The 144,179-nt window shown below is 37.4% G+C and overlaps 1 protein-coding gene across 1 annotated transcript; it reads left to right on the top strand.

Moving 5' to 3' along the window:
* The first annotated feature begins 60,122 nt into the window (after window positions 1–60,122).
* Window positions 60,123–141,432, top strand: spon1a (spondin 1a). Its single transcript, XM_026914401.3, has 16 exons — window positions 60,123–60,883; window positions 62,598–62,704; window positions 67,724–67,857; window positions 79,750–79,823; window positions 80,087–80,209; window positions 83,569–83,717; window positions 125,798–125,862; window positions 133,103–133,304; window positions 134,196–134,336; window positions 134,686–134,761; window positions 135,138–135,320; window positions 136,020–136,190; window positions 136,645–136,812; window positions 137,628–137,792; window positions 138,619–138,885; window positions 139,538–141,432. The coding sequence occupies exons 1-16, from the start codon at window positions 60,655–60,657 to the stop codon at window positions 139,699–139,701; spliced, it is 2,418 nt and encodes an 805-aa protein (XP_026770202.2). The 5' UTR covers window positions 60,123–60,654; the 3' UTR covers window positions 139,702–141,432.
* The last annotated feature ends 2,747 nt before the right edge of the window (window positions 141,433–144,179 follow it).

Raw genomic sequence — 144,179 nt, 5'->3', positions numbered from 1 at the left:
CACAAATTTATCAATGTGCACATTTATTGCACTGATTTATTTACTTTCATTGTTTACAGTGTGCCCTAAAAAGCACTGCTGCTGGAAATGTGTGTGGCTGGTAACTGAAGTGCGGTTTGAGGCATTCTTTGCTGAATGATATCCTGAAACAGTTTTTGCTTTAACTATGGAAAAGATGACAATCGACTACTTTTCTGAATTACTAGTCAGCTAATGCAACCCCTTGTGGGCATCAGATCGCATATTGATTGAGTGCTAGTGCCAGAAAAGCAGGATTTAAAGAATGAGGCGAGCTTCCATGTTGCTTTTCTTTTAACACAAGTCATGAATCAGTGAAGTAAGATTGTGGTTCGTCTGCACTCTACTCTACCTCCCTTCCTTCTTGCTGGCTAGCTTGAAAGAAAACTACACTAATCAATATAGCATGCAATTGCAATGTGCAGAAGCATTTTTTTAAATGGAGTAAAATTGCTTCATTTTTCTCTCATTTAACTGGCAAGATCAGATCAACTTTGTCATAATGTGGCGTTTATAACATTGTGAGAGGTTATCATACAAACACAAAAACATATCTTCAGAAACTATAGTCCTGGCCAAGTGTAAATAATAAATATCATAAACATAATGATTTATAATCCCACTATCCAGTGACACTCAGTTGTTTTTTTTATTAGTCTGGCTCTTTGCATGGCTACTTAGGGATTGAAATCTACATCCAGATTTCTGTAAAGCTGCTGTGTGAAAATGTATTTTGTTAAAAATGCTCTACAAAAAAAAAATGAATCAAATTGAATATGCGTTCTCTTTTGCTCTGGCTGGGGCAGGATAAAAAGAAAACATGGGGATACTATGATTAAAAGATATTGTAGATATTCTAGCATTTAGATTAAAAATATTTTTCCATAAAATGTATTGTTTTCGTATTATAACCTGCTTATATTTGACACATCACTCTCCTGTCTCCCACTCAGTACTGAATAAAGAGAGATGATGAGGACATTGACTTCCTGACTGTATGTAGGTTAGAAATGTGGCTTTTCACTGTGAAGCTGTTGCTAAGATTAGGTCGCAGCACACACACACACACACACACACACACACACACACACAGAGAGACAGCTGCTGTCGGGTTCCGTGCTCTTTAAGGGGCGTGTAGAGCTGACATGTGAAGAAGTGACCTAATTGCAGGAGAAGCGTTCATTGTGAAGACAGTAAGCAGTAATGTGAGTTGATGGAAATTAGGAGCAGATTATGAAGATTGAGAAAGTCGTTTAATGGACTTTTGAGACTTTTGAGTGTAATTGATTAATCTGTATCTTTTAAAAATGATCAGTCTAAAAGAAGATTCTATTAATTGTATTATTTCAGTGTTTACTGCAAAAAGCAAAAAGGAGAGAACATGATTAATTGATCAGTATCAGGTGGTAATTATTAGAGACAGCAATCATTTTATGCTCCTGTTTGTTACAAGCATATAAGTTTTTTTTAGACGAATAAAAATATAAATAAATTTAAAATTAATGAAACGTACAGTGTACAATCCTGTTTGTTTCTTTCAACTTTTCACATTACAGTTATAGGTAATACTATTTTGATAGTTAAAAAACTGAAATGTATTAAAATTAATTGAGTAATACATTGAGTAACTACATAAAAGCTACTGAATATCTGTACTACTGAAAAAACTGTTAAATGTCTGAAGTTGGATTAATACTAAAGAGTTTTACAGCCAGAATAAATCACTTGGGACATGTTGTTATACGAAAACTAATCAACAACAGGGCAGTGTGATGAAGCGGAGTTAGTGTTACCACCATGAAGCTGATCCTGAAATGTTTTATTCCTCTTAAACCTCAGCAATTTGCCAAAGAGTAAATTTTTTTTATTAGTTTAAGAACAATACATTGTGCTTTTTTTTAATCCATTTATAGTACATTTATTATTATGGAACGTCCATGAAACAAGTTCTCGCTTATGTTATAGCAGCTATAAACAGTCGTTCCCCTTTAACAGCCTCTCTTTTTACTGCTCTTGTGAAATGAATAAGACAAAAAAACTCCTCTGTCCTGAAGATGTCAGAAAGCTTAAGGTTAAAGCGCTGACACTGGAGACTCCTTCCAAAAATGTTAATGATAAATGTTATGTTTCCTTGCATAAAATATCAATGATTATACACGTTTTTAATTCATATATGTGGAGCGTCTGCTGTGAATAAGCTGTTAGTATAGAAATAGAGAAATGATATTACATATTACAATGAGCAAATTAATATAAACCTGTGGTGGAAGCAATGATATCACCTTTTGAATATTATTGTGTAAAACTGATTGGCAATGAGAATGACTTTAATCAAGTAAGTGTGCAGTAGGCCGTATTAGTCACAAGTTAATAATCTCATTATTCACAACAACTGCTCCATATGGATACAACTTGCGCTCCAGTGAAAAAGATTTAACTAAATATTAATTGAGTGAATAAATAATCAGGTATTTGCATGGTAATTAGTGGTGATGAACTTTGTGGTATTGTAATTCATTTCGGGGCGTTCTCCATGCTCCAGAGGGTGGGTGGGAGGGAAGGGGTGGGGGGCGGGTGGTTCGTCAGCTCCAGCTGTCACACAATCAGCACTTTTTTATATTTCACCCTTTATGTGTGATTACAGAACACACACCAGTGCATTGGGATCTTCAGCTTAGCATTATTAGCAGTTGGCTAGCTGCCCACAGGCTTCTTCACATGCCTCAGTGCTTATTAAGGCCCTAAACCTGCTGCAATGTTTCCCCTGCTATTAGTGTGCAAACTTTACGCTGTGCCACTGAAACCAAGCTGTCCATAAAATCCCGTGTGAATACAATTTCTGCTCATTTCTCCAGACATCTTCTCGTCTCGTTGCGAGTGGGATGTAGTGAGGACGATGGTGATTGTTTACTAACATCATACACTGACAGGAGAAAGCACTGGACACATTATGAAGTTACCCCAAGGCTGCGTTGGAATAATTGGCCACGCTAAAGAATTTGTTAAATTCTTCAAACTTGTGCGTTAAGACTTTTTTAATGAGTGGAAGATGCTATGAATGAATGAATAGATTTCTAAATTAAATTCCATTCATCAGTATTTATTTCAAAGGTGACATGATGAGTTAGTCAGTGGATTTGGCTGTTTTTTTCTCTTTTTAAGGGCATTACATCTCCATTTTTTTTGAAGAAAAAAGCATTCCTCAGGGGTTGTTTTAATAAACTCTTAGAAAACATTTAGCAGAGTTAAAGAATTGTCCATCTTTGTAGAACTGTATATCAGAGTGTTTCCTAATCACAAAGGGTTCCAAGGCAAACCATTTTCAATACAGTTTTATTTGTATAGCGCGTTTAACAACAGATGTTGTCACAAAGAAGCTTTAGAGAAATTCTGGTGGAATTTTAGATCCCTAATGAGCAAGCTAGAGGAGACAGTGACAAGGATGGTGCCACTTGGGGACCGTGGAGATTTGGACTTGCTTTGGACTTGCGCTCATATGGGGAGTTGTGCTGTGATGGCTTGGGACTGTGATTGTTGTGGTGGCTTTGGGGCTGCAGTTGCCGAGAGCAGTTTTGCACTCAGGTCTCCATCAGTGGATAGCAGATAGGTTTAACAAAACAGACTTCATGAGAAAACTGTAATCAATTTCCTGGTTACACAATTACACTGTTTGTTCATGTAGTACACAGTTATAGAAGGGAATGATTTATAATCGCATTATAATCCGGTGTCACCCAGATGAGGATGGGTTCCCTTCTGAGTCTGGTTCTTCTCAAGGTTTCTTCCTCATATCGTTTCAGGAGGTTTTTCCTCACCACCGTCACCCCCGGCTTGCTCATTAGAAATAAATTTATGCATTTACAATTTATATCCTGAATGTATTTATTTCTGTCAATCTGCTTTGTGACAATGTTCATTGTTAAAAGTGCTATACAATATATAAAATTAAATTGTTGGAAAAAAACTCCCTAACAGGACATGAGGAAGAAACCTTGAGAGAAACCGGACTCAAAAGGGAGCTGCTGCTCTTCTGGGTGACACCGAATAGTGTGATTAAAAATTGCTACTCCTTCCACAATTGAGCATTATGGTCTTTATGATTACGGCAGCAGTTCAGTTCTGTTGAAGAAAGAGTGAATCTTTTGCGAAGTGCACATCATTATGGTGTCTGTATGGAACCTCCATCCAATTTTTAGTAAGCTAAGAAGCCCAGTGAACTCAAGAATCCTTTAAAAATCCTTTTTTACTATGAGTGAATGGTTAATGGTTATGTAGTAACTTTCCTGTGTGTTATGAGCGTACAGTTTCGTGTTTGATTCAGTTGAGGACACTGACTTCAGCCAATACTGAGTTCAGCAAAAGCACATAAGAATTTGGCATATTAGCACTACACAAAAATCAAATCAAATAAGAATCAATTCACTCACAATGCTCCTTTTAGCTATGAATAAATTCCCAAATGAGATCTGAGGCATCATTTAAGCTTCACCTAACCTACTGACAGTTATTCATTGTGTCAGTGTGTGCTCGTTAGTCCACTCAGGCTGCCCATGCTGTGACAGTTATTAGAGGATGAAGTAATTGAAACAGTGTCAGAGACGGCTTTGTAAATGAAGCGTCGGTTTGAGTGTGTATTGAGTGTAAAACCAGAGAGTGTCAAATCTGTCGTCTTGCTCATCGTCCCACTCCATCAGATCTGCAGTTACAAAACCAAGGCTGGGTGTTTTGGGCATAACAACTTCTCAACTCTCCCTTCAGTCATATCACATTAGTAATTACTGTACAATTCATTCAGTAATCATCAGTCAGCGTTATCATCGTTATCCTGGTCAGTGCTGCGGTGGATCTGGAGCCTATCTGGAGCTGGGTGTGAGGCGTGAATACACCTCGCATGGGACGCCACTCCATCACAAACCTATCACACACTCCTTCACATCTAGGGGCAATTTAGAGTTATCACAAGAAACAAATGGTCAAATATTAAAAAAAAAAATCCAAATACAAATTTTTGATATAAATATATACCACAGGTGTCACCACATGCCAAATAATAATCTGCTGCCTCATTTAATCAGAAGGTGCAACAAGAAGCAACAGTAATTAGCACTGTTAGGAGTGTAGTATACACATGTTATCATTTGAATTAAATATAAAGTATAACATGAAAACAAGTGAGACAAATGGAATTACAGGTCCATTTTAATTTCATAAGGATTTTTCAAACTGCTTAAAATTTAATCTGTGTTTATTTAGATAGGAGATAAGCTGCTTGATTAGGTAGAAGATTGCAGTTCATTACTTGAAGGGAGATTTTTGTTGATTTAATGAGATTAGGATAATGAATATGCATCACACATCCGTCTCTGTACTTCAGCGAAACGCTGATGGATGTTCAGCTTTAATTTTGATCACTTTTTCTTTAGTTGTTTCGGTGTTCATGTGGACAGTATGAGTGCTGAGAAAGCTGAGCAGCTCACCTGTTTTATTTGAGAAGTTTTGGTGTAATAGGAGGAAAAAAAAGCTTAAAATAAACAACTGATATCTGCTCTGGATTCTATGAATAATTAGATAAAGCCACGAATTAGGAAAAGCTGTTCAGCTTGGCTGGATTTATCTTCTTTGGAAAGTGAAAACAAGAAGATCAAAAGATTTGCTAGGGGATAAAGGCTGATTGTTAATTGGGCTTTTGTCCAAACACACCATTTAGAAGTGAGAAGAAAAGGTAGCATATGGTTTAATTAAGATATGCGAAGAGTTACGCATGGTAAATATGCAAACGGGTGTGTTTTGCATATATTTTTCATATTTTTTCATTTCAAATGGAGATTAAGTTTGCTTCTATTATTCATACAGAATGTATTAAAGAATGTTAATACAGTTAATGGGTGAATGATTTTATGAATCTTCTACAAACACAATGAAATCAAATGTTATTTTAGCAATAAGGTGTCTGAAGCTATAAAGGTTGTTATAGGAATAATCAATGACACACCATACTTTTTATATAAACCATCCTATAACTCATCTATTTATATACTAACTTATACTGATTTTCATAAGGAAACCCAACACTACTCATCACCCTGAGATCACCGTCTCCATTTTGAAGCATGGTGGTGGTAGCAGCATGTTGACATTTACCCTTGGCCTCTTGCTTACTTCTCTGACTAATCCCCTCTATCATGCAGTCACTGACTTCTGTCATGGTCATGCCATATTCTTTCCATTTTTTAATAACAGGTCTGACGTCACTGTGTGATGTTCTGTGTGAAGTTTGGAATTTTTTTTTATAACCAAACTCTGATTGATACTTTTCCAGAGCTGATAGATCCTTGGTCTTCATGATGCTGTTTGTTTAGATATGTTCTCTGGCAAACTTGACTTGTTCCAGGAACAGGAGTATTTATACTGAGATCATGTGACCCTTTAATTGCGCACAGATCGACTCCACTCAACTAATTATTTCACTTCTGTCTGCACCAGAACTAATTTAGGGCTTTCACAGCAACAAGGGGTGAATACTTATGTAATTACAACTTTTACATTGTGTTTTTGCAAGTAATTTTTTCAAACTATATTGATTTCCCCCCACACATTTCAGTGAATTATTTTGTGTAGATTCATAACATATAATCCTAATGAAGTCCATTTCAGTTTCAGATACTGTTTGAAAAAGTTCAAGGGGGTTAATACTTATTCAAGGCAGTGTATGTCCATATTTCTATTCTATATGTAGAATTATATATTATAGCTATTACCCCGAGAATTCTGTCAGATGTGTCACCATGAAACATGACAGCAAAGGGTCTTTTACATAATTGAGTTTGTTCAGAGCTTTTAATGAGAAAGATCTATAGCAGCAGCAGGTCAAAGCAATTAAAGTGCTCCGGGTCGGGATAATGGGATAATGGGATAATGGGAACGTTACAGGTATCTCATTCATTCAAGAGCGACTTCAGGATGCATTAGTGAGAGCCAAATAAATCTTATTAGGGTATTGGAGCACCAGTTTATCCACACATTGTACATTATCCTATGCATTTTCTACCTGCTTTCATGAATGCATAGGAATTCGAATAACTTTATATTTATATTTCCACCATTTGGCAGATCCCTTTATGGGATCTTTATAATCCCTGCAATGTGCAGAAGTGCTTTGTAGACTCCATACAATTTTGGTGGACTTTTTATCAATCATAACATCATAATAAAACCTCAAAACTCCACCCCTTTGCTGTGTTCCTAATTTTTCAGATGAATCAGCTCATATAAATTGCACTCGTGAGAACATGTTACAGTTAAGAAGTGTGTGAATTCTCTCCTGTTGCATGCGGTTCTTCTTCTGGTTTGCTTCAGTGTGATCATGTGAGCGTTATTCTGCTCTCCATCATCACTGAGCCTGTGATGCTCCACTGCACCATCGCTCGCTGCTCCATCGTGTTTGGTGATGAGGAGGTTGTTTGCCTTCTCTGTATCTTTGGAGGCCAAAAAGAGAATTTGAGTTGCTTTTGTGACTGTATGTGCAGTCACAGTTAAAGTGGAATGTCACATCGTGTACCGGTGAACATCCCAAAAATACACATGCTGTTACTTTTACTTACATGGCAATGTAGGAATATTGACAATGAAATATTTTTTATTCAACATTTCATAAATCCTCTTGTATTCACTCACCAGCAAGGCTAATTTTTTCACCGCACTTTGTCCTGCATGTTGTTTTCTCTCAGTTGCTGTCATTTTGCTACCTGATTGGTTGAGAGGTAAAAAGCTCTTGATGTCCCTCCATGATCATCATTTTTAAAAAGCAGGCACACTCTACCAACCTCGTGGCCATTTCCCTTAGGATTACATGTAAAAAAGAAAACAACAACAACAACAAAAAAAAAAACGGCAAATGTAAAGGCACGCTAACGTGACACAAAGCTGACATTAAAAGATTGGAAGAGAGCACACACAAACACACACACACACACACACAAAGATTCACTGACTCCAACACTGACCCACTGAACCAAAAAAAAACACATTCTCTTTTGTGAACAAAAGCTCCAAGGACTGAAAACTTACCGACTGAAAGGAGAGGAAGAATTTGTGGTAGTTGTGTGGCTCCGAGTGTGTATGAATACGACAAAACCTTTGTGACAGTGTAAAGTAATCAGAACTACTTTTTACTGCATTGTTCCACTGTTGAAAATTTTGATAAAATGCTATAAAAACAGCTTTGGTGTGAGGGTGTAACAATTTGATGATTTGGAAAATCAGCGACTGAAAATCAGCGACTGAAATGAATCAATGCAATAATCATAAAATTGATTATAAAATGATTTTTATAAAATAATTAGTTTTATAAAAAAAGTTCCTGGTTACACAATGCACGTTTTGACTCTTTAGTACACAGTTATAGAAGGGAATGATTTATAATCGCACTATCCAGTGTCACCCAGATGAGGATGGGTTCCCTTCTGAGCCTGGTTCCTCTCAAGGCTTCTTCCTTATATTGTCTCAGGGAGTTTTCCTTCACCACTGTCACCTCTGGCTTGCTCATTAGAGATAAATTTATCAATTAAAAATTTATATCCAGAATTTATACATTTCTTTAAAGCTGCTTTGTGATCATGTCCATTGTTGAAAGCTCTATATTTTAAAACGGATGTATAAATAATTTAACAGGTTAGCAAAGTGATTTGCCCATAACTCTGATACTTATAGAGATTAGTCCATTTTCCAGATTAACAGCAGGTCTACTCCAGATTCTGAACAAAGTTGATCACATATTGATCAGATACTAAACCATATCATATCGTACTGAAGCAGATTCAGTGAAATATCAAACCATATCATAAATCATGTGAAAGCCTTACACATATTTATTCACTGACTATTGAATTTGTGTTATATGGTCTCATAACGTCTTTTTATTGACAGAACTCCTCAGATGCACTTAGACTTCCATAAGTGTTTGGAAGTTTTCTATTCTTTGGGAAACAAGTCTGGATTCTTGCTAATGGAAATCATAATGTACAGACACTACAGATATGTTGAATTTATTGAGGCTCCACTGAGTAGGGGTGAGAACTGGGGTTTGTGGCATCTAATATCTTCGGTAGGTAAAATGAAAATTAAAGTATAATGCATAAGCTTCTCTTTAATTGCTAATGTAATGCCAGCTTTAATATTTCTAAGCTTTAATATTTCTAAGCATTCTTGTGAGTTCTGCTGTTGAATTCATTCTCTGGAGGATAAATGACCTTCATCAAAGTAAAGTATACACAGTATATACTGTATATGCTTAATAGCTCTCATACACACATACGGCAAAAGAACGAGAGGCGTTTATCTAAATTTACCAAAGTGGAGTGCTAGCAGATGTTCTGTATGTGATTATGAAGGTAACATTGAGAGAGAGCAGTGAAGCATGTCGCTCTGAAGAGGAGATCGTGATCATGATGATGTTAAAGAATCTAATAGCAAAACAGTGTGAATGATTTCAACTGCAACGTTTCAATTTTTCCAAAGTTTTAGGACATTTTATAAGAGTTACAGTCAGAGCAATATACACTCAAGTGACAAATTAAAGGAAAAAACAACATAAAGTGTATTCATGAGATGTCAGTCCACCTTGTGGAATTATTTGATTTTCTCTTATGCTTTAAATCAGTTTTAGAAAACTCTTACTGCTGATTCTTATTATTGGGAAGTGTACTTTGTACCAAGGTGTTCTGACCTGACGTGTCACACCATATGTCATGCTAAAACATTGGCTGGTATCGTATGCAAGGAGACAGATAAGTGCTACACAATCTCCTGTGAAGACCCTTTATCATATAAGTCTTCCTGTACATTATCGTGTAATGACCTAGGTTTTACGTAAACACCTGTGTGAATTTGTTACTGTGTTTATTGATGCATTTAGTTAGACAGGAAGGGATACGAGTTGCATGACAAGGCTGAAACAGAACTCCTAATCACACTCTTGTACCTCTCCATCTGAAGAACCTCTGCAAATAAAGTTCATCTGCTGTGAAGATCCTGTATCCAGATTTATCCTTTTACACTCTGCAACTGGCTGAAACGCTATTGTGCTGTGAAAGTCAACACATGAGCATCCAGAACATCTTCAGCGTGCCTTGGTGTTGATTCTACACACATCTGGAACTGTACTGCAGCAACTGTCCAAAAAAAAAGTGTGTTTTGATGATGGTGGTGGAGAACACTGTCTAACCACAGCAGCAGTGTTCAACTGGGTTGAGATGTGCTGAGTGTAATTCACAATTAATAATCATACTTCATGTTTTTAAAGCTGCTCTGATGATCATAGTGCAGAATTTAAATGAGGGCCTTTAAGTAAATATTTTAACCAACGTTTGTGATGTTACCTTTCTTCTTCTGAGGCTCTGTAAAGAAAAAACTCCACCCTGAAACACATTCAATACGTTTATAATTAAATATTTGTGATGTGTTTAGTGATTCAGGTGCTAATTTGTTGGTTGGTGTTGTATCATTTCTTATTCCCGTGAGAAGTTAGCGGTTGTGCCATGCTGACATCACAGGGTGACACTGTTATTACTAGCACAGTTACAATTGTGTTTAATTGTAACTGCAGTCACGTTAGCTCCAAAAAATAAAAGAGCAAGAGCTTCTTTTCTCACTCTCCATTTTTCTATGACATTTAACATTATGTTAATGAGAAATCCAATGTAAAAGTAGTGAAGATGCTGGTGTAAATGCTGGGCTCAAAGCCCCAGAAAGCAATGCAATCCCAGAAAGTTTCAGCTACGAGATGACGAGCACAATGGCGTTGACGGTGATATTAGCATGAAAGTTGAACCTTGGAAGCTGATCTGTTTGAGCAGAGTGTACAGACGAGGAAGTGAGAGAACTGGACAGACTAAAGCACTAAAGCGCTGCTGCATTGCTCTTTACGGTAGAGATGAAGTCCCACAGCACCTCCATAAGCACAGCATTGTGGGTAATGTAGGAAACAATAGACCAGCATGTGAAGGATAATGTTAAAGATTAATATGCGTGTTGATCAGGGTGGATATTTCCTTTACACAACTGTAAGAGAGGAATAAAGGAAATGTTTTGTTTCTGTAGTCAACGATTTCTCATTTTCGTCAAGTAGTAAATACAGCATAATTGTATAAAATAGATTTTTTCCTTGTATATGCAGATCGATGGACTGGCACCCTGTCCAGGATGTCCCCTGCCTTGTGCGCCGAGTCTCCTGGGATAGGGTTAGCAGTACAGAAAATGGATGGATGGATGGATGGATGTACAGTATATGCAGAGCTACACAGAGGATCTTGTTTCCAAATTGTATTTTTTTTTAAAGCATGAATATTTTTCCTTCCTTACAGAAACACATCATAATGTCTTCCACTTTCAGTCATTTGTATCCAGTGACATTGATGAATGAGGAACACGATGCCAAAAATTTTTTCTCTGTCGCTTGTCAACAGCCTAATTAAAAAAAAAAAAAAAGAAGTGAGAATTTAGTGTAATATGAATGCGCTTTTAACTGGATGTGAGCCAGTTTTTAATGATGGATACCCAGCAGGTGGTTCGAAGACTTTCAAATCCAGAAAGGAACAAAATTCTTAAAAGAAAAAAAAGCACATTTCAGGAAATGGTAAAGCAACATTACTAAGTGTGTTAATTGAATTTACTTTCTTTCTCTGGGTGGTTCAGAGAGGATGAGCGAGAGCAGACCTGGGTGTTCAAGGCTTCACCTTTAATTAGTCATTTTGAAAGGATATGTGAGGGATTATAGAGTTCCTCTTGTTTCTTATTGAATTGTTGCTAATGCTATTTGGACTGTGGACTCTCACTGCTTGAATGCCGGCTCTGTTATCTGGTCTGCACACACAGAATTAAATATATGCTTTCACATGGTCATTGGGTACAACTGTCAATTTTACAGCATAATTATGAATAAGTGGGCTGAGAAAAGTCGAATGTGGAAGTGTTTCTTTGCTCTATCTTTATGGCCTGATAAATTCTGATCAAATTAAATGAAAAAGTTCCAACATGCTATGGATTAGATCTTTCCTTCTTTAATTCAGCAGAACTATACTATATTACAGCATGGGTGTAATTTAGATATTATTAAATATATTAATTACTAATTATTACTAAAATATTAACAAAAAATGGCTAAGTAAAACATACTGTGTCATGCTGTTATAGGAAAATAATGAGTGACAGGATGGTGTGATGAAGCGGTGTTACCGTTACCACACCACAGTTGATTATTTTCCCATAACAGCACATGCTCCAGTGTTTTATTCCGCTTATATCACAGAGATTTGCCAATGATCAGATTTTGTTTTTGTTTATTAAACAACAATGTCATACTTTTATAGTAATGTCATCTATTTATAGTTACATTTAATGTTGAGGAACATCTGTGAAACAAGTTCCTGTTCTCACTTACATTATAAACAGTTGTTTCTTCACCATCCTCTCTTTTTTCTTGAAGTTAATTAAAAAAAAACAAAAAAAAGAAACATCTTGTCATGTTACTGAGAAACCTCTCTGTCCTCTCTGAAAACTCCTGACAGATCACGAAGATGTCAGAAAACTTTACCTATAGCTTTACCTCTGACTGTTACAAAGCTCTGAAACTGGAGACTCCTTCCATAAATAAATATATATCAGATCAGTGATTGGATGAACTGTTACTATAGAAACGATAGCATATTAAATCGAGTGCCTTACTACCTTACTATAAACCTGTGCTTTGTAGCTGCACTAGTGCCAGAGCTGCTGTTATAGAAAATTAATCAACACCTTCTGACCAATCAGAATCCAGAATACAACAGTGCTGAGCTATAACAATCTGTAATTAATAAAGTATTGGAAATAATTTATTACTAAACTGTAAATAAATAAAAAAAAAAGTTTCTACATGTTTTTATTTCTGATTCTGATTTCGGAGAATCTTTTGTTTTTATTTTATATATGAACCTTATTTATGTCCTAAAGCAGCTGTGGGATTTCATCCTGTTAAATGCAAATATTATTGAATTAATGATTATTGCTGAACAAATCTTCCTATCATAATGACCTTTTGGTCATGAACTTTGGAAAGCAATACTACTTCACTCTGACATTTTCAATATTTCTGTATGTTCATTAAATTGCAAAAGCAAACAAATGGATGTCACTGTGTCTCGATGGCGTAATTGCGTAATGTGGTCTGTGGCATGATAAGCTAATGATGCATAGTGCAAAGTGCCATTAAAGCAATAAATCCTGCTGATGCTGGTCATTAGGCGTAATAGCGGAGCTTTGGAGAATGACACTTAAAGCTCATAAGTTTATTTACGTCTATTTGGTGTTTGTGATTTATCTTGATGAGAAGATGTACCAGTGTGTATCCTCCATCTTCAGGCAGGCTGTTTGACTGAGAATCAACATTAAAAAAAAGCTTGAGTGGAAATTTTAATGTGTAATGACCTACTCTGACATTATGACTTTGTGCATCAATAAGGTAGACAGGATTTTGTAATAATAACTTAGGGCTGTTTTCAGAGTGGATCTAAGTGTGTGTAGTGAAGATTTAATATCAATCACCATTCAGATCTCAGACGTAACTAGACGTCTCCGCTCGTCAGAAGTTACGCAAGAGTTACACACTATGGGTGGAGTTTGAGTAAAGAGGCGTGTCTCAGTAATGTGACATTAGCATGTTTGTAAAGTTATCGTACATGATTGATTTATCATGCCACACTAGTTCGATTTTTTTTTTTTTTTTTGCTGCAGTGCGTCATTTTACTTCACAGCCGCTCTCTCTTTCAGCTTATTACAGCAACATGATAAATACTGACAGTGTACGAGATTTTATGGGAAAGTCATTCTTAAAAAATATCTTTCTAAGAAAGAAAGACAGTTAGGGGATTTTATTTCTTTTTGGTTTTTGCTATATATACAAGGATGTAAAAAGAGATTTTGTGTAAATATTTTATAATAAATAATTCTATTTATTTCCTCATGTTTAGTTTTATTTTTTATTTTCTCCACTGGCTTGTGTGTTTTTAAACTGTTGATTAACACCATGATACTGTGAAATTATGATACTGTTAGATTAGATGAATTTACCATGAACATTTTAAACTCAACAACCCTCGACACAAGTAATGGATTGAAAGTCTGTGAATCAAATGCAATTTAAAAGCTTTTCTCACGACTTCCTTCATATGAAATACAATAAAGTCATTTCTCCGATAAGAGGAACGCTTAAAGGTTTTATGTAGACCCCAGCAACTTCAGGTCTCTCCTTGTGGAGAGAGTTTCAAGAATAAAATGAAGAATTTCTAACAATCCAAAGAACCATTTAAGGAACCGCACAAGATTTCAGCACTGAGCTAATGTTAATGCATTTGTGCTTTATATCTGAAGCAAGAACAGCTTTATTTCTTTTTCACTTCGACATTTATTCTAACAGGCAGTGTTCAGGAAGCACAGACAAGATAATTTCGCCCTCATGACTGTGTAGAGCTGTCAGAATCTCTTTGCTTTCTCAATAACAACAGCGTGATGATGTCCTGATATGAGCAGAATTAGCATATTCAGACTGTTGTGTTTGCAGATCGGCCGACTCGTCCACTTCTGCTCTGACGTCCTTATTAAAACTGAAGTATCTTTGAATTGCTGTGTGCTTGAAGCAGCGTTAAAGCTCGCTGGTGTAAACGTCTCTGCCAGGAGTTATTTCTGATGCTCTCAATTACACGCTTTCTTTCTGTTACGTTCGATGAAGTCGTGATATATTATCACGACTTCAGGATGGATATGGATTTGGATTTGGATGGAGGCCTCCTGAGAGCAATCGTTACTGTAAAAGAGAAGAACTTCATCTCTGTAGCGATGCCTTCTTTCTAATTTCTGATCATTTCGTGCGTGAAATGGAAATAAGTCTTCAGTCAGAAGCTCAGTGACCCGTAGTCATGCTGGGAAATCATGTTTCACAGAGCTAGCACATAAAATCCAGATTTTCGACTTTCTTAAATGTCAGACACTTTTAAGAGGTAACTCCTTACCTTTATTATTGTTGTTATTTTAATAACCACTTGTTTTGCATTATCACCACCATTTTTTTTTTAGCTTTCTCATGAATTTGGCGTTATTCTATTGGTGGAGTTTTTATTTAAAAAAAAAACCTCTGAAACCACAGCTTTGTTGTCTGGTGTCTTGGTAAACTGTTCACCAATAATGTGAGCATGTCACGTTATGCATTCTAAGACAACATCACGACCAAAGAATTCTTTAAGGATGTGCCTTTTTAGTCTGTGACATCAGAATTGGGCTGAAAACTGTACAATGTTAACAGATTTTATAGTTCCAGGAGAAGAATTTACCTCTGAGAAAAAGCAGATGCCTAGGTGTTTACAGACTATAAGAAATACTTTTTTTATTTGCCTCCTCATTGTGCTGCCTGACATTGCGAAGGTACTCTGAATACATTTACTCTCCAACAAGATAAAAGCAACAGTGGGACTCTTTTTTCTTTTAGCGTCTCTCTCTTGGGAAAGAATGAATCATGTGCTTCATCTATTAAATGAAATGGATTGTAAAGTGGCAGGGGCCATGAGCTGCGGATGCTTAGAAATGCACTTATTGGTCTGGAGTGCATTGCAGTGAGAGCTGGGAAACTGAGCTGTAGGAGCAGCTCTCCACGTGAACAACCTCATGCTCCATTTGTGTAAAATATTGAATAATGGAGCATCCTGTGCTGCTATTGCAACGGTGCCATGTGATCCTGCAGAGATTTTTGTCTTTAAAGCTTATTCTGATTCATCACAGCAGCCACATATAGTGCATTTTAATGGCTTTAAGTGCCTTATGGTGTCTAAAAGTCTGAGTCCACTACTGAGAGTTCTGATTTTCAAATGAGATATAGTAATGCACTATAGTTCATTACAGTATTAATAAAAGTCACACTGAATGCTACACATAAGCACTGCATCACGACCTCAGTCAATCCACAGCAGTTGCGTCTTAGCTGTGTTTCTGTAAGCACTACTGGCAGGAGAAAACACTGGTGATGTTTTGACTTCTAGTTTAGTGTGTGAAAACTGTCTGGTGTATGTGGGCAAAAGTGTATGTGGACACCTGACCATCACTCCCATATGTGCTTGCTGAACATCCCACTCCAGATTTATTCCCCCTGTGTTTGCTGTTATATTAAGCTCCACTCTTCTGGGAAGGCTTTCCACTAGATTTTGGAGCGTGGCTGTGGAGATTTGTGTTCAGGTCAGGCACTGATTTTGGGTGAGGAGGCTTTATCCTGGTCAGGGTCACTGTGGATCTTGATCCTATCCCGGAAACACTGGGTATGAGACGGGAATACAACTCGGATGGAATGCCAGTCCATCACAGAGCAGCACACACACTTTCACACACTCATTCACAGCTCAGAGCCATTTAGCATAGCCAATCCACCTACAGGTATATTTCTGGGAGGTGGGAGAGATGTTTATATTTATAATTCCCCTCAACCTCCTGATTTTTAATCCATCTTTCTTTTCAACAGAATGACATGAATTTGGTATAGATGCTACAACCTTGATGTCGCCTAAAATTGTATCTTTCCCCCTGCTATAAAAAGGCATTCAAAAGCATTCTGTTATATAGGTATCTACCTGCACTCAATAGCAGTTTTTAATTCATAATTTCAATAATATTAATGTTGAGAACATCATATAATACAAATTCAGCTGTACTATTCACACATTGAGGACACTAATGAAATAACTATCTTTCTCCACCTCTTAAATCTCAAATTAACCCGCCTGATCATGTCCAGTCGAATATGAAGCAGGATAAATGGTTAAATAATGCTCACCATCACGTCACATGGAGATGTTTCCTTCATGAGAGCTCAAAATCCAAGACAAAGGCTGTCCGCACTCTGAATGAAAACAAGACCACAAAGGACTATCAAAATATATATTTATTATTTTAAACTTGCATAGTGAAAAAAGCGCAAAGATCAATGAGATAAAACCAGTGAGCAAACGTTTCTGCGCTTTTCTTTAGTGCTCGCCTAACAAACAACAGCTCATTGCATTTACAGACACATAACTGAAGATTGAGACCAGCTGAGCTTGATCAAGAGGAAGTTCTAGTTACAGAGCTCAGTTCCAGAAAATATAATATAGAAATACACCACAAAAACACAAAAACTCCACCACATAGTTACAAACAAACTATACCACAAGAATTAAAAAAAAAAAAACATGAAAAATCCAACTCTTCATTCAAGCCATTAGGGGTTAAAGAGTTTAGCTCAAAAATCCAAAAAGCTTCTCTTTACAATAATTTCTTGTCTCGATCCGATGACAGCACTCATGTTCAATAATTCTCGTACGTAACGCACATTTTGTTTTGCCAATGTACAACAAAGAGCATGGGCACATTATTATATATATATCACATACATACAAATACACAAAGGGGGATCAGTGAATATAGTCATCATTTCACTGTCGCTTTGAAAAATATGCAAGTGATTACAAATTATTATTTTAATCTCTGAACTCAAAGGACTAAATGTAGATTAAACACACTTTACCTTGGATTTCGAACACTTCCTCGCTTTGCGCACCTGAGGATATATTTCTCTCATTTGCGTGCAGCTATTCCTCTTCCTTCATGAGAGCTCTCAATGTGTTTATCTGTGCATCAGGATGAACCAGCTAAGTGCTGTCAAGTGAAGTTGTCATGGAACCAAGTTTTCAGTCTGCTGGAGGACAAACTAAAGCCGATAACTGGCCTTTAAGCCGTAGGAGAACGATGTGGAAAACCTGTGACTAGGCAGAGCGAGGGATGGTGTTCCAGCACTGGGAGAAATTTATCCACATTAACCAACAATGATTCAATCATTGCTATAGCTACTGGGCAGATTCAGTGTGAAGAAAAGCCTCAAAGGCATTTAAAACTCTCTCTCATGAATAATGTACCCCATGGCCTGGCTCGGTTTGATGGCTTCTTATTGTGTGATGGAGCGGTCAGCAGGAGCAAGCTGAAAAATCTGAAGGGCTTCTCATTCTTATCTCCACTGAGCTTTATTTAATTCCACGGTGGTCATTAAGACTCAGAATGGGTGATAATTTTTAGAGAAGAATACCTTTGGGAATGATAAGACTCAGCTACTGGGCACTGTGTTTATTAAAGGCTAGGGGCTATGAAAGAAATATACGAATTATAAAGTCTAATAATAAGCTGTAGACTTCTTTTTCATAGTAGTTTGATATTATTTAGCAGATTTTCTCCATAGCCTTCTCTACGCATCATATGCCATGTTTTCACTACAGCGTTTACACTGATTAAACTCCAGAATCACACTCAAGCTTCATCTGTGCTAATCATCCCCAGCCTGGAAAGACTTGAATTTCCTTCCTCCTGATCAAATATTAAAAGTTCCACCATTTTAGAGATAATCACATTTAAAGATTTCTTTCCATTTCCACTGAAAGATGCCAACATACTAATTTGGTTTTAAAAGCAGCTGCTTTATAAGAATTTAATTTGCATTGAACCTAACATTCACTCATCTTCAGTAAACACTTTTGTTGTTGATTTCTAGATTGTGATTGGTCAGAAGGTGTTGACTAATTTTCAATACCAGCAGTTCTGACAACAGTGCAGCTGCAAATCACAGGTTTATATTAATGTGGTCGTTCTAATACGTTACCGTTTCGTATCAGCTCATTCACTAATAATAATATTTATAATATAAGCAATATTTATGGAAGGAGTCTCCAGTGTCAGCACTTTGTAACTGTCAGAGGTAAATCTGTAACTTTTCCGGCCTCTTCAGGACAGAGGTGTTTAAGCTTTTTGTGATTTCTCAGTAATATGACAAGCTGCGTAACATGACAAGAGAGAAAAAAAGACGATGCTCCATCTACTTGCCTCGCCGCGGTCGTCGCTCCCCCCTCTGGCCTTGCCGCGGTCGTCGTTCTCCTCTCTGGCCTTGCCGCGGTCATCGTTCTACCCAGGGGTCCGGGCCCCCCTTAGTTTGGGCGCGTCAGGAGCCATGCCTTAAGGTGGGGGTCCTGTCAGGATGTTAGACTAGTTATGTTGTGTTTTGGCCACTAGAGGCCCCCACTGTTCCCCATGTTTTCCCGCTGTCTGTTAACTGTCTCATTACTGTCACCTGTGTCTCATTTCCCATGAGTATTTATGTTGCTCTGGTCCTTAGTTTTCTCGCTTGGTGTTTAATGTTGCCAGCCCTTCATGTCTTAAGTAAGTTTCCATGTCTTTCTTGTCTGTAATAGTAGCAGCAAAACCTTTTTGTGAATTTTTTTTTTCCTGAGAATCTTTTGTTGGATCGTTTCTTTGAGGAGTGTTTTTGCGCTGTGAATGTAGGATTATTTCTTTGGACTCATCAGCTGAACAACTTCATTGTGGTAACAGTAACTCTGCTTCATTACACCACCCTGTTGTTAATTTTATTTTTCCTATAACAGCACAACACAAAGAGATATATTTATTTTTTTCTTTCTATTTTTTAGCCTTCCTATGCCTTCCATTGTGTACTATTATAAAGAGAATAATCCAAATACTCTATACATTGTATATTCTCCAAAAACTTTCAAAGTCCTTGCCCTTAAAAATGACAATTTTGGCTTTTCTGCCAGAGGAAAGCAACAGAAAAGCTCTGTTATATTTGCAGAAATATTTATTCCGTAAAACAACACACACATTATGTGCAATTCATCATGGTTTACGTTTATGCCAACAGCCAGCAGCTTTTATGGTGCTTTGTGAGATTTATTATTGGGGAAATGCATGTCATAAATTGCGCGGTTAAGTAACAAATGAGCTTCTTAGGGAAACAAATTGGCTCCTTCACCCCGCAGACACCTACTTTCTGTTGTTTTTCATTTTATGATTAAATCTGTCAGTGCTGCTTCCACAAGTCAAATATGCTGCTCAGACACAGCTTTCCCTTTGATCTTGGTGTTTTTTATATTAATGAGTACAAAAATGGTACCTTCATCGATGTTTTGCAATAACTTCAGTTCAAGACCTCGTGGATGATTCCACAATTTATCCATCATGGTACACTGGTTTATCTTGGTTGCAATTTAATTTAATTTGGAGCTCAAACTTAATATTCCAAAAGTTTTGCACTTATGCATGAATACATTTTTTTTACTAAAACATTAAAATTAGTTGTTGGCAAATGACCGTGGTATATGAGGTATACAACACTTCAGGATATGCTGTGATAGTAAAGCAATAAACTACAGGATGGTGTGATGAAGCAGTTACCACCCTGACGCTGATTATTTTGTACGGCTCAAATGTTTTTTTTCTTTATACCCCTGCAATTTGCCAATGATTACAATTTTTATTTATTAAAGAGTGTTTTTTTTATAAATTTATATTTACATTTAATGTTGATGAATTTAATCTGTGAAACAAGTTAGTTTCTGTTCTTCCTTATGTTATATGTTGTAGGCGCTACAAACACTCATTCCTTCACCATCCTCTTTTTTACTCTCTTAAATTTAAGACAAAAAAACAACTTGTCATGTTCCTGAGGAGACGCAAAGTGTAAACTCCTGTCCTGAAGACTTACTGACTGTTACAAAGTGCTGACACTGGAGACTCCTTCCATAAATGTGTCGGTACAGAAAACTTCATATCAATGATTGCACGCGTTTATATGGAGCATCTGTCATACAAGTGAATGAGCTGTTACTATAGAAATAATAACGTATTAGAACCTAATAAACCTGCGATCTGTGGTTAGAGGAAATTAATCAAAGGCAATTAAATCCGAGATTCAAGAATTCAACAATGCTATGAGCTAGTGAGCTGTTCCTCTTCTCCTTGTGGTATTTTGAGGCTGTTAAAAGATTACGTATGTCCTGCTCTTTAAATGTGAAGTACTGTAGAACAACTGAAGGCTGTTCATTTTTTTGTTGTGAAAACAAATTTACGGCTCAGCAGCAGTTCTGTCCCTCTAAATAACCGTTCCTCTGGGCATTGGTTTGTCATAAAAACGGAGCTAATTGTGCCATTTGCAGCAGTGCAGGAGTGAGGACGCACCGCTGTCACCTAGAGCATCGTCTTCCTGGATGAGACGGGCGGCTCTAATGACGTTCCCCTCTGAGCTGTAGAAACCTACGCACCAGATTGTATGTTTAAATCCTTTTCCCCATCTCCCTGCTGCTCCTCAATGCCTGTTCAGTGGATGAAACTGTGTGTTTACTTCCTTTTCTAACTTTAGGGATGAGGAGGAGTTGATGGGACTCAGTGAGGGGCAGGACAGGATGCTGTCAAATGCAATGAAGCAAACCGTTTTTTTTTTTTCCCTGTCAATTGGAACCCACGGCTTTCAGTAACAGCAGCAAAATACTGAGCTTACAAGCTCAATGTACTTCCACTGAAACTTAATGAAGTTTTCTGTTTGCCTTTTTATCGATAATGATCTATAAATACTGTATATTCAGAACATACCATTATACGCTCCTAAGATATTCTACACATTGTTTAAATGACTAAAGAACAATGAACAAGGATCGTGCACACGGAATTAACAAATAAAAAATACTTTGGCATCATTTTGTTAATTTGATAAATCAAAATAGTGAATTAAAAACATGATAAAATCACCAACATCTCACACACACATTACGATTTCATGACCTCCATTCAGTATCTCGTAGCTTGATTAAGTGTGTACAAGTAACTGTCAGAGTGTGATATAAACAAACAAACAAACAAACAAACAAACAAATAAATAAATAAAATGCAAAATAATAAGATGTGCTGGATCAAGTGCTATTCGCTGCATTTCTGAGTAATGAGTGTGGAAGCCATTTTGTTAAAATAAAGCAGTGATTAATGTGATAATTACTGTTCAAAAAACTTCGAGAGAGAACAAAAAAGATGCCAGTGAGTGAACAGCTGTTCATAGCTGCTAGAATGCAAGTGAAAACAGGAACTTACTTGTTTGCATACATTTCAAATCATTAAATGTAACTATAACCGGCTAAACATCACAACATCAATCATTTATAAATAAAAAAAAAAATTGTAATCACTGTTAAGTTGCTGTAAAACAGGAATAAAATGCAAACACGTTTAACAAGTCTGCTAGCTGACCTTCGTCCCTGGTAACACTGGAAAGTCGTTAACACTGGAAAGTTTATTAATCGCATATCATTTAGCTAGCTAATGTCAGTAATATTTAATGCTAAACATTCTGTGATTTTAACTACACTGTTAGCTTTCTATACTTTCTAATGTGCCAGAATAAAAAAACAAAACAGCTGTCTTACTGTCTCATAGTTTGTTTTCATTGAGCTGTGGTGTAATTTATGTATAAGAAGTTTTTAAGTGAATTCAGCATTATCATGCTTATACACACTGTTACAGAAACTTTTGGAGAGACTAGTAACAGAATGTCGAGAGAAAGAAGGGCAGGAACGGAGGAAAAGAGAAAAAATGAAGGAAAATAACAAGAAAGAAGAAAGAGTTCTTCACCCAGAGCTGACCCACTCCGTAGAATTTTGATTAGTTCTCTCTAACCTTGTTCTCTCCTCTTCACGCCGTCCCACTGTGGAGTATTTACTCAGCCTGATGAGGAACCCGAGTGTGAGTGGACCAAACCTCAGAGCTGCTCAGAGATGAGCAATTACCTCCTGGGTTAAAGAGGAAATGCACCCAGCCATGAGAGATACGAGAAACACAGACACGCTCAGAGCTTCAGAGGACTTTACAAGGATAAACTTCATTTGCAGTAAAGTTGAAAAAAAAACAACAGCAACAACTAGATTAGTGTGTTTATCTGTAATCAAATTAGTGTGTAATTCCAGACTGATCACATCCTACAGCACTGTTGAAATCTGGATTGTGATTGGTCAGAAGGTGTTGATTCATTTTCTATAACAGCAGCTCTGACAGTAGTGCAGCTGCAAATCACAGGTTTATATTAATGCGCTTGTACTAATACGTTATCGTTTCTATGGTAACAGCTCATTCACAGAGACTTGTGCGGAGGACAATCTACATAAACAGTTTAAAAATGATGTGGATTATTCCAGTGCTAAATTTTAGCTTATTATTTCCAGTGCTACTGGTCCGTGTATGTTTTGGTCTTTCTTTCTATTTTTTTGTCAGTAAAAAAACAATAGCAATAAAACAGAATAGCTATTTGAGTATGGTGAAAATCCAAGCATGAGAAACTAAAAACTTTTGTTTTTATTGAAGAAATAGCAGATACTAAAAGCATTTCTTCTTTGTAAATGAAAAATTGAACTCGTAAACATTTTTCTGAAATCTGATGTCACCCCTGATAAGGCTGTAAATCATTAGGTCAAGGCCAAACAATACGCCTATGACTCTTAGCTAGCTTTAGGTATTGCTATGGAACGGTATTGTGAAATAATTAAAGACATGACAAGAAGACGATTGTCCACCGCAAAAATATAAGTCATTATAAACTGTGGTGAAGCAAAAGGCTTTTCCTCAAGGACTGTTAGGGGATTTTCTGCTGAATTTGAACTTGGATTAAAATGACTCTCCAGCACACATCTGGAATTAGAGATCGCTAAAGACATAAACTATTTTTTTTTATTTCTATTGATGATACGGCAACAGAATAACCAAAAAGTACATTGACTGTTACTTGGCTTACTAAATACACAAGAAAACATAATAACATAATAACATAATTACAAAACTATGATTTTTTTTCTCTAAGAATGTTAATTACATGTAAAATTAAAATAATAATGATACAATCATCAAGCGTTCTTGTGTAATTTATTCAAAATTATTTATTTGCTTATTCCAGGCCATGAAAACCCACTCACATTATTTGTGATGCAGAATGAATGTGTTTCAGTGTGAATATAGAATCTAACACTTTTATTGGCTATAAACCTCAAAGGTTTATTTTTTTATATATTTATGATTGTTAGCAGAATTAATTTAAGGTGAATTACAACAGCCACGTCTTTCTAGGCGCAACTCCTCCCATTCATTTAACAGATTTATTGCATGCAATGATCGATGATCTACATTTCAGGCTGTTAATTAGTGAAGGTACAATACTTTGACAAGAAGAACAGGCCATAAACAAATCAGCGAGGAGTAGCGGAGATGGAATATAACCCAGGCTGGGATGTGAGACAAGAGAAGAGACCTTCCCTGATTGCTGCCTTCATTCATTTGGAGCACGGGAGAGGTGAGATTTATACCTGTAATAAGTGTGTGGGGTTGTGGGAAGGATGCATGGAAATACAGAAATGCCAATAAAAACAAATTATGATACCTGCTATTGTTGAAAACACTTTTCCAACAAAAAAATTCCCGTCCACACAAACGATGGTTTCAAAAATGCAAGAGTGAGTCACGTTTTTTAATCTTCCATTGTTTTTTGCAAATAGGTGTCTTAAAAGTGTCTTAGTAGAGATCATTAGAGAAGCATTACTAATTCAGTGGAAACTTATGAATCATGATATTTAAAGGTGAAATCAGCAAGCGCCCAGCAAAGCAAGATAATTTGCCTGTGAGGAAAAAATGTTGAGAAACACAGTAATACCAGGATAGACACTGGCAGCACTTTTCCACGATGGACTAATTTATTATTAGTGATGGGGATGAAGCTGGACACAGAATTAGCGACGTTGCTCCTGGGCAGGTCTGTAAACGCAATCTATATAAAGCTCTAAATTATTTTAATGGCTTTACATAAAATGTCAAGTAGATACTTTTACTGTCTCATGGCAAAGGAAACAGGACAGCAAAAACACTCAGGACCATTCTCATAAATCAGTATGAACTGAATTTTGCATGGATATGGTGTTACAGCTTAGCTTTCCAGCAGTTGAATGTCCACGTGTGCTTGTAAGTGATGTCATGACAGCCTTGCAAATGCTAACTCTAGTAAGCATGCTGAATCTAGTTGAACCACTCTAGGTTCTGCAGGCCGAGCTTTGTATTCACGGGCAAGAAGGAGGGGGCTCAAGGAGTGAAAAAAAAATCATTTAAAGCTCCACTTATTTTAATGTAAGAGACCTAATCTTGCAAATCTTTGACAAATCTTGCCTAATGCACCTTTAAATGAAGAGATAAACAGAAAGAATTTTTCTTTGTGTTATGGAACAATGCATTTATTGTACAGAAGTCAGACATGAAATACAGCTGTATAAAACAATGACGGTTTTAATTTCACCTGTTATGCATAAACAGTCCAGTTAACATGAGAGAGAGAGAGGGAAAGAACGAGAAACTCCACTCATTAAAAGCAGAAATAGGATTAGAAGATTAATCTCGGTGTCTGTGTGTACCTCCTCGCAGTGTTATTCCCACTGTTCCTCTTCATTCATTAATTACTGAGGGGAGTGATTACACACCTCTCATCACACTCCAGTGCGCAGCAGCGCTCACACTCCCAACACGTTCATTCACTCACACTGACTCATGGACGTGTTACACACATGATTAGACGAGTGTAGCCAAGGTCCATTAAAAACTGTAAAACTCACATCCAGAGGCACAGAGAAACGGTTCCTCAGCAGCATGAGTCCTAAAATTATTATTCAGAAACAAGAGTATCATCTTCTGGGCCAAATAGAGCTTGAGTAAAATTAAATAAAACAACTAAATAAAAATGCAAATACTATGTGTATTTAGGTTTTTCCATCAGTTATCAAATTCAATTTTAGCTTCAAAACCTCCATTTTTGTTTTCCACATTTTTATTAATTCATTAATGCCATTTCTCCATCTTGAGTTTTTTTAACTTCAGCTAATAAGACAATAGGTATCGATGGATTTATTTTTTAAATTTAAATTATTAGCTGTTAACATGGAAATGTTTTTGGTAATTACAGTAGTCAACTCCAAAAATATTGGCACCCTGCAAACATTACACACAATGTGTATTATTGTTTAGCAATCATTTAGTCAGATTTACAAAAGTTTCACTGATTTTTTTATACGCACATGCTGATGAATGCCAATCAGCCTTAAATCACTAAGCATGGTCACAGCACAGCTGATTTACATTTAGACCACAAAGCTCCATGCAAGTTCCACTAAATCTTCCAGTAATCCAGCTCAGCCATCGCAGTGCATCAGGGGACACACACCAACTCCTCCTCCTTTTAAAAAATGCCATTACTTTTGTCATAATTGAACAGTTAGTCTTATCTGAGTTCATTTTTTTGCATTTGTTTTGGAATCACTTTCTTTCTAGTCATTAATATGAAGCAACTGAGAGTTTCAAAATGTTCATTAAATTGGTGTGATTAAAATAAATAAGTGATTTAAACCTGACAGCATAATCTGTACAGAAAATCACAATAACTCATCGACAACTACATGCAGACGTTAGTAAGTCTCTTTACACAAACTCAGGAGAGAAATGTAGCATATGAACATTTCATGAACACATTTCGTGTGTAAATGTCCCTGTGAAGTTGATTTAAATTCACATGTTACAAGAAAACTACTTACCTTTTTTTATAGCAAAAATGGTTCAGTATGTCAGCAATAATACACATTAATACACATTTTGGATAAAAGTCCTTCATCAAGGAAGCTCTTTGCACCCTCCAGCTCTCTTTCCTTGGCTTACAACTTCATTTGAGAATTATCCACAAGCTCTGTGATTTAGTGATGTGCCCCTGGAGAGCATCTTCCAGAGCTCATCTATTCTACTTCAATTTGGAGAGATGGGTGTGCTTATCAGCGTAATTGAAGCCTGTGATTGCAATCTCATTACTACAAAGACGAAGAAGACGAAGAAGAAGAAGAAGAAGGCAGGTTGGTGTCTACATTTAGACTGCATGTGTCTGCGAAAATTAAACTGACCATCAGTCCCTCTGTCCATCCTACAGATCAAATGCACTACACACACTATCATGCAGGTCACAATCACAAAAACGTACACACTGAATGGCAATAAGGTCAAAGCGCCGAATCCAGCAGCGATGTACTGTAAGTCCAAAAGTTACATCGACATTTATGTGAGGAAAGTTCCTCGTTGTCAGAGTTGGGTTACGCATTTGCAGATTATTAAAAATGACCTACATGTAGCTCACACCAAATCGGCTGCTTGAGTAGAAGCCTCAGAGAATGGGTTTTTCAATAACATCTAGACCACAGACGTTAAATACAACACCCCCCGAAAAAAAAGAAAAAAAAAAGAAAATCAGGGGTATAACAAGGAAAAAATTAACAAGGAATTTTTTTTCTTTGATGACAATGAATGCAAGAGATAATTTTAAAATAAAAAAAAAAACTAATACAGTGATACATTGCTGCATGAATAGTTCTGATCATAATTATCACATTAATCACTGCAAATTTGGTTTAATTTAACAAAAATGCTTCCACACTTGTTATTCAGCTGGGCATTAAAATAGCACTTGATCCAGCACCCCCATTTAGTTTGCATTAAATTTTTTTTTTATTGTCCTCTCACAGTTACTCGTGCACTCAGGTTAATGCAGCGACAAGGCTTTAGTTACATCTGAGGTCTGAATACTGATGTTCTTTGATTGCAGCCCAAAGCAAACACACTCCAGATGCAGTGAAGCGGATCACAGGTGAGGTCACAGGTGGATGACGTGTGTGTGTGTGTGTGTGTGCGTGTGTGTGCCGGACCACTGAAATCAGATTAGCAGCTAATTGAAAAGTTGATAAAGTGTATGGGGGAAAGTGCTAAAAAGCACGAGGAGAGATTTCACAGTACGATTTGTGGCTCAGAGCCTCTGAGGCAAGTGTTCACTGAATTACATTAATAAATGATTCAATGAATGATTCAATTCTATACTTAGAGAATCAAAATCATATGAAATTTTCTTTGAAATTCCTTACTATTAAAAAATAAAAATTCAAATTTCCATACTTTTCTTCTGTCAAAACAGTTAAGTATAAGGAGACTTTTTCTTGGTGCAATTTCCAACATCCGGATGCCTTCCACTTTTCCCAAAATGTCACCTTACCATTGTTTCTAACATCAGCACTCAGGGGGAAATGAGTGGATAAAAGTCCGGCAGGAAAATTATACCTGTCAGAAGGGAGATGCTGAATGTTTGCTCATATGATAATAGTCCTGTCCAGCTCTTTCCCCTGAACAGCAACCTACAGAATTCAGTATAGCAGTGGTGGAAAAAACACTGATATTCAACAACAAAAAATACTGATTCAATTTTCATTTATACATATATCAAATAAAAACCAAAACAAAGCACTGAATCCCCATGATACACATGCTCACAAGGGCTATAACACAATGACACCATCTTTATCTGTTTCTGTTTAGTTTTTCAAATATCCGTATCTGTATTCAGATTTAAACCTGAAGTGGGTGGGGCCTAAACCAGAAGGAAACAGTTCCTCAACCTCCGCTACATCACTTCGGTTCATAATCGCTTTCAGCTATAGAAGTATGCAGGACTGTATTTTTTTTTTCAATCCTCATGTAATTTTCACACAGTTATTATTTTTGTGTATTTTAGTGCCTGCAATATTTTTTTTAACAAATTCAGTGGAGTTTATTTTCTTTTTTTCTATTGTTTATTTTGAACAAACTAGTACCCTAATTTAAACCACTGTGACCCTCAGGCAGTTACTAAGGAAGAGCTAGTCTCTAGTCCAATGAGCTACATAATTTAAATAAATGCATGCGATTGAATAAGCTTGGCTCCTGGAGGACTAGTGGTTAGGCCTCAGTGCACTCACCGCTGCAGCTCGGGTTTGATTCCCGGCCAGGGAACCGACCCCAGCCACTGGGGTTGCAGAAGACAGTGCACTTCCAGTTCCCAAGCCTGGATAAAATCGGGGAGGGCTGCGTCAGGGAGGGCATCCAGCATAAAAACTGTGCCAAATCAAATATGCAGACCAATGATCCCCTATGGCGACCCCTAATGGGAGCAGCTAAAAGAAGAAGAACAGCATATGAGCGAATAAGCTTAAACAGAGGATCTGCTACAGAAGCCAAGGTGGTTAATATCGGAAAAATACCTAGAGTAGCTGAACTACGGCCAGTTTATTCATACATTGATTGGTAGTGCTACAGCATTTTTTGAGAGCTCGGTTCAGTAATACTGTTAGGTCTGCATAGTTGATGACCCCTGCTTTAGTCTACAGGGTTAGAACTGTGATATTTTTGCGAATAAAAAAGAGGCAAATTGTCTTGGCCTCTAGAGTCCTAATGGTACTGAAATGAACTATGCCTGTTTTGGTGAGAAGGGCTAGCTTTAATCTTTGGGGTAAAGAAGCTCCATGAGTAACTTGTATGTCTGCAAATTTAAACTGGTCACAGTTCAAAGCACTTCTATCTATTTTCCAGAAAGCAGCACAGTGCTGGCAGATATTCCCCTTGGTTTTATAGTGATATTGAACATCTCTGCTTGGCTGATCATGGGAATGTTGCTGTATTGTCCTGTTTATTCCAAAGGAACAGACCGAAAGACAAAATGGCAGCAGACAGGCTTTAACTCATGATGTGGTTGCAATCTTCCCTACAGGCTACAGATATTGCTGCAAAGACAAGAAAGGACAGAGTCCTGTGCAATGTCCTGGATGACTCACTCCATGAGTGCTTTGGATTTGTGGATACTGGGAAGATGCACAGATTTTCTGGATATGGTTCCTGGAAAGCTGCAAGGGCATTTATTAGGTTGTCATACCCACTGTTCTGTGTGTAAAGTGGACTTTTTGGATGAAGTCCACATGCGAGGCATCCTGAGATGTGCCAGATGAAATTAGTGGTCAGATGTCAGGTAAAATGAGCAGCGTATAGCAGAGAGAAACTCTTCCAGCACATCTGTGCTACACTTCTGGAAATGACTCGGTAATTTACTGGTGTATGCAACCGAGTGCACATTGATTCTGCTGAAAAAAAGATGAGTGATGATTCCTGGTGCTTGCTGATAGCCACTCATTTGAAGTGAAGTGAGGTAAAACCCATGGTACTAACCACAACCAACACATCCATAGACTACTGAAGGAGGTGGTTTTCAGTTTAAGGTCTTCCAAAAGAGATCCCAGGAATTCTGAATCTAAACACATCCAGTCCTTCTTACCAGACTGAAATGTAACTCAGCTGTGCTGTGAATGTGCTTGGTAGTTTACAGCTGATTGGCATTTATCAACATACACAAGTGAGTATGAAGAAAATCTGTGTTCATACAAGTTTTATAAATCTGGCAGGAATTTTTCTTTTTAGTTTAAACACATCTGCTGTATGAGCCAATTGTTGGCAATTTTCCGCCAACTACTACTGCAAGGACATTTATTACTGTGGAGCTGCATGGAGTCATCAAAAAAATGTGGTCAAGTATGAACAAGATTGCTAAGTTCGAAAACTTTGTTCTGCAGTCTGCTGCTAAATCACATCACACACTGCTTTACTGGCCTCAAAGCTTAGATTGAACACACAGGATTCATTTCTGAGGTCTCACACATCCAGAACATCCAGAATATCAGTGGGCCGCAGAATGCACATGGAAGACATCTTGTATACATATTTTCATAAACATATACATAGACTGGAGTCCCGTCCAGAGTGTATTCTCACACTGCAACCAGTGTTCCTGGGATAGACTCTGGATCCACCATGACTCTGACCGGGAATGGGAGAGCTAAAATGTTGTCTTACCTTATCAAGGTAACCTCATCAGTTACTCTGTGTTATTATTATGAAACCGTTATGGTTGAGACTTATAGCATCAGTGAGCTCACTGAAAGATGAATAGGGAACACCATTCATGATTGTCAAGTCAAGTGTTTCAGCAGTGTCTTTTCCGAACAGCGATCACAGTAAAGAGCAAGCTAATTAATTCACGTAGTAATCCACTTCGTTCATGAGCACCCATGCTGTATTTCACGTGTTCTCAATCACTGCTGATGATGGGTCATGGATGTGTTTGTAAGGCTAAATAAACTGGCCCTAATGGACACCAAATTTAGGGGGCGTGTCACTCTGTATAGTCACCTGACATGACTGTCACTTATAGTTTGAATGAATCTACAGTCTGGGTTGGAAAGAAATCAGCTCCAGCTTCACCTCTTGTTTCTTCAGTCCATTCTGTGTGTTTTTTCTTATGCACATTGGTGGTGAAATTCGACAAAAGAGAAAAATAATCCACATTAATCCATAAGACAACATGGATGCCAAAAATTGAACCCTATTTCTTGAAATAGAGGGAGTTCTTAGCCATGCTTGCAGTTGAAAAGTGGACAAGAAGCAAACTTCGCTCTTACTTTCTTTCTCGCAAACTCATTGCTGAAGGTGAATTCAATGACCTTCAGTTCTTTCCTCAAGGAATGATGAGAGCCTCATGAAATTTATATAAACATTATAAATATTTAAATGTTTGCTTAACACACACAGGTCAGAAATGGAAAAGGCAAGATGGAGAAAGACAAGCGAAAGGCAAGGCTACAATTTGTGGTGATATTTTACAGGACTAACATGGCCTCCTGACTACAAATTTATTAGAATTCACACAAGACCTTGTTTAAAATTCCTTAAAGAAAGTCACGCGACCTTCACATATCATGTTTCACACATTTGCTGCATGTAGGGCATGTGGTTTTATTTTTCCACATCTGATTTTTTCTCCACATCGTTCATTATTTTTTCACATGTAGCGCACCTGTTTTTACTAGTATTTTTAGCACATGGTCAAACATCATTCACAAGATATCACACGTTTACTTGAATTTGCATTTTAAAGAGACGTTCTTTTTTCACATTTTTCATATATTCTAAGAATAGATTAAATAAATTTCTATACAAGCGCACACTTCAGATTTTGACTTTGTATTTTCATTTATTTGGATGTCATGCTCAACCCCCAACTGAATACTAATTTAATCCAAATTTATTTAATAATATGGATATAAGTAAAGTATAATAACCATATGAGTAACTCTCCACATAAAATGGATTTAAACAAGTGTATGCAATGTTTATTTAACATTTATGGAAGGAGTCTCCAGTGTCGGCACTTCGTAATACTCAGAGGTAAAGCTGGAACTTATTCGAGAGTCTTCAGGTCAGAAAAGTTTGTGCATTTCTCAGTAACACGATGACTAGTTTTGCTGTAGTTTTGAAAGATTCATAATAGTCACTATATAACATGCTTTAAAACGAATAATTATACAATAAGCTCCAAGTTTAAGTGCTTAATTAAGCTTAGACAATGTCTAATCAGAGAGAATGAAATCTGAAGTGCGGAAGTACACATGCTTTAGTCACTGAGCCATTAGATAGCTGGTGTGTGTGTGTGTGTGTGTGTGTGTGTGTGTGATTTTCTGTCTAACCAGTGAAACAGCAGTGTTAAGCCTGTGGGATTAAGAGTAAATACTTCTGTAGTTCAGCTCAGTTGTGTCCAAAAGCGAGGGAAATAAAGAGGCGATGTTCCTGCCTCGCTCAGCTCCCACTGGCTCTCAGTGAAAGCCTCAGCTGTGTCGTCCTCTTAATGGATTTTTTTAGTTTACTCGCTTGAAGGGAGGAACGAGAAAGCGTGTGGAGAGGGCTAGCAGTTAAGCTATTGCAGAGTTTTGAATTTTATTTCCTGGAAACGTGTCAGAGATATTAATAGTCAAATTTATCCATCTGTTTCTTTCCTTTTTTCCCTCTCGATATTTTTTTCAGGGTGAGGTTGGATTTATCGTAGCGCTGTTAAATGGGTGCTGTGAGTTTTGCCTGGACCAGCTGTTTGGAAGTGAAACAGTCAGCAGGATTCACTGCCTTGGCTCCCACCTGCTGCAAAAGCGCTGATTGTTACACCTTCTCACACACACACACACACACACACACACGTTCTTATCCTGCCCATTTCTCTTTAAACTCCATATATCTCTTTCTTTCTCTCCCAGCAGGTTGATGAAGCCACTTCTCAGTCACGGGGACTGAAACGTCTATGCTGGAATGCAGTGGGTTTTCTGTCCTCTCACTCATCTCCATTTTCCAATTTCACAAAGACCTCATATGCAAAAAAAACCCTTTATTCTGCACGTAACCTCATGCAGCATGTTGGCTTACACTGATCATAGATTACATTCACTCATAGATTACATTCTCTCACTTCCTGGGAAAAAGGTTTTGTGTTCACACAATAGTGCTTGATTGCTTTTGCTGCTTATTTTTAAGATAATTACTATTCTCATAAAGACATTCTGTAATACACAACTACACCAACTCATCAGTGCACTGATGGATTGAGGGGTCTGGTTGCATGTTCCATAGCTGCTTTGTCTTTGTTTCGTGGCCTGTAAGTGAATTTAAAATGAAGTATTTTTTCACATTGTTGCTCAAGTACAGTAACTGATCATATAGAGCTGTATTCAGAGTTGAGCTGTGTAGAGAGGATTTGACATGTTGACGTGTAGTGTGGATTTAATACTGAAATTTTGCACCTCAGAAGAAACTTCTGCTTTGGTTGTGCATTGGTTATGACCTTGAGCACATTTTTTGCATGATATCGGGTCGAGGAGCAGATTCAAGTCCAATACATAAATATGACACTATGAATTAATTAATAGTATCATCCCTTTAAAGTCCATGAAAAGTTTTTCCCTTTCCTTTGATATAGAAACAGATGCAACTATGAATTAAGAACTGAATTTTTTATAGATAAAATTATAAACAGCACATACTGAAAGTGCACTGGATCAAGTGCTATTCTATGTGCTGATGAATAATAAGTGTGGAAGCCATACTGTTAAATTAAACCAGTGATTAATGCGATAAATACAACTAGAACTATTCAAGCAGCGCTATACTGTGTATTTTCTAGACTCCTGTTAGATTTATTTCAATGCTCACCATCTTCTCATTTATACTGTATATCATCATAATAGTATTTTTGTAATTTTCATTTTTAAATTGTCTTCTTTTATGTTATGTGGTATTACATCTGACAGAAAAAAAAAACAAAAACTTGATTTTCTTCTTCAAGCTGCATTTTCTGTCCTTGATTTTTCTCTGGCTTAATTTTTCTCTTCCTGTGTTTAAAGCCGGTGGTGTAGATGCTGTTGAAAAAGCCTGTCTCAAACACTTCTACTAAAGAAATATCTGGCAAACTCAGAGTGACTCAGGTGATTTTAATAATCTGAATGGCGCACCCAGAAAATCAGTTTAAGCACCTGCATAAGCTGATTCTGAAAACTTTCCCCTCATAAATATTGATGTAACTTTTGGACTTAAGACTCTACCTTCTTCTTTTTTCAACCCTTATATTAAACGTCACATATCAGCCTCACACATATCCATCATCACTGCAATGATTTTAGACCTATTACAAAATCTGTTGTCGAAACACATTTGCTATGAGGACAATCTATGAAATATTGACTTCTTTAGTCCTGAATCCATCATTTTATCTACAAGCACTGAAAGCAATCCTATAATATAAAATAGAGGAGTTTGGAAAGGACTTTACATTGTGAGGTTCTTGTTCTTCTGCATTTTTTGTATTATTTACTGGGATTTTATTTCATAAATCTACACAAAAGACAATAATCCTGAAATGGGGCAAAGTCAATATAATTTGCAAAATTATTCAGAAAGAAAAAAATGCTAAATAAAAATTGTGATTGCACAGGTATTCACTCCCCTAAATGAGTCCTGGTGCAACCAGTTGTCACTCAGAAGTGAGATAATTAGTTGAATGGAGTCATTCCCTGAGCAATTAAAGTGCCACATGATCTCAAATTTTAATACGTCTGTTCCTGGAAGAACCCAGAGCTTATTAGAGAACGTACCTAAAATGAATAGCATTATGAGACCAAGGACCAATCAAAACAATCCTGGACAAAGTACTGGAGAAGTATCAATCAGAGTTTTATATCCCAGACTCAGAACATCAGAGTGTCATTAAATCCACATGGTTCTACATGGATACACTGAAGACGGCTGTGGATGGTCTCAGTTGGACAGCCTAATGATTGCACTTGTTAAAAACAGTTTGCACTCAAGTGACATTTATTCTACAGGGGATAACTTCACTTGGATATTATAGACTTAAAGCTAAAACTGTAATGAAACCAAATATGACCCTGATGCTTGTACCGAAGATCCTTTCAACACACTTGACTCTATAGGATACAGTTATAGAAGAGAAATGATTCATAATTGCATCAGTGAACGTTGAGGATCTTCTTTCTTTCTCATGAGGAATAAATCTAAATCTATATCCGGATATCTGCACAGCTGATTCATGACCATGGCCATTGTTAAAAGCAATATAAATAAAATTGAGGTGAATTGAATTAAATCCATTATTTAAAAAAAAATGCTACTCTGTCTAGAGGAGGACATCCACCAAAAGTCAGTGACAGGGTAAAAGAGGGGTTAGTCAGAGAAACAATCAAGAGGCCAAGGATCATTCTGAACACGATGCTACCACCACCATGCTTCACTGTATTCACCTATATTGACACCATTCCCACCCCCTCAAATATTAAGGGCAATTTTGTGTAGATTCATGACACACAATTCCACTGAATCCCATTTCAGTCCCAGGTTGTTCAGTACAAGATGTGGGAAAATTCACAGGGTATGGATACTTATGCAATGCAGTGTACTTCACAAAAGTTTACCACAAAACACAACTTTCAGTTTAGACTACTCAGGGTTAATGCAAGCAGAAACGGAGCACATCAGCTCAGCTGTGACTCTGCCCTCCTCACGGGGTGGACTGAATACTGAAAAACTGCAACACAAGCTCGTTTTACACTAAAAGGTCAGAGAGACACTTTTCATGTCATGATTACTGCTCCTTAGACAGAATCAGCATCTGGCTATAAACCGTGTATTAACTGAAATAAATATTTTATGCACTGGGAACCCTAGGGTTAGGGTTAGGGTTAGGGTTAGGGGTAGGATTAGGGTTAGGGTTAGGGTTAACCCCAACCCTAACCTAAATAAAAAATGAAAGGGTCAATAGATAAACTCAAATTTTTCCTTTGTTTGTTTTTACAGTATATAGTTTATGGAAAGTTCTTTTTATGCACACTGTACGCATTTTTTTTTTTTTAACATTTTTTTATAAACTTGAATGTTATCTTATGAATTGATTAACTGACTATTTATTTATTTATTTATGGACAGAATTTGAAGGGTGTGTTGCTGTTTTCACCTAGGACTCTAGAAATCAATAAAAATCATAAAAATTTATTTAGCAAAAATTTTGATTTTCTTCAACTCCGTAGTAATTAAGTCACAAGGAATCCTACCAGAATATCCTTAACCCCATTAGGTTAACCTACAGGTTGTCTTATAAATTCACACCTCTGAAACCATCTTGACCATTAAACAAGAAAGCAGTGTCGTGTCCCATGATGTATATTTAGCAATGTGATATTCTTGCTCCATTCTATAGGGTCCAAACTCCTGGACAAGCCATCAGAGAGCAGAATAAAACTCCAAAGATGGACAGTTGTTGTGTGAGATGTTCCTGGTCGGTGTCAGTGATCCCACTTCTCCCCAGAATGCAGGTTATAGTATCTCTGCAGAGAGAGTTTTGTCTCGACGGAAGTCAAGAAGTCAAGAGGGAGATCAGACAGATGAAAGCAGTCTCCTGAGTTCTGATGAAAGGCAGGTTAAGAGAAGACAGTCTGCTGTCGAGTACCATGAGGGAGATGAGTGACACTCGGTAGACCACTCGAAAGTGAAGTTTACTGATGGGGTGATCACAAGACCTTTAGACTTTCTTTTAACTCTTGAAATAAAAGTTTCTGAATTACAATTGGATGAGACTCTTACTGTTTGTGAACAGTAAGACTGCTCATTTTTAACCCTATAATTAAATGTTGGTAGATAAACATAAATTTTAGCAAATTCTAAATAATTAAAATGTAAAAGAGACAGAAGACAAGAAAATTAATATTTAAGCTACTTTACTTTTGCTGAGACTCTTTTTTTTTAAATAAAAGAAGACATATTATGAATAACAATGTCTAGATACAGTGAACAGATTAAACATTATTACTGCGCTTTAAAACATGGTCAGTTTCAGTTCCTGAGTATAATCAAATTGGCATCCTGAGTGTTAGATAACAATGACTTTAGCTTGTACATATAAAATATAATTAATTATGTAAGGAATAAAGCACTCTGTGCTTTATTCATGCAATTAACGACAGGGTAGTGGGATGAAGCGCAGATACTGTTACCACCCTAACAGAAAATCTGCCAACCCTAACAATTTTCTTTTTTTCATTTATTAAACAATGACATGTCGTACATTACATCCATTTATAGATGCACTTAATATTGTGGAACAGGTTAGTTCCTGTTGTCACTTACTTTATAGCAGCTATAAACAGTTGTTCCCTCATCAGCCTCTCTTTTTTTCTCTCTCTCTCAAAGACAAAGAAACCACGAACTGTAAACTCCTCTCTCCTGAAGATGTCAGAAAATGTACAGTTACAGCTTTACCCCTGACGGTTACAAAGCGCTGACACTGGAGACTCCTTCCATAAATGTTAAATAAACATCTCCTTACAGAAAACTTCACCATATCAACAATTACACATCGTTTTTAATCAGTTTACATGGAGCATCTACCTACAAGTCTCTGAGAACGAACTGTTGCTATAGAAATAATAACATGTAGAGAGAATAGAGAATTCATTTTTAAAAATTTAAAATGTAGACATACAAAATGCAGCTTCACCTCATATCCGAACAACTGACTTTGTCTCTGCCCGGTCTGTTATTTTCAGATATATGGAGTATGTACCAAATATAGTGAACGCAACAGAAAAGTCATGTGACTGAAAAGCTAGGATAATATTTAAGCTAATTATATGTCGAGTTTTAAAAATGAATCCAGAGTGATGCCATATTGTTTAACTGTTGCCTTTTTTTTTTTTTTTATTTTACATATAGTAGAAAAATACCATCTGATAACCATCACTGGAAAATTGTCAGAGGTCAGAATCTCAGTTTGTGAGGATAATTTCGATCTTCCTGCACCAGATAACGTTTGGAACTGAGCTTCTTCCTAATAAATTTTATCAGTAAAGGAGATGAATGTGACATTATTACTGCAACACCGAGTCTCCGAGGCCGACGCCTCACTCTGTCTGCTCCCACATGCATTCAGTTCAACATCTGATTGCTTTCCCTCTCCACTGGAGCAACATACACTCAGATCTCTGTGCAGTTAAATCGAGCCATTACTCTTAAAATGAAGCTTTGATGAGAAGGTATTCACTCCTAAACATGCTTTGAAATGAGCTAACTACCACTTGACCTTCAAGAACAGAAAGACTGTTAGTCATACAGTATTTATGAGGAGTTGTTCAATGGCTCTTCCTCCAGTAGATATTACTTCCTGCAAACATCTAGACAGCAAATTCATGTATATAAGTTGAAGGACAACCTATACAACATATACAACATATACAACATATATGGCCTGGGAAAACCCTCTGGATGTTGCTGCAGCTGAATTCTGCAAAACAGCCAAAACTGATATATTTTTTAAAACACTCTGCTACTTTGACATCTCATGTTTATGAAAACATAAAAAATAGATTTTAATGATAATATGTGAAACAGTTTTCCAAGCTTTCTCATCTTGCCTTAGTGAAATGGAGAAGATAGCAGATGACTCTGAGGATTAAAATGTTTAAATAGGGTTAGATAGAAAGACATTTATAGCAAAAGATCAATGGGTTAGTGATTATTTCTCCTCCGGTGATGATGTGACTTTTAGTGATGAGAATGATGATGATGATAATCAAAGAAAGAACCCATTTTCCATCTTTATAATGTGTCAGTAATGTCATTTTTCTATCAGTAGATAAGTTTATGAATGTAGAGGTAGACACAACGTCTTTCAGTGGAATTGGAATGAAATCTTTATATGTGATTTTTCTTCTTTTTCACTTTTGGGCAACTTTAACATATTAGAACTACACTAAATATAGTAAAAAGTGTCAAAACTTGATCATGTTAAGTTTTTTTTAATAAATAAAACATTGTTAGTGTTGTTTTAGTGAATAAAGATTGATAATTAAAAAGAAGCTGCTTCTTGATTAATGATATTCTTCACTATGTTAAATATGTTGATGATTAAAGTACACATGATTAGATGAGTCCCATAAAACAGATTGTCTCAGCTCTAAATTCTGATTGGCTGAGCCACATTCAAAGCCATTGTAAAATCCTTGACAACCTTAAGCCATTGTTCTGTCCACAGAATGCCCTAATCTTTGTCCGTTTGTCGGCTAACAGACTATATTTTGTGCCGCAAAAAATACTTCATTTTAAATATTATTAGTAATAAATTAAGTAAGGAGTAACACACAACAGTGTGTGTGCTTATATGAAAATAACCCAGGCCGCAGTGGTGTCATGCAGCACAATGCTCTTAAAAAAAATAACAGAAAAGACAAGTCCCTTTATATGAGCTGTTACTATAGAAACGATAGTGTATTAGATTGAGAGCATTAATATAAACCTGTTATTCATGTTACAGCTGGAACTACAGTCCATGCCATGGGGTTATACAAAAACAATGCACACCTTCTAACCAATCAGATTGGAGAATTCAACCACACTGTGGTATTAATTATTTATTACCCACTGGATTTTATCGTAATGTTTTTATCAAGTAGATAGCCACTCGAGGGTGTTTGTGTGTGGGTGTGTGTTACACGGCCTTGAGTGTCCTATTGCTTTATTGAACTCGTGTCTACATTTCACCAGCCAAGCTGACATGACACTTGGCCATTCTGGCAGTTCTGCATTCCCGCCCTGTGTTTTCTCTGTACTCGGTGAGCCGTATCACTCTGTGCGCATGTGTTAATACCCCGGGTGGTATTTCCTTCTGAGCACAGATCTCATTGAGTAGCCAATGCTGTGGAGAAAAAGCCTGGCACCATTCTGCATCTTGGGCTCATTATTGTAGCAACAGGTGGCTGGATTTTATCCAAATCTTCCTATATGCCTCAAAACTCTAGTTTCCTTATATTTCCTTGTTGCTACAGAAATCTACAGATGTCTAGATCACAAGAAAGCAATTGCAATCAAAGACTTTCGATGGATGGGATGAGGTGAAAACATTGAGAAAACCTAGACTCAACAGGGGAATACATGCTCTTCTGATGTCCTCAGTAATGATTGTCAGGTATGAAGGTCTCTGGGACATCCTGGTGTGATTGCTAGAGTGATTTCATCATTGGAATGCTATTTGTGTCCAAAAAAATCTAAAGCACTTAAAAATAGCATTTTTCCCTCTTCAGGACCACTATAACTTCACTGTACCTTCAAATATAATCATTAAAATACTTCAGAAACAATCTTTTCATTATTAATGTGTGAATCTGTGTAACATCTCATGCTTGAAACATCCTTTTTCACAAGTCATCTATTATAGGTACATTTTCATTGCATTCAGTGCTGTTACCTGAAAACATTCACCCCTAAGAAATAGTTAAAATTTTCCACAAGTCATATATTCAACAGGAAGCTGAATCATCGGAATGCCCTGAAGATCTTGGGAAGAGGAAACATATGAGTCACATGCTGTAGACTATATACACTCAAAAGCCTCAACACCAATCAAAAAGTCAGCTGGATGAGATCATCTGGAGCAGCTAGATTGGTACCAGCGCCACCAGCTCGGAGACTGTTCCTACCAGAGTGACCTGTTCCTTCATGTGCCAAAAAATTAGCAATGGCCTTTTGGTCGTGAAGTCTGAAAAGAGCTAATAAAGACTGTTTCATGAGGAGTAAACAAGATAGCAATCTTTATTTTAGCAACTGAAAAAAACTGCTTCGTGATAATTATTTTTGTGGCTTTCTCATCAACTATTGATGTGTGATCGTAGCTGGAAAATTAACAAATTTTATAGGATACGAACAAATTTTATAGGGTAGTGATTTTATTTTTCATAAAAAAGACTGCAAAACATGTTAGTTAAACTTGTAAATACTCTTGACAGTTTAAGTAAGTTTATAGAGACCACTCATGCAATAATAACAACACCATCCTAACATCTGTATTCTTCCTCTGCTTCAGTATCTGTAATATTCTCAAATGTTCTTTAGATTTCAACAAATCCTCATCTATGCCACTTCTACCTTTGAATAAAATACTCTTTATCAAGCTGTTATAGGAAAATAATCTACAGTGGGGTGGTGTGATGAAGCGGAGTTACTGTCGCCACCCCAAAGTTAATTATTTTCCTATAACAACACAACCCAAGGTGTTTTATTCCTCTTCTACCGTAGCAGTTACACAACAATTACATTTATGTTTTAAAGAATTATATTCATACATTGTACTTTTTTAAGGTTGTGGAATGTCCACAAAACAAGTAACTTCCTCATCAGCCTCTCTTTTTTCTCGCTCTTGAAGTTAACAAGATAAAAAAATGCAGCTTCTGAGAAACCACAAAGTGTAAAGTCCTCTGTCCTGAAGATGTCGGAAAACTTTAAAGTTTTCAATCAGCTTTACCTCTGACTGTTACAAATCTCTTAGACTGGAGACTCCTTCCATAAATAAACATCTTCTTATAGAAAACTTTACCATATCAAAGATTACAGATGTTTTTTTTCTCTCAGTTTGTTTATGTGGAGAGTCCACCATACAAGTCCCTGTGAACCAGCTGTTACTATGGAAATGACAACGTATCAGAACAAGTGCATTAATATATAAACACGTGATTTGCAGCTGCATTCATCTTTCTTTCTTTCTTTTCTTCATTGCTATTTTCTTTTTCATGGTGCAATTACTGTGACGTGTTTTGTGCATCATTGGCTACCATTAAACAAATTGCCCCCTTGAGGATAAACAAAGTGCTTTTTAATTCTGCATTTGAAATAAAATATTAACAGCATTCAGGCACCAGTGAAAAGGGTTTAACGTTGATTCATTCATCTTTAGTAAGAGCTCTGTCCCGGTCAGAGTGGCAGCGGAGCCTGTTCCTGGAACACTGGGAAAATTATTTTACACCTAATTTTTTTTTTAGGGAGGAAAACAGAGATCCGAGGGCAGCTTGCTGACCAACGGTGATGTGTCACAGTTAGTGATGAACAAGAGTGTTATGAGTACTTCTCTCCCATTTAAATTTTTTTTTCTACCAAAAACCGGCAGGCCTGTGCTGGTTATATACGGATCATTTCAGCTGTCACTTTCTCAACTCCTCCACTGAGTTATAAGTGAAAAAAAAGTAGTAAAATCAGCCAAGAAACTGAGTCCTGAAAAGCTGTAGAAAAAATAAAAGCCAAGAAAAAGCCTATGAAGCCTATAGGCTGTGAAAAGCCTAGTTTTCAGCGTTTCACTTCCTTTATTCTTTCTTCTAAATGGGAATGTTTGAACATAGGTTTAATCTTTATGTTTTTTTTTAATAACATGCGTCTCATTTCTGAGCAATGAACTGATCTGAGCTGAGTTATGAAACTGAGAAAACGAAGTGCAAAATGTTCTAAGAATATAACGATCCCCTTTGTTTTACTATCATTTGTAACACAGAAATCTGTTTATTTCATGCAGCTGTTAGAACAATAAAACTGCCATATGACACACAAAGCACTGAATCCTGCTGCTGTTCCGGAAAATGCTGTATCTGAGATTCTCTGATCAACCAAAACCACATTCATAAATCCTATTACATTCAAATCTCTAAAGTGATATGTTTTACATTTAGTATATAATAATAATAATAATAATAATAATAATAATAATAATAATGCTGCATGTGAAAGCCAACATTGAATAATTTCATTACTGCATTGATGTATGCTTGCGGATTTAAAAAAAGAAAAAAAAAAAACAGTCTGCATATTGGCTTGATATATTTGTCATTTGTTGGAAACTGGAAAACAACCAGGCGGCATTTTTCCATTTTTCAGCTCTCCAGTTTGTTCTTGGCTGACAATAGTGGAAGTCGATGTGGCCTTCTGCTGTAAATATAACATCAGTGTGGCACAAATGGCACTGCCTAAAAACTGGAGGTCAACTGAACTACTTCAAGCAAACATAAAACACTTCAGAGGTTCTTCCTCAATGGATTTATGAGATGTAATGAGTTTATAAGTGCATTTGCAAGTCTAACAAGCCTTTTCCACCATCTGCATGAACACAAAAACTGTCTTGCTTGTGTTCAATGCTTCACAGTTTGTGACAGTAATAACACGAAGAGAACCAAATGTGTCCTCTACCCAGTGTGCTTTGCTGTTGCAAGGGACACTTTGTTCTTTGTCCTAGTGGGAGAAAAACCAAAATTATTCATGAGACACAGCAGAAGAGGAAGAGGGGTGGACGCTTTTTTGGGTTATTTGAGTCATTGCCGTAGAGATGACAAAACCATGAAAAATAAGAGTGTGTGAACAAGGGCATAGAAAAATACGAATGTCTGATTGTACCTGAAATATACAAGTATTATAGTATAGATTAGATAAAGTATTTCAGAAAATCATGGAAATTTAGCATCCATTTTAATCTGTTTATATGGAGTGTCTACTGTACAAGTACATCATACAATTTAACTGCTTATTGTTTAGCTGAAGACAGAGACTGTTGTGAAAATTTAGGCATCATGCATCCACATTTTGGCAGGTCAAAGTTTTTTTTTAATCCTCCCCAACCCATATTTATAAAAAAAGGAGGAAGCCAAAATGCATGCACTGCTTAAACCTGACGTGAATCAGATTTATTTTACATACTTGGCGTTTGAAGGTAGTACAAAAGCACTGAGATGGGCGAATCTTTGTGATGCTAATGTCACGCTTTTGAACCATGAAAAGAGGACTGAATGTTCTGTAGCCTAATTAATTCTGGAGCTTTGCATATGGCTGAGTGTGAGAAAAAAGCTGGAGTCGGAGTTTACTGTCAAAAACTGTTAAAGCCTTTTAAAAATCTCATAATCTCAAAATGTGTGCTCCTTACATCTCTGTAAATTTATCTTATTTATACATTACAGTTAGCGCTGAGGTATTTAGTTGGTGTAAAAGCTTCATATAGAGAAACTGGTGTATGTGTATGACTTCTGTTTTTGGCAATGGATGGTATTGAAAGGTTGCAATTATTATTATTCATGCAGATTTCACACTGAATCGAGCTTTCGATTGGCATCCGTGTGGCGTGCTGGTGTTAAATGAGTGGGAAATTGTTAAGTCGTTCACTTGGAAAGTCGAGCCAAGTTCAAATGGAGCCTTACAAGTTTCCTGGCAACTGACTATCCAGGCCTACTCTTCTGAGGTTCAAGAAGCCTCTTTTCTTTCTCCACAGCTCGAGCACTCTTATAACCTCATGTTTTCTCAAATATTGTGCTCTAAGAAAGGCAGCAGAGTATTCCCACAGGTTTACTATCCATGGCTTTTCAAAGAGGAAACACTGGATGAGAGCATTCTGTTTATCAGCTAATTTTCGTATACTTTTCTGCATTCGTATATTTCCTACATTAAACAGAGATGTAAAGAGGAGCGAATCTTCACTAAGCAAAAATGCCTACCCTTGTTTGCATAAGATATTTAAACTAATGCTACCTTTAAGGTCTCCACTGGTCTCGGTACGTTTCAGTCTTCATGAAGTTATGTCTTCAGGGAGCTCGCTTTGTGCACAGGGGCATTGTCATGCTGGAAAAGGTTTGAAGTGAAGTGAAGTGACTTGTGGCCAAGTATGGTGACCAATACTCAGAATTTGTGCTCTGCATTTAACCCATCCAAGTGCAAACACACAGTAGTGAACACACACACACACACTGTGAACACACACCTGGAGCAGTGCTGCGGCGCACGGGGAGCAGTTGGGGGTTCGATGCCTTGCTCAAGGGTCTCACCTCAGTCGTGGTATTGAGGGTGGGAGAGAGTGCTGGTCATTCACTCCCCCCACCTACAATCCCTGCCAGACCTGAGACTCGAACCCATGACCTTCTAACATAAATCAGTGGGGCTTTTACACATAAACCTATGTATTCATTTATTTGTTTGTTTGTTTATTAAACCAAGGGGGCACAAACATTTGCACTCAGCTGTATATGTACTATTTCAGAAATGAAGCTAGCACCAGGATTTCTGTCCAGCTCTCCACACTCCACATTGAGTGTAAAATCATTTTCCACTCACCAGCTTCAGAAGTTCTTATCTATCATTTTCTTTCCTTCCCGTTTTACTCATTCTGTCTGGATCTCGGGAGTGAGGGAATTTGGAGTGTATTAAGGAATCAATCTTATCAGTGATAAATCTCACCAAAGCAGCAGCTCTGATGGAGTAAAGTGGGAAGCTCATTCTCACCGTATTTCCTCTGCCCAGCCTTCCGAATAGTTATTTCAAATTAATGATGCTTGGTATTGGAATTTATCTTGGAGTCTCAGAAAACTTTCAGGTTTTAGTGTTCTGAAATCGACATGCTGAGAAATATGACCTCAAGTTCTTATTCAATACAAACTTGCAAACTAACTAACTAACTAACTAAATAAATAAATAAATAAATAAAGATTTGTAACCTTTGTATACAATTCAAATTTGTACAGCAAAATTTTACAATACGTTTACAATTTATAATGAAATATGATGAAATATAAGTATATAGTCAATTAATGACTTTATGCCTCTATTGTTATTAAAAAGCTGTGTATAGGCTAATTAATATTGGTTCATGTGAATTCTTAAATATTTGCAGAGGTGAGAGAACCATTTAAGTTAAGATCATGACTGAGTTTGAAGAATGAAAAAGTTTGAAGATTCAGCCTAGTATAATTTACTCTTTTCAAAAAATTCAAATACCAAACAAAGGAAAAGCACTGAGAAAGTTCCCAAGTGGTGCAACAGAAATGTGCCTTTTATCAAGTTCAAATCTCGATGATGCCACAGCCATCCATCGCCGGGACGCATTGAGCAAAACTGGCTGGCTCTCTCCCCTGTCAATCATAATGACACTCAACAATCTTGGGTATCCGTGAGCCGATGTATGAGGAAGAGGGCAGATAGAGCTTTCCTCTGTGTGTATTGCGCTGCCGTGTGAGCAGCGTGAGCTGATGTGTTTGGCTGGCTTCACTTCACCTGGAGGAAGCATGTGTTAGCCTTCATCTTCCTTGATTGGTAGCTGTTGTGTGTTATGGGGTAGAGATGGCTGGTGGATGGGAATTAGCCAAGACCAGATTAAGGAGAAAATGGGAATTATTTTTGATTTCTTTTATAAACAGAAAGAATAAGGTCATGCACATGCAAAAGAAATTAGTTTTCTCTGAAGGGCTGCTGGCCTTACTCTTAGTGATAGGGCAAGGAGCTCGACACTCTGCGAAAGCCTCAGAGCCTCAATATATCACAGCTGTCTTGAGAATGTCTGGATCCCCCAGGAGGAGCTGGAATATCTGACCAGGCATAGAGAAGTCTGGATTGACCTTCTCCACCTTGCCACCATGATCTTCACCAGGAAACATGGGAGGAAAAATGAAAATAGCAAAAGTGGAAGTACACTGCCTTGTGGTACACCTGTGCCAAGAAATCTGAATAGACCTCTCTGGAAATATTCAGTGAGAAAGTCCTTGACAACTTCTACTGCTTTTAGGTTGTTGGGTGTTTTTGTCTACAAGATCTACTTAAGTCAAGAGCATAACCCTTAACCCTTAACTGCTTGGTTGTATCCTGCCTCTGATGCTTTTATCCAAAGCAACTTACACTTGAGGCAGGATACAACCAAGCAGTTGAGGGTTAAGAGTTATGCTCAAGTACCCCACGGTGGCCATGCTGGGATTTGACTTCACAATGCTCTGATCAGTAGCCCAACACTTTATCTACTGAGCAATCAGTGCCCTTTCTCATCTTGCATCTTTAGTCCAGTTCTGCAGTTTAAAACAACCTGCAGTGGGTTCACCTGATTTCTCGCAGAGGATGATTGCGATTGTTGTTTGATGTGCTCTCTTAGCAATCACTTACGCATGAGTAAATTGATCACAATCAGCCTAAAATCATTAAGTGTTTACTTCAGAAACCTTGGACATGGGTGTTACTGTGGAGATGTTCTAGAAACTTTGAATAATGATGATAAATCACAGCTTTAAGCTAATGATGACATGACATCAAGCCCTCATGTGTTGTTAAGCTTTCCAAAGACAGGGTGATGTGGAGTGTCTTCAAAAAGCAATTACACTGGCTATTTTGGATATGTTGGGCTCCAGGCTAAACCTTTCACATTAGAATAAGAGATTTTCCACTTTCTTCCAGTACATATTTCAATTGTATCCTTTTAACAAGCCCTGTGAGGTTTTGACTGCATGATTTCTGGATATTAGTGAACAGTAAAAATGGGAAACAGTACGCAGTCCTGAGGAGACACCTGTTACTTTGAGACAGTGTTACTTGTCAAAACGTGTATGAAAGAATCATCTATCTTTAATGCTAGGTGATTTATTAGTATATCAGGAATAATGGTATTAAATGCTAAGGGAAAGTCCACATTAACAAGCACAGGTTTTGCAAAACAAAATGGAGACCCATGATTACAGCATCACTAGCTTAAAATATTTCTCCTGTATGCAAACTGAAAGGAATTCTGGTGAGATGCTTTGACTGATTTGAAGTATAAAGGAAAATATTGTAAAGGTTTTCACTAATGATTAAATTATGGAAATTACTATTGATATAAAGTCATTTGAAGATATTTGAACAGGCATCAGTCTAAGGCATCAGTGACCAAATGTACTTTTCAGTAGGTCTCTCTACTGACAAAAATAAAACTGACATGCAATGCAAATCAAATGTCTCCGATGTTTTATAAAAAGAAATACTACATGCCTACTTTTCGGTTTGCTGCTCCTGCCTGTCCTGCCTCACTGCCCAGGAATTGGCTTCATCCAGAGCTCATTATATCAGCTGATGGCCACAAATCAGAAACATATGCTGAGTGAAGTGTGTGTGCCACAGCAGGACATTTACTCTCAATTAGCCCAAGAAGGGTCCTCATCCATCTGATCTTCAGTCCTCTGGCCTCATTTCCTCTCTCCACCTCTTGTTCTCACTGTCTGCCTCCTGATTTCGATGTGTTCATTTGGAAAGAATTAGGAGCTCATGTCAAAGATTTGGGCACTAATATGCTTTTCCAATCTTGTGACACCAGTCCATCGCAGGACACCATGCACTCATTCACACACTCCTTCACATCTAGGGTCAATTTAGCATATCTAATCCACCTACGGGCATGTTTTTGGGAGATAGAAGAAAACCAGAGAACCTGGAGGAAATCCATAAACACATGAGGAGAACATGTTAAACACCACACTGACTGTAATCCAAGCTCAGGATTGAAGTTCTGGAGCTGTGAAGCTTCAATGCTACCCTTCACCACCACACACTGCATCTCCTGCTGCCACAGGTAAACATTTCGTTAAAAGCAAAGCTCCATTCAAGTTTTATTGCCATTTCTGACATGAGAGAAATAGGTGATTGATAGAATCGTTGTAGTAAAGAGAAATGATCGTTTGCTGTTTGTTTTTGTAAATAAAAAATAACTTCACCCAATTTCCTTTTGTAGGCTAAATGACATGAGCGTATTTGGTAGAATCCCATGGCAGCGCAAATGATTTGGAAATCAAAATAAATTACATATCCTTTAAATCCACAACTGCTGTTTAATTTACTCAGTACATCACTAAATCATTTTTCTTCTCATGTTTATCTTGCCTTCTTAGAATACAAGAAGAGCTGGAATTAATAAGCCTAGAACCCGTGCACAGATTGCTAGCAAAACAACCATCATATCATTATTAACAATATAACAATATGCTTGTCTGTATGAGTGGTTGAAAAACATTTATGCTACACATTGATTGCTAATAACATGAGCTCTTGGGCTTGACAGGTGCATGTGGTTGTGACCCAGGTCTGGAAATATTTATCCCCATGTACATGATGCATGAACATGGAACATTCATCACAGAGCTGAAAAGAGGGTAAGTCAGCGCTGTGCTCTCACGTCCCTGAGGGCTTTACAGCAGCATTAAGGTTTGAAGAACTGCACACTGCACAATCACCCCCGAGTACGTGACTCTCTATCTCCTTTATTTTGGCCCTTGCCTTTTAATTCAGCCTACTTTTTTGCTCCTTCTATCTCTCTTCCTCTACCAGGTCAGTAATGTTAACACTATATAAGTGTCTACTTATATAAGTCTACACTGTATAAGTCAGGAATGTGAGAGTTAATGGAATTCGGTGTGGATCTGAAGGGAATTGTGTTCTGTCAGTGACCCTCTCATCTCAGTCCGAAAGGTGCAATTACTGTGCTTTTAGTGAACCCCTTTTTTTGACCTTCTTACGCTCTTTTCTTGCTTAGCACAGTCATTTTTAAAAATAGATCTTGAATATAGGGAGGAAGACTTTTTAATGTGTCTCCACTCTAGTAAGTGTGATTTATACGTTTTATAAAGGAAATTGACATGTAAATTATAATGAGAAACCAGAAAACTTTTCAAGTACATATCACATGAGGTGATCGTGTTGAGTGGGCGGGGCTTAAAGCCTTCTTTGTAAAGTTGCAAAGTTTCAGATAATGCAGTGGTCAGGAGTAGACAAAAACAGTCAAATAAACATTTTTCTGTTGAGTTTTCATATTTTTATTACTACTGTTATAGAGAATAAATGTTCTAGATACAATTAATGTGATAAATCTGTAGTTTCTTCCAGTAGTGTCTTGCGTTAATAACTAAGGCGGTAATTTATATGCAACATTAGTTGAAAAGAACACGCAATGAACTTCGACATTAATCCCCCACAACTAATATTAACAAAGTAATTAGCACATAAACAAACAAGCTAAATAATAAAAGCCCTCATTAACCAAGATTTATATCCTGCATGAATAAAAAAGTCGCTAATGACCAATATGAAGTAATGCTTTTGTGGTTAATTGAATAAAATTTCAAAAGTGAGGCTTAATTTTTTTTTTTTAAACAAGCAAAATTACATCCACAACTACTTTTTACACTCATACTTAAGCCTACAAAATAACAGGTACTGTTACCCACACCAATACTACCACATCTGTAGCAACACAGCACTATAACACAGCTTATTACACTTGCAATGATCTAAAATATCAAACTGATAATAATGGCAGATGGCAGTAGAGGTTCTGAAACACTCAGAATAATAGCCACTAGGAGTCTAGAAGTGGTCTGGATTTTTCAGTACCTTACAGACTGCACAGTTACTAAAGAAAAGTACTCTCAAAGTTTCGACCTAGAGCTAAATGTCTTATATCTTAGCTGGCATGCCAAACTTGTGAAACTGTTCATACACCAACATACACTTTGGCTACTGATCTAAATCCTGAGGCAAGCTAAACTGTAGGAACAGCTCGTGTATACCTTCGCCATTCTTCTTTTTTTATTTATGTTGTGCTTTTAGCAATGGACATTGTCACAAAGCAGCTTTACAGAAATCCGGATATCAAATATAAATTTATCCCTAATGAGCAAGCCAGAGGTGACTGTGGCAAGGAAAAACTCCCTGAGATGGCAAGAGGACAACCAGACTCAAAGAGCCATCCTCATCTGGGTGACACCGGACACCGTTCACTGTGAGAAATCTATAGCAAAATCTGGATAAGCCTCGCAGCTAACATAAAGCGAGTGCTTGTACATAGAATGGCCTCTGAATGACAAGGGAATGAATGTATCCTTTTCTTCACATATTGCTCACCTGACTCAGTCATGCAGGTTTCTTCTGTACAACATCAGGAGGATCTGAACGTTTCTCTCCACTCAGGTGCTTGTTCAGATTGGACTCCCGCAACTCAATCCTGGCAGGTCTTTCTCTGTGTGCCATCCAGAATTCCTCCTCCCCAGGTGCTCCCATATCACCCCGTTGCTGCATTCCCTATGCTGGCTTGCTGTAGCTGCTAACGTCAGATTTAAAACAGTGATTCTTGCCTACAAAGCCAAAAACAGACCCCTCAGTTACCTGAAGACACTTATCAAACTCCAGTCTGTGCCATGTTCCCTTCAAGCTTCTAGCACATCTCTACTCAACCCACCATCCCTCAAGATACAAGGAAGTTATGCATCAAGACTCTTCTCCCAGGTGAAGACTTGCACCCAGGTGGTGGAATGAACTCCTCCTGGCTGTCTACAAACACAGTCTACTGTTTTTTTTATGCTGCTGTACCAAATCAATGCAATACCTCCTCAAGTAACTAATACCTGTAATGACTCAACACTGTACACAGATCCTAATTAAACAATGTGGGATATTATTGTCTAATTTACATTTTACTCACTTCCTGAGAAATTTCATAAACTTATAGTTAGGTATTTTATATTCAGAGTTTAGGACTGGGATCTTGTGGCGCACAACAAAATAAATTGCGAGACACGTTCTCATGGGACAGAAACAAAGGCCACAATCATTTACATGGGAGTGTATTGGGTGCTTAGGGAATGTAATGTGTTTACAACATTCACTCACTCATCCTCAGTAAATGCTGTATCCTGGATAAAAAAACAAAACAAAACATGCAACTGTGTTAGTGAGCAGAATTGGTCCAGAGCAAATCTGTTCTGCAGCCTTCCATTTATTTTTTTCAATGAATTGTTTCTTTGGAAAAAAAAAATAATACAGAAACACCCTATAATACACTGCTGCTAAAATTTTTACACTATGCAGAACTCACAGCAGATCTGTAGCGTAGCGACTGCCACTGTGCTGTGCACACAGGCTAATTCGTTATTTAATCATTTAAGGCACAGTTTAGCATTAAAGAATCTTTTCATATTAATAACATTACTATGAAATACATTTATAAGAGTTCCACTGAAAATGATTCAAATAACATGTTAGTAATAACGGAAAATTACACATTATATTGTAAACCCTGATCTACTTTTCTTTCGCAGTAAACTCCAGCAGGCTGCTTCACTGGCTCTCACCTCCATATCTCTGTGCTACAGTGGAACTATATATGGCTTGTAGCTTTGAAAAAAAAAAAAAAAACAGGAAAAATGCATCATCCCGATGGGCTAATGGATAGCAGCTGCTATCCAATAAAATGTGATTAAACAAAGGAAGGCATTAATAATAATAATAATAATAATAATAATAATAATAATAATAATAATAGTTTCTTTTGGCTCTCTTTCTTGGAAACATCCTATTCTAACAAGAAATGGCTCCAAACAGTACAAAGTGCATGCTGGCTTTCTTAGCTCAGCTAACAACCTATGCATGGCAGTAGCCAATTTGACAAAACCCACAAACATCATATGTCCATTTAACTTCCACAAAAAATAACAGCTCAGAAATCTAGGAGGGCCTCAGAGGAAAGTCTCTTCTCCTGAGAATTGAGAGGAGCCAGTTGAGGTGGTTTGGGCATCTTACAATGATGCCCCCGGGGCAGATGCCTCCTTTATCAGTCACGTCCCACTGGACAGAGATCCTGGGGCAGACCCAGAGATTATATCTCACGATTGGCTTGGGATTATCTAGAAATCCCCCAGGAGCAGCTGGAGTCTGTGGCTGGGGTAAAAGAAGTTTGAGTTGACCTTCTCAGCCAGGAAAAGCAGAATAAAAATGAATCAAAAATGAATCAATCAAAATCGAAGCGATGTTCCTTTCAGCTCATGAAACATTAGTTCTGTCTCATTAAACTGTACCACTGTGGTTTAATGGAAGACTTACAGCTTTAAAAACCCCAAAGCCAAGTTGAATATAGTTTAACATTTTTTTTCTGGATTCTAAATTAGCATTCTAAAGATAATCTATATGTCCTAATATAAGGATGTGAGGTTTCCATGCATGGCAACCTCTTGATAATTAGTTGGAAATCATAGCCTTTAGGTCCACAGTGGGATTACAGGAATGACATACATTACTGTTATTACAGTAAGTGTATCTCCACATACAGAGATAATTATCACTTTATACTTGACCTACTCAGACTTGTTGCCCTAAGCATTTTTTTTATGCCAAATACCCATTATTATCTCTTTTCCAATAGATACTTACATTAAAATGTAAAATGTGCACAATGTACTGGTCACACTCCACAGGTCTTACTTTCAAAGTGATAAAAGTGAAAATCAAGATCATGCACACTTAAAATTTTCCTCTTGGGTATATTAAATTTTCCCTCACTTAGCATAGCATATGACCATGGCATAGCTGGCTAAGCAGATGTGAAAGCATCCATCAAAGTTTAATAAAAAAAGTGTTGAATTAGAAGTTCTGCACCCTTTTCCCCACAACCTGACCTTGTATTAACTTGGAAATATTCTTTTAGAGACAATGATAATTGGGAAAATGAGAATAAATAAATAAATAAATAAAATCTGGCAAAAAATTGGCAAAAATCTTGTCTCTTTTTTGCTTGCATTTTTTAAGATGGAAAAGAACTCATCGCAGATAACCTCAGGCATGACATTTACCACACAACACATGGAGGTACTGAGAGTGTGGACCTTCCTCTACAACGAAAGGTCATCTGTACAGATGAAGGCCAAGTCTTCAGAAAAGGTCAGAGCTTTTGTATGTTGTAAACTGAGTGCTCAGCTATTAAACAGAATACAGCTACAGTACATGGTTAGTTTAGATTTAAATTGAATGCATATTCTTCAGCTGTCTTCTGGAATCAATGCAATCAATGTAAGTACTCGTGGAATACAGACTGGAATTGGAGCAGTATTAAAGTTGGTAACATCCTTCCACATAATTGTGAACCTTGAAGCTAAGCACACATCTCAACCCCTAGAAAGGACATCAGTGACCATATTCTTCAGAACCCATAATGTGGGAGATGGACAGACTCAAACCTGAATAATAAGGATCTGATTAGTATTACACATGTGTTTCAGACAGACTAGAGCACATCTGTGAAGGTCCAGTTACATAACATTTCATGCTTACAAAGTTCTGGATAAGTGACTAACATGAGTGAGTGGCAACAACATTTCCTTTTTAATGCTTGACAAATAGTGATTGGGTTATGGCAATAAATAAGACAGTTTGAAGTGATTATGCTTTGTTTTGTAGTGACACTTCACATTACCACTTCTGAGAATAAACAGGGGAGATTAAACACACACTTCTCTGCCTAATCATCTTTATACATTTTGGTTTCATCATTGATTATTTTTAACAAGCGATGTCATCTGTTTGCTAATCAAATCAGAGAGGGTAAATAAAATGACAAATCAATGAAGTCAAGTCTAATCAGCTTTATTTATATAGCATATTTAAAGACAACATGTCAGCTAAAGTGCTGTACAATAAAAAAATAACTCGAAACAGCAATGAAATAAATAAAACGAAATAAATCAATACATAGATAAAACAATAAAAAGCTTTAAAAGACAAAACCACAGATGAAAACACAGGACAATATAGAAGACTTGATACCACAGATCTTAAAAAGACTCAGATGCTTGGGAGAATAAGTTTTTTTTTTAAATTTGATTCAAAATGTCTACCGTGGGTCATGTCTTTATTAAAAAAAGGGTAGGATTTTTTCCACAATCTTGGAGCTAAAACAGAAAAATGCCCTGTCACCTTTAACTCTTTTCTGACCTGATGTCTCGGCGCTACAGAAAGCAGGCTGGTTCATGTTTAGAGATCTAGAGCAGCTGAACTACAGCCAGCTTTTTAGCATGTTTAGCAGCTCTGCTACAGTATTTTTTCAATGACTCAGTTAATCCACTGAAATGCTTTTCATCCAGCTATGCAGTCAGACACTTGATGACTAGAACTAGGAGAATGAAGTAGAATGGACTAGAATATAAATGTCATTTTAACCCACAGTAAAGTTTGAGCTACTCCCCAGGTAAACCTCAAAGTGTTGAAGAGCTAATATTAAAGCAAGAGCTTCATTTTTCAATGGTACAACATGATAATTGGTTTGAAATTTCTTTGAAAAATAGCAGATGGGATAACGATCATCCTCTTGCAGGAGAACAGCCCCAGCACCTGTTCTACTGGCATCCACATCTAATTTAAACTGCTTATTAATGTCAGGTTAACTTCAGGTCAACTCCAACTTTGCAGAGTAGAAGGCAGACTGGCACACGAGGCCACATGAAAGGAAAGTTTTGGTGCAACAAATTGGTGAGAGATAAATCGTCCATACCTAGAAACTGTCTGAGGTTTGGTTTCAGGTACAAGAAGCAATAACCTATACTTTGGCATCTAGTTGCTTCACTGTGCCACAACCAACAGTCTTTTCAAAGTAAGAATTTGCACCATTTCCAAACTCTCCTTTATACAAATTTAAAACCAGTGAGGCATCAGGCATGTGAAGATGGTGTAGTATCATCATGTCATACATATAAGCAGCACAATTAGGTTTGTCTACCAATAATCAGTTCATTAAGCTAAAAGGACAGAGCATTGCACAAACCGAATGACATCCTTATATATTGTAAGAAGGTGTAGATAGTGGCAAAAGATTTCTAAAGTAATATCTTTTCCAAAGGTCGAGCTTGTTGATGATCTTAACAGAACCTATGCAGTTGACACAATCCTCCATATGGAGAAGGAGATGTGAGTTTGCTTTGGCCAGTAAAATGCACAGGAACCGCTGTGGACTGAAACTAGGGATGGCAAGGCTGTTCTCAACTAAATACTCAGCCCCAGTTCAGTAGGTATACTGTCTGATAGGGGAGGACCACTCACATCAGTACTGTGTTCAATCAGCACTGTTCAGAAGGGAGCTTATAAAATTAACAAATGGAATATTTCAATTATGGTCTTTAGATACTCCATATCGACTGGAGCAAATGAACAAGATTTATTCATTTAAGTGGGCTAAAACCTCTGAATGTAACAAGCACAAGATACATAATTCCTCACAATGTGGAGATCATCAGTTATGGAGGGAATAATTAGAGAGAGAAGAGTTAATTAAACCTGCAGGCAGAGGGGCAGATGGTGAACTCTGAGCCAGACTTGAATAAGCGTGTGTGGGTGTAGTATTTCTTTAACATATTTACATGACAAATGCAGGTTTTTCATTTATGATCTGAAGGTAAGATAGATAATATAAACAGTATCTAGCTTTAAGCGAGAATCTGGACAATGGCAGCAGTGATAGAACATTTCTAGCACAGAATGAGCAATCAACCATCTGTCATTTTGCCTTTTCTTCTGTTCCTGAGCTGAAATTAAGGCTAATTTCACGTAAATGTTAGGTAAAGGATAATAACATGTGGCATATGTTTATGTTTCTGGCTTTTGACAAGTAAAACAAAGAAATTCTTTCATACCTCTCCAATGAGCTGCCAGACTTCAGTGCATGACTTCTGACAAGGTGAGTGATTTCTTTAGAGCTTTACAGATGTTACTCAGGCCTTTGGAATGGAGGATGAGAACCCAATGAGTAACGCATGAGTTCCCTCGTCCACCCTCAGGGTTTGCGCTTCCTGCCACACACTCCGATAACATGAAGGGCACATCAGAACTCATCACTGTCTTGCTGCCACTCTACACCTAAACATCCACATACATACAAATCAACCATGCAATGCACAGAAGCACGTTCTATGACCTACTGAGCTAGAATTGCTATTCAGATAAATAAATGTTTCTTATGACTCCACTGGATGGGAGATGACACAGAAAGCTACTCCTAAATAGAGTAATAACTTTCAACATACAGTGGCTTGCATAAGTATGGTGGAAACCCAACAGTGGTCATCATTCTGAGAACACCATCCTCACTGTGAAACATGGTGCTGGTAGCATTGTTTTGAGTAACTGATGATAACTGTTTGCACTAAAAATAATTTAGGGGTTTCACAGCAATGAGGTGATTACTGACACAATTGCAACTTTTACTTTTTTATAGTTCTGCAATCTATATTGACCCCCCTCCCCCAACTCACTGTTATGGATTGTGTTTATTCATGACTTTAAATCCCAATTAAGACCATTACAGCTCCATGTTGTGACGCAAAAAGGTAAAGGAGATACAGTACTGTGCAAAAGTCTTAGGCACATGTAAAGAAATGCTGTAGAGCAAAGATGCCTTCAAAAAAATGAAATTAAATGTTTCTACATTTTAAGAAACTATAAAGATACTATAAAGAGCAGTAAACAGTAATAAATGAAACAAAGTCAATATTTGGTGTGACAACCATTTGCTTAAAAAAAGAGAGTATTCTCAGGTGCAGTGTGTGCAGTTTTATAAGGAAATGAGCTGGAAGTGTTACTGAGCATCTTGCAGAAGCAGCCACAGTTCTTCTGGAGACTTTGACTGTCGACTCGCTTCTTATTTCTGCAGCGAAACCCAGCAGCCTTCATTATGTTTTTATCTGAAAAGTGTCTCTTACGTAATCTGCTGCTTTCTTTACTGACATACAAACATTTCTCTGTAACGTTTCATTTTGTGCTGGAAAACTAATGTTTGCAATCTAAAATGTTTTTTTACTGACTCGATAATGTAGAATTCATAAAATAAAAATCTTTAAAAAGTCTGTACTAAGACATTTGCACAGTACTGTAAATACTTCTGCAAGTCACTGTGTCAAATGAGTTGAATAAATTCATTAATTTGATTTTTCTTCTTGCCCTTTTATCCCTGTCCATTAACAATTGTCCAAATCATATAGTGGAACACTGCATCAGTGTGTGGGTAGAGAAGAGGGCAAAAGGTGGACACTGGTACTGTGGTAAGATCGTCTCAGCTACTTTTGAAAACGCTTAGCTTTGAGAGCTGCAAGTTCCACAGAAAATTCAAACAAGACCATAATGATCCTAATGCAACTATAAAACACTTCTTAAGTACATCAAAGTTCTTTTTAATGCCTCACAATTAAAGGCAGACTTTTAATTAAAGGTGAGGAATAATAGGTCTTTTGAAGATAATGCTCAATGTAGGATTTCAGCATGTGCCATAAATATCTGCTGCTTTTCAGAGTTCTTTGCTTTTATTTTGGGGTTTACAGTATTTTATGATTGCTTAAGTAAGGAATAAAACACCCTGTTGAAGTTATAGGAAAATATTCAATGACAAATTTGATTATTTTCTTATAACAGGAACAGTATGAAGATCCTGAAGTGTTTTTAATCCCCTTATACCGCAGCAATTTGCAAATGATTACAATTTTTTTTTATTTATGAAGGAATAACACATCATACATTTTATCCATTTATAGTTTATCTAATATTGTGGAATGTCCATGAAACAAGTTACTGTCATCACTTACATTATAGCAGCTACTCATTCTCACCAGCTTCTCTTTTTTCTCTTTCTTGAAGTGTAAACTTCTCTGTCCTGAAGATGTCAGAAAACTTAAAGTTCTAAAGTTTTACCTTTGACTGTTACAAAGTGCCAACACTGGAGACTCCTTCCATGAACATTAAATAAACATCTCCTTCTCATACTTCACAATTTATCTGTTTGTATCTGTTTTTATCTATTTTTTATCTGTTTATGTGCAGCATCCACCATACAAGTAAATTTATAAGTTGGTACTATAAGAACAGTTAGAAAATAATGAATTTAAGGTTTTTTTTCTTTGATCATTTTTCAATCACAAGCAGTTTGCTGTTTGGAGCTTATTTTTACATTCAGGATAAAGTATTCCTATTTGGATTCCTCACTACCAGGTAGCATATTTATTTCACTGAAAAAAATTAAACCTTGGATCAAAGAAAATTGCATCGACCTTTTTGCAGAGAATTCTTTTTAGTTTTTCTCATAAAAAAGGTACAGCATAAACCAAATCTGTTGGAAAAAAAAAAACCCTAAATGCAATTACCTGAAACTAGTTGACTTTGATCCAAGGTTCATTTTTTCAGTGTTCTAATCAATGATTATTAGCATCCATGATGCCTGATGGTCTGCTTTGCCTCTCACCGCTCTGAGGGCACAAAGATAGGATAGAAATAATTTCAAGAATTTATGTGGAAGTCTTACAGGGAGGTATCGACTTTGAGCGGCTGTCATAATGGCAAAGAGAGAACCGAATAACATCCTTATGCAGTCCACTAAATAAAATACAGAGTTTTATTAAAATACAGAGTTTTATTTAGTGGACTACAATGATGACATAATCACTTTCACATCTCAGTGTCCTGTGAGGTTACAGTAAAGCGTACACAATACAACAACGTTGCGGATTGGATTGCTGACCCTGGTTCTCATTCATTAGGGTTCATTATTCAGTTCAGGATATTTTATTACTGAGACATAATCAGGCTGTGTGACTTCCTGACCTGAGTGTTTATATCCTGATAATACTGGATAGATTGTGTTGATTCATTTACCATGAGAATCTGCAGGATTATGAACTAGTGCCTCCTGCGTTAAAGAGTTATTCAGAGCAGAATCAGTTTAGGGTAAAGTCACACTAAGCTAGGGTCTGTGATCCTTTCTTTTTTTGTCTTAACTTCAAGAACGAAAAAAAGAGGCTGGTGAGGGAACGTCTGTTTATAGCTGCTATAACGTAAGCGAGAACAGGAACTAGCTTGTTTCACGGAAGTCCCACAACATTAACAATAAGTATAAATGGATAAACATTATGACATATCATTCTTTAATAAATAAAAACAAATACGTAATGTAGTATAAGAAGAATAAAACACTTAGGGATGTGCTGTTATGGGTAAACAGTCAACAGCGGAGTGGTGTGATGACGTTACTGTTACCAGACAAAAGTTGATTATTTTCCTATAACAGCATGTCCTCGAGCGTTTTATTCCTCTTATATCACCACAATTTGCCAACGATTGTAATATTTTATTTATTAGAATGATATTTTGTACATTTTATCCATGTGAGTTACCTCTGTCCTGAAGTGGCAGGAAACTTAAAGTTACAGCTTTACCTCTGACACTGGAGACTCCTTCCATAAGTATTACACAAACACATTTTTCCTTTATCATATCAATATGCACTGTTACTGTATTACTATAAACCTGTGATTTGCAGCTGCACTACTGCCGGAGCTGCTGTTAGGGAAAATGAATCACCACCTTCTGACCAATCACAATCCAGAATTCAGCAGCGCTGTGATATACATTTGGTAGTTGCCGTTATTGTGAGTAAAATAAAGAGGTTGGAAGCATCAAACTGCACCTGTCTGTGTTGGCACTGTTGGCGTGTGTGTGTGTGTGAGTGTGTGTGTGTGTGTGTGTGTGTGTGCCACGGAGGAGGTCGGGCAGAAAGCTTGTATCATGAACTCGGGTATTCCCTTTCTGATCCTTTGTGAGATTGTTATTATTATTTTTTTCCCCTGAGCTGAGGCTGTTTATAATGTCAGCGCCGCCGCTGGGAATTGCGCGTGAACTTCGGTTAAAAGCGCGTCGGCTCGACCCCCCTCGCGCGCACTCTGCGTCTCCATGACCCGGCAGCACGCGCGCTTCCGCTGCTGCGCGTCCGTCGTTGCGAATCGCGCACACGTCGAGTCTCAGCTCGGGAGTCCCCGTCGCTGTCGTCGTCGCCGCCGTCGTCGTCGCCGCAGGGGGCAGACGCTCGAGCGAATCGGCGCGCGCCTATTTATATTCCGGTGCCGTCCGGTCCGGCATGGGAGCAGCAGCCCGTCCTTAACGGAGGCGGAGATCGGACCAGTCTCTCGCGTGCACAGAAAGACAAATTAATAACAATAACAACAATAACCGTCCGCGTTTCTAACCAACTTCATTTTCGCATCACTTCTCTCTCTCTCTCTCTCTCTCTCTCGTGCTCTTGTGATTGTTCGCGCGATGGCAGGAGCGGCAGCGCGTGCTTTCCTGCTCCTCCTGTGCCTCTCGGTCGGTTCCCGGTGCGGCGCGCTCGCGTTCACCGAGGAGCCCGGGGACAGGGCGCCCAAATCGGACGGATATTGCAGCTGGATCATACGAGCGCACGGCGCGAGGAAGGAGCTTTACACCGAGTTTCGGCTCCGCGTCGAAGGAGAACCGGAGAGCTATCAGCCCGGCAGCACGTACAGAGGTACCGTCACCATAAAGCTCCCCAATCTGTTCCCCAGTGCACATCTCTAAAGATGCAGCAAAAGAAATGCTTAATGCTTGGACTCAGACATGACAAGTGATATAAAGTTATGAATCCTGCAAAGTTGTGATGATTTCAGCATGCAGTTTGCAGGAATGCAGCTGATGCCATGAGAAAGATTTGGGTGATCAAGTCCAGATGAGATTTAAGTGTTGTTAATTACCAGAATTACAGAAGCTTGCTGTACAATATGGACCAAAATGCGTTATTTATGTTGCATACTGGAACATCTGCAATGAAACAGATGCTCGCAGCACATTATAAACACAAAAACCAATGTTGCAATAAAAATGAACAAAAAGCCTATTGTGTAGAGGGTAGCGTTGCCTCCTCACAGCCCCAGGGTCGATCCTGTGTGGATGTTCTGCGCATGTTCTCCCTGTAGTTCTCCTGCATGGGTTTCCTCTGGGTTCTCCTGTTTCCTCCAACCAGGTGGACTGGACATTCTACATGGCTTTCACTCATACAGTGTTTAATCTGTCTGAATCAAACTCTCATCTGTTTTCCTTTTAATGCCAAGAGAGTCCGAGCTAGGCAGTCTCGGTCCGCTTCCAACTAAACTCCAGTGCAATTTAATTATAGTGAGAAAGCGAATCGATCCTGAATCGATCCGCCTGCAACGAGTGAACCGAGCATGCTGTGTGTTTTGGGTTGCGGCCCCCCGTAGGCAACATTTATTTATTTATCATTTATTTTGCTCTTTGGTTCATTTATTTATTTGCAGTGTGAAAATGAACCAAACCTCATAGGTGTGTGTGTGGCGTCCCATTCAGTGTGTATTCCCACTTCACACTCAGTATTCCCGGGATAGTCTCCAGATTCACCACCCCTACAGGATAAAGCGCTTACTGGAGATGAATGATCAGATGCTCACGGCGCTATAAACACTTGATGTTTGTCAGGGATTTATTTGCATGTGTCAGTTTTGTGCAATATTTATCAACTGTCTATGCTGCAGTAAAACTTTATTATGTACCGTATAGCCCCAAATTGTTTATTTACTATTAAATAAACGTGAAGTTACTGTGAACCACAGTCACAAACGCCAATAGGATGCTTGATAAAGAATGAGGAAGACAGATTGTTGTTGCATAAGATTTACAGAACTTTCTTGTCGTGTGCACATGCTTTCCTTGTACAATGAAATTCTTAGGTTCTTTCTGATGCTTCAGTAAAAAAATGAAGGTGAAGTAATAACAAATTCAACAACACCAGTGTTTAAAAATGTACGAGATGTTGTGCAGATTTAGTTAGCAATACGGCAGAAAACTAAGAAAACTATTCAACAAAAATATCAAAAGTGCTTAAAAATCTATGAGGTAAAGGTTATATTTACATGAGATATTGTGCGATGTGAGCAAATCTGTAAATGAAGTATTGATGTGAACTCGGTATGGTCTGGTATGACTTGTAAAGTGCATGCTGCATTTTTATACATAAACATAAATATGTAAATCTGTAAACCTATAACGGGATGTAACTCTGGAGTTCGATTCATGTTACTCTGACTCCGAGTGCCTTTGTGCTACGGGAGCAGCATGCAAATTCAATCTATCACACATCACAGCTCCCAGATCCTTCTGGAATTCTGTGCTAAATAAAATCATGTACTAATTATCATTTCGCCATTATTCTGCTCGTTTTGCCTTTACAGTGACTCTGTACGCCACCAACCCTGCTTACTTCAGAGGCTTCACGCTCATTGCTTTAAAGGAAGGACGGAATGGCGAAAAAGAGGAGGATTACGCCGGGAATTTCCAGGTAGGAGAGTGTTCGGAAAGCCTTGCACAAAAGATTTAAACTGCAATATGGATAGTTCCAAAACTTGGCTCTGTGTTTATCCAAACGGCATGTTCAGTTTTCTGCAGAGGACAGAAACTCTTCAATTCGGCAGATGCTTTTATCCAAACATTTTAAACCTAGAACTGGGAAGTTACACGTTACTTAAAAGGAAAATTTCACCCTGAACGTCTTGAATATTAATCTTTATAATTAATATGTGATAATCAGTGGCACCCATTTTATAATGAAACTTTTTAATTGACATGTTGGCCTATTTTCACTTTGGCTCAAGGTTTCCTACATTACCCACAATGCTGTTTGACGACCTGCTGGTAGCGGTACTGTGGGATTTAACTCTCTCTTCATCTCAACCTAAAGAGAGCGATGCAGCGGCGCTTTAGTCATTTAGTCTGTTCAGCTCCCTCACCTCCTCATCTGTACACTCTGCTCAAACAGATCAGCTTCCAAAGCTTCAACTTTTGTACTAATATCCCCGTCAACAACATCGCGCTCGTCATCATGTAGATCGCTAACTAGCTAAGCCGAGTCTCTGCATTGTACTGCTGCATTGCATTCTGGGACTTTGAGCCCAGCGTTTGCACCAATGTCTCCACTACATTCACTTTTGATTTCTCATTAATGTGATGTTGAATGTTGCTGGAAAATTGTGAGAAAAGTAGCTCTTGCTCTTTTGTTTTCCACCAAAACCTGATTGTTACACTTTATTCTTACAGGAATAACAAACACACAGCGCTAAACATCAAATTAGCATCAGAATTAGTGTGTTTCAGGGTGCTGTTTTTCTTTAAGGGACCTATAGTGGTTTCTGGCAGTGCTCAGATCTTAAATCGCTTGCACATAAGAGCTTTAACTGCCGAGCCACAACTGCCTCAAACTACTTCACACAGCAGGAGTCAAACCCGAGCCGCCTGGCCGCTGGACCATGTGGGATGCTCAGGTCTCTCTGTGCTGCTGTAGTGAAATGCAATGTGTTTCTTCTGATACTAAAGCACCCGGATTTTCTGCTCTGACGGATCTTAGGTAGAAGGAGCTTCACACTCAGCCACACCTGGCAAATCTCTTACAGCACCACCATCTGCTTTTACTGCCTCGACCGTCTCACTGCATGAGCTCACAGGGAGGAAAAGAGAATAAAAATCTTGTAAACTTACTTATAAACGATAAATCAGGATTCAGAGCTCCTCTCCCATTTCCAGCCTCGTGCAGGGGTCACTGAGGAGGTTTCATATTTTTCACCATGTTCACTAGATTTCTTTTTGTTTATGAGCCACTAGAGGATCTGTTTTACAGAGGGATGGACACTGAAACTGGTGTTGTGTATTTCTGCCATCCTGTCAAAAAGCTTTTTCCTGCCTTTTCTTCCTCGACCCATCTGTGGACATCTTTCATCCTCTCCTTCAATATCTTGATGGCATTGTGCAGCATGATTGGTTTTCACGGGCAGATAAAGTGGGCTTTGAAGGGCGGAAGTTCAAAATAAGGGCCTGGCTCTCACCTCACACCAGCTGCACTGGTGAAAGAGGGAAAGGAAATGGTTTGGTTTGTGAAGCTAAGACATGTAGAGAATTAGCCAATGATGACATGTTTCAGAAAAAGAAAAGCATTATTATGCAATCTAACTCATAGATAAATCAGTGGTATAACAGATACATAATTGACTACTGGTGGATGCTTTTGAAAAAGTCATCTGTCAAGAAAAATCTGGCAAACTCCGAGGTATGAACTACATGCAGTCCATTTTATTAATCTAAGTAGAGCATCCAGAATTACTTAAGCATGTGCGTAACCCCCCTCTGAATACGAGGAACTTTCCCCATGTAAAGTTTGAACTTATGCTGGAGCATAGATCGTATACCTGTCATGTTAGCTATTAGTTAAATAGCTACTACAGGAGAGGCAATATTAGATAGTCAGCTGCCTGGCACTAGCTAGTTTAGCCTAGTTATTCAGCAACAGTGTGACATTAATTAGCTGGACTGTTTTGCCAATGCTACATTCAACCAAGTGACACACCTGTGGCACTTTTAAAAGTAATAAAAGCAATAATAAGCTTTTTTCTCCCCAAGAATCCCCAAGTCTTGTGTTCAAGGATTAAGTCAGGAACACTTAAAATTAAGTGTAAATTAATCAGACCTCTTCTACAGATGCTGTTGTATAACTAAGTGAAAATCTCAGCAGTGCTGTTTCAACTGTAATTACTCTGGATCCCTACAGAAGGACCCTGAGGAAAAGGAAAGGTCATGCGTCATGGGGATCCAGCTTCTTTTCTTTTCTTCTCTTTCCTCCATCTCTGTCCTCATACAGTTTTTCCAGCACTCTTTTTCTTCCCCTGTTTTTTTTTTTTTTTTTACCTGTGTGTGGCTTGTGATTATGAGCATGAGAGCTGAGATGCTGACTTATGAAGTTTTAATGCCCTCCTTAAAAAAAAAAAAAAAAAGCCTCTCACCCATTGGCACAGCGTTGTGGATTTAAGGAAGAAAGGTCAGAGCTGTTTAACACTGGGTTTGCTTCAGTTCCAACTTCATTTAAACATTTCAAGCTGCTGTTTTTCAGTGTTTAAATCAGAGGATCAGAGATATACTTCGAAAAAGATTAGAAAACAATGCTTAAATATACTTTCATTCTCAGACAACACCACCAGCTTGCCACATCCTCAGTTACGTCCTTCAGTTTGGACGGAAGATCAACCCATGTTGAGATGAAGACATCACAAATGTCGTCCATTAAAATAAGCATTTTTAATGCAAATTTAATACATTTATTTTTTGTATATTTTTTGCAGTTAAATACTGAGTGACGAGGTGGTGTGATGATGGTGTGATGAGTTACTGTTACAGCACTGAAGCTGATTATTTTCCTGTCACAGCACATCCTGAAGTGTTTTATTCCTCTTATACCACAGCAATTCATCTGTTTATAGTTATATTTAATATCAATGAAACAAGTTCTTACTTACATTATAGAAGCTATAAACAGACGTTCCCTCACCAGTCTGTTTTTATTCTCTCTTGACATTACTAAGACAAAAAAAAAACAAAATGAGAAAAAAAAGAGCATCTCCTAAGCTTAGCGTTTCTAAATTTAATTTGTGTACAATTGTGTACAAGTGTGTTGCTTGTTGCTCTACACATGTACATGGCAAATGAGTCTTTGACACTCGCTGGTGTGAGCCTTAATTTAAGTTTCATTTTATTGTAGAAATCCTCATGCTTGAGTTGAGAAAGGTTTGCTACAGCTGGAACTCCAGCTTGTGTCCTTTGTTTTAAAAAGCCAGTAGTTTCTAGCAACTCGCCTGTGATATTAACAAGCAAGTTATTATTTTATTTTAAAGTGACGTGTGCAGTTACGTTCTTTGTGTTCGACTCAGTGCTTTGCTTTTGAATTGGTGATGTATTGTTGTGCCACCTGGACCAATGGGCTCGCCCTCATTCAGCTAGCCAAACACTGTGGGTCAAAGGTCAGCCTGACACTCTTCACAGCTGGACCTTTTACTGCATTCTCACAAGGTGTCATAGTGATGAACACATGCACAAACACACACACAAACACACACACACACACACACACACACACACAAAACCTTCAAAACACAGTCGATTTTATTTAATTAAGTTTCATTACGGCTCCGATGTGATGGTTTGGTGCTTTCTTAAAAGAAAACAGGAAATCTTTATGTCTATATCGACTTCATGCCTTATAATGAATTCAAATCGATTGCTTCAAGACACTGTTATCTCTCCTTAATGAGTTCCTCATCTAATATGTGTTACAACACAGTGATGTTGAATTCTGGATTCTGGGTGCAGCTGCAAATCACAGGTTGATATTAATGCACTCCTTCTAATACGTTGCTGTTTCTATAGTAACAGCTCATTCACGGACTTGTACGAAAATGTGTGTAATCATTGATGTTGTGACATTTTTTCTTAGGATGTGTTTATTTAACATGTATGGAAGGAGTCTCCAGTGTCAGTGCTTAGTAACAGTCAGAGGTAAAGCTGTAACTTTAGGTTTTCAGACATCTTCAGGACAGAGGAGTTTACGCTTTTGCAGTTTCTCTGTAACATGACAAGCTGCATTTTTTTTGTCTTATTAACTTCAAGAGAAAGAAAAAAGAGAGGCTGGTGAGATGTTATGATGTAAGTGCAAACACATCATTAAATGTTACCATAAATGGATACACAAATCAAATAGAAATTTGGCATATTGCTGGCAAATTGCTGTGGTATAAGAGCAGTAAAACACTTCAGGATGTGCTGTTATTGGAAAATAAATAACATTGTGGTACTACCAGGAGCTTCATCTTCATAACACCACCCAATCATTAACAGCATGACACCTTACTTAATTTATTACTGCCAAAAACTCATAATAATAATAATAATAATAATAATAATAATAATAATAATAATAAAAAGTTTGAGTGTATGATTATAAGGAGTAATAGTAATCAGAATCATTTTATTTGCCATATAGAGTACATTTACATGTATTAGGAGTTTTTCTTGGTGTTTGGTCGCTACACGATACATTCAACACACACACATCTCAGACAACACAACACAATTTCCATCCTCATATACAAATATTGTACATTGAATATTGAATCCGAACTGGATTGCTATTGACAAAAAAATACACAAAAAGACAGACACAGTACGAAACACCGAAACGCCGCGGCTGCCATCATGAACGCCCGCCAGCTATTGTCCTGGTATAAATTATAAAATATAAATGTGATTATACTCATAAAATTTAATCGAAAACACATCTACGTAAATCTGACATTTATTGTGGAACTAACTATATGTGGCTACGTTAGATTAATTCATTGTTGAACAAACTTAAAAAAACATTAGAAGAAGCTTAAATGGCAGTATTTAATCTGTGCAGAAGTATTTATGTATTTATCCATGAAATACTGAGAAATGTAAGCCTATTTATTCGTGTGTTTATTCTTGTGCATCTGTTCTATAGGTCATTGATGAAGAGGACACACAGTTTATGACTAATTGCCCCCCTGCTGTGACCGAGAGCACCCCTCGAAGGAGAACCAAAATACAAGTGTTTTGGACAGCGCCCCCGTCAGGCAGTGGCTGCATACTGCTCAAGTAAGTGACGGATTTCGTCATTTTATAACAGTACAGTTGAGTTCATTTGTATGTCTATTTTTACAATAGATAATGTCACGAAGCAGCTTTACTGAAATCTGGATGTAGATTTCGATCCCTAGTGAACAGTCCAGAGGTGTTAGTGGTGAGGAAAAACTCCCTGAGAGAACATGAGTTTAAAACATTGACTCAAAATGAAACCCGTCCTCTTCTGGGTGACCCCGGCGTATAGTGCGATTATAAATCAGTTACAGGTGTAACCGTGTACAGTAAACTGTACAGTACTGAGTGTACGTATTTACAGGTTGTTCAGTATGAGCAGATTGTGAATAAGAGCCCTGGGGTGAGCTCAGGACCGTCTTTATGATTACAGCAGCAGCTCTTAAGCAGACTTGAATCGATTGCGATCAGATTAGTTTGGTGTTGCAGCAATGTGCACGCTACACAATCGTTCGCAGACGATACACACACAGTACACGACCTTTCACCTGGTGGGATCCCTGCTGAAGTGCGCCTCATCCCCAAATCCCATTTTCTCACAAAAGTAAACACAAGAGCCATCATGTGACTTTGTGACTGTTTTATACAAAAACGAGAGAACAGAGAAATGCAAGAAACGTGAAGGAAATATTTCACTAGTTTTATACTTTGCACTGATAGGAATCATGTTGTGTTTGTTTTTATTCTCACTGCTCCTAATGACCATTTGAGTATGACATACCAAATACTTTCTTATACAAGCAATAGGACTGTGATTCCATATTTCCCTCGCAATCCCACACAAACAGATGGATGATAAACCGGATTCAGGGATCTGCTGCACATGACAGCAGATGAATTTGATTTCCTCATGGCCAAATTGTGTAGTGTGCACTAGGCTTTAGGTAAACAGCTTATTTGCTTATTATTTGCTTTAGTTGAGGAAAACAGTACAGAAATATTACTCAGACAGGACAGTTTTAGTCAATGAAAAACCTTTTTTAGTCAGAACTAATAAAAATAAAATAAAAATAGGTTTAGAAAATAAAGGCATAATATTTTGAGAATAACGAAAAGAAAAAAGTCATAACAATCTGACAAAGTAATAAAGTAGGAATATTATAAACAGTTGCCCTAAAAAGGACATTGTATAATTTACATTTCCAGCGATTTTTTGAAAGATTTCAACTGTTTAATGTTTAATTAATGGAAAATGCTGCATGCTAGTTCTTGCTAGCTAGTAGTGATGTTTGTAGTAGCTTGCACCACCTCAGCTTCGGGATTGTAGCAGTACCTCTGCATCATCCAACCACCCTGTTGTGTTTTATGCCATGTGATTAGAACCCACTGTGTGATGCACGTTGCTGTTTGTGCTTTGGTACAGACATGTATCCGTGTTTGATGAGCGGTAAAGCTGGACCTTCACGAGACAGCGTGGCTCTGATAAACAGACGAGGCAGACAGAGGGAGAGATAGATTTGATATGTGTTGCATGACATTGTGAAATGACGAGAGCACGGTGTGAGCCTGTCACTCGAGGCCAGCGAGACACGCTGCTGTTAAAGGCATCTACGTCTCATATTAATGTACATTATTATGTGACTGTCACAGTGACTGATGAGCTTCCTTTCTACACCGAGGCTCCAACTGTTCTCACTCGGTTTCTTTGCACAACAAGGAGAGAATGATACTGGGGTCTGTGATAGAGTGATCGATACACGGTGAGACTGACAGCAGGGGCAAATCTTTGTAAGATATTATAAAGAAAACAGTAATGCCGAGGTATAATGTAGTACTCTGCACAATGCTAAGAGGTTGACTCATGCTTTAGTTTTCTCCTGTTTGGATCATTATAATGCATTGTTCACGGGCTTACCTAAAAAAATAGAAAATCACAGATGTACAGCATGCAGCTGAATAACAGATGTTGAACAGCTGAACCCTGTTCACTACAGAATATATTTTAAACTTATTTTACTTGTTTTTAAATCTATAAATGAATTCATACCTTCTTATATGTCAGGCTGTCGAAATGAATCTGCACCAAACTGATGTCTAAGATCATCAAATACAGGATTACTTTCACACGTAAAGATGATGTGAGGCTGCTTTTACTGTTTACGCTCCCAAACTGAGGAAATCCCTCTTAAGTATAAAAAAATAAATAAATATTAAAAAAAAAACAGCTTAAAACATTTACTTTAGTCACTGAGTCACTGAGTTTGCATTTGTTATTTATTTTTTTATCATTTAATTTGAATTATACAGGACCTACAGTATATACAAATTATATATGTACTTATTTATTTAAGTATTTATTATTTTATTTATTATTTGACAAGAGAATATTTGTAAAATTTTTATTATGATTATGTTTTATTAATAACTGCATATATTATTTATATATTCTATTTTGTCCACAGTTTTTTCTTTGCAACTTTATATATATAATTTTTTTTTTTTTTTAATGAATTTTAATTCCAGCTCCAAGCTCCAGCTTAAGCAAGGTCATTAATTCTGATCTGCTCTTCTGTGTGCTTATATTACATTCTACCTCACGTCTAATGGCTTTGGACAAAATCACCAGCTGATTAAATAAATCGAAACACACTTATACTTCGGCCTGAACATTTGTTGGAATACTAGGAGATGTTCCAGGTGAATAAAGAGAGGAGGACAGGATGTGTAGCAGAGTTAATTGTTCTGCAAGGAGCTTGCTGTCATTCTGAGGTAAACACTTGTAAGGTTGAAGTTTGCTGGCTAAAGTGACAGGTGCATCTGTAAAACCTCTGGGTAAATTTCAGCACTGACGTTGACACACACACACACACACACACACACACACTCAGTAATGAGGTTTTGGGTTGCTTGTTGTGTTCAGAGAATCTCTAGTACCTGTTAGAATATTTACAGATTTTCAAACATAAAGAAATCTTTATATCTTTGGAAATTGATATAACTATATTGTGTTGTTTTTTTTCATCAACTTGGAATCGATTAGTGTTAAAAGATGAAAATGCAACTGCTGCTGTTGATTAATTAATTTCATGTGTGCGTCCCTCTGTGCGTCGTCCAGTGTTCCTGGGATCCTTTGACACGGATATAGCGCTTACTGAATGTATATTATTAAGTAGATTCTCCACAGGACTTCTGTTTTCTTTCTGTTGCTTGGTGCAAAACCAAAAAAAGATGGATGTGTCATCCACCAGACTATGATTTTCTGGCTAGCAATGTTGGCACCTCAATTTCTCACTGAACGAAGAAATGACTGTGATGCTATATCAGATGAATTCAAGATAGTACAGGATATCATCCCAGTGGTCTAGCATTTAGTTCTGCCCAGATCTTTCCAGGTTTGTCTCCTGACTTCCTGAGCTGCTGCATGCGACTCACTGCGTACAATCTGGAGATGAATTCACTCATGTCCAGCAGGAAGGGCTTCAAGTATCTGGTGGATTGCAAAGGTGATGGTCCTGAAAAAATGGACCACAGGACCTGAAATTGACCTTAGTGTGTGTACGTGTGTGTGTCTGTGTGTGTGTGTGTGTGTGTGTGTGTGTGTGTTGGGGGTACTCTTATTCCCCCTGGCTTGCTGAAAGATGCCCTAAGGACCAAAACAGGTATGAGTGATGTGAAGAAGGCCCTGAGGGTGACATAAACCCCAGCGAACAGTGAATTACTGCCATCCTGGAAATAACAAACTGAATCCTTAGACTTGTGTATCAGCTAAGAATAGAATGAGAACGTATTTCTTGACTTGTCTTTCTTTGGAATGTTTCTTCTCCCCGGTGCTGCATTTGTCATTGCTGTGCCTCACTGGCTGACCTTATTTTCTTCACTTGTAGCATACTTTGGTTTCTAAGAAATTCAATCTTTAACTTTTATCCGCTTAGTTTGTCTCATTTCTGGTTTTGTGCTTTGTTCACTTTATCAATTATTGTCAATGGCAATTATCAATTATTGTCATTCTGGCTAAACTGTTAGATAGTACATAGTACATAGAAACATATTCTCCAGGATATGGATAGATTGGTTATAAATTTGTGGTATGTAAACTAGGGCTAGGTGATATGATGATATAATATCAGTATCATGATAAATTAGGCCAGAGCTCAGATATTGCAGGTTAATTTCAAACATAAAAAAATACCTTTAAATACTAAATAGTATTATTTTATAGAAGGTAAAATCTTTCCAGAAGAAAAAGAATTACTGAGATGACGGATTCAGACGAGAATAAAATCGCAGTTATAATTACTCCAGTAATAATTAAATTACTCCACCTCTGCATGGAAAACTATTCCAAGCTGAACAGCGCTTAAGAATGAAACGTCAAAGTCATATTAAATTACAGTATTTAGCCTGCTCATAGTAATTAATTTGGTTCTAATTTTAAACATCCCCCATTCCTGCCATCATATGCTTTTTATTTTAAGTTGTGAGGCCTATTTTCAATAAGCATGTCTGCATTTATTTATATCCAGCATCTCTTCTATTACAGAGAGCTTTCAGACTGTGTGGTCATACTGCTCAGTGTTAGCTGCAATTTGTTTCAGTCATGGGCAGCTATAATTGTGGAGGAATGGCAGAGCGTAAAGGTTTTGAAGCCTGGAGAGAGTGAGTCTCAGTAAGTAGTACTTCTCATATAAACAGGGACTCCACTAAGGACAGATTTGGACATTGGGTTACACATACACATCATTAAAGTTTCCTGGGATGTACTGAAATAGGTGAACACTGGAGACAGTGTTGCATGACAAATTGTGAAGAATGTTAAGTTTAGGACAGGAAATGAGTTCTCACTTTGATTATCAGGTTCATTCACATCAGTCTCTGTCTCATCACCCGAGGTAAAAGTCACCTGCGGCGTTTAAACACGAGCCTCATCGTCGTCTCTTCGCTCCACTGATCTCTGTTCACGCTAACATCAGTGGAGAAATAATCACTGAGTCACTCACTCACTTCTGTTAACAACGTTTTTTTTTTTATTTTAATGTCTTTTCATTCGGTCATTTAGCCATTTGTCACAGTGGAGAGATTTTGTCAACCGATATCTGATTACAAACTGATGTGATACTGTTTTTCTACCACGTGTAACTCTCTGATAAACCGGCAGACAGAATGTTTTTATCTTCATCTTTGCAGGAAGATGCCAAGGCTAGCTTAAGAAGTAGAGGAAATAAAAATGTTTCTATCAATTTTGGAAACAATTTTTCTTCATTATTTTTGGCTGTATTTTTCAGCAGAAGCAGCACAGTGAAGTCTGAAGCCTTTTCTCAGATTTACGCAGTTACAGTGTATTATGATTTCATTATTAGTAGTTGTCATTCTCTTGTTTTTATAATTCTAAAATTGGACCCTAGTGTAAAAATCTGGTTGCACTGCATCCAAATGTGCAGCACTTTCACTAATACTACTTTTATAGCCTCATATGTTCTCAAATTTACTCTCAAATTTGTACTTTAAGGCCATGAGCACTGGCCTGAAAAGAATTCTCTCTCCTTCAGACCCACACACACACACACACACACACACACACAAATGCGATTAGCATCAGCCGTGTACATGCAGGAAAGTGAATCTGGCCTTAATAACGTCTCATTGATAGAATTTAAATTGGATGTTAAATAACCATTACTGCTTCTGATTGCCTGGTGGGTCGTAGAAATGGAGGGAGCTCTTTTCTGGTGCCGCTTTCTCCTAGATGTATGAAATTGGGGTGAGATTGAATTAAAGCATGGACAATTACGGGCGTTCAGGAAAGGAAGATGGTTCGTTAGTGCGGTATGTGCGTAGGAGAAAGTCAAGACACTATGGAGACATTTCATCTGTCTTATGTTCAGCCTCTTACTGTGGTGTAATATTGTATCCAGTGATGGCTAGTGGTGATATTAGATGGAGACTAAAATCTAATATCTGTCAATAACTCGACATTTGAATCAAAGTGTTTCAAGTCTGTAATCTGTTCCTGGTTTCATGCTGTTTGCCCTCTGAATACCAAACACAATAAACAGAAAAGTTGTAACCCATTAGCCAAAAAAACACTAAACTTACACTTCTGTCCTCTCTTCTTTTGAAATGTGTGTTTAGTATATCCACTTTTAGGTTCTCATCTTTTCCAGTGACATTTTAAGGGGGAGAAGGACTATAAAGTAATTTATCCATCTCATTCATGTTCATTACGACCAGGACTGTGTTTCATGTGCACCTTCTCAATCAGGGCTGATGGAAAGATGTGTTACAGATGTGTGTGAAAAATTTCAGCCTGAATGGAGATCAAATCTATAGGGAGTGTATCATTCTACAAATATACAGTCTGGGCTCAAAAGAAATCAGCCCCAGCCTCGCTTTTTGCATCTCCATAATATTGTGTGAGTTATTTCTGAACATTGGTGGAGCTTGTTTCCATGAAAGTACAGAATGATTCACTTTACAAGATTAAAAATGAGTAATGTGATTGCATAGCTGGTGCCCAAAATGAAATCTTACATGTGATGTGTTGTATTTGGAAGATAGGAGGGGCTTAGCCCTGCTAGCACATTCATATCAGCCATCAGCTTTGCTTCTTAAGGCCTCCCCTGTTTATTTTTTCTCCATCCATTTATTCAGCTATGGAGGAAATGAGGGATTTATTGCTGCATTATGGCCATTTAAAGGTCAGACCATAAAACAAAGGATGTGGATGAAACTGTACGGCTGCCACCCATCTGAAAAGAAATGAACTCCTGTGAGACATAAAGGATGAAAAATCAACAAATAAAAAGAATAAATGAAAGAGCCATTGCTTTACTCAGACTTCATATCACGAAACATAATGTGGCTTAGAGCATGGACACAACAGTACGGTCTGTCTCTACACCTTCCAAAAACTATTTAACAGAAATGCGGATGTTTGAATCCATACTTGCAAATAAGATCAGTTTTAAGCAGTTGCTATTGGGGATGGGAATGTGGGCGTGTCTTTGACTCCATATATGGAAATCTATGTGCAGGAAGAAGGAAATCATTGGCGATTTTTTTTTAGCCAATTCAAATGGGCCTAATCATCACTGCTTCTCTTAGAGAAGAAAAGAACATAACCTGGGATCATTTCTGAGTAGTTTTTAAAGCTACATTTTCTTATAATCTAAAATATGGGCTATCTGGATGAGTTGCTTAGAAAATTCACACAAAGACACGCTCATACATGTTTCATTTAAATTTTAAGAAACTGGACTGTATTTTAAGAAGATATTAGGTATAGAATAAAACACTCTGTGTCATGCTGTTATAAGACAATAATCGATGGCAGGGTGGTGTGATGAAGTGCAGTTACTGTTCCCACCCTGAAGTTGATTATTTTCCTGTATCCGTAGATCCTCGAGTGTTTTATTCCTCTTACACTGCAGCAATTTGTCAGTGATTACAAACTTTAATTTATTAAAGAATGACATCATACTATTATCTGATTATAATTATATTTAATGTTATGAAACATCTACAAGTTAGTTCCTGTTTTCACTCACATTAAAGCAGCTGTAAGCACTCGTTCCCTCACCTTTCTTGAAATTAATAAGATTTAAAAAAAAAAAACACTTTGTCTTGTTGCTGCACAACTGCAAATGTAAACTCTTCATATTAACTGTTACAAAGCACTGACACTGGAGACTCCTTCCATAAATGTTAAATTAATGTATCCTTACAGAAAACTTCACTGTATGAACAATTGCATGCATTATATTTAATCAGTTTATTTGGAGCGAAGTCCTTGTGAATGAGCTGTTACTATAGAAACGATAACATATTAAAACGAGAGCATTGATATAAACCTGTGATTTGCAGCTGCGCTACTCTCAGAGCTGCTGTTATAGAAAATTAATCAACACCTTCTGACCAATCACAGTCCAGAATTGAACAGCATTATGGTTTACAGTATGTATATAAATGACAGGATTTTCAATGTTCTTCACAAACTGGCTTCTCAGATGATCTTTACTATTAAAACCAAAGCAGTGTTGGAGAGTTGGTGCTCTGAAAGTCCTCTGGACCTGTTATATTCCACTTCCTTTTCTTTCTTTTTCTCTTTTCTGAGGAGATGCGTGAAATGGAGAGAGCTTTGTAAGATCTGATTTTAGTGAGCTGAAAGGGAGATGAGATACAAAGTGGAGGATGCATCTCTCTAAGAGAACCTGAAGTGTTTTCATGGAAGAAGTCATATAATAAAAATCATCATGTTGCAATCCATTTTGTAATTTTAGTGCTATGATATGAAGTAGGCAGCATCTCTTTGTTCTGCGTTCTAAACTGGAACTTATTTTCTGTCTATCCCAGGGTGATGGGGTTCGGTCTCAGAGATTCAGGCCTCTTCACCGATATTTTATTCAGTTATTGCGTTGGCGGTATCCCCTGGATAAATACACATTGGCAGATGTTCTAGCTGATCGTGCAGAGCTAGCTGTTGGGAACTGTGTATTGTGAAATATCCACAGAGCTAAACAGAAACATTTCAAACAGATTTGAAGCCCTAGGTGACTCCTGTATAAAACTTTATGCTGCTTATGAAATGTGGGTTTAGCTGTGTATCCACTGGTGATGCAGCTGATTCGTATGAAGTCTTTTATTTACCTTTTTTTTTTTTTTTTAACAATACGAACTAACTTAAAAGCTGGTGTGTTTTTAAAATGTTTGCTGGGTATCATGGGCGGCTTCACGTAGACTTCATTAACATTGTTTCTGGTTACTGCAGATAGATGTCCAGGTATTTTTAGTCATATTAGCACTTTTATCATGTTCTAGTAATCATTTTAAAAGATGATTAAGGGTAAAAAAAATGAGGTAAGAATGGTAAGAAAATAATAAGAAACTATAAAAGCTGTTCCTCTATATGAACACCTACTGAAAATGACGATAGCAAATAAAATACCTGCCCTTCAGTTGTACAAATTTGCAACTGCTGTTTCTGGCCACAAGTGCAAAATTAATCCATTGCACAGACACCATCCTGTATTTTATTCTTCGAGTCATATTTGTTACAGCAAATGTGTAAAACAGATGTGTTATATGGAGTAAGTGAAAGATACAGTCCTCTATAGCTCGATAAATAGATCCAAACAAATGTATTCACAAATCGTTAACAGGAGCATTTACACAAGACATATGGTATGCATTAAAATCCAGTTATATTTATTTATTCATATAAAGAGACACAAATATATGACCGATTGGCTTTAAATCATATGATTGTCAATGAGGTACTGCGATTTCATAGACGCATTACGCTGTCAAGTATAAATCATTTATTTATTTCAATTACGCAACAATTAAGAAAACATTTTTTGAAACTCAGTCACTTCATATTACTGACTTGAAAAATAAAATCTATAACATAAGACTAGAACAAAATTAGGACAAAACTAATTGCACTCTATAAAAGGAGGAGGAGTTAGTGTGTGTCTATGGTAGCCGATGAGCTGCAGTGGCTGAGCTGCGTTACTGGAATATTTGGCGCACACCGCTCTTAGGAGGTGCTCTTCATTGTTTCATTGCCATTTTGTTGTTTTCAGTTCTCTGTGCTTGCTTTGCATTTTATGGATTTTTGGGGCATGGCTAAATGCCTTGGTAATCTATGGCTGATTGGCATTTATTAACAAACACACGAGTATGAAGAAATTCAGCGAAACATTTGTTTGCAAAAACATGGCAGGAATTTTTAGTTTGGTTTGGCCAAAAACATTTACACACAACTTGCCTAAAATGATAAATGACGCTCAGTGTTATTTATTTATTTATTTTTTTACATGTGCAATCCTTCAGTAAGTCAAGGTGTATTTACATATTTGTGATTTTGCTCCACAGACTTGAACATTTGGTTGAAGCTTAGAGCTGACAGCTTGGATTAGATGCTTGTGTTTGCTAGATTGTGATTGTGGGGAGAGTTTGGGTGTGGTGACGAGCAACACGGTGTAACCAAATGAGGTTAATAAAAAGGAAGTTCAAGTGCAGATGAAAATCCAGCTCTTAGTTCAAATTGCAGCTTGTTTGGCTAGATGATGAAATGTGTTTCGAGGCTGATGAAACTGTGTTCAAGACTTCAGAGGAAAACAGGAAACAAAAGTAAAAAAAAAAAGGATGAAAGAAGTGAAAAATGTAACCTGCATGGTGAAAGGTGATTGACGCAGGGGTGGACTCAGAGCTCAGCGCTGTTGACTCAGCACGGGAAATTCAACAAATTTGAAAATGAGAAAAATTTAGTACAGATAAAAAAAATATATATTTCCAAGATCTAGATCTACTTATTGAATCCATACAATATGTTATGTAATAAAATGTATTATAATCCAGGCCCTGAATGGATTTTGGCTTGATATGTTGATTGTATTTTATGTTATGTTATTTTATTTTCTCATAAATTCTCATGTATGTTTCTGTTTTAATTCCTGAAGGAGACATTTTAAGCATACCAAACGTGCACAACGTATGTACATTAAATCTTTGGGAAAACTGCTGCAAAAGTAAAATAGGAAAATGGAGGAATGAAGGGCACTGCATGCAGGCGGTGTGGTTTGAGGTGGAAAACAGGTGGAATGAATCATTTATGGATATAAATAGGTCTGAAGACTTTAAAAAAAAAGATGATTGGTAAGTGCATGGACTTCGTCTCTCTCCTTCAGTCCTTTACTGATTTTTTTCCTTACTTTTTTCATAATCATAGATAAAGATCTAAATAAATAAAATATTAAATATTACATACAATATCTTCTGCTGTTTTTAATACAATAAATGACCTATTCATATCATAAAATATCTCACGGGAAAAAAAATCCTACACCGAGGTATAATATTGATTAAACGTTCACCACGTGTGTAAAAACAGTGTTTAATGTGATATGAGGTGTAAGAAGTCAGTCAGATAGACACACTCTTAATTATCCTGCACTACATGTCTGAGAGGCTGCTGGTGGAATGTGTTTAGAGTGAATGTAAATACACGGCTCTCACCTGCTGCTAGTGAAATGGAGCAGTGCTGCTGGACTGATGCTGTGATTCTGTGGAGCTTTTCATTCTGACACGTGCCACTGTTTCAGCCACTACAATCAGTCTGTAGGGGGTCCTGATTGCACCATTGTTCACCATGCAGCTAGCTTCCATCTTCCTCTTCTCCTCTCTTCTCTTCTCTTCTCTTCTCTTCTCTTCTCTTCTCTTCTTGTTTCTTCTCTTCTCTTCTCTTCTGTCCTTGTGTCTTCTCTTCTCTTCTCTTCTGTCCTTGTTTCTTCTCTTCTCTTCTCTTCTCTTCTCTTCTGTCCTTGTGTCTTCTCTTCTCTTCTCTTCTCTTCTCTTCTCTTCTCTTCTCTTCTCTTCTCTTCTGTCCTTGTTTCTTCTCTTCTCTTCTCTTCTCTTCTCTTCTCTTCTGTCCTTGTTTCTTCTCTTCTCTTCTCTTCTCTTCTCTTCTCTTCTGTCCTTGTGTCTTCTCTTCTCTTCTCTTCTCTTCTCTTCTCTTCTGTCCTTGTTTCTTCTCTTCTCTTCTCTTCTCTTCTCTCAGATAATCTCTTCTCTTCTCTTCTGTCCTTGTTTCTTCTCTTCTCTTCTCTTCTCTTCTGTCCTTGTTTCTTCTCTTCTCTTCTCTTCTCTTCTCTTCTCTCAGATAATCTCTTCTCTTCTCTTCTGTCCTTGTTTCTTCTCTTCTCTTCTCTTCTCTTCTCTTCTCTTCTCTTCTCTTCTCTTCTCTTTGTTCTTATCTTATTGTTCCTTCTCTCTTCTCTTCTATTCCCTCCTTCTTGTCTTCTCTCTGTCTACTTCTCTTCTCTTCTCATCCTCTCATCTAAGATTATTTGTCCTTGTCTCTTCTCTTCTTTTCACATCTCTTTTCTTTTATTCTCTTTTTATCTCTACTGTTCTCATCTCATCTCATCGTGTCTCTCCTCGTCTTTTTTGTAGGGCGAGCATCATTCAGAGGAAGATTATCTCTTTCCAGGATGAAGGCTCTCTCACAAAGCGACTGTGTGAGAAAGGTGAGGCTTTGATTCTCTACATGGAGATGCTCTTTTCTTTTGTACTTTATATTCCATCTGGGGGTCTTGGCCCTGATTGGGTTAAGTCATGCACCGTTCTCCTCTTATTCTTGTCTTTCATCTCATTGCTCTTAAAGTGCATGTTGATGTTGTTCAGTGAGTGCAGACCCCCCTGCTGTGCAGGACGGTGGGCTGCCAAGAGACGTGTGTGTGTGCTTTTTTGTGTAAATAAGCTGGGTGTTTCTTAATTTTCTCCTCTCCAGAGCCATTATACGGCGAGGTCACTGAAAAACCTCTGCTGGATTGCTGTGCCTGTGGAACGGCCAAGTACAGAGTCACCTTCTACGGGAACTGGTCCGAAAAGCTGCACCCCAAAGACTACCCCAGTGAGTTATAAATATAGCACATACACGCTGAATGAAAGCAGTGTGTACAGAATTGTATTAATCGAACATGGGGATGCTGTATAGTGTGTACTTTACAAACCACTGGTTTCAAACCACTGGTTTCATAACTATCAGCATATACAGTAATATAGTGATAGTAATAGTGATAGTACAGTAATACCTATATAGTGGATAACAGCAGCGAGCCTCTTTCTGTAATGTCTAACAGGGTTTTGAGACACTTTTCGAAGGATCTTGGAGCCTTCTCTTTCTCCTTGCATTGCATTTCAATCTTCTTTATATTCTCAGTTTTGCATACTTGGGCATGGGTTTTTCATAGCCATTGCAAAATAACAGTATGTTCCAAAATAGTAGTATGTATTTTTGAGTTATTCTTTTGTTAATGGATCCATCCATGGCCAAATCATAACCTCTAGACAGGGGAAAAAACTGATATTGGGCTTAGCGTTTAGTAATTAGAAGAATTCTGCATCAGTCATCCACCACCATGTTTTACAGCAGATTTGGAGGCTTTTCTTTGTCCTTGCAGTCCCATTTTTTGTAATGTTCATGGTCAAAAAGTTTGATTTTGGTCTCCTCTGAATGCAACACATGGTTCCAGTTGTATCTCCATCTGGTCTGGGAAAGATCAGGAGCTCCATTTTCCTGGTATGTCTAAGAAACTGCTTCTTTTTTTCAATTTTTTGAGCGAGCCATGGTGTTCATACAGCTGCTTAAAAACCACCAGTCTTGATTTATCTAACTTATTTATCCCATTAATGGATTTAGCCTCAGACCTACCCAACACTCCACTAAACTCTACTCTGTTAAATGGTTTTAAACCTCTACCTTTAGAGTCAATATCCCCAATCTTGTTCTCTGGGGGCTTTTCGACCTTCAGAGACTGCCTTCTTGGGAGTAAATTAAGACAAGGGATTACTGACACACTCATTTCGAGCTCGAGCTCTAGCAACTCGGATCGATATGCTGATTAAAACAGAGTCTGAAAACAAGATAAAGCCAGTAGTGAAATTTATGAGCTTAAGAAACTGAAAATGTCTGTGTGTGTGTGTGTGTGTGTGTGTGTGTAGGCTTTGGCAGGTGGAAAAGGTAATTGATTTTACTTGCGTGCATATACACCCAGGTTAAGAAAAAGTTGCTATGGGGAACAGGTGTGAAGGAATTGTTAGAAGCAGCACAAGGGAGGAGGTGCAGCATGAAGCCACCTGTCGTCTGGCTAATTTTACTCCTCTATATCATACATCCTTCAGTCACAAAGCAAATAAATATGAGCATCACCATACTTTCAGAACATGAAGGTTATTCTCTGGCATGTTTTATGCTTCAGATTTATTTTCATGACATTTCAGCTCTGTTCTTCCTGGAATGCTCTGCTAGATGGGAAGAGGTCGAGACAAAAAAGAAAGGGTCAGAGAATTAAAATCTGAACGAGATTTGGGAGAAAAAAGCTCCTTAATGAGACGAAAACTTCTGCAATTGAGAAGAAGCTCTTTGCAATTCTGAAGTGACTTATCTGTTCTTCACAGGTATTATCGGATGAAATGAAAGGGCTGCGTTGTTTGACAGGAAATATGAAAATCAGGGTTTGGACATCAGATCTGATCGCTGAGAGATTTATGGACTGATGAATTGGGTTGAGGGATTAAGTGTACACAGAGTGTGAGAAGATTATTCTGTCCAGGATGTTTGTACGCACTCTGTCATTCCTGAGAAATAATTTATACTGCAGAATGAAATTACATCAGAGGCTTTAAAATCCCACCGCAGTCTGGACAGTCCTTACTAGATCTGATCAAGAGCTATTTTTTTTGTGATTTCACTGGCAGGATCTTATAAAAATATTTTATCCTTTCTAATGTTTGTCCAAGTTAGTTTCTCTTTGCAAGACTATTTTTGGTGCGCTTATTTTTAATACTTTATTCAGCTCAATGTTCAACTGGCATCCTTGATTTAGTTCATTTTACTACATTTTACATTTTATTATTATTATTATTATTATTATTATTATTATTATTATTATTATTATTTAGTAATAGTAAAAGGAAGTAGTAGTAATAATAGTAATAGTAACACTGGTAGTATTAGTAGCTGTAGTAGTGGTTACAGCAATAGTAACAGCAATAGTAGGGGTAGTAATAGTAACACTGTTAGCAGTAGTAGTAGTAGTAGTTGTAGTAGTAGTAATAATAGTAACAATATTTGAAGTAATAGTAGTAGTAATATTGGTAGTAGTAGTAATAGTAATAGTAACACTGGTGGTAGTAGTAGTAGGAATAGTAGTAGTAACAGTAACAGTAGTAATAGTAGTAATAGTAACAGTAGTAGCAATAGTAACACTGGTGGTAGAATTAGTAGTAATAGTAGTAATAGTAACACTGGTGGTAGTAGTAGTAATAGTAGTAGTAAAAGTAACAGTAATAGTAGTAATAGTAACACTGGTGGTAGTAGTAATAGTAGTAATAGTAACACTGTTGGTAGTAGTAATAGTAGTAATAGTAACACTGGTGGTAGTAGTAGTAGTAGTAGTAATAGTAGTAGTAGTAACAGTAACATTAGTAATAGTAGTAATAGTAACACTGTTGGTAGTAGTAATAGTAGTAATAGTAACACTGGTGGTAGTAGTAATAGTAGTAATAGTGACACTGGTAGTAGTAGTAATAGTAGTAATAGTAACACTGGTGGTAGTAGTAATAGTAGTAATAGTAACACTGTTGGTAGTAGTAATAGTAGTAATAGTAACACTGGTGGTAGTAGTAGTAGTAGTAGTAATAGTAGTAGTAGTAACAGTAACATTAGTAATAGTAGTAATAGTAACACTGTTGGTAGTAGTAATAGTAGTAATAGTAACACTGGTGGTAGTAGTAATAGTAGTAATAGTGACACTGGTAGTAGTAGTAATAGTAGTAATAGTAACACTGGTGGTAGTAGTAATAGTAGTAATAGTAACACTGGTGGTAGTAGTAATAGTAGTAATAGCAACACTGGTGGTAGTAGTAATAGTAGTAACACTGGTAGTAGTAGTAATAGTAGTAATAGTAACACTGGTGGTAGTAGTAATAGTAGTAATAGTAACACTGGTGGTAGTAGTAATAGTAGTAATAGTAACACTGGTAGTAGTAGTAATAGTAGTAATAGTAACACTGGTGGTAGTAGTAATAGTAGTAATAGTAACACTGGTAGTAGTAGTAATAGTAACACTGGTAGTAGTAGTAATAGTAGTAATAGTAACCGTAATAATAGCAGTAGTCATCAAACCAAATATTTCTTCCAAAACCTTTGTTAGTTTCCCCTATAATGTGACTAATTTGATGCAAATCAAGCCTTTTTTATTCCGACAGGACGAGCCAATCACTGGTCAGCCATCATTGGCGCGTCACACTCCAAGAACTATGTGCTGTGGGAATATGGAGGTTACGCAAGTGAAGGAGTCAAACAGGTAGCAGAGCTCGGCTCGCCCATCAAGATGGAGGAAGAGATTCGACAGAAGGTAGGGAGGCACGTAATGCTGAAAGGGCATGGATTATGTACAGTATACATTATTAATAGTGGTATAAAATAATACAGGTCCTCTCGGGCTGGACGGAGTCGTTGGGTCTTACTTTGGGTCAGTGCTTATTCTGTAAAATATGAAGATGAAGTCAGCGAAATTTTACCATAATGGATATTTTACTGGAAGGATTTTCATGCTGGATAAAACTGCAGTTTAATATTCAGTCAATGAAGCTTTTTCCCTGATGAATAAAGCACATCTTACCCTGGTGAAGAAAAACTGCTGTTCTTCACATTTCCTAGTCTAATGCTCATTTACCTGACTGCAAGGTCATTGTCCATTAACATACAAGAACATCGCTACACATATACTTATTAGAAAATAACTCGTATTGATGAATATATACGAAGATGCAATGTGGAAATGTTTTAAACTGCATCCATTACTAACATTATATTACCTAGCTAGTTGGCTAGGTAATTGGTACACTAAACTAGCTCATATCTTTTACAGGTTTGATGTTCTTCCTCACATTCTCAGTCATTTATAGTACAGCAGTCAAATGCATCAGAATATAATGTTACAATAACAACCACTATTTTATTCGGCACTATCGTCACAAGCCAATTTTGCTAACTAGCTCAGAACATGGATACAGCGACTGAAAGGTTTCCAGTTATCACATCATCATTCCTCTAATGAAAGTGACATAACTGACTGAGCACAGCACAGCTCAGTCAGTTTGATACTGAAAGTTTGCATTTTATGTGTAAATTTAGCTCTAGGTTAACTGTCATCATCCAGAAGTAGCATCCAAAAAAGGAACCACAAAAAAAAACAAAAAACTCGAAGATGCATCTAAAGGTCAGTTAATACTGATTAGGTTACTCATTTCAGCATCAGCATTGAAATTGTAACGGATTGTTACATGTTTTTGTACTTGTCAGTACCGATACGGATACCAAAATGAGCAACCTACTTAGCATTAATCATCCGGAATGTCATGGAACATTTTATTTAGCTTTGTTTATTTTTTCTCCGGTTTAAACAGTGACCACGAAAAGCGCACGTATATGTATTCAGGCACTCAGGCTACTAGGCTCGTTCTTTAAATGTTAGAGAGTTGATTTTAATAAAAATGAAATGTATTAGCTAGCTACATTTTTTAGCCTGGATGGAGTAGAGCAGCAGTGGAGAAGGTCAGGTTTTGTTTCACTTCAGAAAAGTGCCTTCGTACAGCCATAAATAAAGTACGTTTCATTGTCTTTCGGAATCCCTCCTAAACATCAAGAAAAACATACTGGATAAGAGTTGTTCTTTTCAATCACGTAGCATTGTCTCTAGATGTTTTTTGCCTAGCCAGCATTTCCTGAATTCGTTGTGCTGATTTTTATGTTTAATATGTTTTAATGGGTTACTTGTATTATAGGAAGATACTGTAGTTCCTCCTCTTGATATTTTCACAGAGTCTGCTTTGCTTTATTTGCTATCATTATTCATAAAATATGTCCAGATTGCTGTCATTTCGTGTCATCTGTTCATTAAAGCGACAATGTACACTACGCCTACATCACGCAGTATCATGTGGCATTGGATGTTGCTATCAGAGCTTTTTTTTTTTTTTTTACCAGTATGAGTAAGAGTACAAGTAAATGAGCATGGTGTCTCCCTGAGAAGACATGAGGAAGCAGTGGGATCATAAATACATTGTTATAATGGAGTTAAACTGCCAGAGGACTTTAAACAGCCTAAACACCACTCCATTCGAGAACACATCCAGATATATTTTAGATCTCCACATTGATACAGATTGGTGTGTAGGCTGAATTGGAATGAGGCCATTGCAAGCTTTTGGGTTTCAGTTTCTTTGATTGAACGATAAAGGACTATGGATGAGGTTGAAGGGAACTAAATTGAATTTAGCTCCAGAGAGAGCTCTGCTTGAAGCACTCTATATCGTCACCTCTATCTGAGGACCTGTTTTTAATGCCTTTCACACTTTTTTCCCCATCTGCCATTTTGCCACTTTTTGGAACATAGAGAATGAGGAAAGTGGTGTAGTGGACCTGGAGTCTCGGAGGAAGATATTACTGGATATTACTCCCTGTCGATAGTGTGGGTTAGAGCATCGCATCAGACATGATTCACTCTAATCTTCCCCTCGTTTTTTTGTTCTGCTGGCACAAGGAAAGCAGCGAGGGCTGCAGGAGTTGTATTTATGATCACTAATAACACATCACCTCAAAATATAGTGTGTACCCTAAAGATTTATTCATCTTCCACAAGGACCAGTTGAAAACACACCTCTTGTCATTGAGTTTAGGGATAATACCTAGCCAGACACCAAGCAGCAACACATGGCAATGCATGAAAATTAGGATTTCTAGTAGTAGCATCAGTAATAACAATAGTAGTAGTAAATTTAGTAGAATTAGTAGTACTAGTAGCAGAGCAGCAGTAGTAGCAATAATGGTAATAGTAGTAGTAGGAGGGGGAAGAGGAGGAGGAGGAGAAATAGCAGTAGTATTGTTAGTAGGAATATCAGTAATATGAGTAATAAGAGTAGTAATAGTAGTGATTGTAGCAGCAGTAGTAGCTGTAATAGTAGTAGTAGTAATAGCAGTTGTAGTAGGAATACTAACAGCAGTAGTATTATAAGCAGTAATAGTAACGATACCATTAGTATTAGTAGCAGTAGTAACAGTAATAGCAGCATTATTAGTAGTAGAAGCAGCAGTAGATAGTAATGGTAGGCAGTAAAGAGTAATTAAGGAGCATTTTTTTCTAGGGTGTGTAATGTATAACATATCACTGTGTTCCAGATATTTCTGTAAAGCTGCTATGTGACAATGTCCATTGTTAAACTGTCCAAATAAAATTAAATTGAATTTCTATAAAAACTTGACACATGCTAATAATGAACCAAATATTTCTGCTAAATCTCTGTCATTTGCCCATAAAAGTGACTAACTTGATGCAAATCCTGAAATCAACTTTTTCCTCATTCTGCCAGGACGAGCAGCGTGATCAGGAATAATCAGTGCATTTATAACAGATGCCAAAAATGTCCTTGTGAAAACAGCCTAAAAGTGAACCTTGTCTTTGTCTTTGCTCCGTGTTTTCCTGCTAGAACTTTAGCAAGGTTTTTCACATGAGCTCAGTATCAGTGTAGTGATATTGCCACATATGGATACTGATAAAAATTGGTTCGATATAGTGTGCACTGTTTCATTTAGCACAGGTAATGTATGCGCATCGCTACATCATCTTAAAAGCCTGTAGTGGATCGCACGCTGAGCCACAGTGATAGCTCGTCCATCGGGGGTCTGATATCGAACAGCTGCGTGAGGAACCGGAGTGGAGGGAACGCAGGCAGATGTGCGAGGATCTATATCTGTGATGAAACACATCTCCTCGACTGGGAGCTGAACTCCTCTGTTCTCTGATCATCACACTGAGACAAGGACAAATCACAGGGGGGACAAAAGAACCTTTGTCTCTGTCAGTAGGAAGATGGTGTTTCAGTGATAAAGGCATCGCTGTCACTCACGCAGTGGATCTTTTATGACATAGTCGTGTGGTATATAAGTATAATATAATTTTCTAAAGAATCTGGTCTAAAGTATCTGGTTCCAACAAAGTAAGAGTCCATATACATATTTGTCACCTTACTCAAAGGAAAACATGTGATCTGTCTCTTGTACAGGAATATAGGTGATACAATTCTTTCACAAATCACACGTCTAAGATAGAAAATGGAGAAAATATACAAGGTTTTATGCTAAATTTAAATCGCACTGCACATGGATTGGGCTTTTATTTCATGAATGTTGCCTAACTGCACTCAAAAACAGTCGCAAAAAGCTTAATCCAATAAAGAATGAATGATAGATATCTCATATATTAACCTTATTACTTTTCATTTGGCTCCAAAGTAGCTCGTATTGATTTGCTCTCTGAGTGCGCCGCAGGGACACATGCTAATTGTTATGATGAAATAATTTTCTTTATTTTATTCTTCGGTATATTCTGAGATCATTTCTTAATCTCATGGGAAGAGTAATATGAAAATGAAAATGGCATACTTCAGTGGATACATTGGATTCAAACAAGAAAAAAAAAACTCTTAACAAACCTGAAAGTTCAAAAGTAAAAGCATTAATTTAAAGTGTCTCCAGGAGTATTGTTTTAAAGAATGAGAATATAATTGTTTATTCTAGTACAAATGAAAAAAAAGTCTTCTGTGTCTCACATACTTTAATATATTCTCTTATAAAAAAGAAAGAATACTCTAAAGAGGAGTGAATAAAGGAGAACAACCTGATTTTTTGCCTTACATGGTTCACTTATAGAGGTGAGGAACCAAAGGAAGTAGACAAACAAAATCTGGTCATAAATAAACTAGTAAAATAGTCAAGTAATAATAATAATAGGCAGGAACATGCTAAAGTGAAAAAAAAAATGTTCTTAGTTTTTTTTTTTTTTTTTTTTTTTTTTTTTTTTAGAGCGTGATCAGTATTTATTTTTGTTATTTATTATTCTTTGGTGTGTAAAATTCACCACTATTCTTTAAAGTTTTTATTCATGAATTATACAGAAGGCTAGCACTAGATGAGCTCAAAATTGGATTTGGATATGATCCAGCATGCAGAGATCTTGTGCAATATATCCAGCATTATGACTGTGTAACACTTCCCAGGTTCGAGTAGGAAATGAAGAAGCTGGAGGCAGGCTTGGAACAACTCAAAAGGTGCTTTATTCTTTATCTTTTACTTTCGCATTTCAGCGGTTTTATTTTCTAAGCACACACGTGCACACACACACACACACACACGTTTCTGGGCTGGTTGGTTCTTGCTCTCTTTCTGGCTCATGACGGAGATTCTGAAGGCACAAAAAAGACACACATAAGTAATCTCAGGCTAATAACACACAGGTGAGAATCATTACGCCTAACCTGCTGGTTCGACTTGCCTTCTCTCCATTCACAGCTGACGCTCGACCACGCCCCCACCCCCGCCACAGACTGCAAATCATAAAAATTTCTAATCTTCTGATCTGGAGTTCATTTCTGAGATATAAACGGTTCCTGGGATACAAAACTGAAAAAAAGAATGCAAAATTCCTGCAAAATTGTGTTTGTCTGGTTATGGCAAAAGTGATAGCGACAAACTCATTCAGTTCATACACTTTGTTTTCCAGCCACAGATCCATTAAAGGAGCGTCGTCGTTTCCCTCGCCAGCGTTTCTCTCTCTCTCCTGTCGGAGCAGCAGTCAGTAATTTGCGAATGCAGTTAGCTATTAGCTCGGCTCAGTGTGGTGCTAATGAGAAGGCTGCTGTTGTGGCAGGTTTAATAGCCGCCTGCACTGTGTCTCAGGCTGAACCGACGCAGGACGCTCGTCTTCCTCTGATGGCTTGTGAAACTCTCCGTGTCCTCTAACAGTAGGAGAGGAAAGTTTGACTTTGCTGCAACATGGATGACAATGAAACCCCACAGGCTCTGCTTCTTTCTCTGCATCATCCTGATATCTGGTATGTTTGTTGGTCGGAGTTCTGTCTCTTTTGTTTTGCTGTCTAAGTACAAAGTCAAAGTGACAGTTAAGGATGCATCAATGGCAGTTTTTTTAGCTCGAGTACACGTATGTTGTTTGGTACTCTTCAGTACTGATACTGATACACAAATGAGTAACCTACTTAGTATTAATCAATAAAGGAAACAATGCCATGGAACATTTTATTATTACTTTACATTACATGTTTATTAACATGGTCATTAAAATGTTTTATTAGGTTACTTGTATTGTAGGAAGATGCTGTAGTTCCTCCTCTTGTTATTTTCACAGAGCACCGTTTGCAGTCTGCTTTGCTTTAATTGCCATGAATGGTCATCAAACATGTCCAAATTGTTTTTGTAGGTTTTAGTTGTTAAAAGGTGAACTGCAAAAAATTGATTAGTTTTCTCCTTGATCCACTTTCCATCCATGCGCATGTACATGAACCTCTGCCCCCCAGAATCTATACTGAGAGGTGAATTCATCCAGGTTAGTTTGGTAGCCAGCTCTATAACCCTGGCAAGATATGACAAAGTTATAAAAGCTGTAAACACAAAATACTGACACATGAAATAACTTTGGTTGGCACGGAATGCCAAGGAAAAGATGGAGTTTGGACAAGATGGCACCATCACAGGAGCTCTCTCATCACAGGTTTTCTGTAGCTAGCTGGATGAGTAGTCACAGGAAATCAGTGACTGGGGAAAGAGGGAATTAACCAGAGAATCAACCAACAAGCCAAGGGTAACGCTCAGCAAAATGCTACCACCACCATGCTTCACTGTGTGGAGGGTGTTCTCATGGTGATAAGCAGGGTCAGTTTTCTGCCAAACATAGCACTTTGCACCAAAATGTTGGTCTCATCAGACCAGAGAACCTTGTTTCACATGTTTGTAAAGTCTCCAACATGTGTTTTGTCAAACTCCAAATGTTATTTCATATGGCTTGGATGGTTTTGTGGAGTGTCCAGGCTCTTCTGTGAACAGCTTCTCCCGTCTGAGCTGTAGATCACTCTGGCTGCTTCAGAATTACCCTTGAGTAAGTGGAAAACTTGTTATTGCTTTGTCATACATTGTGTTGCAGAATGACACATATATCATGAGTTAATGGTCACGCGTGACTCTGGACTCACACCTTCATTCACACCTGCCCCATTTGTTTTCCTCCATTTCTTCTCTGTGACTTAAAAATACTTTGTATTTTACAGCCAATGTTTGCTGTAGTCCACATTTCTGGCTTTAGCATGTTCACACTTCCTTTCTCGCAGTACGCTGCCATTGCATTCTGCCGGCGGAATGGAAATCGACTTATCGGGCATTTTCAATCAGTATAAACAAATGAATTATTTTATCGCCGCAAGTCTGTTATATGATTAGTCAGGACACTGTTGGGTTTCTGTGTGTAGAGTAGCACGACTCATACTCAAACAGTTCACACTTCTCCACAATAACATTGGTATGGAGATAAAACAGACAGCACAATTAAAGCTTTTTTGATAGTAAAACAACGTATACCACTGCCACAACAAGATTATAACATTTTCTTAAAGCTCTGAGTGTTTCGAGTTCAGTGCTGAGCATGGGCTTCTCCAAAACAGGAGGAAATTCCATTTTTTTGGCCTCTAGTAAAAGAAGTTAATTGATGAACTGTGTGAGGTTTCCTCACTGACATTGTGTTTGACTTTTGATGCAAAAATCCTAAAAATGAACAGATTTGCTGCCCAGTCCAGTGATGAGATGGATTCTTGGGAAAGTTATGAGGATTTCCACAGCGTAAACCGGATGCTGGCTTTGCTGCTTTACTCCGTGTGTACCGTTGGCAGCCGCTTCCTGAATCCATACGAGCCATTAAGCAGCCTTCATGCCTGCGCAGATAGAATTGATCTCATTTATTCCATTTTATATCTTTTTATCCCTCGTCTTCCTCTCTGGAGCCCCCTCGATCCCCCCGATCTGGAGTCTCTTCAATCCTCTCCAGGTTGGGTCCTTTAAATTGAGGAGCGCTTAATAAATTCCTTCTCTTTGTGTAGCTCCATGTGCTTCTTTTTCTTTATCCTCAGGCTTAGGACAGAATTTTTCATACTGACTCTTATTGAGCGACTGGAAAGAAAAAAAAACCCTGAGAGAAGTGTGTGAACTACTTTCTTTATAAGAGGAGAAAATGGGAGATATTACTATAATTTTATTATTATTATTATTATTATTATTATTATTATAACTACACACTGAGTTGAAGTTTGGTGGGTTAAGTAAGGAATAATTGCTGTGCTGTTATAGGGAAATAATCAACAACAGGGTGGTGTGATGGAACTGAGTTACTGAGTTATACAGGTTGATTATTTTCCTATAACAGCACATCGTAAAGTATTCTATTCCTGCCTAATAACTTTCCAATGATTACAACGTTTTATTTATTAAAGGATGATACATCATACATACATAAACATCCGTTTAATGTTGTGGAATGTCAGCAAACACAATTTAGTTCCTGTTATCGCAGCATTAACGTAAATGCTAACAGGAACTAGCTTGGTTCACTGACACACATTAAATGTAAGGCGTTATCTCACTTACAGAATTAATCAGAATCATAACGCACAGAGGAATGTACTATTTGCTTCAATATCAGGACACTTTCATATGTTAATATCATATATTAGTGTCATTAATAGATGACACTTATCACTGTGTTAAGACTGTATGTGTTGCCATTTGAATGAACCAAATGTTAGTGCCAGCTTTTGGATCTCTGAGCTCTTTTTGTAGCCTCAGGCTCCTGCGTTTTTTTTTTTTTTTTGCACAATGTTTTTCTGCACACTGCTGGATATTAATGTTTTATTTTGGTCAACTTTGCAGTATTTCTCAGGAGTGTGTCTGTGAGATTTGGCAGAGAGAAATAAAAATACAAAAAAAGATTTTATTGAGAGAAATAAAAATACAAAAAAAAAAAAAAATAGATGGAGCAGAAAGCCAAAATGCTTCCACAGGCAAGAATTTCCCTATTGCTGTAAATAGTTAAGCAGATTTAAAAGTATGCAAAAGTGTGTGACAGTGAAAACTGCTGAGCCTTTGTTAGCTTTGATAGCAGTTCTTTCAGCACTTTCTGCTCCGCAGATATTTTCTGGCTCCAGACTAATTCAAAGGGATTTTTTTTTTAAAAATCAGATGTACTATTGTTAATTCAATTCAATTAGGATTTATGCGTATAGTGCATGTAACAGTAGATGTTGTCACAAAGCAGCTTTGCAGAAGCCATAGGCAACAGTCGATGGGGACAATTACCCGAGACTCACACCTTGAGAGACTCAAAATGGAGTCTGTCCTCTTCTGGATGACACCAGATAGTGCGATTATAGATCATTACAATACACAGTACATGTGTAGAAGTGTAAAGAAAAGCAGTAAAGTGTGTGTTTGTAGGATGTTCAGCATGAGCAGATTGTGTATAAGAGCCCTATGATGAATACAGCACGAGCTCTTTGGTAGAAATCTCCACTATCCTAATGAGATTATCCACTTAAGCTTAAGGATGAGACTTGGGCATAAACTTTAAAAGTCATGCTTAGCTTGGAAATCATTGAGACCTGCTTGCTGAACAGACTGATCCATTTCTCTCAACAATACAGCTCCCTGTTGGCTCACTAAGTAGTGTTCTGGTCTACATTATCTACATTAAAAAAACGCATCCAATACACATGACCATGTTCAGGGCCTGATCAGCAGGTCTCGTTAGCATGTTAATGTGACTTCAACTTGACTTTATTAAATGTGTCTCATGGCAAAACATTATTATTCAGGCTCTGCTATCATCAAAAGGCTGAATCATATAAGCTCAAATGACTCTTTGGACTTTTGTTCAACAAAGTCAGAGGAGACTACAAAACCTTGATGATATGTTATAGATTTAATAGTTTTCATTTTATTTTACTGAACAGAACTTTGTTGCTGTGAGTGTGTCAGTGTTGTGAAGTCACCATGGGTCTCATTTGTCAAACACACATACACATACACACATTTCTATGCATAGAATCGTATTCATCAATTACTTTTAGTGAATACTTCAGCTTAAAGTAATTACTGACTTTGGTGCTCACAAGGTGCAGACAGATGACGCAGATGGAGTGTAAAGTAAAATCGTATAACAGACTTGTCTAAAGATTGATTGAGGTGATGCTTTGCGTGAAGATTTGGAGCACACATACTTGCGGAGGGAGGAATTTGTTTTTAAGGAGCGCAGCAAACTGATCGTGATGAGTGGCTCATCAGTTGATTTCATTTTCCCAGTGCAGTTTTAGTTGATCTGTATACCTGATCTAGAGTTTTGAGCCACAGGTACATTTCATTAAGAAATTGCAGACAGGTCTGGCATTTCCAAACCAACTATGAACCGAATAATGACATGTCTTACATGCCTTTGTGATACATTTTTAAATACAGCAGTGGAAAAGGCAGCAATAATGAGTTTTTTTTTTTTTTTTTAACATCCAAACATTGTAAAAGTGCTATTATTTTACTCAGCAGTATCTCTACTTCATTGTTGGTTATGTTCATCTTCTTAGACTTTTTGACATGTGACATGTTTGATGTTGTGGCAGTGCCATAAGGAGGCGACTGGACTTTTCAAAGGGAAGTCATTTTCCATATATGGTTATTTTTGCAGCGTTTTCTTATGTAAATGAGGCTGGCCATGCACGAGCGGAGAAATATAATTGTATCAGATTTATCAATGTCCATTGTGTACAGCTGTGCGAATGCAGTCGCAATTTCCGTGTGCGTCCTGGCGCTTCTTACAAACTAATTTAAAACTTGTTGTGCGCACACTTTGATGAATGAGACACCTGGTGACCTGGTGATAGGACGGTGAGGGACCACTGGCCAAGCAAAGTTCGAAAACATCCCACATTAATTCACACAAGTAGCTCAAGTTCTCTGGATTTTTTACCTTCAAAACTACATTAAAGACAAACAACCTCCTCATCACCAGAGTTCCACCAATCTTTATTTCATCTTCATTACTGATTATAATAAATCTAATTTACAGATCTAACAATCTAGTTAGCCAGTACTAGTTAGGACTGGTAAGAGCGTTGTCATGCTTAAAGTGTGCGCATCCCATGTTTAAAAAAGTGTAAACACAACCTTATTCCAATAATCAAAAAAAAAAAACATGTATCAGTTCAAGAGAAGTTTTCTGAGTGTAATATACATATTCCCTGAAACTTTAAAGTCATGCATAACTGCATTTTGTATTTTCTGAGCAGCTTTGGGACTTTTTCAGTTGTATTATTGACCCCATTGTTCTCCCTGACATCGCTGCTCTAACTCCATCTGAAGTAACACACTGCTTCTTCAGATCAGGACCAGAGACCGAGACCTTCATGACAAAACTTTATGCCTTTTTCTTTTGCTTCTTTTCCAGCTATTTTCTGTTGATTTTACTTTGCGTTTTGGATCGTTGGCCTGTTGCAGACTTCACCCACATTTCATAAATGCAAAAACATTTTCTTTTTTGTTCCACCCAGAAACCATTGGGGATGCAGACTTTTGCACTCAACTGTAGCTAAAGGTCCCAAACGGCTTTGATAATCCTCCTGTCTGTGTCAGTGTCATTAGACGGGAGGCACTTTGCAGCGTCGTAAAACGAGTTTCTTTTCATCTGTGAGGCGTACCCTAAGTCTGCACAAACAAACCTGTGCTGTTCATTCAAGCAAATCTCTTAACCAGGGCAAAACACTTTGATCCTCTGTTTATCAGGCTGCTGTATGATAGGCGACTCTTAATGGAAGACTACTTTAGTCGACTCCTGAAGCGTAAAGAGCTCACACACACACACACACACACACACACACACACACATACACACACACTCAGTTCTGAACAACCTGAGCTCTGATTACAGCATATGAACGACAGCAGCACTGCAACGTTGTTAATTAAAGTGTGCTGAGTTTATTGAGAGAGAGGACTGAGAAAGCAGGATAGTACAAGAAGTACAGAATTTATGGTACGAGGCCATGTGTTTGTGTAAATGATGACACATCTCGGTTGAATTCTGGATTCTGATTGGTCGTTTCTATAGTAACAGCTCATTCACAGGAACTTACACGGAGGATGCTCCACATAAACATAAAATGGAAGGAGTCTCCAGTGTCAGAGGTAAAGCTGTTACTTTAAGGTTTCCGAGATCTTCAGGACAGACGAGTTTACGCTTTTTGCGGTTTCTCTGTAACATCACAGTTTTTTTTTTTTTTTTTTTGTCTTCTTAACTGCAAGACAGAGAAAAGAATGAGGCTGGTGAGGGAACAACTCTTTATAGCTGCTATAACGTAAGTAAGAACAGGACCTAACTTATTTTGTAGACGTTCCACAACACTAAACGTTACTTAAAATGGATAAAATGTAAGCCGTCATTCTTTAATAAATAAAATAATAATAATAATTGTCAAATCGCTGTGATACAAGAGGAATAAAACACTTTCTGACATGCTGTTATTTGAAAATAATCAACTTCAGGGTGGTAACAGTAACGCCACTTTCCGTTGTTGATTACTTTCCTACAACAGCATGATGCAGAGTGTTTTATTCTTTACTTAACAGCATATATATGTATATATGTATAAAAGCGAAGTAAACCGAATCGTTCTGTCTTGCTCTGTTTCCTCTCCTCGCATCTTCACATCCCCTCTGTCCTTGTAAACACTATAAAGCCGAATCATTTATGCTGCTTCATGTTTAATTCATGAGCTCCTCTTCATAAATCTGTTTACTGTAATAGTCCGTACCTGTTCTGTTTTCACTATGCAAATGAGCCCTCGACTATGAAGGGCTTCATCCAATATAATCTGCGTCTGATTTATGCAGAGTCGCAGGTTCGCTCACCTTTGCAGCACATTATGGACCTGTGATAAACCTGGAAGCAGTAGACAAGCGAGTGTGGCAGAAAGTAAACACACCCAGTGACTGACAGCCTCCACAGCAGAGAAATAACTGACAGTTTGGAGCCTTGTTTTGCTTTTGGAGCTACAGATCCATATAAATATTCTCACAAGCACAGAGACACACGACTGATTTCCATACGAGTGTGAAGAAGCAATTTCTCTTCCTCTGACTACATCATGTCCTGCTATAATACAACATACATGGATATGATCTAAAGCTGCATCAGCAGCCTGCTTGCTCATTCATTTCTCTGAGGCTCACACATCTCTTTTTCTGTTTTTTTTTTAAATTATTTTTTATGTTGTTTTTTAAAGGATTCACCCAGTTTTTAATTACGCATGTGATTACTGCGTAAGCCTTTTGTCCTTTCAATAACATCTAAGAGAAATTTCACCCTATAGAAAAGACAGAAATGCAGGAGGGATTTATTTCCTATTAGAGACACAAATCCACCATGTCGCTCTGTTATAGACCATGAAAATTACATTTGCCTCTATGTGTCCAGTGGGTAATTAATATTCTTTGTACTGATGCAGTGTGACCTTATGGAAAGGAAATGAAACATTTTCATCATTGCACTTATTTCTTTCTAATTTTTTATGTATTAATTCATAAATTTATTTTATTTATTTGTAATAGATATTATAATATAAGTATTTATTTTTTTTTCAGTAGGTGTCAGATGATTAACTAATTAAGGTTAACATTTTTGCATTTAAGTTCTCCATCTGTCAGATTGTTTATGTTAATTCCAATGTCATTTTTAGAAATTTGACACAAAATGCAAAGAAACAAAACAAACAAACAAACAAAAAAGCCTACAAGCTGATGAATGATTGATTCAGTATTGTTCTGGATATAAAACATCTGCACCACTGACCCTAGAAAGATTTAGATAGAGGTAAAATTCATGCCGTACAATGAATTATAACAAGAAATTTCCCAGTGATATTTTGACATATTATATATTAAGTCTCTAATCAGCAGTAGTGTGGTGAAAGTCTAATGAGAAACGCCTACAGAAATGTTAAAAACAATAAGAGTTAATTAATTCCTGACAGTATTGTCTACGTGGGTCTAACCATAAAGCCATCAAAGCCCAATTAGACATCTGCAACAACACACTGTGTCTCTTTAACGTTTCATTGATTTGCTACTTTCACAATAAAACACAGGTTTACTCTAATGCTCAGGCTGGTGCATGGTGATTATGGGAACCATGTCAGTCTCTTTATGTGGACATTTTTACTCAACTTGCAATTATTTTCAATCTTCCATCCAAATTCTTATCCAAAACATGCCAAATAAGAAGATCGCTGAAAGATGATCCTTTATAGCAAATGAGTCATGGCATTACAGCATTATGTAGCATTTAACATATTTATCATATTTATATTTAACATATTTAACATATAACATATAACATATTTATTTGTCAGCCCTTGCTGATCACCATTGTTCCCAACGACCAATCACTGATCACCATTATTCCCAAGACCAATCACTGATCGCCGTTGTGCTCAAAAACCAATCACTGATCACCGTTGTTCTTGGATCACTATTGTTCTCAACAACCAATCAGTGATCACTGTTGTTTCTCAATAACAAACCACTGATCAACATTGTTCACCATGACCAATCACTGATCAGCATTACACATGCAGAAGACTGTTTATACACTGCCTAATGAGTCTAAATGAGACTAATCACAAAAAAAACCAATAATCAGAAGGCAAGTAAACAGGAAATCTCTGTGACAAACAAATGCTTCCATGGTTCTAGTTTGCTCCAATTTCTGTGCCACTGCTTTTGCTGTTCAGAACTGAAGTGTGTCGAATGTGAAGGGAATAAGAGTAGACAATGTGTCCTTCGAGCCACCCCACTGTTCAGCTTCTCTGTCCATGTGTCTCACTCAGAGCTGAATAAAGAGAGATGATGAGGACGTTCATTTCCTGACTGCATGTAGGTTAGAAGTGTAGCTTTGCTCTGTGAAGCTGTTGCTAAGTTTAGGTAGCAGCACACACACACACACACACACACACACACGGAGAGAGCTGCTGTCGGGTTTGGTGCTCTTTAAGGGGATGAGTAATACACGTGAAGAAGTGACCTAATTGGAAGAGAAGTAGTGATGGTGAGGACAGAGGACAGTCACAATGAGGCGGCTGAAGGAAAGCCCTGGGAGAGAAAGCTCTTTAATTGACAGTTTATAACAAATCAAGATCCAAGTTCACTTTCTGTTTTTGCAAATTAGCCAGTTGTAAGCGAATGACGGCTCAGGACTCGTGCGCTATCGTTGGCTATGTTCACATTAACAGGTTGAAGTGACTGACATAAATGTGAATTTGACACAAAAAACTACATAAAGTTAATAATAATATTAATATTAATAATAATAATAATAATAATAATAATAATAATAATAATAAAACTACAAGCTGATGAATGATTGGTTGAGTATTGTTTTGGATATGAAACTTCTGCAACACTGCCCCTTGAATGTGACACATATTTGATTATTTTCAGGACTGTGTGGACCCAGAAATTTGATCTTTTCAAACCAAATCTGAGCCACTTTCGTATGTGGTTCTAGTTTGGATACATATCTGATATGTGGCCATCTGACTTGAATGAGAACAGTTAAAACATAATCCATGTGGCTTTTCCCCAGCGTGCATGTGCATGTCACTGTTGGTGCCATTGTAAAGCATGGACAGAATGGAAAAACAATACTGGAGGACAGAAACAGTAACAGCAGGGAATACATGCAGTGGAAGGATGAGGAAATTGCTGATTTACTTGATATTTGGGGAATTGATTCTAGCAAAACTGGAAGGAAGCTTTCAAAACTCAGTATTGTAGTGAAACAATTGCCCAAGAAATGAATGTGTGGTATTTCAGAGGACTTGTGGTTACAAATTTGAACTATCAAGATACAGAGAGCCGATATGAGCAAAATTGGAATTGTGCAATGAAGCTTGTAATGTGAGCATAGCCTTTGTGTCATGAAGCTTCCTTGAGTGAAAATTGTTTTGAATTCAGTTCCTCAGCTGTAGCCTGGGCAAACTCTTCACATGGTCACAGTTTCTACTATATACTGTATACTGTAGTTCTGACAACTACAGACTTTCTTGAACTGAAATATGTCTCTTTTGCATGTTTCTTAATCAGAAATGTACAGTGAAATTTCTTTCCAATTCCACTGAAAGACAACTTGCCTAGCTCTTTATTTATAACTTCTACTGATGGAAAAACAACATTTCTGACACACTGTAAAGACAAGAAATGAGTTCTCACTTCAGTAATCATCATCACCACGTCAGTCTCTGCTTCATCACCTGAGGTAAAAAATCATTTGTGACATTTAAACACGAGCATCTTTTCAACATCGGTGGAGAAATAATCACTGATTATTCACTCACTTCTGTTCTGATGGCTTGTCATTAATGTCTTTTTACTGGGTCATTTAAACATCTTAAAATGTTCTGTCTTCTGTACAGAGTGTGTAAGCGCTCTTCTCTGTTTTGATGAGGACGTGAGGTTCAGACATTTTGATAACCGATATCTGATTATCTGATGCACACTTCCTGTTTTTATTGCTTTTAAATTGGCGTCTGTTTGCAGGCAGTCAAAGGCAAGTTACAAGTCAAAGGTAGATATTCACCTAAATATAACATTTTGGTCAAAACCAGTCATATTTGTCATGATTCATAGCTGTTTTCCAGAATCCAGACACACACACTGTAAGTTATAGAGTATTCCGGAGCAACTGGATAAAATATTGCTGGTTTTGATGAAATCAAAAAGACCTATTAAAGTCTCTGTCTCAGTTTTAAAGTCTCTGTCTCTTTGTCTATATGTATAATGGATGTAAAAGAAAAGAAAACATCCATTATGAATAGAGAAGGGATGTGTGTGTGTCTGTGTAGCGATACCAAACCACAGGAAACACTGACCTGTTTAAAAGTCCAACAGGGAAGAAATATAAATAGATATAGACAGCTCAAATTAGGTCAGTGAGGTCATTTATCATGTCTTACCACATACTAAATCTCCCCCTCTGTGCTTTTAAGCTCTCTTTATTGTCAGTTGTACAGTTGTGATGAATGACTGCACTGGTCCTTGTAAGCTCACTCACTGGCTTTGTGCTTGTAGTCGCTGAATCGATTTGAAACTCAACCAGAGAGAGAGAGAGAGAGAGAGAGAGAGAGAGAGAGAGAGAGAGAGAGAGAGGCGTATAACCGTAACTTATCACTTCAGAAAGCAGCCGTATTTCATTCTGTCGAAGCCAAAGTGGTCTCTCTGAAGCACACGTAGACTCTTTACTAAAGATTTATACACTGTCACTTTTCTACTATAGTTAAGGTATAAAACTCACTGGAGACTTAATTCTAGTTACTGTTACCTCCCGGATCATTTTCCTATTACAGCATGTCCCAAAGTGTTTTATAGCTCTTACATCACAGCAATTTGCCAACGACTACAATTGTTTCTTTATGAAAGAGCCACACATGGTACTTTTTATCCATTTAATGCTGTGGAACATCCACAGACAAGCCAGTTCCTGTTCTCGCTTACGTTATAGCAGCTATAAACAGTCGTTCCCTCACCAGCCTCTCCGTTTTTCTCTCTCGAAGTTAATAAGAGAAAAAAAGCAGCTTGTCAGGTTACTGAGAAACCACAAAGCATGAAAGTGTTGGAAAACATAAAGTTATAGCTTTACTTCTGAATGTTGCAAAGCATTGACACTGGAGACTCCTTCCATCAATGTTAAATAAACATCCCTTCAAAGAAAACCTCACCGTATCACTGATTATACACATTTATGTCTAATAATGTATTAGAACAAGTGCATTAATATAAACCTGTAATTTGCAGCTGCAGCACCTTTTGACCAATCAGATTCAAGCATTCAAATGGGCTATGGTATGATTCTAACCTCAGCCAAGTAGTAGACTTTGTGATTCTTTCAATCCGGGAAGAAAAAAAAAAAAGTGAAGAAGTTTTTTCTGCTATCTCCAAGGAGAGACTGCTCCATTTTGGATATAACCTCAGTTCTCTCACAGAGCATAAGAGACCAAAGATCTAAAGCTCTTATGGGAAAGTATCTGTTTCAACTCGTTATTGCTGGAAGCATTTTAGCTTGAGCCGTTTTTCACACCCAGACTATTGGCTACATTCTCCCAGTGTGATTTGTTTTAGAGGAGCCTGCATTGAATCTCTTTGTCACTTGGAAGAAACAACGAGCCCCAGAGGGAAATTTTATCACCCGAATTTTATTGCTGTTTTATAGCACTGGAAACTTAATGGTGATTCTCACTCACGTTGGTTATATTTCATTTAGATATCAATTTGATCACGGATGGTTCTTAAGAAGAAGCTTGAGATAAATAGCATTAGATGAAAAGGAGACATGGGATTTGTTCTTTCTCTTGGAAAAAATAGTCATGCGTTCACTGGTACTTTTCTCTAATTACTTCTACTCTCAGAGAGAGAAACAGTGTGGTACGGTTCTACAACGAACCTATAAAGGACAAACCATGTTCTGCTTTCTTGTTATAGGAAAATATTGAGTGTGCGGAATGAGGAAACATCTCTTACATAATAACGGTTATAATTATAATAATGTCATATCAGAAGCAAAGATGGCTAACCTGGAATTTAAATTACGAGTAAAACGATCTGCGTTATGCTGTCATAGGAAAATAATCAGCTTTTGGCTGGAGTTACTGGAGTTGAAGTGGAGTTACTGTTTCTACTCTGAAGCTGATTATTTTCCTATAAGAGCACACAATGATGTGTTTTATTCCTCTTTTACAACATCAATTTGCTAACAATTATTTTTTTTTACTAATTAACAAATGATATTTTGTACTTTTTTATCTGCTTATGTAACCTAAGCAGTAATTGTAAACAAAGCAGGTTTCATGGGTATTATTTACTGTATATGCATATATATGCAGTTTCGTACAGTTTTTTTTTTTTTGTCAGACTAGTCTTTGTAAATGAATAAATGTAATATTCCACATTCCAGTTTAATACAATGAGAGGTAAAAGAAGTGTGTACATTTACACACTCACGACTACAAGCTTAAACAAATCCGCAGTGTGTCATTTCAGTATGTAAAAACACAGGACATTATTTATTACAGGCTGCTTCATATGGATCCAGTTTGTGCCCCAGTGCAAAGAGATTAAACTCTAAATATTAATGAGATGAATTAATAATGAGGTATTTGCATGGTAATTAGTGGTAATGATCTTTTTAGCGTGATGATTAATTTCAGAGGGCTCGTCTGTGGATCAGCAGTGTCTCAGAGGGGATTCAGCTCCAGCTGTTGTTGCTCAGCGAAGGTTGATATCCACCTTCAAATAAAACTGTCATTTCATACATTGCTCTTGTCTCAGGCTCTGTCTGTATGGGCATTTTTGAAATGGGCATTATATGGGCATTATATGGGCATTGCAATGGGCATTATATGGGCATTTTTGGAAACATAGTGTCTACCCTATACACAAAAAAAGAAAACAAAAATGATTAAACAGCTCCCATGAGCATGCCAGCCCATTAGTTGGTGATAGTAAGTGATAAACTGTTACGTCAAATGCTTCAAGAGTAATGTTAAGAGCTGCGTATTGAACATTAAAGAAAATAAAATGCAGAAAAACACCAACCAAAAGTTTATTCATTCAGTCACTCATTCATTCATCTTCAATAATCGCTTTATCGTGGTCAGGGTTGTGGTTGGACAAAAGTTACACTTGAATACAAACTGTTCTCTGGACTCTTATCCAGATCTTCATCCACATTACGGTTTGTAGATATGGAGCAAGGAGCAAGGATTAACCGATCCTCTGTTTAGTTTTTGTTTAGCTTGTTTAGCATTTGTTGATCATAGTCTCCTCCACTCGAAACAAAGCGGAATTAATTAACAAGCACATTATCAAATAAAAGGTTACTGAGCAGAATCAACCTGGTCAGCAGCTGTGATAAACGTCCTAACACATTCATAACACGCAAAACACACAACGGGCATGTGCAGGTTCATACTGCCTACAAGAAAACTGTGAAAATGAAGCTGTAAAATTTCTCCACCTTAGCATTCATTTTTTCAAAAAGCTTTATTTTTTGTCTGACTGGGAGACCAAAACACCTGTATATGTGTGGACAGGGACTTTACATCATCTACACCACTTATAAGTGATTCAGTTTGCACTTTGTTTACCTTCAGCTGATTCAGAAATCTCACTGGTGCTCACTGTATACTTTCCTTTCAGCTTATCTCAAGTCAAGTCAAGTGGAGTTTATTGTCATTTCAGCCATATACAAGTACATAGTGAAACGAAACAACGTTTCTCCAGGACATCTTACATCTAATTTAGTCTAGCTAAATATTCTTCCCTAACCAGCTTTCAGGGATCATTTTGCATCCTCTTTTGTTTCTCTACCTACTTCTAGAATCTGTTCTACATTCCTTCCTTCCTCTCTCTCTCCCTCCCTTCTTTCCTTCCTCCCTTCCTTCCCTCACTTAAATATTAGGAGAATACTTCTACTTAATCTTGCCTACTCCTTCCACTTCTCCTCTGTGCCACTTCTCCACTTCTCCTCTGTAAGGTACTTTTTGCAACCCTAAACAAACTTCCTGTAAGTAACCCTCTTCACTTCATTTCACCTTTCGCTTCCTGTATTTCTTCCTGAACACTCTGTTCACCCCCCCATCTATTTTTCCTCCTCTCAGCTTTTCTTCTATCAGGGAAATGATAATGAGGTCTAACTCATCATGTTGTCAGTTAGATTCTTTCTTTAATTCTCTCCTGAAAGCCTTTTTTCTCAGTTTTGTAACTAAACTTACAGAAAGTTCTCACCGCATCACTGAGGCAGCACTTCTCGGAGGCGTTAATGATCAACTTCGTGTCTGACTCTGGTTCGCTTAATATTCTCATCCTACTTGATGTTCACTCGTTTTTTTCCTACCGGCTGCCCTCACATACTCCGTGCCTGCCTTCCTGCCATTGGTATTTTGGGCACAGCTTCCTCCTAGTTTACTTCCTACCTCACTGACAGACAATATTTCATCTCCATCCAGAAACACATATCTTCCTCTGCTCCTCTCACTCAAGATGCCCCCTAGGGATCTGTTCAGAGCCCTCTTCGTTTTATAAATCACTTCTCCATGGGTATACTGTCCAATGTCATGGCCTAAAAGTCATCATTCATTCATCCCTAGTAACCTTCGGGTCAGGGTCACTGTGGTCTAAATTAGACTTATGTTTTGAGAAAGAGAAACTAAAAGAAAATATTGCTGCATGGCTTCCGAGTGGCACCAACAGTAAAATGTTCACCCTATCTTCTGGAGTTTGATTCCCGACGATGTCACAGCAATCCATGACCAGGAGGTAAGGGAGCAAAATTATCTGTGCTCCCTGGGTGGGAGGGGCATACTCTCTGTCACTCACAGTGATAGTAGCCAATCGTGGGCATCTGTGAGCTCGTGTATGTGGAAGAGGGCAGAGAGCGCTTTCCTCTGAGTGGCGCAGCATGAGCAGCAGTTGTCTCAGAGGAAGCACGTGTTAACATTCATCCTCCCTGATTGGTAGCTGTGATGGGTAGCTGCGATAGAGTAGAGCGGATTGGTAGGTGGGAATTAGCATGTGACCAAAATGGGGAAAATAATACACTGCGTCACCAAATAACTAATTGTAAGAGTGCTGATAATAGCAAGTGTTGTGTAGAAAGAAACGTGCTGTGTTTTGTATTCGATGTCCCTGTATGTTTGAAATAATCCAAAATAAATAAATAAAAATGATCCCTTATTTCTCATCCTAGTACCTTTTATCTTATCTGTCATTTATTTGTTCCAATCTGTTCTGATTTCCTGATTTATTTTTAGAGACATGGAATGATGATAACATTTGCTTCACTCCTTATATGCCTATCTGCAATGTTTAGAATAGTCTGATACACTGGGTTCATCACCTTCATGATTAGTTTGCTAGCTGCCCACATGCTGCTTGCCTCAGTGCTTATTACGGCCCTGAAGCTGCTGCAATGTTTCCTCTGCTATTAGTGTGCAAGCTTTATGCTGTGCTACTCTAACCAAGCTGTCCATAAAATCCCACGTGAATACAATTTCTGCACATTTCTCTACACATCCTCCCATCTTGTGGATGATGGTGACTGTTTACTAATGCAGAAGTGCCATCATTACTAACAAGAACATTCTAGCAAGCAGAATTTTGCTACAGCACGTGTCTTTGGACAAGACCGAAATTCGATTTATTTATTTATCTATTTATTTTTCCGATGTGCAACGCCTCCATTTTTTTTTTTTTTTTACTGACCAAAGAGACCACAGTCCAGTTTTCTTGTTTTCTGTTAGCTCACAAGACTGATGTTGATGAATTCGCAGGTCAGAGTTCAGGTAGATAAAGACAACACCAAGTAACTGCTACCAAAACAAATGTCTTTCACGTCACACATCCTGTCCCCTTAAGTGGATTCCTTTCTGAGCTGGGTGAATTTTTCAGGTTTGATCTGGCTCCCAGCAAAGGCTCAAAAATCACAAACGCTATTGCTAAATCATAAATGTTGGCACCTCTGCTAATATCACACTTTAATGATGTTGACTCAGAGGATTTACATGCATGAGTCTCTTAGGCTGACAATGTGAAATGTGAAATTGTAATCCAAATATGTTAAAAAATCTTAAAGCAGGTAAAAGATTAAAACCTCAGCAGAATTAATAGACAAAGAATCCTCAGGACTTACTCAAATGAATAGTATGGCAAGACTTCGCAAATACTGCTTAAACCTGAGCTGCTTAATTATTTGGTGACCAGGAAGTGGTTGTTAGAGGTAAAGGATAATAGTCTGGTGACTGTGACCTCTGCTGGTGAGGAAGGGAAGTGTCATGAGCCCTAACCCTAACCCCAATCCTGGGCAAATTTCGAACAATTGGACATACTTAAACATTTACATGTCTTTTTCCTTGTGTTATGGTTTAATACTGACAAACAAACAGCCAGCCCGATAAAGGTCTAATCCAGCCCATCATTGGCATTCGCGTTGTAAATTCAGATTATGTTGTGGGCAGTAATTGCACTGACAGATGAAAAAAAAACTCTATTTTCCACCAGTTCAAATGCAATTGTGCAAATTGAACATACAGTATAATCCCAATTCAGTTCCAGGTTTTATCACTACAAAATCTGGAAAAGTTTAAGGGGGGTGAATACTTATGCAAGACACTGTTTTGATATATTTAATCCATTTGCGCATTCAGAATGTAACTTTCAGATAAATGTTGATAAATACATTTCAGAGGCGTGGTTGATGTATTATTTGTCACTAAACTGATTTTTATGGTCTGTCCCTCTTGACATTGTACTAAATGTCATGTGGCCTGTTACGTAAAATTATTTTGACACTCCTGCATTAATCTGTGAGTGAATGAATCCATTTCCGTACATACTGAGTCCAGCTAAAGTGCATAATGGGATATTAATGCTACACAAAAACAAGAATTAAATCACTCCAAATATCAATTTTAGCTATGAATAAATTCCCAAATGAGATCTGAGGCATCATTTAAGCTTCACCTAACCTACTGACAGTTATTCATTGTGTCAGTGTGTGCTTGTTAGTCCACTCAGGCTGCCCATGCTGTGACAGTTATTAGAGGATGAAGTAATTGAAACAGTGTCAGAGACGGCTTTGTAAATGAAGCGTCGGTTTGAGTGTGTATTGAGTGTAAAACCAGAGAGTGTCAAATCTGTCGTCTTGCTCATCGTCCCACTCCATCAGATCTGCAGTTACAAAACCAAGGCTGGGTGTTTTTGGCATAGTAACACTTGAATCTACGTGGTGTGAATACAATTTGTTCTCATTATGTTTCTCTGAAACATGGCTGGACAAGAGCTAGTGCTGTTTGGCTGTTGATGCAAAACACGTCTGTGCATCTGTTCACTGACCGACTTCACCATTATTCTTTAATAAAGAACATATTTAACTGTTTAGCGGTCATTTCTGGGTGACTGAAAGTATTAGGAATTGAATTTTTTTTGTTTTATATTTGTAAGGAAATCATTAGAATGTCATCAATGTCCACCTTCCATTAGCATGGATGATAACATTTTGTATATTTGTAGAAAAGTTACAAAACACTCACACTGGAGACTCCTTCCATAAATCTTAAATAAACATCACCTTACAGAACACTTCAGATTTCACATGTTCATGATGTACAAGTCCCTGTAAATGAGCTGTTACTATAGAAACAATAACGAATTAGAACGAGCGCATTAATACAGACCTTTGATTGGCTACTGTCAGAGCTGCTGTTGTGGAAAATTAATCAACACCTTCTGACCAATCACAAGCCACAATTCAAGACAAGTGGAAAGAAATGTCAGAGTCATTAGAAAGATGTCTCTGAAAAATAATCTTCACTTTACAATTGAACATTTTCTAATAGTGCTAACATTATGATTTAAAAAAAGTTTTCTAATTATGTTCTGTTTAGCCTATAAACTATTTTGGTTTGATTGCAAAGAATTTTTTTTTTCTTTCAGAAGTTTGTTTCAATTAGAAGCTTTTTTTAGAAAACTTAAACTGAAATGCTGAACTCCGCTATTTCCGTTTCCATGTGCACAATAAGTTAGTACTAAAGTTTTGTGAATATATATTTTATCCCTCTGTGATCTATACACGGTCGATCCCTCCCTCATTATCAGATCTAATGGCCATCTGTTGGCTGCTCTGTCATGCTATACTCGTTCGCTTTATCCATCTGTGCTCTGCATTAACGCACTAGTTCCCTTTAGCTTTTCTTCCCTTTAGCGAGACGCGGTGTCCAGCTAGTCAGCACTCATCAGTGGCTCTCATACTCAGCGCAAGCTGTCTGTGTTTATTTAGACAGAAATATTACCATTACACTTTTAATGTGCATTACATCATTTTTTGCAGTATTTAAACTTCACAATATTGGAAAAAAGTTCAGTTTCTGAGAAGGTACATTCCCCAAACCAGATATACTTGTTATTTATTTATTTACACTTCTCCAAACTTTGAGAACCATGACCTTAATTATCCAAGAACAACCCTACACTTATTAGTTTAAATCATAATTTTTTTTTTCTTATACATTCTTAATTATTCAGCCATGCCTCCAAATCCACAATACACTGTACATGCACTATGGGGCACTAGGACCTTGGGGAAGCTGCTGCTGCTCTAATGCGGGGTTGCCATGGCTATGCTACTCGCTCTGCAAAGCTAAACTGTACCAACACGATATTAGTTAAAAATAAAATAAAATAAAATACTAAGATAACAGTTTGGTTTTATTTAAAAAAAAAAAATCATATAAGAATGAAAGAGTTAGTAGTGAAGATACAGTGTGAACATCTCAGTGTACAGTAACTACAGTATGCGATAATGATCGTGATGTTTTAATACTCCATTTTTTAAACTTTTAAACTCATATAAACTCGTTTTAATGTGATTGATAGCTGCTTGTTAGCTAAATAGCTACTTTAGGTTTACATAAGACAAAGAAAAGGCTACGTAACACTTCCATTAGCTAGCTGATGAGTCAAATACGATCACCTAAATGGAAATTATAAGAAAGCACAGAAGTTGGAAATAGTGTTATTCACAGTTTATTGCTTTCATATATTTCGAATCATATCAGTAGCCATGGGTTGTTGTTTACAAAACATTAATATCAGTGAAAAGGTCATCATATTGATCAAGCTACAATTTCATATCCCTCAGCTCCTCAAGCTGTAGATGCCGAAGGCCAGTCAGGGGAGAAGAGTTTGACAGCTCAAACGAAAATATGAACGGATTGATTTCTCATTAAGCCTTGAGTTTAATTTAAAAAAAAGAAAAATAACGTTATTAAGCTCAGGGAAGGGAAAGAAGCTGGAGAGACTGACAGAGCTGAAGAAGCTTACTGATCAAGAAGCTGTTTAAGCTTTAAGTTAAAAGTAACACTAAATGTAATGACAGGCTTTTTAATCATATCAGACGTAATGATTTTATGAGTTCTGAATTCCTATTCCTAAAAAAAAGTTTTAGGCATGACTTGATAAACTGAAAAGCTTAGCCACCCTTCAGCCAATCAGAATTCAGCAGATGTTTGAAAAAAAAATGGCAGAGTGATAATGGTCTAGGGAATAATTCACCCTACCAAGTTGTATTTCTGTTTCTTTAACACTTTGAGGTTAAATATCTGTTCATATCTTCTGAACCACATGGTTCATGAATCGTTGTGCCTTTTAAATCATATTGCTTTTAGCCGTTTGCCTGCTGTTTTCGTTATTTATTTAATTTAATTGTACTCATTTTTAAAAAGAAACTTCTTATCATTTGACTCTCATACAAGTTGATCTTGTACAGACTATCCTGAGCAGCCATCTTAAAAGAACTTATTAAATATTGCTACAGAAATATAAAATTTAGGGTATTGCCCACAAAGAGTATATGATGCAATTATAAATTCAGTAGAATTTACAGTAGTATAAATAGTTATATACTCAATGTCCATTTAAAAAACAGCCAATCAATTCTCAAAGCCAATCACCATCAAATTTTTGGTTATGGATAGACAATATGAAATGCAGTTATTAAGTGCAAAATTGTGTTCATTACGTGCAACGAGTGCTTGGCCCCCGAGGATTGCTGGATTTTTATTTTTTTTATTTTCAGAATTCATGCATGTATGACCCAGACAATCCAAATATCAACCATGAACCATGCATTAGCAAAGGTTCTTTCACTTAATTGAGTTTGTTCAGAGCTTTTAATGATAAAGATCTATAGCAGCAGCAGGTCAACACAATTAAAGTGCTCCGGGTCGGGATAATGGGAACGTTACAGGAATCTCATTCATTCAAGAGCGAGTTAAATGAATCTCATTAGGGAATCAGAGCCCCAGTTTAACCAGACATACTACATAATTCCATGCATTTTCAACCTAATTTCATGACAAATGAAAGCAGTTATGTTGGACTAATGATGTCATAAGAAAAGCTACAATCCCTAACTCCACCCCTTTGCTGTGTTCCTAATTTTTCAGATGAATCAGGTCATACAAATTGCACTCATGAGAACATGTTACAGTTGAAGTGCATGAATTCTCTCCTGTTGCACGCGATTATTCTGCTCTCCATCATCACAGAGCCCGTGATGCTCCACTGCACCATCGCTCGCTGCTCTGATGCGTCTGCTAATTAAATAAACTCAAATTATGTGTGGATAAGTACAGAAACGGCAGTGTAGCACAGCGTGACACGAAGCTGACATTAAAAGACCTGAGGTCTCATTTATCAACGCTGTGTACACTTAGATATCATTTCCATAGTAACAGCTCATTCACAGGGATGTGTAAGGTGTGTGTAATCATTGATATGGTGAAGGTTCCTGTAAGAAGATATGTAATTTATTTTATGGAAGGAGTCTCCAGTGTCAGCACTTTGTAACATCTTCAGGACAGAGGAGTTTATGCTTTGCAGTTTCTCAGTAACATGAGAAGCTATGTTTTTTGTCTTAACTTCAAGAGAGAGAAAAATGCGAGGCTGGTGAGGGAACAACTGTTTATAGCTGCTATAACGTAAGCGACAACAGGAGCTAACTCATGATGCAGATGTTCCACAACACTGAATGTTACCATAAATGGATAAAAAGAATGATTTGTCATTCTTTAATAAATATACTATAAAAATGGGTCATTGTAAGCAAATTGTTGTGGTATAAGAGGAATAAAACACTTAGGTGTTTCATTCCTTACATATTAAACAGCACAGATTAATGACTCCTCATTTTACTGATCAAAGTAACAGTAACAAAATGTCCGAGTCCCTTTTTTGAGGTACCATTTGAAGCACTGCCTAAATACCATATATGGTTATTTGTGGGCGTGTCTGTATTTAAATAAGCAGTGACAAGCACATGCACATGGCAGCTATGAACCTCTGATATTTATTACGCTTCTTTGCAAACGTTTTTTTTTTCTCCAATTTTGTTTTGTGTGCAAGAATTTCAAATGTTACATGTAAGAAACCATTTTTTTAAATAAATGAGCCTACAACAGACAGAAGAAAAGAGAATGTAATAGAGGAACAATTAACACGAATCGACTTTCAGCCTTTATGAACGCTGCCTCCATGATCACAGAGGTGATATTTAATTTAAAGCTGAGTTTGTTTTTATAGTCAGTCCGTCTTGAGCCAATTTCATGGCTGGTCTCCTCGGCTTTTAGTCACCTTCCTGTACGAGAGAACCCTGTAGTGAGGTTCCGCAGAGGCCAGAATGGGGGATTCAGCATCTAGAGTTCATGTTTAATGGGTCAAGTGCAAATTAAAGTATGCATAAGCCTCCGCATAATTACTAATTAAGCATAATGGCAGTTTTAATATTCATAAGTGTCCTTGGGATTTCTGCTGTGGCTGAATACGTGCTGAGAAATTTAAAGGGCACTGAGTATAGGAAAACGTACACTACATATAACTGTATGTGCTCAGAGACAGATCCTCAGCTCAGAGACAGAGAAAAAGGAAAAATTACTAAATTTACCGGAGGTCAGCTAACAGATGATCTGCACGTGAGCAGGAAAGTGTGACGTCCTGAAGAGGAGATCATGACTCAGGGTTGAAGAGTCTAATAGCAAATCAAATGAGTTCTGCGTCTTTGCCTGTGAAGACGGAGACAATCAAATCGTCTCCTCTGTGAAGGATTTTAACTGTCAGGTGTTTCAATCTCAGCCAGTTTCTACATTTTTAGGACATTTTATGAAGGGCAAGATTCAGGCAAGAGAAAAAGTTTGCATACTCTTAGGACAAAGTTGAAAAGACAAAGAAATTTATAGCAATTTAAAGACATTTATTGTGTTAGATTTTTATTGTATTATGTTCTTTTATTATGACAAATAATGCACATTTGTTTACTGTTATTTTGAAAAGTATTGAATAATTTAGGTAAATTGGCATGTTTTTATATCCAAAAACCATAGGGGTTAAAAACTTTTACACTCTACTCTACTGTAAACATAAACTTACTGAAGAACATCATTTATTTAGTTTATTTACTTACGTACTTATTTACTTACTCACTAAATGTATTTAATTGTTTATTATAAATTGTAAAATATACCCATGTTTTCATGATTTTAATGTCCAAAAACCATAGGGTGTGCAAACTTTTGCACTCCATTCTACTGTAAACATAAATTTATTGAAGAACATTATTTCTTATTTACTAACAAAATGGTTATTTGTTTGTTTGTTTGTTTATTTATTATAAATCGTATTCATTTCTAAATTCCATAGGGGGTGCAAACTTTTGCACTCTGCTGTAACCATTCATTTAATGGAGAACTACTGTACCTTTTCATTTCAGCCATCTTTTCTCTGAATCTGCAGTGTTGAGGATAACTTTGTCATCATGCACTTATTTGTTACAGTCAATATTTTCTTCCAGTTTGTCAGGAACTTTGGGGAAATAATTTAAAAAGAATAATTCTTAGATGACATTAAATTCCTTCCGGTGTTTTCTGCAGAGATCTTTGCAGAGATATCTCAGAGGGCTAGACAACATGAGAGTACTGCTTAAAGAAACATGAGTGCTGCTTAAAGAAAAATCAACACTGTTGATTGAAAAACGAGTATCGCTGCACACACTTGTGCGTGGTTGAGAGAGATGAAGATCAAGGTGACACACATAATCGTTCTAATACCAGCTGCCTCTTTTCATCACGTCCATTATGATCCTCAAGTCCTGCAGATGGAAGAGGGGCTGTGAGCGTCTCTCTGTGGGGGCGATGACCGGACATCACAGTGAAGTAATGACTTGTGAGAAACCCACCATATCGTCTTCTTCTCCTACACTGCTGTGAGTGTGGGATTCAGAGTTACGAAGGGTGAAGAGAACTCAGAGAACCATCTGTATCCTAGAGCTCTGTGTACGTCTCTCTGGAACTCGCTGAACATCTTTATAGATTCTTTTAAGTAAGATTTTACAGTACATGTTGACTAACATCAAGTAACATTAAAAATACATTTGTATTTTATTCCCCTTATACCACAGCAATTTGCCAACAAGTACACTTTTTTATTTATTAATGAAAGACGTGTCATACTTTTTATCTATTTATAGTTACATTTAATGTTGTGGACTGTCCTGAAGATCTATCTATCTATCTATCTATCTATCTATCTATCTATCTTTCTATCTATCTATCTATCATTAGTTCTTGAACTGACTTCCAGTTAAATGAATTTAATGTCCCAGGAAAGAGTTGATGCCTGTTTGTAGTCTCCAGGCCTTTCTTGTACAAAGACTCATAATAACATTTAAATAAAAAGCTTCATTTAAGCTGCTCACAAATGAGTGTCAAAATTTTCTGCCTTGCCTCGGTATTTATCAGAACTGCTTGGCACAAGTAGACAAAATGGGAGTCCATTAAGTAGAGAAGGAGGAGTAGTAATGCTTCAGAGAATCGGATCAGATGCTGCGAGTTAATAATCTCTATCAGAAAGTTCAAGCTTCAACTTCAGAAAGCAATATTAGTTCAGTTTAATATGAATTTTCTGTCCTTTTATTGAATTGCAAAGCAAACAAATGGATGTCACTGCGTCTCGATGGCGTAATTGCATTACGTGGTCTGTGGCATGATAAGCTAATGATGTGTAGTGCAAAGTGCCATTAAGGCAATAAATCCTGCTGATGCTGGTCATTAGGCGTAATAGCGGAGCTTTGGAGAGTGACGCTTTAAGTCCGTGAGTTTATTTACGTCTCTTCCGTGGTTGTGATGTGCTTCATCTTAATGAGAAGATGTACCAGTGTGTATTTCTGTGTATGTGTATTTCACATTTTCTTTTAGCTAAAATTAATCTCTCTTAGAAATGTTTTCGGTCTGGGGCCAAGCACTCGAGTCTACTCTCGGTACCGATTTGGGCTCATTTTTGAAGCGGGGCTCATAATCGCAAGTTTTCACATTGAAGAGTTACAAACCTTACAAACCTTTGATCTATTGTGGAAACGGTCAGCGCTAGGATCATCCATTTGCTGTTGTTAGTATTGTCCTTTGGTACTAACACTCAAGCAGTGAAGAGCGGCACTTTTTGGATGCACAGCAATGTCATTGTGCAAAAGCCGTTCTTGTATAAGAACATTTTATTCACGAAATCTGGCATGAGACGTGTTTTTCACAGCGCTTTCAATACAGGCACGCTCACCACAAGCTGAGCTAATTACAGCGCTACAGTCCTGTGAAAGTCTTTTTATCCTGTAAAGGTTTTTATTCAAAGACCATATATCCATCGACCATAACAACTCTTTTCTCTCCATCACGAACATAGAAATTATGAGGTACCGTGACAAACTGAACCAGTCACATTACATGGTATGTGGTGCTGAGCTCGGATAGCTTCCACACCTCATGCCGACCACACCATATTTCTGTGGAAATGAACCCCAGACCACCATTTTCAAGATCATTGGTTCTCTGGCCCACGCCCAGGCTGGACCACTGGACCATGCCCAGGCTTATGAAGCTGTTTATGTTTCATATGTTTATATAGAAATTAGTTTTCGCTGTAATCAATTCCATGAACCTGAGCATCTGGGAATGTATCCTAACCTCAAGCTAAGGCTACACTTGAGAAATTTGTGAGGTCCTCAGAAATCTGTCCTTCTTCTGAAGAGAAAATTGAGCAGCTGATTGGATCTAAAGCGAGCGGGCTGGGTGCTTCTGATCAAATCACTTTAACCTGCCGAAGGGGAGTGAGTCAGGATTGAATATTGCAATCATACGCTTCTACTCCGAGCCATCAGTCAGACCACTGTGGGCTTAAATATGAGTTTTAAGCGTGTCTGATGTGTGACTGCGTTTAGCCTGAAGGCTGCGTTGAAGTTGTGGAGATATCAAAGCAGAAATGTAGTATATCCATTACTGATACTGAAGGAGAAGTACACATCCGACTTTCTGCACAGGTCTGGTTATGAAAGCATGCACTAAACTGTCATTTCATTTTCATTTCATTTGGCTGTTTCTCAAATCCTAATATGTAGCTTTAGGAAAACACGTCATTCAGGAATTAATTAATAAACCAGCAGGTCTTTAACTAGAACTTTCACTGAATAGCCATCAAGCTGCAGGGTGAATTTAGCAACATGACTGCAGACAGACTTACAACTCAACAATCACTATTTCTCCAGTATTTCTGTGCTGCTTGAACAGATATAATTGTGTATCATTAGTGTAGAAATGAAAGTCAGCATTACATTTGAGGGTTACATGTAGAATCTAAAGCTGCTTTTTTTCACATAAATGTGATCTTGGCCTTAAGTGTAGATCTATACATCTTTAAACAGACCAGGTTTGACTACTGACAAGTTAGAAATGCATTCATGACTGTATTTCAAGATCTTGAACACAACTATAATTACAGCGGGATTCACATTTTACCAGCGATGATGTGCTTTTTTAAGATTTTGTAGCAGTGAACGAGAACAAGGAAACTGAACGCTCACATACAGCACAGCTGTATTCATTTTTTCAGACAGTGCTAAATAAAAACAAATTCATCCTCCTGACTGGGTAGAGATGTCAGAATTTCTCCGCTCTCCAGATAACACAGCATCCGGATATGAGCAGAATTAGCATATTCAGCCTGTCGTGTTTGCAGATCGGCCGACTCGTCCACTTCTGCTCTGACGTCCTTATTAAAACTGAAGTGTCTTTGAATTGCCGTGTGCTTGAAGCAGCGTTAAAGCTCGCTGGTGTAAACGTCTCTGCCAGGAGTTATTTCTGATGCTCTCAATTACACGCTTTCTTTCTTTTACGTTCGATGAAGTCGTGATATATTATCCGTTAGGATGGATTTGGATTTGGATTTGGATGGAGGCCTCCTGAGAGCAATCGTTACTGTAAAAGAGAAGAACTTTATCTCTGTAGCGATGCCTTCTTTCTAATTTCTGATCATTTCGTGCGGAAAATGGAAATAAGTCTTCAGTCAGAAGCTCAGTGACCCGTAGTCATGCTGGGAAATCATGTTTCACAGAGCTAGCACATAAACTCCAGATTTTCGACTTTCTTAAATGTCAGACACTTTTAAGAGGTAACTCCTTACCTTTATTACTTTAATGGCTGTGCTAGAGATTTAGCATTTGAAGCTTTCCCTTTTTAAATTGGCCCCTTTCATTTACACAATAATTTTTCAGATTTTTGGATGAATTTCACCCATAGCACATGCACTCAAGCTATAGTGATAAAATGTCAAAAACCCAATACAACATTTAATTTCACACCACCGCATTATCTGAAACTTATAATATACATGACAATTTCCTTATAAATCATACTTACTACAGTGGAAAATCCTTTATTTTAAAAAACTTATCCAGTACCAAAAATCTCAGTTTCTAGATGTCCAGCATTCATTTTGCTGATTAGTGTTAAATTTACTTTTACTGAAAATGTCATTAAAATACATTTTATAACAGTGTATGATACTTTCTTGATTAAAACAAGAAATATTTCCCAACAGCCTGTTCTGTAAAAGCTTTTCTTTTGAGAGCGTCTTCTGATTGTATTAAGTATGCATATTTTTTTATATTCAATTTGAGAAAGCCTCATTTGCATAAACAAATGTACATTCTTGTAAAAGCTCTAATAAAAAAAATGACTTGCAGTCAGCTGGCAGAGATTAATTGTAATATTTTTTTTTTAATACTCTATACACCTGTAGTATCTCACCTTAAAGGTCACCTGTAATAACTTCAAGACGCTAGAACAGATGGATTTTCCACTTGTTTCATTTTGAAGCTTCTCTGTTATTTTGCTCTCTTTATTTTTCTGCTGTTGCTTAAAACTTAGATAAATGCTGGATCCTCCCCAGAGAGAGAGAGCGACATTTAGGTGGTTTATTTCCTGCCACCAGTAAGTGACAGGATGTTAGAGCCATTACAGCGACACGGCTGGGTCTTAAATGCCAGCATTCAGTTTGTCGATTTAGACGAGCCACTTTTCTCCCACGCTACAACTCTGTATCACCAACATTTCAGTGATGTAACTGTTGTCCATTTCTCTCTTTCTTCTCTTTCCTTTTATTGCCTTTCACTGATTCACTGATTATTATTGAGTTTTGGTAACATTTAAATTATTAATATAATTAATATAATTCTTATATAATTATTTAAACATTAAAATAATGCATTTGTTAACATGAATAACACAGGAAAAGGAATAAAACACTCCATGTTGTGCTGTTATAGAAAAATAATCAGCAAATCCTGAACTGTTTTATTCCTCTTATACCACAGCAGTCTGCCATACATTTGTAGTTACATTTAACATTTCTGGAGTATCCATGAGACAATATAGTTATCACTTATGTTATAGCAGCTGTAAACAGTCATTCCACCACCAGCCTCTGTCTTTTTCTGCAGCTTGAAGATGTCGGAAAGTTAAAGCTTTATGTCTTACTGTTACAAAGCGCTAACACTCCAAGTCAATGATTACGCATTTTTAATGTGTTTATGTGGCGCGTCCCCCACACAGGTCCATGTGAATGAGCTGTTGCTATAGAAACAATAACGTATCAGAATGAGCACATTAATATAAACCTGTGATTTGCAGCTGCACTACTTATAAAAAATTAATCCAAACCTTCTGACCAATCAGATTCAAGAATTCAGCAGTGCTGTGGTCATACTATACATCCATGTTTATACAGTGCTGTGCAAAAGTCTTGGCACCCTATTTTTTAGTACAAGCTTTGTTATAGATGTTTATTTTCTGACTTCTACATTATTGATTCAGTACAAAAACATTTTAGATTGCAAACATTAGTTTTCCAGCACAAAATGAAATGTAACAGAAAAATGTTTGTATGTCAGTAAAGAAAGCAGCAGATTCCATAAGAGACACTTTTCAGATAAAAACATAATGAAGGCTGCTGGGTTTCGCTGCAGAAATAAGAAGCGAGTCGACAGTCAAAGTCTCCAGAAGAACTGTGGCTGCTTCTGCAAGATGCTCAGTAACACTTCCAGCTCATTTCCTTATAAAACTGCACACACTGCACCTCAGATACTGCTTTATTTTTAAAGTGAAGGATCGTCACATTAAATATTGACTTTGTTTCATTTATTACTGTTTACTGCTCTTTATAGGATTTTTTTAATGTGGAAACATTTAATTTCATTATTTTGAAGGCATCTTTGCTCTAGAGCATTTCTTTACACATGCCTAAGACTTTTGCACAGTACTGTATATAATGAAAATAAAGTTAACTTTAATACTTGAGCCCTGTGTAATAAAGTTGACATAACCACATCATAAACATGCTGTTGTGACATGTTATACTTTATCGATAGCTGCTGTCAAGTATTACATCAGCTGTGACATCATTCCTCATAAAAGCTTATGAGTTCTATCACGACGTGTTGCTATGGCAGGTTCATAAAGGCTAATAACACATGCTGAGTAATGCTAATTATTTTTAGCATGTGGTTTGTAAGAAATAACACAAAAATTACACAAAATTACAGGCAAAGCAATCAGTCTTCTGTAATGAACACAATCTCCCTGCGGCCAGCCGAGGCTCTGCCTGAACGCCTCACGACGTTCTGCTGATTATTATTTTTATTTTGTGGAACAACATGATCGCTCATCCTGCTGTGTGTATGTGTGTTGTTAATCTTCTATTAATAGCCACTGAAAACCTGAAAACTTCTGTGCAAAGTTAGCAAAACTATTTTATTGCATCATTGTTATAACACACAACGGACCGTGCTGTTATATACTGGGAAATGATTCAGGCACCCCAAAGTGGGTTATGTTCCTATAACAGTGTGGTAAATAAACTATTTATAAACAAGAAACATAAAATATAATCATTAAAGATTAGCAATTGATTAATTAATGATCACTTAATGAGTAATTATTATTTATATTTTAAAATACATTTTTTGTAATGTATTAACATTTAAGTATCTAGTCAAAATTTTTAATTTAAGAAAAAAATAATAAATGAATAAAGTTAAATTTAAATATGTATTAATAAGACTTTATAAGAAACAAGCTTGAGTAATGTATTTACTGACTTTATTAGCAAATATTTACAAACTGCAATTAATAAACTATTTATCACTGAGAATTCAGTTTATTTACTTTGATCTCTCTACTTTAATACTAACTAAATAAATATATTTTACTAAAATGATGTGGAAATGTTTTTATTTAAGCAATTTTCTAACCTTGCCTTGGCGTCTGTGTTATGTAAGGAGCCATTTTAACGAACGCAGAACAGAACAGAACAGAACAGAAGCGAGCGAACGAGTCAGCGATTATTTCCCTACTGATGTTAGTGTGAACAGAGATCAGTGGAGTGAAGAGACAACGAGGCTCGTGTTTAAACTCCGCGAGTGATTTATACCTCAGGTGATGAGACAGAGACTGAAGTGGATGACTATAGTCAGAACTCATTTCCCAACATTCCCAACATTGAAAATGTGAAAATTTGACCATATAAGGGTTTTTCTCAGCTCACCAGACATTTACGTTAGCAGCAGTTTTGAGTTAGCATCCTCTTTAATGAACTGAAATGATTCACTGAAAAAAAAAAGGCCTTTCTTTTTTTCCCACAGTATCTTTGTCTAGATGGATTATGATCTTTGCCACTATCACCATTCTTACCCTGAAATGAATGATCATTTTCACTCTAACTACATTCATTCCCTCTGCGATATCCAAGCGGCCGCGTTTTTCCGCCTCCCATTGAGAACAGATTTCTAATACATTTCCCTTCCCAAAAGGATGATAGTGACTGTGGGACTATCTCTCTCTCTCAATCTCTCTCTCTCTCTCTCTCTCTTTCTTTGTCGCTGATTCTCTCTCAGAAAAATGAATCCCGGGTCCCTCAATTAAATGAAATGGATTTTAAAGTGGCAGGGGCATGAGCTGCAGATGCTTTGAAATGTGGTTATCCATCCAGAGTGCATTGTAGTGCAGCGGGAGTAGCTCTCCACATGGACAACCTCGGCCTCCATTTGTGTAAAATATCAAATAATGATATAGCGACCCAGGCTGCTGCTGCTATAACAGCGCCATCTGATCCTTCAGACATGATTCTGGAGCATCACAGCAGTGACAGTCACATACAGTATGTTAAATATGGTCCTGCATTTCTATGCCTTTTTACTTTCTGCTCTAAAAGCACATATGTAATATAATAGCATCCTTGTACTTACAGCATCTTTTGGGGGAAAAAAATCTACGCAGATGAGATGTTCCAAACAGTTTTTCTGGCTTTAAAACGTAAATAAAATAAAATATTTTATTTTAAAAGCAAGCTTGTTTGGTTGTTTTTTTTCCAAAATTTCAGATTCTTATTTGGGAAAAAATTAATAAATGATCTTAAATGACCTTGATGTGTAAGAAAGTAGATTATAGATCGAATATGGATCACTACACATTTTTTAAAATCGCAAGAAGATCACGGTCAAGGAGGACGACATGCTGGCTGAAAAAGAAATCTGCAGGATTTTCCAGGGTCTGCAATTTAATATTTTAATCATCCAAAATGTATTTCTGCATATGTTGATCGGATTTTTATCATATACTTTATGAAAACAGAATCAGCTTGCCGAGTACACATCTTAACCAGAGAACAGTCTGTACAATAGCTGACCAGGTCGACTCTGTTCACACTGGATTTTATTTGTTTATTTATTTATATATATATTTCTTTTTTTCTCTCTTTTATTTGTAATGCAATCTTCAAGTGAAAATATCTTGAATATAACAAAATGTATCTAGTATTTCCCAGTACAAGATTACAATAAACCCATTATAAGATTATTAAACCTATTTGTAGTCATTTTTTGCTCATTTCAGGCTGTATATGAGAGCTCAGTCTTGTGTTACTGGAGGACAATTTTGCTCATTTTAAGCATTTATTTCTAGAAGGAAACACAATGATCTGTCAATAAAATAAGACAATTTAAAGCTTGAAATGAGTAGATATGTCTAGAAAGAAATTTAATGATCTTAGATTTGGTTTGCTGTAATCTTGTAATAGGTAATATGAGAAATTTGAATTTATTCAAAGTAGTTTCACTTGGTAAGATGTCATTTTTTGCAGTGTTGCTCTGTCTATGAAAGGTGCAATACACACTCCTGGAGCACTTTATTAGGAACACCTGTACACCTACTCGTTCATGAAATTATCTCAAATGAAATCATCAGCCAATCATGTGGCAGCAGTGCAATGCATAAAATCATGCAGATACGGGCCAGCAGCTTCGGGTAATGTTCACACCAGCTATCAGAATGGGGAAAGATGTGATCTCAGTGATGTTGACCATGGCATGTGATTGTTGGTGCCAGACAGGCTGGTTTGAGTATTTCTATAACTGCTGATCTCCTGGGATTTTCACGCACAGCAGTCTCTGGAGTTTACTCAGAAGGGTGAAATAAAGAAAAAAACATCCAGTGAGCGGCAGTTCTGTGGCCAGAAACACCATGCTGATGAGAGAGGTCAACGGAAAGGTCAATGGCCAGACTGGTTCGAGCTGACAGGAAGGCTACAATAACTCAGATAATCACTCTGTACAGTTGTGGTGAGCAGAAAAGCATCTCAGAATACACAACACGTTGAACCTTGAGGTGGATGGCCTACAACAGCAGAAGACCACACCAGGTACCACTTCTGTCAGCCAAGAACAGAAATCTGAGGCTGCAGAGGGCACAGGCTCACCAAAACTGGACAGCCGAAGACTGGAAAAACATAGCCTGGTCTGATGAATCTCGATTTCTGCTGAAGTAGACAGATTGTAGGGTCAGAATTTGTGCCAACAGCATGGATCCATGGACCCAAACTGCCTCATGCCAACAGTCCAGGCTGGTGGAGGTAGTGCAATGGTGTGGGGAATGTTTTCTTGGCAAACGTTGGGCACGTTAATACCAATCAATCATCCCTTGAATGCCACAGCCTATTTGAGTACTGTTGGAGAACTGTGCATCCCTCCATGGCCACAATTTACCCATCTTGTAATGGCTACTTCCAGCATGATAATGCACCAGGTCACAAAGCAAAAGTCATCTCAAACAGTCTTCATGAACATGGCAATGGCCTTCCCATCGCTGGATCTGAATCCAGTAGAATTCCTTTGGGATGCGGTACAATGGGAGATTCACAGCATTAAAGTGCACCTGAAAAATCTGCAGGAACTGCATCATGCAATCATGTCAACATGGACCAGAATCTCAAAGGAATGTTTCCAAAATCTTGTGGAATTCTTGCCATGGACCAACTGGGAGGCCCTCCCCAGTATGAGTCTAGTGTTCCTAATAAAGTGTTTGGTGAGTGTATATAATTGTGCCTTAACTTGCCATGTATGCAAACCTAAGAATGTAAAGAAGCCTGAAATGTTGTGTAAGGACAGTTTTACAGAAAGAGGCTCAGTGCTGTTACTCTTGCTAAGGCAGCAAATATTATCGTATCTCCGGAAAGCCATGATGTACAGACGGTAAAGTTTTAAACACTTTTTTAAAGTTTTAAGACTGCTCTCTAAGACGCTTCGAAGGAGACTGCCGCAGAAGCTTTGAGAGCTAACAAAATCATCATAATCATTAAAAAACACTCTCAGTACTGTTTGTGTTTACTCGTCTACACCTGTGTAAGGTAATGGTTTCTAATCACTTTTTCTGGTGTTGTGCAGAAGGATCCATTTCTGACTCCCTTTCTCGGGGGTTCTTGATCTGCATTTCTGTAAAAGTAAACATATCTTGAATATAGTTAAATTTATCTAGTATTTCCTGTTAGAAGATGTACAGTAAACCAAATATAAGATTATTAAACCTATTAATATACATTTATACTCATTTCAAGCTTGAAAATTTCTTACTCGATTTGCAATTTTGTTTTTTTTAGAAATACATGCTTAAAATTAGCAAAATTATCTGCCAAGAGAAAAAGATTGTTTCAAGCTTGAAAAAAGTCAAAATGTCTATATAATTTTATCCCTGATGACATACACTACAGTGGATTATGTCATTAATCAGCTGCAAAAAAAAATGGCGTCTTTGCAAGTGAAATAATCTTGAATTTGATTATAGTCCGAGCATATAAGCATATAATCATTTATTTCTAGAAAGAAGCTCATTTATCTGCCAATAGAATAAAGTGATTTAAAGCTTGAACTACTAGATAAATATGACTATATTTAAGATAGTTTCATTTGCTAAGACGCCATTTTTTGCAGTGTCTATTGAGCTAATTCACTGTAGTGTATAATTTCCCGCACACGTACACACACACACACACACACACACACAGAGTTGTAGACAGACATCATTTGTTTAATGACAGATAAAGATAAATCCATACAGGATCTGCATTTTGATGCTCTGATGGATAAATGTGGCGATAGTAAAACTGGAATAATTCTGACTAGGAGGCAGCGAGCGTGGTTAATTCTGGGTTTGTGATGCATTGCTGTTGACAGATGGCATGTTGACAGATGGCATTGCATAATAACACGAGAGAGAGAGAGAGAGAGAGCGCTCTCTGGCTTGCTGCATGATGTCTTCTGCTGAAATCTCTCATTATATCTGTGTGTCAGGCAGAACCAGCTGAGCGCTGACAATTGAAGTGGTAGTGGAAGCAAATTTGGTTTTGATTTTTCCTCAAAAACGCGGTTGGAGGACAGACTTTAAAGCTGAGGACAAGCCGTTAAACAGGAGCAAGGTGGAAAAGCCCCCTGAGAGAAAAGATTTATATAAATATAGTTTTAGTTTCCTTTTTTGTCAAGGTTGGCAAGAAACCGTGATGTCAAATATATACTGAGAGAGTCATCCATATTCGGCAACACCATTTCAATCACTGCGATAGCTGGCGGGAAAAGTCAATGCGTCAAATGAGCAGCGTCAAAGGCATTCGGAATCTCATGAATAATTTATTCGGCACCAATGTCCCGTTCACTGACTTCCCAATTGTGTGGCGGAGCGGTCAGCAAGAGTGTGGTGAAAAATCTTAAAGCTCGCCCATTCAGAGCTCGAAGCACTCTTATTGAATTCCACAGTGGTCATTAAGGCACACAATGAGTGCTAATTTTTGAGAGACTATAGCTCTGGGAATGTGGCTGTAATGCACAATTATGAGACCTAATGGTGAGCTATCCGTTTATTTCACAGGTGTCACTGTGATCTATGCAGTTACCCACAATGCAATACTTTTGTAACTATGCCACCATTTTGATTCCCTAGCAAATACCTAATGGATTGTGCCTCTCATGCAGATAGGTCTTCTTATGAGAAATAAAAAAAAGTTTGATTTAATTTCTTCTTCTTCTTCTTCTTCTTCTTCAAAAACACTTCCAATTTGTTCAAAAAACAACATGAAATACTCATAAAAATCTCCTACATTCAACTCATTCACCTCAGGCGACAATTTATAGTACCTGCATGCACTTTAGCAGCAAGATGGGTGTTCAGATCTCTTCTGGAAGAGCTTGCCTGTTTGTCAATATTGTTGAGATTTTTTTTTCAGTTAAAATTGTCTAATTAATTTGTATATCTCATATCAACGTTCAACATGCATGAATTAGACAGTGCATGGATCATTCATTCAGAATTCACCATGTAAATTCATAGTTTTATTTTGTCATGAGAGTAAAAAACAAATATTGAAAGTAAATTCAGTTGCAAAATTCATACAGTACCTTCAACTAAATGTTCACACTTCCCACTTCTCAGTGATGTCTTTACAATTAACATTGCCTTCCATAACCTACACCTTTCTTCAGATAATATCTGAGTCTCAGGGCCATGATTCATAATAACTTTCAAAACCTTGAAGAATATTAACTTGTTTAACATAGGCACCACAAATCAGTCTATTTACTACACAGTGTGGCGCTCTTCTCACAGCAGTGTCGCCTTTGTGTTTAGGGAATCAAAATGGCGGACAACAAAGTACACACGTTTTTGTGACATCACATGAAACCAAAAGAAGCGTTTTCCTTTCTGTTCTGATTAATGATCACACTTCTCCATATAATCCACTCGATACTAACCAGATATGAGCCTGATTATTCAGAATGAACTGATAACGTGTTGTAAATGGATACAAATGCAGATATGAGTAGATACGAATAATTTTCTGAAATGTTCAAAGGGCATATGGTTGAGACTAAAAGGTGTGTGCATCAGGACTGGGATCCCGTGGGATGCAACAAAAAGTTACATGAGCGAGAGATTTTTACATTCATGCAGGGGTCACACACACACACACGCACACACACACACACACACACACACACACATGCACACACACACAATGCCGCAGCAGACCTGCATGCTTTGAGCAATTGATTAAATATTTATACCAAATTTATGAGCCTCTCATGCCATCATCCATTCAGCACAGAATTAAAGGCAGCTCCATTTATCACCTTCAGCAGAGAGGGAATTAAACTTCGCATTGCTCTCTGCGTCACGTTAAGAGTACAGATGTAAAGAATGTTTCTTATGCACACTTTACTTTTTTTTACATTAATTTCTGTTCTCTCTTGCCTTGCAGGGTGATGAAGTGTTGACGGTCATTAAGATGAAGGCGCAGTGGCCCGCATGGCAGCCTCTCAATGTGTAAGTACTTCTCCTTCCTTACTTTATGCATACGTCTGAAAATCATAACAAATGAAACATTATATCATCTGAAGTTTTAATTAAAACGTTATCATCATCTCAACCAATAACATGTTTTATTAGATGAAGTATTAACCATTTGTGCATGCTTAAAACCTGGGTATATAATAACTAATCCACAAACACACACCTCTATAACTAATTCATATTCCTGTGTAATTTACTTGATTTGTTTTCCATAATTACTCATTAAAATGGAGATTATTATAATGTAAGGATATTATAATATTAAACATCTATAAATTATTTCTTGTAGGTTAGTATAAAGCAAGAAAAGTTTATGCCATGTTTGTATTTTATAATTAGATTTAATCACATTTTATCACTTATTCCATATCTGTTCATTCATAATTAATCCAGGCTCTGAAGAGAAATTATGGAAAAGGTAAATTAGATGTAAATTAAGTGAGGTTAAAGGAAAATGGTTTGACAATAAAATGAAGAAAAGATATATCTACTATACCCAGGTGATTGTTGATACCAAGCACATCACACAGAGACACTGCTATGTTTTTTATTCAAAGCGTTTAAAGTTTAAGTCTCGCGACTCAGCCAGAAATCCCTCGCACTCCTTTGGCAGTATAATCTGTATATAAAAGAGCAGTAACTCATCTCAGTTTATATGATTTGGAGCCGATCAATCGAGGTTTCCCTCAGTGAGTCTTCTTATGCGTAAATTTACACACACGCAGGATCACGAGTAGGATATGAACTTTTTTTCCTGAAATTCTGGGGTTTTCACGAAAACCAAATTTCTTGTACAAATGCTCCTACGAACAATTTACTAATCATGAGGCCCACTGTTGGTAAATTTGTTTAAATAATAATAATAAATGATAATGTTTGGTACATTTGGTGCTCTGGCAGAAAGGGAACTGAATACGGCGCAGGTACTGTATGTGCGACACGGCTCACACAGAAATGGATGACGAAATCCATCTTATAGTTAAAATATAAACGGAATCTAGAGCAGCGTAAATAAAGCCTGCAGTCATCTGGCGCTTGAGTATGAAATGAAATGTGATTTCCACTGTATGGGGCCTGTTTATTAATCTAAAACCATATGTGCTCAGAGTGTGTGTCAGTTCTGAACATATGGCTGAGTTTGTCTATGTGTGTGTTTTTGAGAGTGAGTATAATTATTTATATAAATATTAATTATATACTATGTAAAAGTCAAAACCTAGCTTTCTTTTGACGTAGAGGTTAATAGCACCTTTTATATATTGCATCACATTAATGTCAGTAACCCAGTCTGATCATTATACCGCATTACTTTTTTTTCATTAAAAACATAAAACACAGACTTATTGAAAGCACTGATTAATTACTGTTGACTCCTGCCTGTTCTGTAGCTCATGTCTGATCACATGGAAATGGAAATATTACTGAGAAAATGGAGAGAAATGTGACATGTGACATGCGTAATAGAAGCCGTGTGGAGCTGGTCCTCTCCTGGGGCTCCGGGACACGACATGAATTAATTACAAAGAGTGATACTCAAACACTAATGCATGGCTTCATCTGGTCAGAAGTGTTTCTGAGAGCTTCCTGGATTGAACGTCTGAGAGGCTCGAGTGTAGGAGGATCTTAGGTGGGTCATGGCGGCGTAGCAAACAGGAAGTAGTAATAAAGAAGTTGAAGGTGAATTTGTTTTTTATGATAAGAAGGCTCTTAAATGATTCAAGGATTGTTCAGTTTACACAAATCCCACTTGAAGCAGAACGCTTCTATTACGATGTGAACTACCTTTAGAGGAGGTGTTAATTTAACATTTATGGGAAGAGTCTTCAGCATCAGTGCTTTCTAACAGTCAGTTTTAAAGCTGTAAACTTTTCCAGAGCATCTTCAGGACAGAGGAGTTTAAGCTTTGCTGTTTCTCAGTAACATGACAAGCTGCATTTTTTTTGTCTTATTCACGACTGCTTATAGCCGTTATAACAATCTAGCATTGCACAATCTTTGCTTTTAGCAAGCACTTATTGCATAATCTTTCATTTTAGCAAGCTCTTACTGCGTAATCTTTGCTTTCAGCAAGCTCTTATTGTGCATCTTGTTCTTTGTTCTTAAGGGACTACAATTATTGCTTTCAAAACAATTTTATATGACATTTGTTTGTAAGGATTTCTCACAATTTAAAATGAATTTAAGGTGTATATATGACACTTAAAGGGTTAAAACAACAGACTAATGATAATGTTACAGTAATTTACTGTTATCACTGTTTAATCCTGTAAAAAATTGTGCAGTTTATTATCATTACTGTAAACATGGTACAGTAAGAATGGTATAAATATTAATTACTGTAACTGTTACTAAACATTTTACAGTGAAAAAGGTCCAGAGATTCAACACAATACAATCTCAGATATCTGGAAATGTTATAAAACCAAGCATGCACTTCAGAAATGTCATGATTTTAGCTGGAAGCAGTCATTCAGAATCCTTTTTGACTGAATAAAATTGTGTAAAGCTTCTTGGGGTTGAGTCATAAGTGTTGAATTAGCTTCTCAGAGAAGTGTTAGATGGTCTCCATGGGCACTTTGTAGTTCCACTGCTCCATGCTAATTTAGCAGAGCAGATTTGGCTGTAAAAGAAATGAATCAATCTATGGAGAGGTGAAGTGCATGAGTTAATGCTTGTTTCTGTTCAGATTCCCAGACTACACACGTCACTTTTTAATGGACTCATTTTTTAACACATAAACTTCCACCTTCTTATTCAGCTGTGCATCTGAAATATTATTTATTGACTGCTATAAATTATTTATCAACTACTCTAACATTAGTCTGGATTTGAGACAGTGAGTTCTGTGCATTTAAGTGAGTAATAATACTGTCTGTGTGATGCTGTTCTAGGAAAATAATCAACAACAGGGTGGTGTGATGAAGTGGAGTTACTGTTACCACCCTGAAGTTTAAAAAAAGAACTGTTTTATTCCTTTTACAACACAGCAATTTGCCCAAGATTACAAGTTTCTATTTATTAAAGAATGACACTACTTTTTATCCGTTTATAGTTACATTCAGTGCAGAACATACACGGAACAAGTTAGTTCCTGTTCTCACGTACATGATAGCAGCTGTAAACAGCCGTTCCTTCACGAGTCTGCCTTTATTTCTCTCTCTCATGAGCTTAATAAGACAAAAAACGCAGCTTGTCATGTAACCAAGAAGCCACAAAGTGTAAACTCCTCTGTCCTGAAGATGTCAGAAAACTGTAATTAGATCTAATCTGTTTATGTGAGCTGTTACTATAGAAACGATATCGTATTAGAACGAGTGCATTAATATAAACCCGTGATTTGCAGCTGCATTACTGTCAGAGCTGCTGTTATAGAAAATTAATCAACACCTTCTGACCAATCAGAATCTAGAATTCAACAACACATTCAAACGAACTCTTCTTTGGCGTGATATACTTTAAAATCAAGGCCAAGCACTTGTAGTCATATTATTTGTTGTGATACTCGGAAAAGAAACAGAATATGAAGATGTTCGTTTCTCTTTTATTTACCCCATCTTTTCTCGATTGCCCTCATTGTCCTTTTTCCTGTTGTTCGCCTGTGACTAAGTGGTGATATTTTTAGATAAAACAAAGGTGACACTTGTGATTGTGCTTTGGAAAAGCACACTGCAGTGCCACCAGAACTTTCCAGAAGCTTCAGAAGATTTGACTTCAGTTGATAAGCAGTGCGCTGACTTGCAGACTGTGAAATAACGGGTTGTCAAAGCGGGAGGAGCCAAATTAGATGCCTGGTTGTCTGAGCTTTAATGCTTGTGTATGTGTGTGTGTGAGCTAGTTGTGTTGCTAAAACGAGAGCTGCTCTGTGCTGTCAACTCCAGAAATATTGGCACCTTTCATAAAAATTTTCGAAAAAGAATAAAGGAATATATAAAACACACATGCAGAGAAAATCTGTGTGTATGTGTATGTATGATGAGATGTCTGTGCTAAATGTTTACGCACGTTTGCCTGCACATGTATAAACGTGGTGCAGTCTGGCCCTGTGTGTGGTTACTCTCCTTTCAGCAGTGTGTGTATTCATGCTACAGACAGGCGCCAAGAGCCTCGGAGACAGTTCTGTTCATGCTAATTCTGGTTTATTCTCAGAGATCACAGCGTATTAGCACCAGCTGGAGTACTGTCTTCACACTCCCACACACACACACGCACACACACTCACACACACCCTCGCTAATAAAGGTGCATAAACACACTCGACCCTGCACTCACACCTGTAAGTTGCTCCGGGTTTGTGTAACGAGTGCTAGTGTTAGTGCTTAGATTAACCTCCTGATAAAAGCATTTAATATTGAATACAGCGTTGTGAGTGATCTCAGCGCTGCTTTGCCCTCTGTACAGTGATTGCTTTGTGTGGTTCTTGTGTACCGCTGTGGCTCCTTGGATTCAAGACATGATGTTCACTTCAGTCTGTTTTCTGATGAACGTGAAACAGGAAAGAACATGACAAGTTGAACCAAGCATGTTAACATGTTAGCTGCAGTGCTGAGCCCGGATAGCTTTCACACCTGATGTGGATCGCACCAGGATTCGGTGGAAGTGAATACCAGGCCACACTTTTCAAGAGGGCCTGATCTCTGGACCACTACTGGGCTTGAAAACAGGGTTCACACTTCACCAAATGTACCGAAGTCTCAGGGCAAATTGCCCTGAGTCCAAAAAAAAAAAAAAAAAAAAACGTGTGAAAGCAACCTAAGAGTAAGACATTTGGGCATGGTCCAAGGAATAACAGGAACAATAGGAATCGTCCAATGAATTTGCAGCAGCAATCATTTGAATTTGTCGCTTTACCACGTGCAAAAAAAGAGACTCTTACCTACGTAGCATGTTAAATGAAAATAAGAGTTTGTGGACTGGAGACAAGTGATGGACACTACACCAAACAGCATATTTGATTGGAATTATGTGTGTGAACTGAAGGTCATGAGATATAACATTTGTTGTGATTATGACAGTGACAAAAGCAAATCAAGCTGGGGTGCCAATACTTTAATCTTAATTGAAGTAAGTTAGTAAAGGCTAACTTTACTGAATGATGATAAATTAAAAGTATAATAATAATAAAACTACAAGTATAGAGTTCTTGAATATAGTGCACTCCAGAGCAGGTATGTTATACCCTATGTAGTGAGCGTATATAGTGAACAGGAAGCCATTTTGAATCGTAGTGGAAGTTTACGGTGAATGGATGAGGGGTAAGAAATGTAAAATCGAGCTGTAAATCAGCGACAGGTTTCCAGTTTTGTTTCTATATTCGCTCTTTTTATAGGAAGTTTTTCTTGCGTTGCCCTAAATCTCTTCTCTCACAGCTTCAGATGCTCTGAATTAATAAACCACGATCTTCATGTCATTTAATCGCACTTTTTTCACTTTAAATTGGCAAATGAATATCTTCAATCACCAAGCAATCACTTGCTGTTGCCGATGACAACAAACCCACTCTGAGGCCGAGAGAGAGAGAGAGAGAAAGAGAGAGGGAGAGAGAGAGAGATCTATCAGGGTGTAATTACTGCATGAGGAGAGTTATCAGCTGATTAGATGACACTGATTTTCGAGCTTATAATTTTGCAACGCAAACACAACAGCCAGCATTTGGAAGTTAAAATACTGTACTTCCATTGCTTTTGCGCTGCGTTTACACTCGGCATAATCGTGTAATCCTACAGGAAGTGTCCGCTTTTAAAATGTACACCAGTCTTTACTGCATCTGCATTACTGACAATAATACAACTGATCTAGTTAGTTAGCTGACACTAGCTAGGACTGCTAAGAGTGTAGTCATGGTTACAGTGTGTGCATTTGCATCACCAAGCCTGTCTGTCTGTCTCTCTCTCTCTCTCTCTCTCTCTCTCTCTCGATATTTGATAGACCCAGTAAAAGGGGGGTTTAAATACTGAAAAAAACTCTCTTTCTCATTGTCTCCTTTTGCTGTCTCTCTCTGTCTCACTTTCTCTCTGTCTCTCTCTTTTCTCTCACTCTTTTTCTCTCCCTGGTTTTCTCTTTCTACTCTTTCTCTCTTTTCCCTCTCTCTTTCTGTCTCTCTCATTTTCCTTCTCTCTCTGTCTGTCTTTCTTTCTCTGTCACTATTTCTCTCCCTCTATTTTCAGTTTTTCCTTTCTCTCTCTCTCTCTGCTCCATTTTTCTTTCTCTTTCCTCTGTTTTGTTATTCTGCCCCAGACTCTTTTCCCCCACACATTTAACTGTTATAGCCTCCTTTTTTCTAACCTTTCTTTTTTCTGCTTTAGGCTATCCCTTGTTCCCCACCTGCCCCTGTCCGTTTTTTTTCTCTTTTTGACTTTTCTTTTCTTGTCAAGATCCAACTTTTGTCCTTTCTATCCATATTCTATTTTTTCTGTTAAAAGGTTTCCTGCACTGCACTACTGCAGATGGCAAAGTGAGAAATAACAAGTGCAATTATTTATATGGTTGAAGGTAGAAAAGTGAATAAATAAATAAATAAATAAATAAATAAATAAATTCTTTGCCTTTATAACTACCTAAAAGTTCTTTTCATTCTCCAATCATCAGGTGTAGAGGTTTGAGAGGATCAGCGCAAAACAAACAAGTTTTATGTTGATTTTCTTTATTTTTTGGCTTCTTCTCTTTTTCTTTTTCCCAAAAAACACTTCAGTTTTATTATTAAAAATGTTAAATTGTAAAATAGCCAGAACTTTACTTTACTACAAGCCAACAAATGAAGTTGTGGTTCTGGTTGTGATTTTGGTTTTGTGTTTGATTCTGTGTTTGTTTGTGATTTTGGTTTTATGTTTGTGATTTTGCTTGTGATTTTGGTTTTGTGTTTGATTCTGTGTTTGGTTGTGCTTTTTGTTGTGATTTTGGTTTTGTGTTTGTGTTTTTGGTTTTGTGTTTGGTTGTGATTTTGTTTGTGATTTTGGTTTTGTGTTTTGTGTTTGTGTTTTTGGTTTTGTGTTTGGTTGTGATTTTGTTTGTGATTTTGGTTTTGTGTTTTGTGTTTGTGTTTTTGGTTTTGTGTTTGGTTATGATTTTGTTTGTGATTTTGGTTTTGTGTTTTGTGTTTGTGTTTTTGGTTTTGTGTTTGGTTGTGATTTTGATTTTGTGTTTGTTTGTGATTTTGGTTGTTATTTTGGTTTTGTGTTTGATTCTGTGTTGGGTTGTGATTTTGGTGGTGTCTCAGGCGAGCCGCTCCCTCAGCGGAGTTCTCAGTGGACCGAACCCGTCACCTCATGTCCTTCCTGACCATGCTTGGGCCGAGTCCCGACTGGAACGTGGGTCTCTCGGCCGAAGATCTCTGTACGAAGGAGTGCGGATGGGTGCAGAAGCTCATCCAGGACATGATTCCGTGGGACGCCGGGACCGACAGCGGGGTCACTTACGAGGTCAGCGTCTGTGTGCATGACTTCCCTGTTATTCAGTTCAGGCTGAGACAAAAGTCCAGTGTGAAAAGTCCGGTCCGTGCTGGAATCTGGATCAGAGCTGTACTCTTCACTGGAGCTCTGTTCTGACTGAAAACCACATTTACTTTTATAATACCTGTAAAGTACCAATAAAATCCCAGTACCAATATTACCAATCCCAATATTACCAATTTCTTTCTTTCTTTGCTTGTTTCTTTCTTCATTTCTCTTTCCTTCCCTCTTTTCAATTCTTCCTTTCTTTCTCTCTCTCACTTTCTCTCTCTTTCTTCCTTTCATGCTCCTTTCTTAAAGAGGGCATATTTTTAACTTATCAGTCCCTTGTATACATGACCTAAACATAATATACAAAAAAGTTAATAATAATAATTCATTAAAAGTTATATTAATAATATCCAATGACCAAGCAATTTTTAAATTATTTTTGGATAATAATTTTTAGATTATTCAGTTTGATTTAATTTAATTTAATTTGATTTTATTTTTATATCAATTATAGCAGTTTTCCTTTGACCTGAACACACTGGTGAATGTTGAGATTTGATTTTGCATCTCAGTAATAAACTAATAAAACATCTGAAACATATAAGACCAATAAATAAGCTCTATAGTTTTATGAGTTGGGATTTGGCCAGAGCTTTAGAGATGATGATCTCAGGATGATTCTGCCATCTGCTGGTGCTCTGGATTAGACACTGTATATAATTTATTTAAATAATATTAAATAAAACACAGAAATCAGGGAGATTTAGCTTAGTTTAGTTTTTTTTTAAAGACTTTAATTAAATTAAAAGATTTATTACAGGAAATAATCAAAATTCTGTTGTTCATTCATCTTGTCTTTTCTTTGTTTAGTCCCCCAACAAGCCGACGCTTCCTCAGGAGAAGATTCGTCCTCTTACGAGTTTGGATCATCCCCAGAGCCCGTTTTACGACCCAGAGGGCGGAGCTATAACTCCGGTGGCCAGGGTGGTGGTGGAGAGAATCGCCCGCAAGGTCTGCCTTGTCATTTTTATTTAGATATTTTTCATTGTTATGTTTTCTTTTCACTTTCTGTGCTTTTTGAAGAGAATCTGTGGAGTATGCAGTACACAGGAGCAGGGCTTTTCAATCTGTGGTGCATGAGCAGTTGAGAGACAAAAACTACAAAAAAAATAAAAACAGAGATGTTCAAACTAAAAAAAGGGTGGGTTCTCATTCCCAAAGGGGTTAGCTTTCACACACTAGATTACTTTTCATTCATTAGCTTAGCTTTAATGCCCTAGTTTAACTTTCACTCACTAGCTTAGCGTTCATGCTGTTGGTTAGCTTTCACTCTCTAGATTTGAGTTTTAATTTTTTTCAGGGTGAGCAGTGCAACATTGTGCCTGATAACGTTGACGACATCGTGGCAGACATCGCTCAGGAGGAGAAAGAGGAAGGTCTGTGTTTTCATTATCTTCACCAGGAACTTGCTTTATGAGTTACAGCTTTACTTCTGACTGGTATAAAGCTCTGACACTGGAGACTCCTTCCATAATCGTTGAATAAACACATTTCTCCGTTACGCATCAACAGTTACACTGTTGTGTTAATCTGCTTTTTGCAGAGTGTCCGCTATGAATATAAACCTGTGATTTGTAGCTGCACTACTGTCAGAGCTGCTGTTATACAAAATTAATCAACACCTTCTTACCAATCACAATGCAGAATTCAACAGTGCTGTGTTTAAGTAAATGTTCCACGCTGGTGTTTGGAAAATCCAGGATGTCTTTATCTCACTCCCAGCATCTCATTCTGTCCTTATCACTCGGTCAGACGACACTCCGGAGACGTGTATTTACTCCAACTGGTCTCCGTGGTCGGCCTGCAGCTCCTCCACCTGCGAGAAAGGAAAGCGGATGAGGCAGAGGATGCTGAAGGCCCAGCTGGACCTGAGCGTCCCCTGTCCACACACACAGGACTTCGAGCCGTGTATGGGGCCTGGATGCAGTGACGAGGGTATCACACACACTTTACATTAACATCTACATGTTTTTTTTTTTTTGGTGACTTACAGCTGAGTTATGATACAATGCAAGTTATCTAGCTGTTCTGAGTTATCCAGTCTCTCGTATCTCAAATATAATAAAACGTTGAAATTACACTAAATATGAGAAGTTCAGTGTCTAAATATTCTCAGATTTCTGTTCCATAGTTCTCAGGTTTAATTCAACAATTTCAGGGTTTTTCTCACTATTCTTGGGTTTAAATCTTAATTCTCAGGTTTAATTCTTCTTATATTCTCAGATTTAATTTAATATTCTTTGGTTTTCTCTAATATTTTTAGGTTTTCTTGAAATATTCTCTGTTTTATTTCAGTATACTCAGATTTTTGTTTCATAATCAAAAGTTTAATTCAATATTCTAAATTGATTTATACTGTATTTCTCAGATTAATAAAAGTCAATAATATTTTAATAATAAAATAATATTCCAAGTTTATGTAAGTTCTTTAATTAAGTGTTAATTGAATGTCCTCAAGTTTGTTTCTACTTATATTCTCAGGTTTAATTCTACTTACATACTCAGGTTTAAATCAATATTCCCAGCTGTTCTTTCAATATTTCTGAGGTTTAATTCAATATTCTCAGTTTTTTGTTTTATATATTAACAGTTTTTTTTTCGATCTATATGACTGTGTTTGTCTCCCTGTGGCAGATGCGTCTACGTGTATGATGTCCGAGTGGATCACCTGGTCTCCATGCAGCGTGTCGTGCGGCGCGGGCGTTCGGTCCAGGGAACGCTACGTAAAGCAGTTTCCTGAAGATGGTTTTGCCTGCACCCTCCCCACCGAGGAGACCGAGCCGTGCACCGTCAACCAGGACTGCTGTGAGTAAACACATCCCTACTTAAAGTTTCCTCACAAACCTCATACAGTTCCATGCTGGTAAAATCATTTTTATTGCCACGTTTTACTTAAAAAAAAATAAACACAGAACAGGTGTACACATTAGGATAACAAACTAGTGACAAGACGGGACAGAAACATGTCTAAAAACAAACAAAAGCACATGTAGGACGAAGAATAAGCGCAAGCAGCACTTGAGGGTTTTATGACAACTGAATGATTCATGTTATTAGTGACTGTTCATATATGATACAAAGGGTGTTAATATATATGCCATAATATACAGTATATGTCATGATGTGCTAAGGTTTAGTGCATGTATTAATTCAACATTATGAAAGCATTACTATGAATGTGTGCTGATTTGTGGAGCATATTGTAAAATGTTACAGCTTTTTGTAAATAAATGCCATTTAGAAATGTTATGTTGTGTAGCTCCTAGCAGTTGTCTCGTGACTGAATGGGGTGAGTGGGACACCTGCAGCGCCACCTGTGGGCTGGGCATGAAGCGCCGAGAGCGTATGGTCAAAATGCCTCCGTCTGATGGATCGATCTGTGGGGCTGAGGTGGTCGAGGTGGAGAAGTGCATGATGCCCGAGTGTCGTAAGTTACAAACAGACCATTTAATATTTATATACACCATTTAACATACAGTCTGAGACTCACTATTGCCCTTACGGTAGGGTCCAGAATTTTAATTTCATTTCTTATGGAATAATAATAATAATAATAATAATAATAATTTTATATTGCTATTTATACATCAAGCTTCAGATATGTTAAAGTATAACTCAGTCATTTTACAGTAAAGAGTTACAAATGTCTGGGAAGAAAGGAATGAGAAATAAAGTTAGAGTTAAAAAATAAACAATAAATAAGAAAACTGAGAAAGCAACTATAAAATCAGTGGGAAAATAAAGTGAAATAAAAATGGTAAAGTATGATGTTCTAAAAGCAGAAGTAGAAAATGGAACGTATAAATATAAATTTAAAAATGCTAATCTAATCAATGGTGTAAGGAGTCTGTCAAAAAATTCATTTCATTTCATTTCTAGTTAATTTATAAATAATATATTGTTATTGTTATAAGTTGATACTCATTATTCATCAATATATAAAGACAAAAGATTTCTTTGTTATGTTCACACACTCTTTGTGACTTGCTGTGACTCCATACACTGCATTGCACTGAAACGGTACCATGTTTCATAAATGATGGAAGAAATGATGGAATAAAAAAAACAGTTTACTGTAAATTCCTGAACCGAATGCACAACACTTACTTTCTGTCTATTGACACCAAAGCTCATAGAGTTTGACAATTGTTAAGAGTATAAACTGAGAGAGACAGGGACTCTTGTTTTGACAGCATGTTTAGCTCTGTTCCTGTGGTAAAGATGGATATGTTGTTTTGACAGATACCATCCCGTGCTTGTTGTCTCCATGGTCTGATTGGAGTGACTGCAGTGTGACATGCGGTAAAGGAACCCGAACTCGGCAGCGCGTCCTCAAATCCCCGGTGGAGCTGGGAGAGTGCAGCGAAGAGCTGGAACAAGTGGAGAAATGCATGCTGCCGGAGTGCCGTGAGCCATACTCACACAGACCACAATTATGACATGATACAGCTGTATTTACCGCAGGCACTACAATGTACTGAGCATATTTTAAAGTTTTGCTGTTATGGACTAGTCTTATGTCTTGGCTGGTAGAGTAATCCAGTTTGTCTGAAAATAAAATCAGTTATGTGTTAATTTCAGTGTAATTTTTTTATAATTTATAGTATATACTGAATATTATAATGTTGTGGACAAAGTGTACACATGTGCGTTTTTATGGTTTATAACTTACAACTAACTGGGGTATGAGGCAGTGTCTGATCTCATCAGCTCTTCCCTATAAAGTCCAACCATAAGGGAACGTGACTGGAGGTTTTGTGGGTGGGGTATGCATCACCCCTATGGGACATGTGTCCATGTGGAGACATTACACCAGCACACATTCCAGTAAAACTTGGATCCACTTCAAAGCCATTAAATTACCTATAATCCCTCTTTTGAAGACCCTCGGATCTGCTATTTGCCAAGGAAGCTCTCCAGTAATGGGTTTAACCCAAGCCTTTTTCAGTACTCTTTGATTCGACCTAATGTCCTTCCCCATGGACCACATGCCATATTCCACAATCTTTTCTTTTTTTCACCTCTGAATCATTGAGTTGTGCCTCAGACCAGCCAGATTGGGAACCAGCCTGACAATGTGGCACCACTGTGTCTTTCCTCCTGTGCCCAGCCACTAGCCAGGCACACTGAGGGCAATTATAGGTGCTTCATCACACTCATCAACTTTAGAGTGCTCAAACAGAATCATTTATCATTCTTTCTCTTCCCTCTCTCTCTCTCTCTTTCTCTGCAGCTTCAGACTGTGTGATGTCTGAGTGGTCTGAGTGGTCTGAGTGTAATAAGTCATGTGGGAAGGGTCACATGATCCGGACACGGATGATAAAGCTGGAGCCCCAGTTCGGGGGCGAGGCCTGCCCCGAGATTGTCCAGAGGAAGAAGTGCAAGATCAGGAAATGTAACCAAGGCAGCACCAGCAGCGATGAGAGAAAGAAACGCAAAGAAGCCAGAAAGAAGAGGAAGAACAGCCAGGGCAGGGAGGAGTGGATTGATGAGCTCGCAGGTGAGGGGCTTAAATCACAGTTATCTTTTCGAACTGTTGCCCCTCTCATTATCACTAGCACCAAATCATTAGCATCATTAAGCATATTATCAACAGTACAGTTTATAAATTTACAGTTTAAACAAGCCTAAGATTATTTGTACTTGTCTCCTTGAGGAGCATTTTAACTGAAAGGTAGTTGTCCTTCTGTATCTTCAGACATCTAGATGCATAATACTTTATTCCAGACACAAGTTCTATTAAAGGTCAATCTTTGAGAATTGGCAGTGTTTTTAATGGAACTCTTGTCTCATGAATGAAATTATTACTAATTATTACTAACTGATAATTAATTAATTATTAATTACACTTGGTGGCCAAAAAAGTGTATAAGTAAGGAATAAAACGTGGGCTTTTATAGGGAAAATAATCAACGACAGGGTGGTGTGATGCAGCCCAACATGAAGAGGACTTGCTTTCCTACATCAGCATGTCCAAAAGCGCTTTATTCCTCTTACACCACAGGAATTTGCCAATGGTTTATTATTTTAATTATATGCTTGCAGTTATATTTAATGTTGTTGAAATGTCCATGAAACATTAGTTCCTGTTCTCAGTTACATTATCGCGGTTATAACGTAACCACTTTCCTCTGTGTGACCTTTTCCTCCAGGATGCAAAATGAAGCCCTGGTCTGGATGGAGTGACTGTACCAAGTTGTGTGGTGGGGGGATCCAAGAGAGGTTAATGACAGCCAAGAAGAGATTCAAGAGCACACAGTTAACCAGCTGCAAGGACAGGAAGGAGATCCGCGCCTGTAACGTCCATCCCTGCTAAGTGGTGCAGGGGATTGTGGGAAGGGACTCGATGTGATGAGGATATGGGAGGGGCAGGATTGAGTGTCAGTCGCGGCTCTCTTTCTCTTTCAGTGGTCTCTTTCAACCTGTTTAGGGTTGGCAGCAGTTTGGTAATTTTTTACTTTTTCTTTTTTTTTTGTACTAGAATGTAGTATAGTGGTAATTTGTCATATAAAAGAAATGCAGAGCAATGCTTAGAGTTGATGTTAAAGTTCTATTTGATTTCTAATTTGTAGTACATTTCTATCTGAAAGTGGCTTATTAAAGTTCCGTAAGTTTCGTTTAAGTCGTAAGATTTAGTAATTAAAGTTAGACGATAGTGCATAAAGGGCCTTTTATTTTTTCAGTCAGCAAAAAATGTATTTCCTTCTCATTGATCCCTTCTTTATTTTAATAATAAAAAACAACACTGGACTCAGTATCCTAAGTGCAAAAGTTTGCATACCCACTAGGACAAAATAAAGAAGACAAAGGGTTACTTCCCTTTGTGTGTTTCTTTCCCTAATATTGCAATATTAGCTGTAATGTTCAATGTTGTTCTGAAATGTGATTTAAGAGTAATTCCTTTCAAAAATTAATTGGGAATGCTAACTTTTGCACTGTAAATCTCCAGACAAAAATATAGAATATAATCTTTTTTTGTTTGTTTGTTTTATAAAATCATTCCATTTTAATAAAATTGTTTTAAAACTCATAATGTGTCATTAACACAATTAATTTATTACATAAAAATCCACCGTTATCTACAGTATATTTTTGTCTGGATCTTTATTTACTGAGTCTGGTGTTTCAGACTGAAATATCACATTATGCACACTGCTGTACTGAATTAAAGTCTTGGAGGTTCATTGCTAACTCATGTATAATAGGTCAGTGGTTAAGGTTGGATTGGATTGTGTCTCACTTATTAATTGGATAAAAGTGTCTCCTAAGTGAATGTAATGTTGTTTTCAGTGTACAAACGGCACAAAATGGACCAAAGACAGGAACATTTGCTGGCACAAACATTGTTCTTACCCTGTACACTTCAAAAACTGGAATGATGGACTATTATTATTATTATTATTCAACATTTTTAATGTCTAGAGATGTAACCAGAGCCATAAGACATGCAAGGTCAAAACCTCATGTTTCTAGCCACAGCAAAAATCTGAAGCATTAGCGTACAGGTTTTTAAGCTAACTAGCAGCATAACAACATGAAGAGTTCTTATTATTCTGTGAGACTGCTTGTGTGGTATTTAATTTTATTTTAATTTTTAAAATATGTAAAAAACTATTTTAACAATTCTATGATAACTGGCCACTCTGGATATTAATGTGTTTTATGACATTCTTATAAATCAATAATGGATTTGAGCCAACTGAATGAATAACAGTAGCATTTTCTTCTTTCATGTGTCTCTTATGTGAAAGCAAAGCACAGCTAAACAGCCATTTTCTAAGCCTAAGAATATTTCTAGGAATATTCATTTTAATCCATTGTGACTTTTTAATCCAGCTGTGTAGACAGATGCCATTTTACTTGTTTCATTCTGATTGCATTTACGTTTCTTTTCCTCGTTTTAAGAGTGTACCCAAGATTGCTACCAAAGTGTTGTGTTGATCTTTTCTAGTTGTTTGTTGCCATCTTTGCTCCCTGACATAAAAAAAGAAATACTCTGAATATTTTGGAATATGCCACCTTTACAATAAAAGTGATTGTGATCAAATGCCTAACTCATTTTTGGATAATGTGTAAAAAATGCTAACATAAACTGCACTATTCATTTTTTTTTTCTTGTTTTGACTTTTTGGTTACAAAACTAAGTAAAAATTAAATAGTTAAGTCAGTAGAGCCAAAAGTACTCTAAAATATTCATTCGTTTTCATTCTGTTACATGGGTATGTGGTGATATTTTTATTCAATTAATTTGTTTTTAGACTCACGTATTAATTAAATGTACATTGATGTTTCGACATTTGAAACTTCCCTGCACCTAAACAAACCTCCCTCACTTTACATTTCCTATTAGTTTGACTGTAGTTACTGAATAAATGATACTGATTACTGAGTAAATGAGGAGACACGGGAGTTTCAGTTCAATCCTCAGCTCAGGTTATTGTCCATGTGGTGTTTCGTATGTTCTCCCCATCCATGTGGGATTCCTCCTAGTTTTCCTCCCACTGTCCAAATACATGGCAGCAGGTGGATTGTTGATGCTAAACTGGCCCGAACACAACACCATGACCAGGATAAAGCACTTACTGAAGATGAATGAATGAATGAATGAATAAGTGAATAATAGGCTGTTGGTTAATGAAGGAAATCCTCACTTCTGTGAGCACATATTTCTGTCCAAATGGCGAAATCTTTCCACCAGATGGAGCCATCAGGCTGCTTAGCAACTTGTACTAAATAAATAAATAAATAAATTAATTAAAAAATTTACGAGCAAATTTATCAGTTATTTTAGAGATAGTTTTATCAAAATTATTTTAGGTTCTTTAAATAATATAATGAAATATAAAATATATAATATGTGTACGCATTTTTTTTTCATTTTAATGTGTTTAATTGTGTAACTGTTACATAATACTGTGCATTCTTCTTCTTCTTCTTCTTAATAATAATAATAATAGTAATAACATTATTATTATAAATTGGATGAAGTATGATAAACATTCCTGTAAAAAATATGAGAAAAAACTCTTCCTCATCAAATAAATTCAGTTCTAAATTTCTTAAAAAGAAACATTTGTATATTTGTACAAAATTTAGAGCTTTCCAGTGATGAATAAAACCTGCAATGTTGTTGTTTTTTCAGCTGCTCCCATTAGGGGTCGCCACAGCAGATCATCGCTCCGCATGTTTGATTTGGCACAGGTTTTATGCCGGATGCCCTTCCTGACGCAAGCCTCCCATTTTATCCTGGCTTGGGACTGGCACTCAGAGTACACTCCCAGTGGCTGGGTTGGTTCCTTGCCCGGGAATCGAACCCAGGCCGCAGCAGTGAGAGCGCGGGATCACCAGGGACCCAAAATAAAACCTACAATGCAGAACACAAAATATTAAAAAAATCAATGAAGGCATTTGGAGCCACCAGAAATCACAAGCATAGCTTAATGAAATATATATGTATATATATATATATATATGTGTGTGTGTGTGTGTGTGTGTGTGTGTTTTTCTTATTCTTATTATTGGATCCTATTATTGGACTATTCTCTCTGACCACATGGTGGCGTCTGAGGACCGTTAAAATTCACACTGCTATCACTCATGACCTGAACATCAAACACTGCACATAAAAACAGACAGAGACCTACAGAAGGTCCATCATCCATCACAACGTCAATAGCTGAACACTAATCACTATTGATTGAGCATAAAGAAAACAAAAAAACACACCATTCTTTGATTGGATGCGGTGTTGCCGTGGTAACTGACTCCACGCCTAGCACTAAATCTTCAAGCTGCAGTCCCTTTGGAGCACTTTGGCTTCCACAAGTTTTTTTTTCCCTCTGTATGGTTACAGCTACCACACAAACAACCACAAACATAATCAGCCTGGTGTGTAAATCAATGGCATATAATCAGAAAATCAATTCATGGTAGAAACAGAAATTAGTGAAGTTTGGCATCCAGATGTCTGTTTAAATGGGAAACTGTCTCACTGCAGTATTTTCTCAGTTATTCTCAGGCTTTAACTATTGAACTAATGTGATTTATGATAAGAAAATTTCTTTGGTTGCCTCTCCGGGAAACCTGTAACAGTTCTTTGTAGAACCATACAATAGTGTTTCCCAGTCAGAAGAACCTGTCTTTTTTTTTGAATTTGGGCTCAGATCGAGAATCTGAGCACTAGTCACTGCAAGTTCTCCCCCTGTCCATGTGGGTTTCCTCCGGGTTCTCTGGCTTCGTCCCACTGTTCAAAAACATACCAGGAGGTAGTCTGGCTTTGCTAAATTGCCCCAGCTGTGAATGTGTGTGAATGGTGTTTATTCCCGCCTATTTCCCAGTGTTCCCAGGACAGACTCCGGATCCACCGTGACCCTGACCAGGATAAAGAGCTTACTGAAGATGAATGAATGAATGAATGAATGAATAAACATACTACATATGCAAGTACTTATTCTGTGTGTTTAATAAAAGGAAATGATGTACATATGAAAGACAAGTCTTATGTCCACTGCTGCACTAAATCATGGAATCAGACAGCCAAACAGTCTGTGTTACATCTGTGTAAAAACAAAAAATGGGTTTAAATACTTAAACTTAAAGTTTTTCTTGCACTTAAAAAAATGAAACCTTGGTGCAGGTCAAGAGCCTCAGTTAATGTTCACATCATACATCATAATGGGGAAAAATCTGAGTGATCTCAGTGAATTTGACCGTGGCATGGTGGCTGATCTCCTAGTGTTTACACAGAATGGTGCAAAATAGAAAAAAACATCCAGAAAGTGACATTTCGGCACT

The sequence above is a fragment of the Pangasianodon hypophthalmus genome, chromosome 6 (genome assembly GCF_027358585.1).
Source record: "Pangasianodon hypophthalmus isolate fPanHyp1 chromosome 6, fPanHyp1.pri, whole genome shotgun sequence".
NCBI lineage: Eukaryota > Metazoa > Chordata > Actinopteri > Siluriformes > Pangasiidae > Pangasianodon > Pangasianodon hypophthalmus.
Note: the sequence above shows the minus strand (reverse complement) of the source record. Positions and strands in the feature narration are given on the sequence as shown.

Bases quoted from the DNA above. Each gene is read 5' to 3' on its own strand.
- spon1a (XM_026914401.3), top strand. From the start codon at position 60,655: ATGGCAGGAGCGGCAGCGCGTGCTTTCCTGCTCCTCCTGTGCCTCTCG. The intron at 79,824-80,086 runs GTGAGGCTTTGA...TCTCCTCTCCAG, and splicing joins AAAGCGACTGTGTGAGAAAG to AGCCATTATACGGCGAGGTC. The intron at 125,863-133,102 runs GTAAGTACTTCT...GTGGTGTCTCAG, and splicing joins GCATGGCAGCCTCTCAATGT to GCGAGCCGCTCCCTCAGCGG.